This window comes from Sorex fumeus, unplaced genomic scaffold (assembly GCF_029834395.1).
Source record: "Sorex fumeus unplaced genomic scaffold, SorFum_2.1 ptg000055l, whole genome shotgun sequence".
NCBI classification, from domain to species: Eukaryota; Metazoa; Chordata; class Mammalia; order Eulipotyphla; family Soricidae; genus Sorex; species Sorex fumeus.
In genome coordinates, this window is record NW_026606112.1 from 6462290 (window position 1) to 6606468 (window position 144179).

A 144179-nucleotide genomic window follows, 5' to 3' on the forward strand; every position below is an offset into this window, starting at 1 on the left:
TCAGGGTTTAAGTTCAGAAAGACAGAAAATTATCATTGTCTTCTACTGATGGCTATTATAAGAGTTCAGTGAAAGACGCTAAGTAGTATCCACAGAAGTGAGGTTGGATCAGAGCCTGGACTATCATGCTTCAGCTACATGAAATCAAGCTCAAGGCCATGCTGAGTTGGTTCCCACAGAAGCAAATAGGTTGTGCTGTGTATAGGTCACACAGCCAATAATATCATTAGATGCCCACTGCCCCAAAATTCTCCTATTGTAACTATTTATTCAAAGGATTTGACTTTATTAGGAATAAGGTCATTGCAGATGCAGTTAGTTAGAGTGGGATCTTATTGGAGTATAGGAGGGCCCCTAATCCAATAGGATATGTCTCCTTTTAAAATAAGACGAAAACAGGAGAGCAGGGAGAATACCAGTAAACATAAAGTTTCAGACCCAGCTGATGTGTGTTTGAACCAAAATCTCCAAAGATCTAAGTAAAACATACACACACACACACACACACACACACACACTTTGGGAAAGGCATGGTATATACTTTTCGCTTTGCCCTCAGAAGCAGTTATCCTCATTAGTACTTTGGATCTCAAACTTATTGCCTCCAGAACTATGAGAAAAAAAAATTTCTGCTAGTTAAGTCACCCAGTTAGTGGTAGTTTGTTACTGCAACTCTAGCAAAGTAATGAAGCAACATGCTAACTGGAGAATGGAATACGAAAAGGTGTGATTTTTATAGCAGACAATCTGGCAAAAGCTCTCTTGCCCAGGTGGTCAGAGATAAAATCACAATGACAGTATTTCTCCTTGATTTGATGCTATGAAAAGAGCATTTAGCATCCAGTCTTCATCACAAAATCTTCGGTCTAGTCCAAAAAAAAAAAAGTATCAGGAAATTCCTATAAAATACCTCACTAGTATTACCTCCAAATGCTAAGATCACAGAAATCAAGGAAAATCTGAGAAATTATCAAGAGGCACCTAAGGAGACATAATTAAAATGTAAAATTATCATTCTGGATGGGATTCAAGTACCCAAAAAAGTGTAAAGTAATATAAATAAAGTATGGATATAAATGTCAATAGTGACTAATTAATTATACAGTTATAATATGCAGTGTTCTATACAGAAATTCTCTGAGTTATCTTGTCAACTTGTATGCAAATCTAAATCTGTTCAAAAATGAAAAATTTATTTAAAAAAGGGACTGGAGAGATAGTACCATGAGTAAGGAATTTGCCTTGTGCATGGTTCATCCTGATTTTATCCTTGGCACCCCATGTGATCACGTAAGCCTCACCAAGAGTGATTTCTGAGCACAAAGCCAGGAGCAAGCCCTAAGCACTGCCAGGTGAGGCCCAAACCAAAAGGTAAAGGGAAAAAAAATTAGATGAGTTTCACATATAGCAAAAGAATTAAAATGTGTAAGGCAAAGCACTTTGAAATATAACTATCTTATATATGAAATGTAGTTTTTAATGATCCCAACACATTCATAAAAGCTAATGTGCCCATTAAGTTAAAGATAGTATGATCATAAATTATTTATATTAATTATACAGTTCAACAAAGCATGACGGATATTTCGAACATGATCTCTAGTAGTTTTATTTTTGTATCTTTTCAACACTACAACTAGTAAATTGTCTTTCTCTGTTTACTGGGTCTCACAGCATTTGAAATATTGTCTTTTAAATATTATTTTTGGTTATAATTTGTGGCTCATTAAATTTCAGTTGAATAAAATTTTATGTTCTTTAGTAATGAGTTATATGAAAATATAAAAGCAGAGTTAAAGATTTATCGCAATATTTTATCGTTTTCATTTCTTAAAAATAAAAAGTGTGGAAATTTGAGACAGAGTTACTCTGTCTTTTTGCATTATCAAATTTAGTCTAATGTACCTTAACAAAATCCAACAGAAAACAAGGTAAAAATATAATTTCAAGTCACTAAAATACCAACTCATTCAATAGAACAAAACTTTTAGTCTGGCACTTCAGTTATACGCTTTTAGCAATTGTCAATATGTAATGCATATCAAGATCATGAACGATCAGTTTGAGGCTCTTCATGTTCCTAGAGCGAACAGACGCCATTGGGCTACACTAGCACGCGATAGGGACAAATGGAGATGCTACTGACGCCCGCTTGAGCAAATCAACGATTAACGGGAAGTCAAGTGATCAAGTGATCAATGAATATCATTTTAAGCTTTCATTTAATAATTTTCATTTGAGCTTCTTGACCTTATAATTGGAAGTTCCTAACTTTGATCAGCATCTCCTTATGTCTCTATCTCCTAGCATATGGCAACCACTAGTCTGTGCTCTGCTGTAATGATTCAGTTGTTTTACTTATAAATATGTGATAAATAGGATTCTCTTATACATTTTAATTAGTACAATATCCTTTAAATTATTTCATATTATTGCATATTATTGCAATTGCATTTCCTTATTTTCTGGGTGTTCCCCAGAAGTACTTGAGGTCACTCGGGCTACACTGAGTTGTTTGGAGGCTAATATGGTGCCAAGTATTAAGCCTGGGTCTTTGTATATGCTTGGCATGAGCTCTCTGTGTTTGAACTCTCTCCTCTGCCTGGAAGTTTCTTCCTTTATGGATGAACAGCACTGTAGCACTGTAGCATTGTCCTCTCATTGTTCATCGATTTGCTCAAGCGGGCACCAGTAATGTCTCACAACAAATTGTGAGATTTGTTGTTACCGTGTTTGGCATATCGAATACGTCACAGGGAGCTTGCCAGACTCTGCCATGCAGGCAAGATACTCTCGGTCACTTGCTGGGCCCTCTGAAAGGGGCAGAGGAATCGAACCCAGGCCAGTCACATGCAAAGCAAATGCCCTACCTGCTATGCTATCGCTCCAGCCCAGGGATGAATAATATTTTGTTATGTCAGAATATCCATCCCTCCATCTCCCAGCTATACATTTATCACATGTTCTTCATTCATCCATCCACCTTAGGTTGTTTCCAAGTCTTCATTTTTGTGAAAAATGCTTTGATTATCCTTAGAATGCAGATACCTTCTTGAGATAGGTACAAATGTTTTTCTTAGGATAGGTTAGAACTCATTTTCACTAAGAATTATACATAGAAGTAAATAAATACTGACTTGCTTCCAATTTCATGTCTGATCCAATCATTGGAGAAACGTTGGTCTAAATGTTTTAGAATAAGGATATTCTTATAGAAAGTAGTTCTTGATAGGCAGTAGTTCCTACACAATTGTTAGAAAATAGGCCAGTTTCAGAATTAGAGTTGGATCATGCTTTGATTCACCAATCAATCAACCTGAGAAGTCATCAATCACAAGTTAGGAACTCTGGAAAATAAGCTTATATAAAAGCCTAGCCTATAAAATGCAGTTGTCTCTGTGTAGCTCTGAGTCAATGAGTCCTCATTCAAGTGCCAGTGTCTCACTGTAGGTCATTATGGTTAGGAATCTAGAAGTATAACTGGATACAAAAGAAGTGTCTCTATAAATATTTGTCTCTTGTATAGCTAGAAAAATGCCTTCAAAAATGTTGGACTTTGCTTTATTTATGCAATTCAAGCACACACAACTCTTCAACCAACTCTAGTGTGAAAGCATAGAGGAAAACTTAACTTGGAGATGAATGATGATCAGAACAGAAAATGTCACATGAGTCAACTCTCTGTGTAATAATCAAAGTGTTGAAAGGACTGGAGATATAGCACAAGGGTTATAACTCTTGCCTTGCATTCAACTGACCTGGTTAAATCCTCAGCATTACGTATGGTTCCCTGAGCAACACCAGGAGTGACTCTTGAGCACAGAGCCAACAGTAAGTACTGAGCAATATGGAGTATTAGCACAAAACAAAGTCCAACAATAATAATAAATATAATAGTGATGAAATATGTATATGTGTGCAATCATAGTATAATCTGTCACTGCCACAGTCATTCCATTTTTCATCGATTTGCTGGAGCAGGTGCCAGTAAATTCTCCATTTGTCCCTGTCACATGCTAGTGTAGCCCAATGGCGTATTGGGGGCTCTTTCAGGGTCAGGGGAATGAGGACTCTCATTGTTACTGTTTTTGGCATATCAAGAACACCATGCGTAGCTGCCAGGCTCTGCCGTGTGGGTGGGATACTCTTAGTAGCTTGCAGGGCTCTCTGAGAGGGATAGAGGCTTTTGGAGCAGCCTCTAATCACCTTTAAAGATGTTCCCAGTCAGGCATATACGAGGGCAGGATAATTTCGGTAGCCTGCTGGGTTCTCTGAGAGCAAAACTAGACAATAAGAGGTCGCACAGCTGCAAATGAGACTGTGTGCTTCCGGGAGCTTGGTTTTACAGTCTCTGGATCTTGGGTGTTGGTGGGATTACACGGCCGTTGGTATGTGTAACTGTCTAGCTACTGGCAGATGAGGGATCTGGGTGGAGGAGGCCCAGTCCCGATCTGAGCAGGATTGGAGATTTCAACCCTGAGTCCCGCACACCTGGACTCCTCTGCCAGTTCCTTCATGCAGAGGCTCATCTAAGCATGTGGAGGGTGGTCTCAGAATGGCTGTGGCTGGATTCCAGAGGTCTTCAGCCTGTTGGGGCTCTACTTGGGACGGGGAAGGAAACTCAACCCGACCCCCCTCGTAGGGACTCTGGTGAGGACAGCCAGACATGGGGGCAAGGAGACTCCTTTTAAGATATGTAAGACATAGTATAATATATGAAGGAATGTAAGATCATGAACCATTAGCTATTAGACTATCACAATATAACCATTATAAGACAAGTTAATGGTCCTGGACAGTAACATTTTACTGAGGATCTTAAAACTTGAGCTTTCACAGTGATGTTGCTCCACAAATATGAGCAGGAATGAAAGAACAGAAATATAAGTGAGAAAATCAGTGATATTTGTGTTGTTGTTATGAATACATGTATATCATATAAAGTCAGGAAATACATAAAATAGATGCCTTAAATAAATTCACATTCTGGAAGGGAAATAGCTGTGGGTATTTGGAAACTAAGTCAAATTAATAGCTTGAGAATAACGGTAGAAGACCAAGGAATTATCAGAACGCAAACAGACACAATAGGAAATAATAGATGATGCATGTATTGCTTGTTAGCATCTGACTTTCAGATTTGGAGGCAGGCAGACCTGATTCTATGACTACACTCTTACCAGTGAGAACATACAAATGTTCTTAAATTTCCACTTGGGACCATTTTTTACCCTAGGATATATTACCTTGTTGATTTTTTTTTTGGCTGTTACATGGTGATATTTTACCGTTGTCAAATTTTTTGGCAACAAAATGATAACCATCTCCAGTTTCATGACCCCAGAGTGGGGTGATGACCCACATTTTAAGAAGCTTGGATTTAGACCATCTAAGCCTCACCTTTTCAAACTATAATGTCTCATATTTTCAAAAAAACAGAAACTACTTTCAAAGTTCTTCTGAGGGATAACAATAATAAAGATCTCTAAAACTCAGAACAGAGTATCAGGCACACAGTCAATATTTCCAAAACATTTACTCCACGAAGGTAGAAATCTTTATCTGCTTTGTGACTGTGACTTGCTGGATTCTCAACACTTGTAACTAGTTGATAACATTCCATGCAACAAATTTGTTTACTTATTAAAGGCAGTCATTTTTATTATTATTCTTGGATTCAATGTCTATGTTATATCCTTGATTCTGGGGAGATAATACAGGACTAGGGTGCATGTAAGGTTTGGGCCAGGCACTATGCCTTACAGCCTCCTGACTGCCAACTAGTGGCCCTGGTGTTCCCTGGATTGCAGGGCCCACCAGCACTGCCTCCTCAAGTACCTCCTACTGAACTGCTGGCTCAGTTGGCCAGCTACATCTGGAAATGAGCACCTTCCTCAAAAAGAATGTAATCTCCTGGGTTTGTGTTATATATAAAGAGAAGTTATACATTTTCCTTTTTCATTTTGTTTAATTTTTATTTTTCCACTGGCATCATCAGTTTAGAATATTCTTAAATTCTAGGTGTTCATCTTTACATCTATGATGTGTCTCATGTGTCCTCCACCTGCAATACACCTGCAATATTCCAGTTGATGGTGGGATGAACTTGAACTTTGATGGACTCTTCTTTTGAATATGCTATGCACTTAGGCACATAAGGTCTTCAAAACACTTTTGAAAGACAGATTTGCTACTGGGTTCCAAATATAACCAAAGTTTCTACTTTCTGAGTTAAGCCATGAAAATCCCTAACACCCTCATGATTCAGCAACATTTCTAAAATTACAAAACAACAAAAACATTACATGATTGATTTGACCTTTTAAAAACTTAGTGGTGGTAACATTTATTCTTAATTCTGACCCTGAATATTATAGCATTTTTTGTTGAGTCTAAGGAGACTTATAACACTCAAAGAATGTGTCATGTTGTCTCCATTTTTCCCTGTTAGTTTTTCAGTGTAGCAAATGCTACTGTTGTTTCAAATAACCCTTGAAGTTTCTGGCATATAAAGTGTGCCTCTTTAAAGGCTAAAGTCATTTCTAAAGTGTAGGGTGAATGTCAACATGTCCCCTTTGCTCTTGTAGGGAACTCTTTATTCAGTCTTATAGCCTTGCATATATGAAACAGTAGAACCAAGAAAAATTACATCCTTCAGGCTATACTGTGATTTCAAATGCAAAAGAATATTTGTTTGAAATACAATTGGTCTTTTCAAGGATTAGAGTTGTTTAGATACAGAGACTAGGGGCAAGCAATAAAGGTGAATAAATAGCTGGAGAAAAAAACCACAAGATACCTCCTACCCCAAAGAAGAGAATCAAGTCTCATTAATGGAAATAAATGAACATTAAGAATGGAGTGTTTAGCAGGAAAACTCAAATCAAAGAGTCTAACAGATTTGAAAAATAAAGATATTGAATAACCAGAGTTAAACTTTCATTTTTTTGGTAAAATCTCCTTCCAGTTAAGAGAATGGTCTCTATAGTCAGTGTGCCTGGATTAAATCCTAGTTTTATCAGGTATTAGTTATATCATTTGGGGAAATTTTAAAGCTCTCAAAGCTTCTTATCTATAAAATGGGGGTAGTTATAATGCCCATATTATAGCTTTAGCGGAATAGTAAAATGAATATATGTTAACTTCTAGTAAAAACTGAATTAACACTATAATTATTCATAAGAGTGAGTTAAATATGAATGTTTCCATCACGGTGTCCTGATATTTTGTAATAAAGTATGCTCAAAAATAAGAATTCAGTGATTTAAAGGACAGAAAGTAACCTGTGAAATTGCTAAGGAGAAAAAAATGCTAAGTAAAATGCTGTATTTCTGGAATGGTAAAGACTGATTGACAATTAGACCTTTTGCTATTATTTAGGCTAGAGACCCAATAATTGTTGCAAGTAATGAATCATAGAAATGATCCCTGAATGTATAGCTTTGTTGGCTATATATTAAAAGGAATACCACAGAGATATAGAGAAATTTGTGACAATGATATTCTAACAGTTATTTTAAGAAATTAGATTCTGTGTCACAAAGAACTTATTGATTGTCTATGTGAATTGCAGAGATGCGATCAAGGAAGACCTCAAAGGGAGAAGAGCAGAAGTGCTGGTAGATGCGGCAGAAGCTGGGAAAAGTACTCATTACGCCCACCTGTCCTTCGCCAATTACAAGACCAAGATGACTGCCCTCCAACGTCCTGATGGATCCATCACATCCTCCAGAATGGCAATGGAGAAGATTATCCATGACTTCTACTCAAATCTCTTCGATAGCCATGTCCACTTGCCGACATACCAAATTCCACAGGATGGATATGTCGTTCCCAACGTTCTCCCCTCCGAAATCCGACACGCCATTTCGTCGGTAAAGAAACAAACAGCACCCAGCCCAGACAAGGTCAGACCTGAACACCTGAAGAACCTGCCGTCAGTACTCATCAATACACTGGCTCAGCTCTTCACTCGCTACCTGTCTGAATGCAAGGTTCCGTCCCAATGGAAAACCAGCAGGACCGTACTACTGTTCAAGAAGGGAGACATCCATGACATTGGCAACTATCGCCCGATCTGCCTATTGTCTGTCATCTACAAGTTGTTCACTCGAGTCATCCTGAATAGGATTGGCAGAACACTAGATGAAGGACAACCATGCCAGCAAGCCGGGTTCCGCAAAGGATTCGCCACCATCGACCATATCCACACAATAACCAAACTCATTGAGGTTTCTCGGGAGTTCAAGATGCCGCTCTGTTTAACGTTCATTGATTTAAAGAAAGCCTTTGATTCTGTTGAGATGGAAGCGGTCATTGAAGCCCTAGCCAATCAGGGCATTTAAGCCCAATACATCAAGATCCTCCATGAGCTGTATTGCGGATTCACTACCAGGATCTCACCATTCTACAAAGAAGTGATCATTGATGTGAAGAGAGGGGTTCGGCAGGGTGATACCATTTCACCGAAACTCTTCAGTGCCACCCTCGAGAACATCATGCGACGACTGGAATGAGAAGGAATGGGAGTGAAGATAGATGGTCGGCAATTACACCACCTCCGCTTTGCTGATGACATTGTTTTAATAACACCAAACATCAGCCAAGCGGCACAAATGCTGGCTGACTTTGACCGTGAGTGTGGAAAGGTAGGACTACAGCTGAATCTTACGAAGACAATGTTTATGAGAAACAGCCTCGTTCCTGACACCCCATTCACTCTCAACAGAACGACCATCTCCGAATGCAACAGCTATGTGTACCTAGGTTGAGATGTCAACATGACAAATGACCTGGCACCCGAGCTGCGCAGGAGGAAGAGAGCGGCTTGGAATGCCTTCAAGAACGTCAAAGAAATAGCTAAGAAGACGAAGAACTTCCGGCTCCAGGCACATCTCTTTGATTCCACTGTTCTTCCTGCATTAACATATGCCTCAGAGACCTGGACCCTATGCAAACAGGATGAGAACGCTATTCAGGTCTCCCAAAAAAGAATAGAAAGAGCTATGCTTGGAATATCACATTTCACTCAAATGAGAGAAAAAATCCGGAGTTCCGACATCCGTCGACGATCAAGAAACAGGGACGCTGTCTCATATGCCAAGGTGTCAAAAATCAGATGGCCTGGTCACGTAATGAGATTTAAAGATGATCGCTGGACTAGAGCTCTTACTGACTGAATTCCACAGGATGTCAAAAGACCGCGTGGCTGCCCACCTACCAGATGATCAGACTTCTTCATGAATGATCGGTTTGAGGCTCTTCATGTTCCCAGAGCGAACAGATGCCATTGGGCTACACTAGCACGTGACAGGGACAAATGGAGACGTTACTGGCACCCACTCGAGCAAATCGACGACTAACAGGAAGTTAAGTGATTAAGTGATTCAATATCATTAAAATTCTGAAAGATGCTACTTAATAGTGAATAACGATAAAGAAAAATTTTGTATCACATACTTTGTATCAAGGAAGGATTCTCTAGAGGAAAATCACTTAAACTAAATCTTAAAACACATGAAAGAGGAAGCCAATGAATAGCCAATGATTAGTTTACCAAGTAGGATACGAGCTTAAGTTTGAAAGTTCTAAAGCAAAAGAAGAGTTAATGTGCTAAGGTACAATATGAAAAGCTTGGAGGTGAAGGGGCAGAAAGAGATGATAAGAGAGGATGCAGTGAGAAGGGCAGAGTCTGGTCATACTCAGCCTTGGGTCGGATGGTACTTACTTTGTAGGCAACATAAAGATTGTAAATTTTCTTCTAAACATGGAAGATTTAAGAATGAAAATTGTATAACTGAAGCCCAAGCACAAAAATTTGTAAGTCTACAACTGTACTTCATGGTGTTTCACTAATAAAAATTTGAGAAAAAAAATGAAAATGAAAGATTATGTCTACATTTCAAAAATACTGCAGCTGAGTTATCCATGAAGTGTCTGGCATATAAAGTATGCCACTTTAAAGGCTAAAGTCATTTCTAAAGTATAGCGTGAATGTCAACATATGCCCTTTATTATCTATTTCTATTTCTAAATTATCTTTTATAATTATTTGTTTCTAAAATAAATCTTTCTTCCTAAACCCTAGTTCCTACTCCACTCTTTTCCTACTCAAAAAATACAAAACTAGTTACAAGACAGCAGAGGGAGAAGAGAGGGTGGTAAAACCAGACTACAGGTAATATAGGACAGTGGTGGAGGCCTGGTAGATTTAGATTTCCTATGTAAATCTAAAGTATTAAATGTGTTTATTTGTTCTTGCACCACATCTAGTGGTTCTCAGGGCTTGAGCAAAAACTGGTGATGTATTCGATATGCCAAACACAGTAACAATAAAATCTCCAATGGAGATGTTACTGGACCCGCTCGAGCAAATCGATGAACAACGGGAGGGCCTTCTTCTTCTTCTTCTTCTTGCATTCAGGAGTTATAATACCTGACAGTGCTCAGGATACTGTAAATAGTATAGGGATTAAACCTAGTCAGCCACTTGCAAGGCAAGCATCCCACCTACTCTGCTATCTCTTTAGCCCCAGCTTTTAGTTAAAAATAATGAATTCCACTAATAAATTAATTAAAGTGATATTAATCTAGCAATCTCCTTTTCATTTATGGGTCATCAAGTTTTTCACTCCAATGAATTTATTATAGCAATGACAAATGCATTTTTTGTCATTTCTAAAACCTTTCTCATTTTTGTTTCCTATTATTTTATTTATTTTACATTATAAAAGGACAGAAAAATTGTTGTTAAGCACCTTTAGTTTTTCTGACTATAGTATAGCTAAAAGTTTTATTAGGTCTTTTATTAGTTTTATTAGTATTATTAGGTCTTGATTCCACTTTAAATAGGCTTAAGCACCCCCACTCCATATGTTTGTTATCCTGACCTTCTTTGTCTGTTCTTAGGCTTTATCTCAATTGTTCTACCAGTAATATTTGCCCCTGTATATATTGCCATCTCCTGAAATCCCTTTCATTGTTTGGTGTCCAGGATGCCGGAAACTGGCTGATTCTTCTCATATTTCTTTTACTTTTCTAGATTCTTCATACTTTTAATAGTTCATTCTCATCTTCTTATTCTCTAAATGTGGGCACCTCTTCTCTATTATATCAATACTTGCTGAATTATTTTATCTAGTTTCAAAGACTTTAAGTAACAGCTATATTCTGAAATTTCTCTCTCCACATTTAGAGCTCCTACTTGAGTCCATGTTTATAGTTCTCTACTTAGCATCTAAGATTTTTTGTAGATATCTGAAGTTTTAATTATTAGACACATACATACTATTCTTTATCTTCCACACCAGCAAAAGAAGCAACCTCCATTATATTAATAGTATCCTGATTAACCATTTGCACAAGGTAAAATCTTGAAACTTTTCTTGATGCCTCTTTTTCTTCTTTTACCTAATTTTCAACACTGATTTATTCTACCATCAGAATACATTCATAATCTCTCTAGTTATCATTACCTTAACTGTCCTAGAAAAAAATACTATCATATCTTGATTGGTTGCCTGGAATGATCTTCTAACTAGTACATCTGTGATTTTTATTTTGTCCCCCAATTGTATTCTAATCATTGCAGCTACCTTGTTTCTTTTCAAACAAAATACTCACATGTCACTCCTCTCCTTAGCGGTGTGACTTGAGTGACATCAATGATCTAACCCAGTACTCAAAAGGCTATAGGTTTTGTTTCTTTCCTGTCAATTACAGTCATATATCATCTGGCTCCTTTGAAATCTCGAAATACTGTTTTATTGAGTTCCTTCTCATGTACTTAGCTCTAATCACAGAGGGTTCCTTATTCTATCTCTCTCAACATATATCAGACATGTTTCTGTTCCTGTTTTTTGAAGTTAGTCTTCCCACTAGTTGAATATTTCTTCATCTAGAAATTCATATGGAGAGTTCACTCAGTGGCTATAGGTCATTATTATAGGGAAAAATAAATTCCATTAAGTCAGAGAATGATGAACAGAATAAAACAGAGAAAAATTCATATAGAACTGATCAAACCAGTGTTCAAGGACACAGCAGTCAAATGTTTTATTAAGGTTAATGCTGGAGAGCAGAGGCAGAAAGAAACTACTACCTGTAAACAGGAAGAAAGATACAGGAGAGTTTGATACGGCTATACTAAAGCAACTCAGGAAGGACTGCATTTTGAGGTCAGAGCGATAGAACAGTGGATAGCGTGTTAGCCTTGCACAACACTGTTCTGGGTTTGATCACTGACATCCCATAAAGTCCCCCAAACACTGCCAGAAGTGATTTCTGATTGCAGAGCCAGGAGTAACCCCTAAGAATTGCCAAGAAGGAAATTGTAAAGAAGGAAAGGAAGAAGGAAAGAAGGAAGGAAGGAAGGAAGGAAGGAAGGAAGGAAGGAAGGAAGGAAGGGAGAGAGGGAGGGAGGGAGGGAGGTAAAGAGAGAAAGAAAGAGAAAGAAAGAAAGAGAGAGAGAGAAAGAAAGAAAGAAAGAGAGAAAAAGAAAGAAAGAGAGAAAGAAAGAGAGAAAGAAAGAGAAAGAAAGAAAGAAAGAAAGAAAGAAAGAAAGAAAGAAAGAAAGAAAGAAAGAAAGAAAGAGAGAGAGAGAAAGAGAGAAGGGGCAGAAAGATAATACATCAGGGTCTTCCACATTAGCAACCAGTGTTTAATCTCCAGCATCCCATATGGTCCCTTGAGCACCACCAGGAGTAAGTTTTGAATGCAGAGCCAGAATTTATCCCTGAGCATTATTTGGTGTGGCCCTCACAAACAAGCAAACAAACAAAAAAGCAAGCGAGCAAGCAAGCAAAGAAATAATTAAGAAGAGTGAGGAAGGAAGGAAGGAAGGAAGGAAGGAAGGAAGGAAGGAAGGAAGGAAGGGAGGAAGGGAGGAAGGGAGGGAGGGAGGGAGGGAGGGAGGGAGGGAGGGAGGGAGGGAGGAAGGAAGGAAGGAAGGAAGGAAGGAAGGAGAAATGAAGTGTTCCTACTTATTAACTGCAATATCTGTCATCAATAATCATTACCTACTTACATAGATCAATGTTTTCCCATATGCATTTATTGACCTCTGGGATATAAAGAATTTCATATTAGCTTGATTAAAAAGACTAATCATGAATATTATAATTTAGTGGTGTTCAAAACACTATAAGATAACTAATAGGGTTCCACAAAACCCAAAATATGGCCCACTAATGTCTAGCAAATATTTAAGGATCTAGAAGGAAAAAATAAAAATAAATTATTTATAAAAACAATTAGGATAATAAAATGATTTTACAAGATTAGCTGGGCAACAGCTAAGAGGAAACCTTCTAGAAATAGAATTTCCTAGAGATTTACTTATACAGAAAGAATAAAAGATGATTTAATCAATATTGTATGAGATTTCCTTTTTATTTAATCACTGTGAGATAGTTACAAAGCTTTCATGATTGAATTTCAGTCATACAATGATCAAATACCCATCCCTTCACCAGTTTACATTTTCCACCACCAGTGTCCCCAGTATCCCTCCCACCATCCCCACCCAACCCACCCCCTGCCTCTATGGCAGACAATTTCCATCTTACTCTCTCTCTACTTTAAAGCATTATGGTTTGCAATACAGATTCTGAGAGGACATCACGTACTTTCAACACACATCTTCCAGACCCTCCAACCACAATTGACTTGTGATCCCTTCTCTATCTCATCTGCCTTCTCCCCCAGCTCATAAGGCAGGCTTCCAAGCATTTTCCTGATTCTTGTCTCTACTGTCCTGGGAGTTAGTCTCAAATTATGTTATTTTACTTTCCACAAATGAGTGCAGTCATTCTATGTCTGTCCCTCTCTTTCTGACTCATTTCACTTAGTATGATACTCTCCATGTCCATCCACTTATAAACAAATTTCATAACTTCATTTTTTCTAACAGCCGCATAGTATTCGATTGTTTAGATGTACCATAGTTTCTTCAACCAGTTAACTGTTATTGTGCACTCTGGTTCTTTCTATATTCTGGCTATTATGAACAGTGCTGCAATGAACATACAGGTGCAGATGTCATTTCTACTGTGCTTTTTAACACCTCTAGTATATAATCCCAGAAGTGGTATTGCTGGATCATATGGAAGCTCAATTTCTAGTTTTTTGAGAAATACCTATATTGTTTTCCAGAAAGTATGGACCAGTCAGCATTCCCACCAACAATGAGAGTCCCTTTCTCCCCACATCCCTTCCAGTACTGGTTGTTCTTGTTCTTTTCGATATGTGCCAGTCTCTGTGTGTAAGATGATATCTTATATTACAGATTCTCAGACCTGAATCCATAAGGTGCATGGAGGAAAATGTCGGCAGAACCCTCCATGGTATTGAAGCTAAAAGAATCTTTAAGGATGAAACACTACTGACCAAGCAAGTGGAAACAAAAATAAACAAATGGAACTACATTAAACTAAGAAACTTCTGTACCTCAAAAGAAACAGTGACAAAAATACAGAGAGAGCCCTCTGAATGGGAAAATTTATTTAACCAATACCCATCAGATAAAGGGCTAATATCCAAGATATAAAATATATTAGTAGAACTGTACAAGAAAAGCAAACTCCAACCATCAAAAAAATGGGGAGAAATGATGAACAGAAACTTCCTCAAAAAAGAAATACAGATGGTCAAAAGACACAAAAAATTCTTTATATCACTAATGATCAGGGAGATGCAAATCAAAACAAATATAATACTATTTTTTTTTTCAAAATCTTGAGTTGGACTATAAGCTTTTTTACATCAGAATATAACTGCTCTTTGCAGTGTGACTATGAAGTCACTGTCATATGTGTGTGATTTAACTTTTCTTAACCTGCCCAAGCAGAGAGTCTGGCAAACTCCCTGTGGCGTACCCAATATGCCAAATACCAGTAACAATGAAGGGTCTCATTCTCCTAACTCTGAAAGAGCCTTGAATATGGCATTTTTTTAAAAGTCTCAGGGCTAGGACGAAGGAGATGTTACTGGGGCCTGCCCGAGGCAATCGACGAATAACAGGATGGTTGCAATTGTGAACTTTTCTTAAAAATGTCCAGTTTGTTGATCAAACAGCAAAGTAAGTGCCAACGAAAGGTACTCTCTATTTACACTAATCTCCATACATTTTTTGAACAGAACATGAATTAAATTAGTGTACCAATGAAGAATGACTTGAATAATTTTATTTTAATATAAAATAAAAATATCTGAATGTGTGACTATTTCTATTCACAGTATCTCTTCTCTTTACTATATATATAAATAACCACTACATAGGACAGAAAGATGGTATAGGGGGTCAAAAGCTTGTCCCCCCACCCCATGCGGTCAACTCCTGCTCAATTCCCACCACTACATATGGCCCCTTGAGCACCACTAGAGTTTACTCCTGAGAAGTTCAAGGAATATTTCATGTACACCTTCAGGTGTGGAACCCAAACCAGGCAAATAAATATCCACTTATCTTCCATTTAAATATACCACAATATAAACTAATTTTTATAAAGCTTATTATTTCTACAAGAATGATAGTTCTCGTCGCTGAACTGCAGATACTGCTGTTCTAGTGGCAACGAAATCAGGAAAATGCAAGCACAGGGCTCTGTATGACATCTGCTGGTTGAGGATGTACATGCTACAAAAACTCATTTTATTGCTTTCCAAATATATCAGTAATTTCCCCAAGGCTACCGGTGTAAGAACATTGCCCGCAGAACTAGAAGGTTTACTTTCACCTTAACTTGTAAAACTTCATTCTGAAAACCAAAGGATTTTATTTTACAACAGTAAATGCTATTAAACTAGAGGACAGAAGGAAGTCTAGCCTTATCCACTATATCGGGTTTTATTTTTTTGAGGGTTATGGAATTTTCTTTGAAACACCTTCACTTAGTAAAGCTACCAAAGGGAGCTGATTTAAAGTTAGTGAGTGGCTGAAAGTACCAGGGAGTCCTGGTAACAAAGCAAATACGTGTCAGAGTATGTAAGTCAGTGTAACCTTTTAAGACATCAGTGCGGAGGTGAGGACAGTGGGGTAGCCCTCATCAGCCTATATATTTCTTAATACCTTCAATTTCACTATAGGAGGATTTGGTCTTTAGTTTGTCTATCCCTTTAATAGTATGCAAATAACATGCTGATAAACTTTCGGTTTCCCTCCTCCCCAGATGTAGGCTCTGACTCTGCAGCCCAGAGGCTGACCAAAACAAAATGCATCAGGCACACTCATCTGCAGACTGGCTTCTGATGGCCCATGCTGTGTTCAGAATGAGGCAGGAAGAGTGACAGAACTTCTGGGTGTTTCTTTTTCTCCCCTTCTTTTCCTCTAGTGGCTGTATTTCCGGCAGGGTATGCTTACCTAGATACCCAGCCCTTGCCTACAGACTCATCTTTCCAGGTCCAGGAGCTGCCGTTTTGAGGTTTTAGTGAACCACCCCTTGCCTTTCCCATTGCTCTAATCACTCTTCATATGTAGTGGCTTCAATAATTCTTTCTTTGAATCCTATTTTTTAATTTATTTTGAAGCATTTTCAATGCTGCCTTTCTAAACAGACCAGCCTTGTAGAAAAAAAGGAAGAAACAAAGCCAGAGAAGTAGTAGCATGAAGAGAAGGAGGACAATGCAAGGGTAGCAGAGTAGGTAGGTTGTCTTCCAAGATCAGAACCAGGGTGATTCCTGAGCACAGGACCAGAAGTCAGCCCTGAGAACTGACCCACGAAATGAATAGGAGGAGGGTCGATACTTTCCCTTACATTATTTTGCTTTATTATGGATTTTATCAAAATGATGAAATATCTACAAAATATCTGCAAAAGATCCTACCTTCCAAATTAATGTTCTGAGCCCAGGGGTAACTTTTGAACAGAGGACTGTGGAAGTCCGAGGTTGAAAGCTAAAGATGAAGTAGTTTATCAGAGACATTTGGAGATGGAGCATAACAAGTTGATTCTGTACATGTTAATACAGTGACTAATGCCACCGTCCTCATAAACATACATCCTGACTTCTTGCTACCGAGAAAAGTATCTTAACGTGGTATTGGGAGAGATGGATGTGTTTTCAAGCATGTCTTTGCTATTCAATTGTGAGATTAATGAATGAAGTAGGTATTTCTACTTGGAGAAAATATGATAGACTGGGTGTCTTTCTCCAGAGGAAGAGCCACAATCCATCACTATCATGGTTCTGGCAAGAGCCCAGTTCACTCTTGGTCTTACTTACTTGGTTGATCTAGATGCTTCCTTATTCAACATCAGTGCCCTTTATCACCAATGTAAGTTCCTTGACTCTAACTCCAAAATTAAAGGAAAACCCTGCCATAAATGATGTGTCTTACAAAAGCGATGACATTTAGATTTTGTATAGCTTGTCAAAAAAATTTCCTTAAGCCTTGGGGAAACAATAATTGCATTTCTGATTGACTATAGACCAAAGTAAAGGGTACAGTTTTTATGTAATCCTTAGATTTTATATTTAAGTGAATTTTATGAAGATCTTCTATAGAAGTGTGACCTTTAGGAGAAGAAAAGGTTGTATATCCCATCAAGCCTGATAATAGCAGATGCTCAATAATGTTTGGTATGATGGAGGGTAGGGGACAGATAAAAGGAACTGAAAAAGAGAGTTTAGCATTCTGGAAACATCATTTTTTGTTTTGGCTTTTTTGGGTCACACCCGGTGATACTCAGGGGTTACTCCTGACCCATGCACTCAGGAATTACTCCTGGTGGTGCTTGGGGGATCATATGGCATAATGGGAATCGAACCTGGGTCAGCCGCGTGCAAGGCAAATAACCCGCTGTACTTGCTATGCTCCATTTCCTAACCTATCGCTCCAGCTCCTGGAAAGATCATTTCTTATAAAGGAAAATTATTTTTTAAATTGGAGAAGTTTACCTGCTAGGGATCACCACATCGCCTTTCTTGTCAAGGATAAAGTAAGGTGGCAGTGATAGATAGAGGGAACTTTAGGATTTTTCCTTACTTGGTCTCAGTTTGGATGAACCATATGTAAATATTAGCTCAAAGTTTTCCCAGAAATCAGTCCTGGTATTACTGAAAAGATAATGGGGAAACACTTTTTTTTCTGTATTTTTGTTCTCTGAGTCGTATCAGTGCAGCTCAGGAACACTCCCAACTCAATGCTTAGCAAAACATACCGTGTCAGATATCAAATCCAGATCTCCAACATGCAAAGCATGAATTTGAGTTATATCTCTTTTGAGTTAAAAGCCCTTAAGTTAAAGCCCTATGAGCTATCACTCCAACCCATTTTTTAAATTTTTTATATATTTTATTTTCATAAAGTTGTTCACAATAGGTTTGGAATGATAGCACAGCAGTAGGGCATTTGTCTTGTGCACAGCCAACCCCACCGAGCTGAGTTCGATTCCTCCGCCCCTCTCAGAGAGCCCAGCAAGCTACCGAGAGTATCTCACCCGCACAACAAAGCCTGGCAGGCTACCCGCGACGTATTCAATGTGCCAAACACAGTAACAAGAAGTCTCAAAGTGGAGACGTTACTGGGACCGCTCAAGCAAATTGATGAACAACAGAAGAACAGTTCGCAATAGTCATTGCAGATAATATTCAAACACCAATCCCACCACTGAGCACCTTCCCACCGCAATAAGAGGGAAATGTGTGAAGGTTGTTGTATTTCACTCTGGAGCCATTTAAGCCTGAATATAAGAGAATACAAGCAAATATGTTAAACCCTAACAAATGTATGCTACTTTTGGTACATAAGTGGGCTAGAGAATAAGAGGTCAGGGGGCTCCTCCAGGAAATTCTATGTTGCTCTCTTCTGGGAGCTTCAGTTCCAAGTCTCTGGATCTTGGCCATTGATCAGATTATGTGGCACAGAGGGCAGTTTGTGGGTGTGACTGCCAAACTACCGGAAGACTGGGGAGCTGGGGAAAGGAAGCCCAGTCCTTATTCAAGCGAACTTGAAGATCTCAGTCACGGGTTCCTGCAAACCTGTTTTTTCCTTCTGGTTCCCACTTGGGTGAAGCTCACTGGAATTGGTGGAGAATGCATATAATTTCTGGTTCTGGGAAAATAATTAAAATACATGGGTTCTACCCTTGCTTTACCAATAATTGGTATATTTTTTGAAAAAAAAAGAACAACCTTTTAGACACTATAATTCATTCTTTGTGCATTTGTGAATTCGCAGAGGTCACAATCACATTGATCTCCTAGACTTTTTCCATATCTAACTTCTGTAATGGTTAATATATTTGTCACTGTCACTGTCCGCCCATTGTTCTTCAATTTGCTTGAGCGGGCCCAGTAACATCTCCATTGTGAGATTCATAGTTACTGTGTTTGGCATATCAAATACGTCATGGGTAACTTGCCAGGCTTTGCCCTGCGGGTGAGATACTCTGCCGGGCTCTCCAAGAGGGGCAGAGGAATCGAACCTGGTTCGGCCAGGCTGGCCACATGCAAGTCAAATGCCCTACCGCTGTTCTATCACTATAGAACAGCGGTTAATATATTTGGTAGGAATAAATATATACATATATTTTAGTAGGAATAAATATATACATATATTTTGGTAGGAATTAATATATACATATATTTTGGTAGGAATTAATATATACATATTGAATTTAATTTTGCGTATATTTTTCATAAATACAGACTTGAAATTAAAACTCAAAAAAAAAACATTTTTCCCTAGAAGCAAACTCCTTCTTTCTGTAGTCAAGGTAAAATTTGACAATTGTATGGATGGTGCATGTTACTTTAGGAAGTAAGGTACTAGTAGCCCACAGAGAATAATTGTGTTCTGTTGACTGAGTGATGTGTTAATTTAAATAGTTGATTAATTTCTTAGAAAAATAGACTTATGAATCCCAAAAATAACTTTCAATTTGAAAAATTATACAGCATGAGCTTTTCTGAATTAATACACATTAAATTATAACCCAGAATTCCAATGAATATGGGAAGTTTATAATTCACATAAAAGATAATAATTACCTACAATCTAAAGCTTCATAAAATATATTTAGGTGTTGCATGTGCTATTATTTGTTTTTTACTAAAGGCTTTATCTTGATAAATACCATATTTATGTGCGTTAATAAAAAGCTTGTCAATTCTTCCATTCAAATCTGACTTAAGGTATAAATCAAAATATTTGTTGAGTATTTATTATCCTTAAAAACACAAGGTTTAGGGGTTGGAGCGATAGCACAGCAGGTAGGGCGTTTGCCTTGCACGCAGCCAACATGGACAACCCAGGTTCGATTCCCAGTATCCCATATGGTCACCCAAGCACCTCCAGGAGTAATTCCTGAGTGCAATGAGCCAGGAGTAACCCCTGAGCATCGCCGTGTGTGACCCAAAAAGAAAAAAAAAACAAACAGAAGGTTTAATATAATTTAGAAAAGTGGAAAATTGTGCTAACTTATTTTGTCATTGGTTTAAAATCTCTGCCATTTGTTTTCAGAAGCAATATGGAATTTTTGATTTACATTAATTTCTCCCTATTCTCCTGCTTTGATCAATGTTGACACCGAATTTTTACAAATGTCAAATATTGCAAATTAGAATTATTTTCATTTATGTAGGTAAAATAATGCTTTCAAAAAGACCATATGGCTGACCTGTGGCAACTTCTGTCATAATTGTAGAGAATAGTGCTCCTTGTTGATCTACTGGCAGTTTCTACAGGAAATGTAAAAGCACGATCTTCTATTTTCAAAGCAAACTTGGATTTCAGGTGCCCTTTCAGAGGTGCTGGTCTGAAGTTCCCCTACCCGTACCCCATTCTATGGTATGGTTGTCAAACAATAAAATCTATTGAGTACTGCTCTGCACAAAATACTAATATATGCAGAGTAATATACAAGGAAGAGCGATTTTGCTATATAATAAGTTTTATAATCTTAAAGAAAACAGACCAGTAAGTATCCAGCTCACAAGGAGGAAGTTCAAACCAAATGCAAACAAGCTTTCTGGTTTCTAATATTGTACTGTGCATGTTTTCAGTGCTTACATAGCAAGAATTTTGAAATTGGGCTGACTGTTGAACTGACCCTAGAAAACTACACAATCAGAAGCATCAGGTCTGGTTTCAGGAATCTGAGCTTTTTTAGAAGTCTCAGAAGTAATTCGTGGTGAGCTGAGTTTGGTAGGCAAATGTCCTGGAGTTTTACAAAATGAAGAACATTTTATCTAACCTATATATTTTCACTTGTTATGCAATAATCATTACTGTTGGAGGAAAATACCTTGTGCTTAGAGTGTAAAGGGAGAGATGAGTCTCTCAACCAAGGCTGGGAATTGAAGGTATCAAAATTTTAAGTAAATTATTTAATCAAATTTGTTACTATGTTTGTTTTGTGCCACACTAGTGTTGCTCAGGAATGACTCCCATCTCCATGAGGAGCATCAAACCTAGGCCTTCAGCATGCAAAGCATTTGCACTCTGTCCTTTGAACTGTCTTCCTATGTATTGGTTTTTATTGAACGTTGTTTATATATTACATACTATTCTTAGAACTTGAAAAAATAAAAGCACAAAACAGAGACATTCTGCATGCTGGTGAATGGTTGCCCATAGCTAGATTTCTAGTTAAAAATAATCATAAATAGATAGCTAGTTGTTTATTTGAAGATAGGGGCACTATAGTATTTGATCTTGGCCAAAAAAATATAGTAATGTCATTACTGTCAATATCCATTTATGGCATGTCTATAAATTACTCATACTAATTAATATAATAATTTAATATACTTAATATAAATCTTAGGTAACATAATTAGTTTCACAAGTAACTTATTATTGGAATATGGTCCACATGCTTCTGTTTTTTAGAGGAATTTAGAACGAGAAAGGAGAGGTTTGCTATTTTATTTATTTTTAAATTATTTTTTAAACTGACTCACAGTGAGATACACAGTTATAAAATTGTTCATGATTGGGTTTAAGTTATATATTATGATATTCAACACCTGTTCCATCACCAGTGTACATTTACCACCACCAATGTCCCCAGTTTCCCTCCTCACTCTGCAGGCACTTTTCCCTCTATGGCAGGTACTTTTCTTCTTTCTTTGTCTCTCTGTTTCTCTGTCTCTCTGTCTCTCTCTCTCTGTGTGTGTGTCTCTTTTCTCTATCTCTCTCTGTCTTTCCTTTTGAGCATTATGGTTTGCAATACAGATATTGAGAGGTTATCAGGTATATCCCTTTACCTACTTGATCTTGGCCAAAAAATAGACTTCTTGCTGTGTGTGTGAAAGGACATGATTTTTCTCTCATAGCTACAATTTAGACTTACTAATGTCACCCAAAAGCATTATTTTAAAGTAGATAGAAGGGCCTTAGGCAGAAGAGATAGTACCGGGGTTAACATACTTGCCTTGCCTGAGACTAACTCTAGATCCCCAGAATCTTACATGATCCTTCCAAGAACTGTCAGGAGTAACCTCCTGAACTCAAAGTAATCCCAACAAGCGTGGCCCTCAAACCAATAAATAAATGATAAAATTAAGTAGATAAAAGATGTGTTAGACTTCCCATTTCTTGTTTACATTTTCTCCCTGTTTCCTTTTGACTGATATTTCCTGCAATCCTCCATAGTGTCATCTTCTCCTTCTTCATCAAAGTTCTAAAGGAAAAATAATATAATTTTTTTCCTGTGGAAAGACAATAGCCAGGATGTCTTTTGTCCAGTCAGCATTTGGGCAAATTCCAATCTAACTCACAATCACTGGTTGTCCAGCAGTACAGATTGGCACTTGACGCTTCCTCCTGGGTTTTTAGGCTTATGGATATTTCCCCATCTCAAGATCCAGGATCAAATAACAGTTATGTATACGTTAGTGAGAATTTTCGTCAGTATGGTTTTTGGAGATCCCAAATATTTGTCAAGTTTCTTTTTGTCATAAAATGAAAAGCAAGTAAGGAGGCTTACATAATAGGGAAGCACTCTTTACTCATGCTGGACCATGCCGGCACAGGTCACAGGCGTGGCCACTAGTTCAGCCTGTACATCCAGCCCTGTTCCCATTGAGCTCTCCTCTTCTACAGGACAGAACCTTTACAACAAACAGCTCTTTGCATCACTGATGTTCCTGTTTGCTCTCTTCTTTTTGTTAATTAGTTCTATTCGGGTAGGTAGTTTTAGCAAATTCCCACTGCAGAATCCTGGCTTATGTGATTGAGTTAAATTCTGAGAAGAACACACAGTCATTAGTAGATGTTTGAGTATTTTTGTCATTTCATTCCTTGACCTGCAAATTCTCTAGTGAAGCATTTTATGTGAAGACCACTCTCTACTCATGAATGTGAAAGGTCTTCATGTGAAAGACCTCAATTTTTTTTAAATATTTATTATTCATTAAAATATTGATACATTCATTTTGTTTTGGCAAGACTAACATATTTTAAATTATTTTTTAATAAAAATTATGAAAAATTTTGCAAATGTCTTTAATATTTGATTTTAAAAATATAACTAAAGTCATATTGTCTTTATAGTTGATCCTCAAACATCATGTAGCCTCTGGAAAACATTCCAAATTTATAAGAGAGTGAAATAATTAGGTGTTTATACTAAAGTTCTTTTTACTCGTCTCTTATTCTCAGATGCACTAAAGTTTCAGAGAATTTACCAAGACTATCACATTTTGAGAAGCACTGCCTAAAGGGCTTACCAAATCAAAATATGTATCAGTGATGACACTTAAGTGCCATCTATGATAGCAAAAAAGCAAAAGGAAGACTTGGGAAATGTAAATTATAATATATTTTCATTTGGCAATTCATGTGGTTTGATGTGTACCAGCTCAGGTACAAAAATGATCATAGATAAGCCTTTCCCAGCACCGTCAATGCTCAAAAACAACTCTTAGGAGGATATTTGTAACACCAAAGAGGAGCTGGTAGGAGGAATATTACTTGAGATTACAGTCTATATTATACCTCGTAGTGTAAAGGGTAATATAATACCTTTTAGGTAGAGTTATTAGTATTAAGGATATAATGCATTATACTATTTAGGAAGACTGTTCACATACCTGCTGTGAACCTTTCAGGCAGATAGATAAACTACAAATCGTATTCAGAATATTTTACATGCTTAACAATAGATAACAATTTAATTAATTAATACATTTTAATTAAGTTATAATCTTGTCTCTTAAAAACTTAACAAATAAATAACAAATCTTACTGACAGGGAATTTACCATATCTCAGTAGTGATATTCATAAATTGTCTTTCAGGAGTTCTGAAACCGGTTTAAAGCAATATGCAAAGATCCCTGGGTGTTACTGTGACAAAGTCAGGCAATACAAATACTTTTGTGTCTGGCTGACTGTATTCATAGAAGATTATTAAAAGAAATATGAAACTTTAACTCATTTTACTTTGATATACTGAATTCTATTCTAGAGGCTTTGAATCTATGAGTTCTATTTTAAGGAAGGCTCATGGTTCCCACAACATGACCGTTGTGTCGAGAACATTACAATCATGGGGGATTTTTTTAAGTGTCTGAATACGATTTCATTTATTTATTTATTTATAGTTTTGGGGCCACACCTGGCGATGCTCAGAGGTTCCCCCTGGCTCTGCACTCAGGAATCACTCCTGGCCATGCTCAGGGGACCATATAGGATGCTGGGGATTGAACCTCAGTTGGCCACATGCAAGGCAAGTGCCTTACCCACTATACTATCTCTCCAGCCCCATAGAGACATGTAATCAATGTAAGAAGTGAAAATTAAAGACAAGGAAAATGAACTAGAATGAGGGTATGCTATTTTGTTTGTTTGTTTGTTTGTTTTTGATTTGGAGCCATATCTGGCAATTCTCCGAACTTACATTTTGGATCTGAACTTAGGGATAACTCCTGGTGAGTGTTGCAATCAACTGTGGTGCCGTGATCAAACCCAGTTATGCTGTGTGGTAGCAAGTATACCCTATCTTCTGTACTATTGCTATTGCTTCTAGAGTAAGGGGATCCTGACAGTAAATCCTATTGAATAATGGACAGCAATTCAATAGCATTGCTGGGAACTAAGTAATTACTCTGGGGCTTAGAAAGCTTTGTCATGAAAAGATTTCATTTCTATTAAACTGTAGATTGGATCATTGCTTTTCTGCCTTATTTGTGTTTTTGTCAACTTACTAAATTTAAAATTAAATAGTTTAAAGACTTTTGCAGCATGGGATCTAAACCCTTATGTTAATAGCAAGTAACATTTTACATTGATTTAAAATAGGGAAGGAATTCTCTTAAAACAAAGACTATGCTTGTATTGTAGAAATTCACAGGCATGCCTCATTGAATAACATTTTGTTTCACTCTCCCGAGCAGATATGATGCTTTAAATAAGACCCTTGATCTGTATAGTCTGAATAAAGACTATGATTTTTTCATGAGTTATACAATGTTCAAAAATTATTAGTAATAAAGTGCTTTAAAATCAAGGTATCAAAGTCTAGAGTGATAGTACAAGGGTAATGCACTTGCCTTGCTTGTGGCGAACCTCAGCTTGATCCACAGCACCAAATATGGACCCTAAGCACCATCAGAAATAATTCTGGAACGCAGAACTAAGAGTAAATCTGAAATACTACTGGGTGTGGGATGTGTTCCTCAAACCAATAGAAATAAGTAGTACAATTAATATGTGTGCTTTATCTTTTAGATCAAGTGCATTACACATTCAATAGAAAGCAGTAAAGCATATGCATATATTTCAATACACTAGGTAAGAAAATTTCATGTGAATTTGCTATATTGGAATGTTTGCCATGTTACAGTAGTTCAGAACCTAATTTGCAATCCCTTTGAGACTAGTCTGTATTATGAAGAGAAAGAACTTAAACTATTCATGAGCCTTTTGTTATGGAAGGATACAAAGGTTAGATTTCTTTTAGTTGCACTGAAATTATAAAGACTTGTCAAAAATACTAGTTGCTGAAAGATATTTAACCTGTACTGCATAAATAACAACAGAGGAAATATATATGCGAAGGAGGTCAAAATTATTATAGAAAATACAGGCAATACATGGAAGACTATAATAACAAAAGTTCCCTTGTTTATGCATGCTATTTTCTAATAGGAAAAAAACCCTTTTGAATAGACTTCTGAATCTCACAGAAAAGGGAAAAATTAAGATGTTTCATTGATGCAGATGCTTTTATAGCATAACAAAGTCTGAATGACTCATAGCCCTGAAAAACATCTCATGTTCAAAGTCATATATTATGGGTGAATTATAATAGTCACAAGCCTTCGCCTTGAGTCAACACATTTCTCAATTAGCAAATGCAGCAAAAGTAATGAAACTCATCAAACAACTTTTAAAGGAAAGGCCACAGGAAAAAAAAAGCACAAACTCTGGATATAAGAAAAAAGGTTAAGTATTCTTATAGTCATTTTTCTGTTTTGCCTTTTCATTAGCTAAGCACATTTCTGAATTCTACCATTGTGCTTTCCTACCCTTTCAAGCAAATACAAATAACAAGACATACTTTATTATCAAGTTTTCCATATAAATGAGAATGCGCTAGTTTTCTGTTGCTATATAACAATGTATTATGTACTGAGTGATTTCTATAACCCCTTTTTATGTTCTCATAATTTGCTTGGGTCTGCAGTCTGGCACATTTTAGCTAGCTTTTTTCTCAGTTTGGTTTGAAAAGACTGAATTCAAGATTTTGACCGACTGTGTCTTCATGTTATGGTAAGACTAGAGAACTATATCCTCCAGACTCTTCAAAAGTTGTTGACCGACTTATTTTCTGTGATTATAGAACTCATAACTCCCGGCAACCCATTTTGTTAGCAGTCATTGGCACTGTTTTTCTTCTCTTAGAGGCCACACTTTGATTCTTGCCATGGATCTCAGCAATAAAGAATCTCCCTCATATGGACTATCTTTCACACTTTACATCTCTGAGTTCTCCTTTTGACACTAGTCAAAGAAAAAAGTGAACCTGAACGTTGACTATGCCAACACCTAATCTTGGGATATATATCCATTATTTTGTATTCCATGACATAGGAGTCTTGTTGATCATCCTAGAATTCTGCCTATCACAAAGTTTTATGAAATAGAAGAAAACATTTGAATGAGTTAGTGGTAGGTTTGAAACCTTACTTCACCATGTGGTATATAGCAAATGCTTAGTAAGTACTATTTGCTTTAAGAATGAATATATAAGTGAGCAGATAAATAAGATAATATGTAAGGGAAAAAACTGAATTCAAAGTCTATTTCATCATGTAAGTAAGAAAAATTATAGCATGTAAGTGAAGGATACTTATGAGAATGAAATAATATTACACATAAAAAAGTAATCTTAGTACACAGATGACTACATCTTTATCTATTACTTATAGATACTGAATGGATATGTGTACTGTATATTTTTGGACTACCAGAAGAACACCACGGTGTGTAGAGCTTACTTCTGATCCCTTGGGGATCACTCTTGGTAGGTCTCAGGAAAATATATGTGGTGCCTGGCATAGAAGCTAGGATGGCTGCATGCAAGGCAAGTACCTTACCTGCTGTACTATCTATCCAGCCCTTTGTACATGTATTTATACATAGATATGTAGAGGTAATACATATCACAATATCTTTCTACAGTGTCATAATAACTGAATTTACCATCCATATAACAGGCCTGATTTTTTTTTCTTTTTGTAGCACTCTGCAAATCAGTTTAAACTCTTAATTTGTATTTCCAGATGATTTCAAAGAACTTGTACATATGAATTTAAATTAGAAATAAATTGAACTATTATTTTATAGCTTTAATTGGAGAAACAGAGGCTACACTTTTATCAATAAAGATATTAATAAAAAGATCTTTCTATAGGCTCCTCATATCCAATATGAATTGAATACTTCAGAATACTGGAGAAATCAGTCAAAAAAATATGATGAACTCTTGTATACTCTATTTATTGTAGGTCATATTAAGCAGTGGAATCTAAATATTGCTTCACTGAGGTGTGGTGGGGGGAGGGAGAGGAAGAAAGAGATCATGCTATACAGTTCTTTAACACAAAGATATGTGTAGTATTAAAGGTTCCCAGTATTTTGCTTTAGACACAGAGGCCCTCTTGTGGCTGCATGGAGGTACTTGTAGTGACGATGTCCGAAGAATTTCAATTTTAGCACCAACCATTTTGCATAGGCACCCAGCCTATGCAATAATATTCTTGTTTTAAAATAATATAATTAATTAGTAAAATTAAAATGTTATCAGACAAACATTAACGTAATGTGATTATTTTCTGTAAACTACGAGGAAAGATCAATAATAATAATTTTAGAGTTGAGTACGCAATCTATTAATAGTACCAGAGTCAAAGCTCTACAGTATTCAGCCTCCAGGGAAGTCAGAGCATCTTTGTGATGGTGGCCCAGCTACTCTCATTAAGAGATATTATTAACTTCTATATTTGAGTTTCTGTGTTGCTCCGAGGTCTGGGTCAAACGTTCCTCTGTCCCAACTCTCTCAACTTCCTGCCTCTGCTCTTCACCCCACCCTGCTTCTCAGGAATAGAGAAGTTGTCTCAAAATGGCTATAAAGTAAGAGAAAAGCCTTTTGTATTCGGTGAAGCACAGAGCCTTCTCTGTTTTCTTCTCTTCCCTTCTATGTTACTCTTGGTTCTGTGCTAACCACAAAAAAAATTTTTTTAAATGAGTGCTTTGGGCAGGAAGTAAACACAGTGCAAGGTCTTCAGCATCCATGTACACAAACATCACTTGAGGAATTCACTAAAACTGCAGCTTCTTTCACGCTCCAGCCAGAGAAACAACTCTAGAGGACTGCATTCTAGTCCAGTGAATGGAGTTTTAAAAGCCGTTTCAAGTTTTTCCTGCTCAGTTTGACTAGAAGACGGACTCTGACCCCTGGTTTCAGAACCAACAGGGAATTCTAACATTCTGATTACCAGGCTCTGTCCCCAGAATTTTTTACAGTGGTTCTAGGTACATTCTGAGAACACCTGGGCTAGAACACAGAAGTCTGGGGACCAGATACCGAATTGCTGCCCTCCTCCCTACACACACACACACACACACACACACACACACACATACACACACACACACACACTCACACACAGCCTAAGATCATCTGAGATACCCATGAAGTTCAACAAAGATGAACTCCTTGACTCATGCAAGGAGGGAGTTGAATGCTAGTGGAAGAATGAATATTTAAGCAAAGGCGATCACAATTACTTTGAGATAGAGTAGCATAGAGTGTTTCGATGAGCTGAAAGTAAAGCAGTTTGTGAAAAAGAATAATCACCATGGTTGCTTTGCAAAGTGAACACAGAATTTTGTGCCTAAGGTAAAATCAATGTGAAGCTAGATTTGCAATAGATTTGCAATCCAGGGAACTTTTGTTGAAGCTCTGCACCCTAGTTGTCAATAAAAACTACTTTTCTATGTCAAAGTAAATTATACCTGCCAGGCAATTTATTTATTTTATTTATTTTACCCAGGTTATTTATTCCTAACTTATTTTATTTCAAGTGGTAAAATTTCCTTTAAAATATTTATTTAAAGAACCATGATTTATAGTTATTAATATTTGAGTTTTAGGCATATAATATTTTAATACCAATCCCACCACCATTGTCAACTTCCCTCCACCTGTGTTTCATATTCCATCCCTATCCCCCCACCCCTGTACCATAACCCACTGTAAACTTAACATTGACAAGGTTTCAGTGGTTATAGCTTAGATATCATGTTTTATGTGTTGTTAAGTGTGTCTTTTGGATACATGGCTATAACAAGTGTAACATTTTTAATAGAGCCTATGATTTTAAAGAACAAAGTTGCTCAGTTTATAAAAAAGTAGTAAAGAAGAGGGTCACTTGGAGCTATAATAGAAAACCCTCCCATCCATCTTCAACCCCCCAAGGAAACTGAGTTTTGCGGACTAAGTCTCCAATTCTATTGCTCTTGGTCATCTCTTTCCCTTTACCATAAGTAAATATGCTACACACATGAGAGAGATCATTTTGTGTGTCCTTCTCCTTCTGACTTACTTAACTCAGCATGATACCCTCTAGTTACATTGCCTCAGTGGAAAAGTTCATAGTGATATCTTTTTTACAGCTGCATAGTATTCCATTGTGTATAGGTACCACAACTTCTTCATCCATATGGCTGTAGTTGGTCATTTGGGTTTATTCCATGTCCTGGTTATTGTCCTAAGAACTGCAATGAGTGTGTTTATATATCATTTCAAATTAATGGTTTTGTTTTTTGGAGGCTGAAGATGCCATCTTTATTTTAGAAATTCATAAAATGCCAGTAACACATACATTAAAAATATTGGGTTAGGTAATAGAATTTATTTCATAAAAATTTATCCACTCTGAGAACTAGATTATGATACCTTCAAATCCTGCCTAATGTTCATGTTAATGTATTCATAATTTACTCTCAAACTTAGCTTTGTAAACTATAGGTCATGACACCATATGTTCTGACAAGTAAATATAAGGCTGGAAAAATATTTGGCAACAGAAAAGGGTTTGGAAACACTCAGTAACTAAAGATTAATTCAAAATCCAATGCATATTGCATCCAAGGTGTTTCTGGCACTACTTATCCAGGTTGTATTTCTCGCCAAAATGGATCATGAGTGGGAAATTTTTAAGATGTTCCGCTCTAAAACACTCCAGAGTATACAATATGATATAGTACATTATTTAAGTTACATTTTAGGATAATTCATTACGTAGAGTATGAATTGGCATTGAAGATATAACTTTTTATCATGGTCATGACTCCTACATATGTTTTATAAATTAGTATAATACATGTTAGAACTTCTTTGGTAAATGTTGCCCTTACTTATTAGCAAAATGATAGTTATAATGAGCTATACTGCATTAATAAAATTGATATTACTCAAAATAGGTAGATCATCTTTAAAAGGTAGAAGCATATTAACCCTTAAAAGATTTAAAACAAGCCAACTCAGTAACAATGCCCAAGCTTTAAATGCCAAATGGACGGACTTTGCAGTAAGTATTTTCAAGACTTCTTGGTGTGTTTGAGAAGCCAAATATTGTGGCAAAATAACTTGAACTATTAGTGATTACTACTTCCACTTACTGGTAATATCTGCTGCTATATACTCTACTACTATGCATCATCAACTTGTCATCTCGCATAGTCCTCACAGTTTTCAGTGAGCATTACCTAGACACAGATGCCCTTTTCCATATCAAACCCCTTACCTGACCTCACTCCCATACCCTGTGCCTCCACATCTCCATATAGGCATGCTGTTTTGCAAAATGAGATGTAGGAGTAGAGAATGTTTAGGTTGATGGCATGAATATGTTCATGCTCTTTCTTTTTTTCTCCTTAGCATGGTGGCAGCGAGATACGATAGAAGCCAATCCACAGCTTACATTTGCATACAGACCGTCACTCACTTGTGATTTTATACCAGGAACTTTGCCTTTTGATGCCCCAGTTTCCTTTCCTTTCCTGGAAAATTGTGTGTTACGTCCATAGAACAGGATGGTTAGGTGACTAAACATATAACTACTCATGAGAGGTCAGGCTCAAAGATCCAGTTTATTGTATTTGTTCACTATCTTTTTAATAGAAGACATAACCCTAGAAAACTGCATTTTACTCACTCTTGCTCTCCAAATATTTAACATATTGCATGATCCCGACTTTATGTATGTAATATTCACTCATGTTGATGAATCCACTTGGCAGGTCCTCATGTTTTGCACATGTTCTACCACTTGAGTTATCTCCCTGGCTCCAATGAATTTTGACATGCATTTTTTAATTTTATTTTATTTTTATAAAGTAGTTCGCTGGAGCGATAGCACAGTGGTAGGGCGTTTGCCTTACAAGCGGCCAACATGGCCAACCCGAGTTCGATTCCTCCGCCCCTCTCAGAGAGCCCGGCAAGCTACCGTGAGTATTCAATATGCCAAACACAGTAACAACAAAGTCTCCAATGGAGACGTTACTGGGCCTGCTCGAGCTCGAGCAAAGTAGTTCACAAAATTTGATTACATTTAATATTCAAACACCAAAATCCCACCACCATAACACCTTCCCACTGCCATATTTTTTCTTTTATTTTATTTTATTGAATCTCTGCTGAGATAGTTACAAGCTTTCATGTTTGAGTTACTATCACACAATGATCAAACACCCATCCCTCCACCAGTGCACATTCCCCGCCACCAATATTCCCAGTATATCCCCACTTTCCCACCCCCCACCCTGCCTGCATGGCAGATAATATTCCCCATTCTTTCTCTCTGCTTTTGGGCATTATGGTTTGTATTGCAGATACTGAGAGGTTATCATGCTTGCTCCTTTATCTACTTTCAACACACATCTCCCATTCCAATCAATTCCTCCAACCACTGACATGTATTTTTAAGATACCATTTCACTATGAATGTTCATAAAGCAATGCTTTTGAATAAAATGACAACCACAATGTATGGAAAGAGCCTTAAAAATAACTTAAGGGGTCAGAGCAATAGCACAGGGCTTAAGATGCTTTGCCTCACATGCAGACTACCGCATGTGGAACGGCATAAGGTCCCTGAGCACCAGCAGAAGTCATCTGGATCACACAACCAGGAATAGTCCCTAAGCATGGTTGAATGTGAGGACCAGTAACCTCCCTCTAATTTTCATAATAAGTAATCCCTAGCTTAATAAAATAAAAATTCCCATACATAGGGTTATGGTTAAGGTTATGGTATACAAATATGGTCATGACAGTACTAAATTTATGGGAAGAAGAAAGTCTCCTAATATACAATAGGGAAAAGGTTAAATTATGATCAACAAAAATACTACTTTCAGTTGTATATTTTGCATAATAAATATGTATGCTCATTAAAAGGTATATACAGGATGCTTATCGAACTGTTCATGAGAGCTCTAAGCTGTTATCTATTGAAGTATCCATGTATAGCAAAATAGATATAACATTTTTATAATATATAAATATATTAGAATATTGTTATTAATGAGGATTTTAAAGTTTTACTGAACACACAACACAGAATATCAGTGTCATGTTGTTCGGTTTGGTTCAGTCCTCCCGTTGTTCATCGATTTGCTCGAGCGGACCCAGTAACGTCTCCATCATGAGACTTGTTGTTACTGTGTTTGGCATATCAAATATGTCACGGGTAGCTTGCCAGGCTCTGTCGTGCGGACGAGATACTCTCAGTAGCTTGCCGGGCTCTTCGAGAGGGGCGGAGGAATCGAACTCGGTGTCATGTAATTGTATAAAAAGTCAGACATAAAAAGTTAGACTCTATTATTTCATTTTTAAATTTTTCAAAATTATGTATATTATAATATAGTAGTCATCTTAGTGAAAATTAATATTGATTTTTTGCCACCCTAAATCATTTCACAGTATTGGAACAATTTCAAAAGTTTAAAAGAACAGTAATAATTGGGGCCTGAGCGATAGTACAGTGGGTAGGGCATTTGCCTTGCACACAGCCGACCCTGGTTTGCTCCCTGGCATTCCATATGGTCCCCCAAGGACTGCCAGGAGTAATTCCTGAGCGCAAAACCAGGAGGAACCCCTGAGCATTGCTGGGTGTGACCCAAAAAGAAAAAAAAAAGAACAGTAACAATTATAACTGTATGTTTACTATATGATTCTCCTTCTGAAAAAAGTATATGCACAAGTTACTGTAGTTGCAAGAAAAGTGTAGAGAGACAGGTCAGGGGCAAATAAGGAATATCTTTAACACTCAAGGAATAATTCAAAGGAAGAATGTTGGAGCTTGATCTTTGTTGGTTTGGTTTGGTTTGGTTTGGTTTGTGGAGATACACTTGGTGGTGCGCAAGGCTTACTCCTCACTCTGTGCTCAGTGATACTCAGTCTCACTTCTGGTGGGACTCACAGCACCATATGTGGTTCTGGGGATTAAATTCAGATCAGTTGCATGCAAGGCAAGAGCCTTACCCTATGTATGATCTCTCCAGTCCCATGATCTTAAATGAAGATGATTAAGGATGATCTTAAATAGGAGGGCAGGTGGTCAGAGAACAACCAGGAAAGAAGAGCAGTACAGCTGTAACTCCCTCGAGACCTGAACTGACAGGATGATGGCAGTTTCCAGAACCAGGAGACCAGTGTTGACTGGAGGACACCTCTTGGAGAGGAGCAGTGGCCTGACCATGGTGAACTCCCAGGACCATGGTCTTACTCCCTCTGCTCCCTCTTCCTTGTCTCCTGCTAGGGCTCCCCATCATCCACACCTAGAGAGAAGTCAGAAACCTGGCTGAGGTGACTTTGTGAGTGCACCGGCCAGAGCTGAGTGCCCATGGTGGGGTGTGGATGCATCTACATTCCCCTCCCACTGATTATGCTCCTGGAATTGATTAAGTTTCCAGAGTCTCCAAACTGGTACACCAGACAGGAACAGTTATTGATGATGGTTATCGGAGGAAGGGAGATGGCGATTATTACTTTTTTAGTTTGGAGGGACTTATATATTGTCCAACTGTAAACATATAGGGCCTGTGTACTACACCAATGAAGTAAAACTGATGTGAAAGCAGGTTGTTCTCCTATGTAGGTAGAAAGACCTTCAATTTTTTTTCACTAATGACTGCATTGTCTTCCTCTTGCCCATTTTATTGATTGTAAAATATGGGACTTTCCTCTTTTACGAGCTAGAGTTTTAAATATTTGTGGCAGTAAATAGTATGCTTTATTCTCATTTTCACGTTTCAAACTTGTCTGTTTCCTTGCTATGTGTGTGTGGGGGGGGGAGGCTGAGGGTTGCCCAGGGGTCGCAGCAGAGATTCTCAGCCAACTAGGACAGAAGTTTAATACAGGAGTCAAGGATATGGTGCTGTTAGGGACTGTGGTAAGGGGATTATCTAGATAACTCCAGAAGTGCTCAGGAGTCATGCGCAGGGCACCATGCCATGTAGGGTGATGGAACAAATTAGTCTACTTAGCATGCTCCCTATCTGCTGTCTTCTCTCCAGGCCCATGTTGCTAGCATCAATACCAAGTCTCTGCAGCCCAGTTTATTTTGTCTTGGACTCCACAGTGTGTATCTAATGTGTATTAGTTGCCTGGGGCCTGCATAACTCACTGCATTTTATGTAGATAAGAATTTTTCACAAGTGATACTATCATCCCTTTCCCTGACATTGAGAGAGCAATCTCAGACATTCCAAAGGAGACAGAGGAAATTCTGTCAGAAGTGCTTGTTAGTCCAAGGTAAAGCATGCACCCAGAACAAGCACCAGCAATCTACAGAGAAGGGTTTGCACGTGGAGAGCTTGATTTATAGTCTCCTGGCAGGAGAGAATTGCTCGGATTAGCATCTCTCCTTGTCTCAAAGGCAACTAGATTCACTTCCACCTATGCTATTTGAAAACTGCCAGCAAAATGTGGAGCAAGACCTCCCAAAGCCCCTCTCTTGCATGTCTTCTGGGGTATAAGGAAGTGTGCCCAGTCTCTACTCGGCCAAGTCGAACCACTGCTGGGGTTCACTGAACACTTTGTTCTCCCACTTGAACTTGAGCTCTGCCGCCAGGTCGCTCCTGCCGATCTTCCGCAGGTGTCGGGCCAGCAGGCGGGGCTTGTCGGTGGAGTTGGGGAGCGACCTTTTCCAGAAGGAAAGCAACGCGTGGATTTGCTCAGTGAGGTCGTCGGGGTTCTTGAGTTTGATGAGCTGGATGGAGCTGCGTCGGAGCGGGAGGGATGACGACAAGCTCGCGGCGTTCTCCTCGGAGAGCTCCTCGGCCAGCCAGTAGAGCAGGTTGTCCCAGAGCGCGTCTGCAGAGACATGGGCAAGCCCGGGGTTAGGATGTTTCCTTGCGGGAGGGCGAGGGTGTCGGAGGGATGCTTCCAAGCAGAGCTCAGGAGGCCTTGAGAACCGTCCCCAGCAATACGCAACCTGATTTACAGCGTTCAGTGCTGTGGCCAGCAGGATGGGGGCTACTGGGGCTATTTAAGTGCTTCTCAGGGTCACCAAGCCCACACAACTAAAATTTCTCTGGGGGCTCTGGGGCTTCACCCTGCAGTGTTCAGAGGGATGTCGTCCAAGTGTTACAACTAGGGCTTTGTGCGTGCCAGTCATGGGCCTAAGCTGCTGCCTTGGGATTGTGCTACCTCCCTATGCCTCTACGTCTATTAAGAAGCAATCCGCAGGCGCTATGCTGTGGGCTCTGGGAGGTAGGTTTGGACCTTCTGCATTGCAACTAGCTGCTGGAGGCACTGGAATCTCTGACATTTGTCTCATCATATTTTGGGGGCACTACTCACTGCAATGGGTTAGAAATGCTTCTCAAAGTATAACTTCCCTGAGACCTAAGCAGGCTCATGTTCAATTTTTTTGATACTGCAATGGTCCTGGATGATGTAGGTACTAAGTCATAATAACCCGGGTTGATCAAAGACCGGAGGCCTCTGCGGAAGAAGAGCAACTCACAAAAGGGTATTACTAGAGTGTGAAAAACTCTCAAGAAAGTACCCATGTGAAAGGCCCAGACAGATTAAAACATGTATCTGTCAGAGGCTCTACTTAAATTATAATTAGCAGATGACCCTGATGAGACATCTGTGAAATCTAGTATAAATGTGTAAATTGAATTAGTCCAGATTTGAAGTGCCTTCCACACTTTATAACCATGGTCTGCAGCGAGGTCTGAAAAGACCCTCTAAGAACTCTCATTCAGGAAAATAGAGTCCTCCCTCTCTGCCCTCAAATGGCTGCAAAATAATTCTCTAGACAACATTTTTATTACAATGAAGAGGTGATGGTAGTTATATCAAAGGAAGTAGACCAGTAGTTTTCAACATTTCTATGTACGCCAATACTGGTCCAAGGTCCAGTGATTGAAGACCAGTATTCTAGATGTCCACTGTTGTTTGCTAACTAGTCTGTTTCAGAACCTCCACCATACACTTAGGAAATATATACCTCCCTCCATTTTATATTGCTAATTTAATTATGAGCTTATATAATTACATTGTGTGCTTCCACCAATAAAATCATATAGCAATTATGTGCAATTCGCTTGAACCATTAAGTGAAATCTGTTCACTTAATGGTGGATGTTAGCACTCTTGAGAGTTGAACCTTTTATCACATCTTGTTAAAAATGTTTTTTAGACCCTTCTCCAGATAATATAATTAAGTGAAACTAATGTGATAACCAAACCTGGTGTTTTTAAAAAGCTCCCAAATGATTTATACTCTGGAGTCCCTAAGCATCCTTTGAAAAGAATTGGGTTTGAGGATATTTTTCTGGAAAAATATTTAATTAGTTCAGTACCAATACACAAATTATATCTGAAATAAAGCAATTCCTGAACCTATTCAGAGTCCAAATATATCCATTAGTTCACCACAATCCACTGTAAAAAGAGAATTTCTGTGGAAAGTCCTTTATACCAACATTTCCCCTGACATTAAGACTGTTTAGAACCACAAATATTTCCTCTGAATAGATTCTAGATGTTCAACATATTTCCTCCATTCTCTTGCCCATGACTCCCGTCTATAAATCTAACTCTTCATTCCATCTTTCTGTGGTTCTTTAGCTGTCATTTTGTTGTTGTTGTTGCTGTTGTTTCATCTCTCTCAGTAAAACCCTGATTCCCTGTTCTCTCTGTCCATGCCCCAGTGCTAGTCTGTACCACAGTCACATTCTTACTCTCTTCTCTACTAATTTCCCTGGTCTGATGTGGGGAAGAATTCTACATTCTCCACCTTTACTCACCTAGTATTTCTATACTCTATCTAGCCATATTGGCTGAAGCGATTGCATGGCAGGTAGGGCATTTGCCTTGCATGCAGCCAACCCAGGTTCAATTCTTCCGCCCCTCTCAGAGAGCCCTGCAAGCTACCAAGAGTATCTCGCCCACACGGCAAAGCCTGGCAAGCTTCTTAATCTAATCTCCACAGGTTTCTCCATGCTTCATATACAAACTCTCAAGCCTCTCCTTTCCTTGTTTTGCTATTCTTTTAAGTTTCTGGCCTATTTCTCTCTTTACATTTACTATAATTTATTTTAATTCTTTATTCTTCAAGTTATTCACTATCAACCCACTTCTAAACCTTTGCATAAAGAATTCTATGTCCTCTTTTAAACTCCTATTACCAACCTTCCTAGAACCTTCCTAATTGCCACCTACATGAGCAGATTCTTAGTTTAAATCTTCTCTGAGTTCCACAAAGCATTTCGCTCCTACCCTTGATGTCCTGGTTATTCTCACTCCTCTCTTAATACAGCTCTCTTTCCCCTTTGCTGGCTCCCTTCTTCCTGATATTGCTAAATTATACCTTCCTTTCTCAGGAGTTCCCAATGTCTGTTCTTTCCCCTCATAAATTCATCAGCTTTTATTGTCTTAACCATCTAATCTGTGTGAAATGGCCTAAATCTTTTATACTTTGACTTTTTATCTAAATCCTGATATATCATGTGCAATATTAATTTCCTAATTTTTATTAATAATATATCACAATATACTTATACCACAATATGCTACACACATATACCACATATATGGGCCTGTATATATTTATGTCATAATCAATTCAAAGTTCATATTTCTAAATCAACTTCATTGATTTATTGATTTTGAGACTTTGCCACTCCCCGTGGGCTCATTTTTGTTCTATTTATGTTCTTAGTGACTCAATCTACTCAGCTGAGTAAGGAAATATATGTAATAGTATTAAAATTTCTCAGACAACTTCTTATCCAATAAAGCCAAACGCTTTAGGCCCTAAATTTAAACTATCTCAAATACTTCCCTTTTTGTCTAGCTTTACTAACTCAATCTTAATCATGTCTTGTGTTCTTTTTGGAATATTGAAAAAATGAGACTTTGACTCCTATTCTTCCTATAGGTTTTGGTTCACAATAATTTTCTACACAAGTAAGAGACATTTTCAAAGGCTGATTTGGTCATACACCTAGCTTATTAGTAAATCTTTCTGTGGCTCCCCCTATTGTTTAAATACCTTAACTAAATTTTTAAAACTTCTCATAATTTAATTTTGCTTTTTCCTCATCTACCATCATCCTACCTGCATCAGCTTGATTGACATGTGTTGTGTAAGACCCCATAGAAAAATAACTAAGAACAGGCTTCTTAGTACATGCAGGAAGATCTTAACACCTTTCTGATCTCTGGTAGTTGGTTATTGACAGCTGTAAAGAGCATGCTATTATTTGAACAACAGAGTCTAAAAATAAACTTTCTTCAATGTGGAGAGATTTCATCTGCTGCTTTTGATTTAGAGATCATTTTCTCTTTTGGTTTTTTATTGTTCTTTAGCTTGGATATGTTTTGATTTCCTGAATCACCTACTCTCTCTCTGGAAACCATTTTATTGCCTCTGTTAGCATATATAACACTGTTTAGTCTCATCCTCCACCTTCTTAAGTAATCCTGAAAAGTCTGTATATTTTCTGTACAAATCTGTAAAAGTAACCCTTGATTATAATTCTAAATCATCAGAGATGAGCCCGACACCATATAAAAAATACTCACTGATTCACTAATGTCTTTTGAAGACCAACATATTTTCACTTTAGTAACTGTTAACATTACAAAATGAACTGTAAGCAAGAATAAAATGTAATGTGTCATATTCAACCTGAAATTTTTGCCATAAGTATCATTGCTATATAATTGAATTATGTACAATGGCAATCTAATATGAATTTTTTTCTGGTTCACATCAATATACCTCTAGAGAAAACTTACTGCCCTCAATTGTAAGTGAATGGTCCACACTTTAAGGCTTACAGTTTAATAGTGAACATTTCAGAACAAAGTATAGTTCTCTGTTTAAAAAAATAAGCAACTTATTATCTGAGTAAAATCACATTTAATGAAGTTCATATTTTGTGTAGAATTTACCACATTTCAATTATATCCATACCTAAAAATGTGTTTGTTTATACAAAGGAAAATCCATTTTAAAATTTTTTCAGTGACATTAACTTACAAGGCTGTAAACTATTGTGTAATGTTACCCCACAAAAACCATCATCAAAGTGTCCTCATCTATCTATCACAATTCATTGCATTCTACCACCCTTTCAGCCCTACTTGGTTACCTACCTCAGTTCTGTAAGATTCTAAGGTTTGATTTCATTGGACATGGTCTGTTCCCTTACTTTTTTTCTTAATATACTTTTATGAGTGAGATCAGCTGGTATTGTCTCCCTCCTACTGACTTATTTCTCTTAGCATAATTCCCCATTATTCATGTATATTCATCATACATGTTGTGGAAAAAGTTAAGATATCATTTTGACTATTTTTTTCTTGTTGAGTCATACCCAGTGATGATCAGGGGTTACTCCTGACTCTGCACTCAGGAATCACACCTGGTGGTACTCAGGAGACCCTATGGGATGCCGGGTAGAACCCAGATTGGCCGCATGCAAGGCAAAAATTCTACCTGCTGTACTACCATTCCAGCCCTATTTTTATATTTTATAACAGCTGAGTAGTATACTATTGTGTATATATGTATTTTCATTTATATTGATATGTTTATAAATATATAGTTGTATAGATATGTTTTTATAGATATATACACAAACAAATACAGCATCACAAAATATTTTTATCCAACAGTGAAGAATTAGTTTGCTCCGCTATAAAACATTTTTTAATACTTGGATTAAATCCAGTGTTTGATGCATGTAAAAAACATGCTCTACCACTGAGATATGCCCCCAGTCTCCAAAATTAATTTATTAAGTTGTGCAATCTAATGGTTGTTCAATTTCAAAGTTATGTTGCCTATTCATTTTTAATGTAAGATTAGTAAGTATAAAATAAGAAAGACAAAATTGCCACAATAATGAGAAAAAAGCAAATATTCATTACCTAAAGGATCTGTAGAAATTCTCTTGGTACTCCGTGGACGATTGATTAATTTTTTATGCTATTAGGGAAAAGGACACAGAGTGAGTAGAAAAAATCATTAATTTGTAAATAAATTGCAAACAAAAATTCTTCTGAGCCTTACCCCTATCTGAAAGAAGTACTAGATCGAACATCTTGCAAAATTAGATTATCTATTTGTGTATGCATACTCAGCAATTTCTTTCTTAAGATAAAGCAGGATACATTAACCCAGGTCTTTCAGCAAATTTAAATTTATGAATGCATATTTGAACATTGTTGTAGCAATCAGATTAACTCTAAATAAACATTTTCCAACTGAACTTAGAAACCAAGGAGCACATAATCCCTATGCCTCAAATAACAGTTTAGATAGGTGTTTGTGTGGCAGACATCTAACAAACACACTCAGCTCAGAGCCTGGCATCAGTCGATACCTAAAAAATAACTGTCAATAAATAAGTCAGTGCGCATACAGTATTCTATAAACAATAAAATTGCTATAAGCAATAAAATATCTGAGGTGTGATTCTTAGACCAGCGTTTTATCAAAAAGCAGTAAAAATGCCAGCGAGATAGTATAGATGGTAAGGTGCTAGTGTTACATGTCACTGATCAAGGTACAATCCTTAGCACCCTAGATGGTCTCCCAAGCACTCCCAAAAGTGATCCCTAATTGCAGAACTAGGAGCAAATCCTGAGTACTACTGGCTATAGGCCATAAAACAAAACAATACAAAAGAAGAAGCAAAAATGTTATTGTTACATTTCTATACTATCTGCAGAACACTTTACACTTAATTTATGTGGCATTGTGGAAATACCACAAGAGATAAAGTGAAAATATCTGGCATTAGATACCTATTCATAGCTATGGACAATTTCTTTTGTTTTCTAGTCTAAGCTCTAATATGTAGCTCTTTATAATATATATTTAGATATAATGGTAATGATAAAATAATGACACCAATTTAGCAGATTTACTTATTATTGTTGGGGGAACATACTTGGCAGTGCTCAAGGCTTACTGCTATCTCTGTGCTCAATGATCACTCTTGGTGATACTCACAGAATAGAACGCAGTTCCAGAAATTGAACCAAAGTCAGCATAGAATAAGGCAAGTACCTTAATCATTCTACTATCTCTCCAGTCCCTGTCACTGTCACTGTCCTCCTGTTGTTCATCGATTTGCTAGAGCGGGCCCAGTAACATTGTGAGACTTATTACTGTATTTGGCATATCAAATACTTCATGGGTAGCTTGCCAGGCTTTGCCGTGCGGGTGAGATACTCTCGGTAGCTTGCCGGGCTCTCTGAGAGGGGCGGAAGAAACGAACTCAGGTCGGCCATGTTGGCCACTTGCAAGGCAAACGTCCTACCCACTGTGCTATCACTCCAACCCATATCTCCAATCCCTAGAATCTTTATTTGTTATAGCCTAAAACCAAGAATGACTAAAACATTTGCAACAGACAAATAATTAAACAAATTCTGGTCTATCCACACTATAGAATAGTGTTCAATAATGCAAAAGACAAATGAATGATACCCTTAACAGCTTGTTTGGACTTGGGATACGTCACTGAATAAAAAAAGCACTGCCTCATAATGTGGTGTATGTTATGTTTCATTTATATCACATTCTGAAAATTACAAAACTGTAATAATTATGAATAAGTGTGTGCTTGCCAGGCACTAGAAATGGAAGGGATGACCATAAAAAGTAGGACAAGAGAAATCCCATAATGATAGAGTAGTTTCATAGTTGGAATGCAGTGTACTAAACCTACACATGTACAGAGTGATATCAAAGTATAAAATTAGATTGTATCAATATCAACTTCCCATTTTTAATATTGTATTATAATTATGTATGATATAAGCACTAGTGAAAGCTGGATCTTGACTACAGGTGACTTCTCTGTAATTTTTTTGCAGTTTCTTATGATTCTGTAATTATTTTAAAATAAGTTATAAGTATACTTCCTAGCAATGAGCCGGAGCTATCGCACATTGGGTAGGGCGTTTGCCTTGCACATGACCAACCCGGGTTCGATACCTCCATCCCTCTCAGAGAGCCCATCAAACTACCAAGAGTATTCCACCATCACAGCAAAGCCTAGCAAGCTGTGCTTGACATATTTGATATGCCAAAAATAGTAACAAGTCTCACAGTGGAGATGTTACTGGTGCCTGCTCGAGCAAATCGAAGATCAATGGGAGGACAGTGCTACAGTGCTATTTCCTAGCAATGATGTAAGGATTAGTAAGTGTTCTAGGTTTATGCAAACACAGTGGTTCATAAAGTGTAGTTATAAGATTATTAAATAACACAACTTATTTGTAGTTAATATTGTCATAGATATTATATATAAACATTTATATAAAATTCCATAAGACTAGTTAATGGATAGCAGAAGCAAACATAGGAACAGCATTAATATTAATTATGCTAATACCAAGTCTATTAATGTTAGTAATATTAATATATCAATTATATTTATACCTTTCTACATGAAAGATAAATAACTATTTGAACTATAGACTAGGTACTTAAACCTACCCAAAATTGAAAAGAAAATGTTCATCCTAATAGCGCAACACAATACCATTCCAAAGTGCATATGGCCCATATTCATTTGAGGCACAAGATGTTCCCCGTGTTTGTTCACTTCCCTTCTTTTCCCATTCATTCTTTCTGCACCGATGTCTCATAGCACCTAGGTTCATTGGGAACAATTTTTATTTGTTTACATCGATGTATATTTTTGCACATGTGGACGTTTGTGAAAGTCTGCGGAGCACACAGTCACAGAAGCTGTGGATTGTGGTAAAACAGGAGATTCCCCGGCACCCTGAGACTTCCTGGCACTGCACAGCTGCCCCACAAGATCTCATCAAAGGCTTGCAGAACCTACTTCCCTTCCTCTTGCTTGTTTTTAACTTGGGCCTATTTTTCTTGCACACAACTTCTTCCATCTCACTGGTGCTCACATACAGCTCTGAGCCAAACCTTCTGCTGTCCTGTTTATGTTCCCTCCCAAAGACTGACATGTAGACATGTAGACGTGCGACTCCTTGACTCCATCAGTGATGAGACTGACTCTGATGGGACTGACTCTGATTTCACACTGCTTTCCTCTCTTGACTTGTTTCAGTCAGAGGGTCACATTCTGCTTCATCTTCTCTGATTTGCTACAGAAAAGTTTGTTATTTCTTTATAACAATTTATCTTTATGTACTTTGCTGAAAATGGTCTACTCAATGCTACTTTCAGCTTATCACTGCTTATGAAATGAAGGAAAAATTTAAATCTGACTCTCAAGGTCTCTGTAAATAAAATCTCTCCCTAGTTCACCTTGAGGGGCTTTTGAAACCATTTTGTATTCACTATAAGTCTTTCAAGGGCACCAATCTAAAAGCTTTGAAAAAATAGATATGTATTGGTATGTCTTCTTTTTCCTACAAAACACAATGTTTCATAAACTTGGAAATGATCCAAAAACTACAGCCCCTGACAACCACTAATATCAGAAAGGGTCATTGTGTTCTTAGCATTATAGACTACTGTTGCTTATGATTCCTAAAATTGCTATTATTTTTGTTTTTACATTTTTTTAAATTTTTGGACCACTTCCAGAAATGCTCAAGACTTACTCCTGATTCTCCACTCATGAATCACTCCTGTTAGGGCTTGGGGAGCCATTCGGGGTGCCAGGGATCAAACCCAGGTTGGCCATGTAGAAGACAAACACCCTACCTGCTGCAGTATCACTCCAGCTCCTGACTGTTCTTTTGCTGCCACCTAAATGCAACACTGTTAATAAGTTTAAAGGTCAAGACATAATATTTTAATTGAAGGCAACTGCTGGACTGGAGTCGTTACTGACTGGATTCCACAAGACGTCAAAAGAACATGTGGCCGCCCACCTATGAGATGGTCAGACTTCTTTGTCAAGACCCTGAATGAATGGTTCGAGGCTCTTCATGTTCCTGGAGTGAGCAGACACCACTGGGCTACACTAGCGAGAGGGACAAATGGTCACGTTACTGGCACCCACTCCAGCAAATCGATGTCAAGTGATCAAGTGATCAAGTGAATTTAAAATGTGTCCATTATATTTTTGTAATTCAAACAACTGAATGTGGGCTGTGCCACAATATTACCCAACATTACTTCACAGTGCCCCTCCAAAAGGTGTCCATCACTGGTTGGTTTAACTATTCTAAGAACCACCCTTTATCAGTGTGTTTTCTACATTCCATACAGTGATCCTTTTCACAGCCAACAAAGTATCTTGTTCTTATGTGATCTTAAAATTAATGCTTACAGGCCTGTTTTTCTTCCCAATTAAGCTTTCAGAACTTTGTTGTATCTTTGCATATTTGTACTTAAAAAATGTTTTGTTTGAGGGGCTGCAGTGATTGCACAACAAGTCAGACATTTGCCTTGTGTGCAGCCAACCCGGCCATGCCGGGTTCAATTCCACTGCCACTGTTGGAGAGCCCGGCAAGCTACCGAGAGTATCTCGCCCACACGGCAAAGCCTGGCAAGCTACCCGTGACATATTCAATATGCCAAACACAGTACCAACAAGTCTCAAAATGAAGATGTTACTGGGCCTACTTGAGCAAATTGATGAACAACAGGAGGCTGGTGGACAGTGGATTTGAGACACCAAGATTTGCAATGCTGGTAATGGTAAGGTTTCATGCATGAAGCAAGCATTCCAAGTCTGATCCCCTCCACTGTTATCTCAGTGACCTTCCCAACTCCTTTATTAATATAATCATTTATCCTTCTTTGTAAGATTCTTATATTAAATACTTGTTAATTCTACTAGCAAAAAAAAATGAGTATAAAACCCGACCCCTTGTGAACCCTAAACTCTCAGTAAATTATTGATGGCTGGAGGGTCCTTGCTTGACAACCAAGGGATTATTATCACTACATAATTCACATTTGCTGTTTTTGTTGAACTACTTAGAATATTTTTATGTATCTTTCTTTCACCATACTCTACATAAAATATTTTAAGTCTTAAAAGCTTTTCCCAAGATTTCCATCTCATCGCTGTGCTCAACTCTTTCAGAAAAAAAATAAGAAATTAAGCAATGATTCTCAGACCTCAATGTTCTTGAAAATGAAACCTTAGGAAAAGACAAAAATAAGTTCACACTTTGATTCAGTAGTCTCAGGTGGAATCACATTTAGAAAAAGCAAATGATTTTCAGCTTTGCTAAGTGAGAACATCACAGCTCCAGATAGGTTTAATGTCATGGCTGAAACTTCAGGGCAAGTGAGGGAGCAGGATCTTATACATCACAGTATTAACCAAAGATGCTTTCCCTAAAACCAGGCTGCTCTGGCATGTGGACTCTCAGGTAAAGGGAATTTAAAATTTAAACCTCACTGTCCTTTGTATGTTTGTTTTTGGACCACAACCAGCAATGCTCAGGGCTTATTCCTTGCTCTGCATTCAGGGATCTCTACTAGCAGGGTCTGGGTAACCATATGTGATTCCAGGGATTGAACCAGGGTCAGCTACAATCCCTCTAACCACTGTCATATCACTCCAGCCCCTAAATCTGTCTTAATTTTTACTTCCAAAGTTTTCTTATTTTAGTTTCCTGAACTTTAAAATAGCTACCATCATTATTATTCTGAGATTTTGTTAGCTTAGTTACCACTTCCTGGTACTGGGTATGTACCAAATAGAAGTTACATTGTTGTTTTTACCAAACAAATCCTGATTTTGTTTTGTTTTATATTTTTTTTTAGTTTGGAGTTATACTCAGCAGTGTTCAGGGCATGGTTTTGCTCATGGGACCATGTGGTGTTGGGAATGACACCCTCTTCCTTAGGCCCATATCACACAAATCTTGATAGAATTATTCTCATTTGCATGCAGAGAGGCTTTTTACATATCTCAAATTCCAATACAAAGATGATAGTTTGAAGACTCATTTGTAAGCAAAGCTACTCTTCGGGTTTATAGCAGCTGCTGCTGACTTTCTAGCCAGATAGAAACTTAGAGCTTTAATCTTAGGTGGCTCACCTTCATTAAGAGGTGCTTTCTGATACTGAGGATGGAGTTGAACTTAAATACATAAACTTCTATAAGCAGAGACAGGAAAACAAGAAAGGCACTAGGGCAACCCCTGCCATTCTGATTTAGTTGGTTGTGAACATCAAGCTGCAAAGGGTTGATTGGTTTGGGAACATCACACCCCATTCTCTCCTGCACCCCCCGACTAACAGGACGGATGACCATAGCAAGGAGCTCAGAAGGATTCAGCACAATAAGCTAGAAGACCTCATATACCTGGGGAGGGGGGGGGAGTTATTGAAGGAGAATTCTGAAAGAAAAATCATTCCCACTATTTTACACAGACTCAGTGGAAATAATGACATAAAATAATCAAGTCAACCCACAATAATAACTGTTACTCTTTGGGACATAGAGAAATAAAAAGCTGAAGTGTTTTCAATTTAGCTGTGCTTCCAAGTTCTTGGGGTTTCCACTGTGGACCCAGTGTTGGAGTAAAGAGCAGGAACGGCTCTGGTGCTGGATGAATTCGGAGCTCAAGGTCAAGGGCATAGCAGCAGGCATCGGTATATTCAATTCACTGAAGTCTTATGAAACCAATTTCTCAAATGAAAACTATGTTCAATTTATTCCCCAAAATTTTCTGGAGCAATTGAGAATGGAGATTTTCTTCCTTTATAACATTACTATTTTTCTAAACCTGGTTTCTAGGTCAAATCTCAGCCACCGTTATTAACATTTTTTTTTTACTTTTTTCTTGTAAAAAATCTGCTTAGGAAAGATCAGCTTGCTGCCTTAATAACGGAACAAAAGCCCAGCCCAAAGTGTGAGCATCTGTGTCCTTGCCTAAATCTGGATGGAGCTTAGTCAGGGCTTGTGTATCCCATTCCTGGTCCCTGCTGTGGAATTCCAGTGCATGCCAAGAAAAGCACGGTTAGATGCTTGAAAGTAGAGAGGTTTTAAAGAATGCCTAATCTGATATAGTTATGAGTGAAAGGAAAATAGGAACACCCTTGCTTACTATTTTTAGTAGAAGGCAGAGGTGGCAGTAGAACTGTGCAGGACCACAGCTTCCTTCTGTGTGTCTGTCCCAGATATTCTGCCGCTTCATTCTCTTGCTTGGTCCCTCTTTAAGAAAATACCTTAAGGGGACTGGAATGATAGCACAGCGGGTAGGGCGTTTGCCTTGCATGTGGCTGACCCAGGTTCGATTCCCAGCATCCCATATGGTTCCCTGAGCACCATCAGGAGTAGTTCTTGAGTGTAGAGCCAGGAGAAACCCCTGTGCATTGCCAGGTGTGACCCAAAAAGCAAAAAAGAAAGAAAGAAAGAAAGAAAGAAAGAAAGAAAGAAAGAAAGAAAGAAAGAAAGAAAGACCTAAAAATAATTAAAAAACACACCTTAAATATTTTCCCTCTTTTTCCCTCTTTCTTAAGTAATAATTGCCATCATTTGGGGAAGGAGAAGTGATGAGAACCAAAGAGTCTTCTTGAAGTTCAAAGAATTTTTAGTAAGTAGATTAAACATGATGAGGCAATTGAGATATTTTTAATGCTGACATGCTAGAGAACTCTGCCAGAATAATAATTACTTCATATACTTCATATATTTTAGAATGTAGGTAACTCAAGGAGTAACTTTAGACTCTCCAAAGTTCTTGGAAGAAGGATGATCAAGTCTGCTTTTAGTGTCAAAATTGGCGTGGTTGCACTGTGGAATCACCTTGGACTCAGTCACCCTGCATGCCCGAGGCCGGCACACAGCATAGCAGAAGGTCAAGGGAGAGGAAGTCATTACCCAAATGGTTAGGTAAAAGCAGACAGGATGTCTGAACTGACATCTGGGGGCATAGTGATAGTACAGGGGTTAAGGCATGCAGCTGACCATGGTGAGACCCCCAGCACCACATATAGCCCCCCAAGTAACTCCAGGACTGATCCCTGAACACAGAAGCAGGAATAAATCTTAAGAACTGCTGGGTAGGGCTCCAAACCAAACAAACAAATCAAATAATACAAATCAAGAATTCACCTTTGCTCACTGATAATTCTTGTCTCCTATTAGTCACCTTTTGTTTAACCCGTATTTCAAAGCTTCGCACTGGAGCTGAGGAGTACAGAGAGACGGTAGGGTTTATACCTCCAGTGCCTCAGCTCAAGTTAATTCCCTGCCACCACCATGGCCTCCCAGGTATCGTCCACGTAGCCCTGGATTCCTCTGAGCCCTACCAGGCTGGGCAGCACAGCAGAGCACAAGCAGTATCTTCAGTACTGAAACCCGGACTGCCCCAGACTCCTGATCACTGCTTGGATGGCAAATGCAACTCTCAAAAAAAAAAAAAAACCCAACTCTTTATATACTGACTTTTTTTCTTGATTCTGATGAATGGTTCTATAAGTATTTTTTGTTGTTGTTTGTTTTGTTTTGGCTTCTGTAAGTCTTAATGACTTGCACAGTCTTGTCTGTGTACAAGAAACCTGTCCTGTCGCTAACATGATTACTGATGTAGATGATAATATCCATTCTATAATACTGATTAAAGAGGTGAAGTTAATCCAAAAATAAAAATAAAATAAATAGATGCCAGTGTAATAAATTACCACCAAAAAATCATGGTGGGCTTATTATTTTTTATCATTTGCCCTAAGGGATTTATGCATGGTGTTATTTTCACAGGTAATTATTTTAATTTCTTGTGGCAACAACTCCTCCAGATCTCACCCCCACACGCCTCCCACAAACTTATTCATATGAAAGCATATATATGTGATATATATAAATAAAATATATAAATATATATAACTGAGCTGAGCCACTATATATATATATATATATATTCGTGCTAGAGGTACATATATATGTATCTTTCACACAAATTTCACCAGAAGAAGACCTTACAATACCACAGCTGAGACCTGTTTTCACTGCTTCCTTGGAAATTATTTTGAATAAAGCTCTCTTCAACAAAGTAACAGTTACTACCATTTGCTTAGAGAGTTCATTCATTGCAGCATAACAGTAAGTTGCGTATTCTCATTCTTTAAAATGTATGACTCATGGAATTGTTAATGTTTTTATTGTCACTAAATTACAGAGAATATGATTGAAGAAATAGTGTGGCACAAGATGAAAATTAGCACAAACACTGTACACTGCAGTTTCAGGTTCAGTACAGCATAACCATGAACAAAAGTCATACTCCCATCAGTGCTGAGTATGGGCATGGGAAGAGCAGAGCTAGACTTCCGGTTTTTAGCCAAGTGCTTAAAAAGCTAAACATTGTCAGTCTGTGCTATCAACAAATGCAATAGCAAACACACTGAAAAAAATCAACAACTCCTTTGAGATCCTTCAGAAAAATAAAGTATGAGGGTTAACCTCTGTCCTCAGTTGAAAGGACTGAATATATTAAAGAGTCACAACTCACGAGGGCAAAAACCCACAAATGCACACACCAAAGATTCTTTGACCAGGTTGAGAAGACTGTCAGTGATTCTTGCTGGATGCTTGGTCTAAGAGTTAAAAATCCCATCACAACGCAGTCATCTAGGTGTGTCCTCTCTGTTGTGATTTTTGCATGCAGTATCCCCACCAGATTCTTCCAGTGAGAGTTAAAAAAAAAAATCCTCTTCTTCTGCCCATGAGGATTGGTGGTGGGAAGTAGAGGGAGGAAAAAAACATTAAAATGTGCTAGCTGCATTTTTCTTTTTCTCTGTAAAGTGGTTTGGAACACACCAGGAAATGCTCAGGAATCATTCTTAGTAATGATCAGGAGACCATGTGTAGGGCCAGGAATTGAGCCTGTACTATTTCTGTGGTCCAGCATTTTGTCCTTAACAAGGTCTTCACTCTCAGAAGAAACTAACGGAATCCCAATCTGCTAGATTTTTAGCCATGCCTAACGATCTTGTGGAAAGAGGGTTGGGAAATATTTAACTGCTGCCCTGCTTTCGCCATTTTGTCCCATAGACTGAAGGAACTGGGCGTCTTAGAAGTGAAGGCTCACGAGAGATCAATCATACAGCTAGAAAATATCTCCCCACCTCTCACAGCTCACATCATCACTAAAGGTCTAAATTCGATGGACCATTCTATCCAGACATGCTTTTCAGCTATCAAGAAAAATATTACAAGGCATACTAAAATGCAAACAACATGAGTTGAAGAGAGAGAGTAAGCATCAGTAACAGACTTAGATATGGCAGGAATGCTGAATTTATCAGCCCAAGAATTTCTAAATACGTGACTAATACATGAGGGCTCTAAGGAAAAAAGTAGACAGGATACAGGGACACAACAGGGCAATGTCTCTGGAAAATTCTAAGAACCCCTCAAAAATGCTGGAGATAAAAAATATAAAAGGACAAAGAATGCTCTCAGTGGGTTTATAAGTAAAAGGGCACAATCTAGGTAAAAATTCTTTGCTTTAGATATTGTTTGTTTGTTTGTTTGTTTGTTTGTTTTGGGACACACACAGTAGGTTAGGGTTTACTTCTACATTTAGGGATCATTTTTGGACAAGCTCTGGGAACTTTATGTAGTGTTGGATATCCAACTGGAGCCAGTTTTTTTATGTTAGGCAAGTGTTCTACCGACTGAACTATTCCTGTAGCTGTAGAATATCTTAAATAGACATCCCCAAACTTAAAAACAGAAAAAACATACAGAAGCAAAAAAAAAAAAAAAAACCCTGGAATATCGAAGAACTGTAAGGCAACTACTGAGGTAGAACATGGGAGATCAAACTAAACATCAGATGTAAAAAGAAGAGAACAGAAGCTTTTGAAATAATAATGACTGAGAATTTCTCCAAACCAATATCAGACACTAAACCACAGATCCAGGAAGCTAAAATGATACAAAACAGGATAAATAATAATAATTGAGTTAAATATGATCATATTTATATATTATAGGATTATATATCAAATAGTATATTATTTTACCCAAATCCATTATATTAAAATATTAATACCCTTTATTATATCCCTATATTATTGTATTACAGCGGGTAGGGCATTCGCCTTACAAGCGGCCAACATGGCCGACCCGAGTTCGATTCCTCCGCCCCTCTCGGAGAGCCCGGCAAGCTACCGAGAGTATTCGATATGCCAGACACAGTAACAACAAAGTCTCCAATGGAGACGTTACTGGGCCCGCTCGAGCAAATCGACGATCAACGGGAGGGCCTTTACCTTTACCTTTACCTATTATTGTATTAATATCCCTATATTATAGCGAGTTGAGTTTCTCTTCCCATCCCAAGCAGAGTCCCGGCAGCCGAAGACCTCTGGAACCCAGCCACAGCCATGTTTAAGACCACTCTCCACATGCTTGGACGAGCCTCACGCATGAAGGAACTGGCAGAGGAACCCAAGTGTGCGGGACCCGGGGCTGAGATCTCCAAGCCTGCTCGGATCAGGACTGGGCCTCCTCCACCCAAATCTCCCATTTTCCAGTAGCTTGGCAGTCATACCCACAAACTACCCCCAGCGCCATGAAATCTCATCAACGCCCAAGATCCAGAGACTATAAAACAAAGCTCCTGGAAACACACTGCCGCATTTGAGGCTGTGTGACTGCTTCTTGTCTAGTTCTCCCTCTTGGAGAACCCAGCAAGCTACCGAGAGTATACTGCCCACACTGCAGAAACTGGCAAGCTCTCTGTGGCATATTTTATATGCCAAAACCAGTAATAATTATGGGTCTCATTCCCTGACCCTGAAAGAGCCTCCAATGCAGCACATTGGGAAGGACAAGTAAGAAGAGGCTGTTAAAATCTTAGTGCTAGGACAAATGGAGACATTACTGGTGCCCGCTTGAGCAAATCAATGAGCAATGAGATGACACTGATACAGTGATACAGCAGTGATATTATAGGCATAAAATCTCTAAGTAAACATGAAGCTAATCATAAAATCCAGGTCTGTCTAAAGTGCTGCTTTAATAGTCTCATCTCCATTCAATGATATTTTCTGCAGGTTTTTTTTTTATTAGTGAAACCCATGAGGTACAGTTGTAGACTTACAAACTTTTGTGCTTGGGGTTCAGTCATCACTCCACCACTGCCCATTCTCCACAACCAATGATCCCAGTAGCCCTCCCACCCCAGACCCCATCCCCCCACCCCACCCCGCCTCTGTGGCAGGACATTCCCTTTTGCTCACTCTTTCCTTTAGGGTGTTTTAGTTTTCAATAGAGGTTTTGAGTGGCCATTGTGTTTGGTCTATAGTTTACTTTCAACATGCATCTCACATCCTGTAGCTGCAGTTTTTTAATTAACAGGTGCCAGTAAGTACTCTAGCATATAATACAGAGCATATTATAATACATAACATATTACATAACCTTCGAATACTCACACCCTTAACCTTATGTGAAACTTGTTGCCATACATAGTAAACAGGTGAGAAAACTGAGCTTTAGAGAGGTAAATTGATTTCAGTAAAAGCATTTACACTATGTACTGTGCTGTATCATAGCACACATAGGCCCAGAGATAATTCATTTATAACCTATAAGTTAAAATTTTTAGGTAAGGGGAAGATTGTAATGCAATACTTTTATTCAACCCATCAGTAATACTTCTTGTGCCATGCTGACCATTCACAGATGTCAACTTTACTTTTTGGAGTCAAGTATGATGGATGGGAAAACTTCAATATTAAGCATTACCTCTTATCAACATTCTGATTTTAAAATGTTTTCTTTATTTCTCTCTGTCATTTCTAGTACAGTTAGAGTACCTTTGTTGTAATGATATTTGAAGAAGCATTAAGTAACGTAAGTTATAACATACCATATTTATAAGTGCTTAGTGTCATAGGCTTATTAATATATCTTTTTTATTTCGGTTCATTCTGGAAGAGCTTAGGCATACTCTTGACTCTTCACTTAGGGACCACTGCTGGTAGGCTTGAGGGATCAGAACTGGTGCAGGTATCAAACCTGGGTTAAACATGTGCAAGGTAGGCACCCAACCTGATATACTTTCATTCTTCCCCCTTTATTAGTATTTTTAAATTACTTTTTTACTTATATAATCATATTTCAAACATTTAAATCACTAGTAGAAAATCACTGTATCACATATCCTGTTGTTCATCGATTTCCTCGAGTAGGCACCAGTAATGTCTCCTTCATCCTAGCCCTGAGATTTTAGAAAGTGCCACATTCAAGGCTCTTTCAGAGTCAGGAGAATGAGACCCATCCATTGTTACTGGTTTTTGGCATATTGAACATGCCACGGGGAGCTTGCCAGACTCTGCTGTGCAGGCAGGACACCTTTGGCAGCCTGCCAGGTTCTACAGAGTAAGAACTAGATAATAAGATGTCACGCAGTCACTAATGCTCTGGGAGCAGGGTTTTATAGTCTCTGGGTCTTGACCATTGATGGGATTATATGGTGCTGGGGGCAGTTGGTGTGTGTAATGTCTACATACTGGAAGATGGGGGATCTGGGTGGAGGAGGTCCAGTCCCAATCCGAGCAGGAAAATAGGTTTGCATATATAAATACTGGCAAACTTAAAAATAAAATTCAAACAATTAAAAGTTAATACAATTAAACATTTTAATTGTTATTAGTTTCTACCACAAACCAAGGTTACCTAAGCATGAGAATAATTTTTGTTTGTTAACAAGAAAGATTGCAAGTGTTAGATGTGACTATGTCTAAACATAACTAAGATTTACTTGGAGAAAGAAGGAAAGAACTAAAACAAAAATAACAGTCTCACCAGGTGAGTACATTTAATTTTAAACCGGTATATTATTGTCCTAAAATTGTTTTTGAAACATAAAATATCAAAATCTGGATAGCTGAGTATTTCCTCCTATTTGCTTGGTACCATGTCTTCTACTGTATGCATACGTGGAAACTATTTTTATTATATAAATACTGTAGGCCATTAGGGTGTCAATGATGTGGCATACCTTTCATGTGTGAGGCCTTAGGTTTGATTCCTAATGGTACTAAAAACATAGAAAATCTAGCCCATCTGGGTGGTAAACCACCAATAAAAAGCAAAGAACGTGGGCTTATAGCCTAAACCTGGGAAAGCTACAGTATTCAAGACGTAAAAAAAGCTTGAGCTGTTATCACCACATGCTTTTAACAGAGGACCTTACTGCGCTGTTTGGAAGTGGTTATGCACAAAGTTTGCTTCAGCCTCAGGAGCTGGGGAAAAAAGACAACAAAAGAAAACACCGGGCTGGAGGGATAACACAGCAGGTATGGTGTTTGCCTTGCACACTGCCAACGGGGATTGATTCCCAGCAACACTCCCAGGAGTAATTCCTGAGTGTAGAGCCTCTGTGCATTGCTGGGTGTGACCCAAAAAGAAAAAAAAAGAAAAGAAGAAGAAAACATCATCTAAGACTGATTTTGTTCCAAAGTTCACCTTCCACAAAATACATAATAACTCTGGATCTTTGAAAGATCAAGGTGGTCAGATATCCTAAGTGGGCAAAAAAATTGTGAAGCAATATGAGAGAGTAGTTGGTAAAAAGTGGGCAGACATCAAGGAACCAGGAGTCTGGTTTGTTCGTGGAACAGGAGCAGGGGGTTGAACATGAAAGGAATGACTTTGAAGTCTGGTCCTCTATTGCTTCTGCCTCTGGGAAGCCTTACAAGCCCAGACAGGCATTTACCTGTCTTTGCTCAGCCCTCTCACTCATGAAACAGAACATGTTTTCTGCCTCTGATGTCAGTTGTAAAAGTAGATCGCAGTGTCTGTAAAGGTGGTGGCCTGCACTGAGAATTCATTAAGTGGTGGCCTGGGCATACAAACAAAATGCAATGTATGGACATGTTTTGGAACCTGCTTGTGAACAAATTAACCATTAAAAATTAAGTCAGCAAGTGTATATAAAACATGAGGTAGGTAGTAGATGGTTATTAAGCAATAAATATTCATTTTATTGGGTATAGCTCTGGTGTTTTGGGCTTGGTTTTGTGTTTTGTTTTGTGTTTCTCCTTAAGTTCTTTTCTTAGGGGAAAAACACAGAATTATTTATTTAATTATTTGTGTTTTGTTTGGGGGCCCAAATAATCAGTGCTCAAGGCTTATTCCTGATACTATGCTCAGGGATGACTCCTGGCATCCTTGGGGTCCATATGAGGTGCTGGAGATTGGACCTGGCTCACCACATGAAAACCAGACTTCTTATACTATCTATCTGATTCCAGAATTGTATATTTATGAAACTAAGTGATGTAATAACTTTAACACACTTTTGAATACTCAAGCAAACAAACCAGAAATCCCAGGGGGACTAGCTGAACCAGGAGTCCTAGAAAATGATAGATGGTGGGTCCATCTAAGTTCATTGTATATGTTCTTTATTTTTGTGCCTTTGAAATTTTCTATTTATGCACACAAAGAAAGCCCTTTTAAAATAAGTTAACTGAAAGACAACAGCTTCAGTCAAAATATCCTGTTGTTATTTTTATCTTGGATAGTCTTATAATTACACTGTCAATATATCACTTCCTGAAGGACTGGACAGAAATGCTTGGCCCACACAATGAAAGGAAGTGTTTGCATACAGAGAGAGATCTGAGGACTGTCCTAAGTACATGGAGAAGATTACTGGGGCAAAGAAATAAGAACTGAATTTAGAGCAAGAAGAGCTAATCAAGAATAGAGATAAATCTAGAAATTTAGCCTTTTTAGAAAATTGTTGCTGTTTTCAAAAATGGAATCAGGCAGCTGCCAATCCCAGAGGCAATGCAAATACATGCCTTTGTTTAGCTCAGATCGTAAAGTATTTTAAACCCATGCAGATTTTACATCAGCCTAATTTTCTGTTGCTCTCTTCGTTCTTTTTCCAACTGCTTCATAGAAGACAAGTCTTAGTAAGGATTCCATTTGGTAATTTCTTTGCTGAGGAGGAAGGGATAACCTATCTCTCAGTCTTTGAAGAAGTCAACATGAACTCAATGAGCAGAAATATCCTGTAGTCCCTGATATCCAGACAGACAAATTGAAGAAATACCAAATAATCTCAAGAACTGGGAAAGATAAACAGAAAGGGCAGCCACAATGGCTATAGTTATACTCTGAGCAAGGATCTGGACAATTGGGGAAATAAGTAGAGTCTGTCGAGATAAGTTTTCAAAAGCAATCTGGAATAGATAATTTAGATTTCTAAATTATTTCTAAATGTCTAAAGTGTCTTCTTCTGTTTTTCAAATCTATGAACAGGTAAAAGCATTGCAGAGAATATTAAATGACATAACATATAGAAAACACTTTGAACATACTTGCAACTTGGCAGACACTTCACACATGTGAACTATCATGATTATTCTAAAAATTCTTGCTCGTTAATTCCAAACAATTCTGGCAAAAGCAAATGCCTTTGATCCATAAATGCAGCCATGTGGTAGAAGCTACTTATTTTTTTTAAAAAAAAAAAAAACAGCTCAACAAATTAAAAATGCAAAGCACAGTCCCATAAACTTTCTCCTTCTCTCTTTATTGGTTCACTTTAAAATTACAATCTCAAAAAGGTTTTGTCAATCCTAAAAATCTGTCAAGATTCTTATTCTCTAAACAGTTCTTTTTAGAAAAATGTTCTAAATGATATTTTCAATGTCCTGAACTTTTATTTGTTTTCTTTTCTCTGTTATGGCCTATGGATAAGAATGGCCTGTCTGATAGAAATGGTGATATGAATGTTATCTGGAAAGAACTTGATAGCCACAAACATCTTCCTACCAGCTCTTACCACAAGTCTGTGAAATCCCCTCATTAGTCATTCCTTTGAAAGCATAAAAAAGACTTCTGCTAAATGTAACTGTTCGTTGAGAAATATAAAGCTTTTGTCAGCTCTTAAGACTCCAGATGATCTTGCTCAAATGTAGTAAAGACAAAAACAGATAAACAGGAGGATAGCCACTTTCTAGTGATAACAAACTTGAACATTGACTAAGTTAACAAGAATAGAGAGAGGGAGATTGAGGACAGGGAATGAAAATGTGAACAAAAGTGACACAGAGGGAGTAATGGAAGAAGAAAGTCTTTAGTGTTTTGGTGGTGGTGGAGGTAAAGAAACCCTCTATACCACATGCATGAATATTAATACTATTTTAGTCATGTTAAGTCAGATACAATTTTTTGAAAAAAGACTATGTTTTCAGTTCTGTTACCAATTTCCCTAGCACATATTTTTTTTCTTATTAAATAGTTCAACCAAACATCATTAAATGTATATTAAGAAATGGGACTACAAAATTGAGTGAATTCTATTCCCAATCCTGAAGCATAAGTATAATGATTAGAAGTACTGCTATTGTAATGAAATAATATCAAACTTTACCTTTACCAGTCTCTAACTATGACTCTTAAACAAACAATTTTATGAGTCAGTTTCTTCAACCATCTACCTATTTGGTTGAATTTAATGTGTACAAACAACCTAGCAAATAAGTAAGTTTGTAAATCATATTAAGTTGTTCATTTTTTTAGTAAATTTTCAACTGCTAATAATCAGTTTATTAAAAAATAATGGTGGAAAAAAATAAGTTTATAAATATTATTGTTATAATATTATTATAATATTATCCCCATTATTTCTATATAAATAAATTATGTAACAGACCACACAGTGTATGTCAAAAATACTTTGGTGGTAGAAGCTGTGTAGTTACCAATTATACCTAGGCAACCTCAAGGTTTCTTCACAGAGGTAAATGTATAGCTTCACTAGACTTTTATTGCAGCTGATCTCATCTCTTTCTAATTTATCCTTGTGTTTTCCAAAGGGGGGGAGTGGGGCTAGAGTGATTTAAGGGGGAAGTGGCAGTCTCAAGTTCACTGAAGCACTTTCTGTTTGTTTGCTTAGAGAATGGTTTTCTGAGAGACACCACATGACTATTTTTCTGAAAAGGCAGCAATAAGCCAGAACAGTTTGTAAATCTGTGCCGATTATCATGATACCGCAAACAAAATTTAATCAGGACACCCTTGGTTAACAGTTTTCAATAGCTTGTCATTACTTTCAGTATAGAAAATAAAACCATTAAAAATAAATTATTTATGGTTATCCTTGGGTATGCCCATACTCATTACAAATCTGATTATGTAATCAAACATTTTTATTATTTATTCACATGCTACAGATCTCTGTACCTTGTATATCATCTCTATATTACTTAACCAATTTTTGACAATATGTGATGAATGGTTTCATTTCTAATAATTCCAAAGACATTATTGACCCATAAGACATTCAAAGCCCTCTATAGCTTCTTATCCTCTTATTGCTAATATAATTTTTCTAACTCTTTATTCATTGTCCTTTCTTGAAATTCATTTTGTAATTTTCTATTTGGAGATTTCAGTCAGTGAGGCAAATAGCTCAAAGGTTGAAGTGACTTCCTGATATATGCAAGACACTGAGTTTGATGCCCATACAACAGATACCCATGGCCAGCCTTGAATGTATAACCCTGATGGTCCCAGAACACTGCCTCAGTGGACTGGGTGCCCCCAGTAACCCTAGGCATAAGCACCTAACAGTCAGACGTGCATCCAAAGATCAGCTGCAATGGCTCCCTAGTCCTAAGCACTGTTGGTGAATCCTCTCCAAAGTTTTAGTTCATGCCTTTCTATTGGTGTAGATCCAATCTCTCTCTGTTGTGCCCAGAATCTGAACAGTAATTATACTCTACTTGATCTGCAAAGCTCCTAGGAAAGCCCTAGAATTTAACTTCTTGGTCATTCTCTTAACATTAATTCCTGTCTTTTTGATATTATTTGATATTTTTATAATTGATGCATTCAAATATAATTTATCTCTTATATTGTTTTAGAACTTTTCGAGTATTTACACTTTTTCTTTCCTGATCTACACTATGACATTTTCAAAAGCTAGGACTTTTATTTTATTATTAATTTTTGTCTGATAAATAATATATCCTATAGAGTAGACATTTAGTTAGCATTTTTTCATTGACACATGGATAAATCTATGGAGAAAAATGAAGTTAATGGGCTGAAGATATGTTTGAATATTGAACTTTTTTTTAGTTACCAAGTGTTTTAAGAGAATAGGTGCACATTTATCAGTCACTATAAATTTTGTTCAGGAAGATAAGAATATATGTGCTTGCTTGGTAAAAGAATTCTTGAAAGTTCTATAACAATCAAACGCACAATTACTAGTCTCCGGCATATGTTGCTATCTCAGCAAGGAAACATTCCCTTTTATGGACAAAGGGTGAAGGAGGAAGATGGAACAGAAAGAGGGATGAGTATAGGGAAAAGTGAAAGAAATGAGGGGAGAAAAGTACAGGGAGAGGAAAACAAGAAAAGGGGAAGGTAAGGAACTTGCTGGAGGTGTCAATGGGAAACAAGGTGATACGTAGGGAAAAAGCATTATTAGGTTGAACATTAGTGAACATTGGATCCATGTCTTCATAGTAATCATCTTGTCCACATTTTTTCTATTAAAAGAAACAGTTTTGATAGAAAAAAAAAGCAGAAACACGCATTTTCAGAAAGAGCAGTTTGCAGGGCCTGAATAAATTTCTAGGCTGGTGCTAGCCATTGCATTTGTAAACTAAACTCTGCCTCCTGTTAAGGGTCCCATAAGTCCATTATCTTCAAAACCTGATAAAGGCATTCTTTGTCCAGAAGTTTACTGATTTTGCAAGTTAATTTAGGGTTTAATTTCATAAGGGACAAGAGACAGCAAATCTAACTTCCAGACTAAACTGATAGAAAAACACTTTCCTAAAGTGAATTACTGGAACCTGACTAAATTTTACATGTTTTCTGCCTTTCACATTTTTGCTACATACACTGTCTTTGAAGGTAAATGAGAGGAAAGATGGCAGGTGTGGAAGGCATTTGCCTAAACTGGAATTCTCCAAAGAGTGAGAAAGCTTTAACTTCCTTACTATTTTAGGGTGGTGGTCACACTTGCAGTGCTCAAGGCTTACCTACACCAGACTCTGTCCTTTGGGATCACTCCTGAAAGGTCTCATCAATATACAGGGCTGGGATCAAACTAGAGTTACCCCCATGTGAGGCAAGTGCCTTGCTTCAGTACGCTGCTCTTTTCATAACTTTTATAGGGTCTCTAAAGAGGTTTCTAAACCTTTATAAGGTTTCTAAGGGTTAAAAAATTCTTATACACTTCTAGAGTCGATGGGACTGGGCAGGAAAGGGGCTGACAAAACTAAACTTGTTACTGAAATTGTTACTGAAATACCTGTGTAGAAAGACTCTTACTGAATTCCAGGTAATTTTCCAGTTGCTAATAAATTTATTTTTCCATTGTATAAATTCATGCATAGATATCCTGATTTCTCTTGTGGAATTTTTAAAGGAGAAGTTATTTTTAATCTGTTTTCTTAAGCTACTAACTACTAGGGTCATAATTTTTCTTTAATTCTTGAGATTTAATACATTTTTGTACATTAGCACAAGTAGGAAAGCTAAGTAGAACAAAAATCCTTATGCATTTCAACATTTTTTAATAGAATAGAGGAGAAATAGTGTAGTGAATAAGATACTTGCTTTGTAAGACAGTGACCCAAATTTGATCCCTGGAACCCCATGTGGTCCCCTGAAGCCCACCAGGTGAGACTTTTGAGAAGAGCTAGGAGTAAACCCTGAGCACTGTCAGGTGTGGCACAAAGGACAAAATTAAAAACCCCAAAATCAAAATAAAAAAATACAAAAACAAAAATTCTACGTAGATTGGAATCTGTATCAAAAATTCTTAGTAGGAAAGCGGTAATAATCAAAACAGCATGGTACTGGAACAAAGGCAGAACTGCAGACCAATGGAACAGAGTTGAATACACTGACATCTCCCCTCAATCATATGATCATCTAATCTTTGATAAAGGTGCAAGAAAGGAGAAGTGGAGTAAGGAAAGCCTCTTTAACAAATTGTGCTGGCATCACTGGACGACTACATGCAAAAAAAATGGGCTCAGAACTCTGCCTAACACCATGTACAAAGGTAAGATCAAAATGGATTAAAGACCTCAACATCAGACCAGAAACCATAAGGTACACTGAAGACAAAAGTTGGCAAAACCCTCCATGACATTGAGGCTAATGGTATTTTCAAAGATGCCACGCCACTGGCCGAGCAAGTGAAAACAGAAATAGATAAATGGGACTATCTTAAACTAAGAAGCTTCTGCACCTCCAAAGAAACAGTGACCAAAATACAAAGACAGTCTACAGAATGGGAAAGGATATTCGCCAAATACACATCTGACAAGGGGTTGATATCAAGGATATACAAAATACTGGTTAAACTCCACAAGAAGAAAACATCCAACCCCATCCAAAAATGGGGCAATGAAATGAACAGAAACTTTCTCAAAGAAGAAATTCGAATGGCAAAAAAGCACATGAGAAAATGCTCTACATCATTAATCATCAGGGAGATGCAGATCAAAACCGCAATGAGATACCATCTCACACCTCAGAGACTGGCCCACATTCAAAAGAACAAAAGCAACCGATGCTGGCGCGGACGTGGCGAGAAAGGTACACTCCTTCACTGTTGGTGGGAATGCCGACTGGTTCAGCCCTTTTGGAAAACAGTATGGACGTTCCTCAAAAAATTAGAAATTGAGCTCCCATTTGACCCAGTGATACCACTCCTGGGAATATATCCCAGAGAGGCAAAAATGTGTAGCCGAAGTGACATCTGCACTTGTTTGTTCATTGCAGCACTTTTTACAGTAGCCAGAAACTGGAAGAAACCTGAGTGCCCAAACTTTGGTACATCTACACAATGGAGTACTATGTAGCTCTTAGAAAAGATGAAGTCATGAAATTTACATACAAGTGGTACAATACGGAAAGTATCATGCTAAGCAAAATGAGTCAGAGAGAGAGGGATAGACATAGAAAGACTGCATTCATCTGGGGGATATAAAATAACAAAATATGAGATTAATACCCAAGAATAGCTGAGATCAACACCAGGAGGATTACTCCATAGCTTAGAGGCCAGCCGGGTATTCTAGGGGAAAGGACAGTTCAGATAGAGAAGGGAGCACCAAATGGAGGGTGTTTGGAGGATCCTCCCAGGAGGGGAGATGCAGGTTGAAAGTAGACTGGACTGAACATGTTTGCCACTCAATGCCTCTTTTGCTGATCACAACACCCAAAAGGAGAAAGACAACAAAAGGGAATGCCCTGCTACAGTGGCAGGGAGGGATGGGGGGGATGGGGGGATGGGGGGGAGGGATATTATCCTGGTGGTGGAAAATGGGCACTGGTGGAGGGATGGGTATTTGATCATGGTATGACCGAAATCCAAGCACAAAAATTTGTAAATCTACAACTGTACCTCATGGTGTTTCACTAATAAAAAATAAATTAAAAAATTCTTAGTAGGTTGCAATCTTACTGATATCAACTTAGCATTGCACTGTAGTACTGTCCTCCCGCTGTTCATCTATTTGCTCTAGTGGGCACCAGGAATGTCTCCATTGTGAGATTTGTTGTTACTGTTTTTTGGCATATCGAATATACCACGGAGAGCTTGCCAGGCTCTGCCATGTGTGTGGGATACTCTGGGTAGCTTGCTGGGCTCTCTGAGAGGGATGAAGGAATGAAACCCAAACCCGGGTCAGCCACATGCAAGGCAAACGCCCTACCTACTCCAGCCCACTAGTAAGCTTAAGATTGTTTATTAAAGGTTGTTGTTCAAGATTTTTCTTTAGGTTTCTGTTTCATAGTGGGAGTGAGAAAAAAATGAAAAATAAAAACCGACCCCCAAAACTAAAAGTCATCCTTAGCTGTACAGGGAAATGGTAGTGAAAGTCAAGCAGTGAGAAAAAATAGTGATAGTGATGAAGAGGTTCTGTTTTTAGGTTTCTGTTTCATAGTGGGAGTGAGAAAAAAATGAAAAATAAAAACCGACCCCCAAAACTAAAAGTCATCCTTAGCTGTACAGGGAAATGGTAGTGAAAGTCAAGCAGTGAGAAAAAATAGTGATAGTGATGAAGAGGAGGTCCCACCAGCCTCTGCACGTTTCCTCCCTTTGATAACAGCACCTCATTTAATGTGGTGTGGCACTATATATTCACTAGAAATCACATGCTATGAAGTCAGTTCTTTTTTGTTTTAAAAGGAAGTTCAGACTAAGCAATACTTGGGTCAAAGGCTGCCTTACGTTCGGGAAAGCCAGAATTAACCCACACCACCTGCAGCAACAGCCCTCTAACTAAACTTTTTCCTTCCATGACCAGCACAGCCACAAAGCAGACAGGAAGAATTAAGACAGTCAAAACTCAAGCTGGTGTATATCACCAAATGCACAAACAGTCCCCTTTGTGACGTGATTTCAAAAGGAAACACACTGGAGCGTGTGCCCCTGCACGCACACACTCACCCCACTTCCTTCCACCTAAAAAAAAACCTGTGAGCAGTTTTTAAAACTCACTTTGCTGCTGCTGAAGCAGAAATATACAGAGCTGGATCTGAAATGGCTTCATTATTTTAAGTCCAAATTCTAAAAGGCTGAGCCAAATGATTCTTTTGAGCTGGACATTTTCAAATGTGTTGATTATGTGACCATTTTCAGACCATCACTGAAATATGAATTATCATTGAGTTCAACACACATCAACCTTTGACTCCCTCTCTGTGTGCAGCTCACCATGATGGGCTGTCTCTGAGATCCTCATTTAAAGGTTCATCCCATCAAAGTCTTGGGGCTTGCTATTTGCCTTATTGATCACACAGGCTAATGCAATTTTTCATTTCATAATGCAATTTTATCATTATTCCACAAACCTGAAAGCTCTTCCAATGAACCCCACACTTCCCATTCCTTCTATTAGTGAACTCTCACTCTTTCAGAGCTTTGAAGCTCATTTTTACTTCTTGATACTTTGCATCTCCTCTTCACACTTTGGGTGTTTAAATTCCAATAAATTCACTCAACAAACATTTACTAATCGCCTAACATCTGCCAAGCATTCCTCTATAACCTTGTGGCTGAGCAGCAAACAAAACAGATAAAGGTACCTATCCACAAGAAACTATTGTCCTAGTTATGGATAGGAGGATATTGTTTCAATTATTAACATAATAAATGAGAACATGCAAATAATAAAGTTACCTTACTTCAGAGGAAAGCAAACAAATAAGTGACTTAAAGAAGAGCATTGAGCACATAGGATATTCCAATAAGGGAAAAAAGCAGGATCAGGGGCTGGAGTACAGCAGGTAGGGCATTTGCCTTGCACGTGGCCGACCCGGGTTCAATTCCCAGCATCCCATATGTTTCCCCCAAACACCGCCAGGAGTAATTCCTGAGTGCAGAGCCAGGAGTAACCCTTGAGCATCACTGGGTGTGACCCAAAAAGTCAAGAAAAAAAAAGGCAGAGTCAGATCTGAGCAAAGACTTTAAATTCTGTTAGCCATGAAGATATTTGACTAAGTAAAAATGTTCCAGAGGAAGTCCTCCATGATGACCTAAAGCAAAAGTATGTGTCCAAGAACATCAAGAAGGTCATTGTTGCTTAAACTGCGTAGATGAAAAATATAAATGAAGAATTTTCTAGAGTCAATGGAGCCAATTTAAGTAATCTTTACATTGAGCTAAACTGAGAGCTATTGCAAAATTTGAAATTGGTGCAGGAGATATACTGAGGGATGGTCTAATGGTTTTTTCTGCCTTCTGTATTGAGGCCAGTTTATAGGGAAGCGAAATAGAACCAGGCTCCAAGGTCCATCCCACAGCTGAATTCCTGAACCAGAGATGCAAGGAGCATTTGTTGCCTAAATTTGTATGTAATTGAATGGAACATAAAATCTGAATAATACAACTCACAGATATCTTCATAAGTGTGAACATAAAAATATTTTCACATCTTTGGGAGTCATATATTGTACATTAATATAACATTATTTACTGCTTATCTTTTGCATTGAACGAAGCTCAATCTTTATGTCTCCTACTTTACTACATAATATAATATGCATCAATTCCAAGCTCCATATAATGAGGTTAATTTCGATTTCCTTAAACAAAAAGCACATTCTACTATCACCACATAAGGTTGATTTTTTGAAATTCTGAATATTATGGAAGAAGTATGCTCTCACAACTTGAAGACTCATGGTTTCAATTCCTATTTGTGTATTTTCATTTTTAGAAGGAAGAAGTTTCTATGGCCACAGATTCTTTCTTCACTCCTACAAACTTACTTGTAGAGCCTTCATTTAGGAAAAAGAAAGGACTCTAAGAGGGGTTCTGGAAGTCCCTGAGCAAACCCATCTGGCAGGAAAAGGAAAGGCAGATGGCATGTCGGCAGTAGATTCACATAGGAAAGGCAACAGATGTTGGATTGAGGTCTTTCTCAAGATGCCAATATAGTCTCACAGCATCAGTTCCAAGACTGCAAGGTTTTAAGGTTTGAAGAAATCATCTTATTCATTTGGTCATTCACAAAACGTTATGGTGGGTGTCCCAGAGCATAGCCCTGGCAATGCAGACCCAACTAAGGAACAGGCATGCCCATGGGACATCAAGCACAGCCCTGACTCAGGTCACATTACCCACTGGAAGAGAAAGTTTACCTTAGGGTAGTAGAAAAAAGAGTTCATATGTCATATGAACTGTAGTACAACTTATATAGTATAAATTGTATATTTATAATATTATCTATAATTAAATGATATGATACCATACTATAGAATATATAATAAAAATAGCTTGTAAAGTATTCAGTATAAGCAGCCATATCATGTATCTGAGTTTTAACAGTTAGCTATGTGACTCTCTAAAGAAGGAGCCTTGCCTTCACCCCTCCCCCTCCGCCCCCATCTCAGGATACGAGAGTATAAAAACACCAGAATGAAAATAAAATCGAAGGACAATCTGAGAGTGGGTATACACCCATATGAATATCACAGTCGCATTGTATTTTCAGTAGCACTGTAGCACTGTCCTCCCGTTGTTCATTGATTTGCTCAAGTGGGAACCAGTAACGTCTCCATTGTGACACTTGTTGTTACTGTTTTTGGCCTATCGAATATGCCATGGGGAGCTTGCCTGGCTCTGCCTATTGGGTGGGATACTCTTGGTAGCTTCCCAGGCTCTCCGAGAGGGACAGAGGAATCAAACCTGGGTCAGCCACGTGCAAGGCCAGTATTTTAGTGACAGTGATTTAATAGAGTTCACTCATAAGTCTCTCAGGAACCCCTGCTGTTCCCCAAACCAGGGAGTAAAGATCACATGTTTCTATCTCCCTGTACCATTTAACTGCCTCGTTGAGCTTGAATGATCAAAGCCGTGTCTTATCACTAATTAAATAAATGTGCTATCACTTCTGTACTATGGCCTGATATCTGAGATTGTCACACAACTTCAAGGGTGTAATGGAATATCCTCAAATACATTCTGAATCCTTGACTAAGAATCTCTGTTTCATCTGAGATGAAACAAAGCCCAGGGCCTGAGTTTGCCCTGTGGGAAGCAGATTTTTCTCACTTGGAATCCCAGGTCTGCCATTTACTGATCTATAGGCTCTTGTGCAAGTTGACTAAAATGACTGTCTCTGTTTCCTTAAAAAAAAAAAAAAAGGAAAGTCTGAATGCCCCATAGGATTTTTGTAAGGATTTAATTATAGGATGTGTATAATACTTGAAAGACTTCAGGCAATTAGAAAGAGTTATAATGTCTATAGAACTTATTAATTCCTGCCAAGTTATACCTGCTAGACCCATTAAAACTGGTTCTGTTTCCTCATTCTAACATAGTTTTTCTTCATTTCCAGTGACCAAATTTCTTAGATAAAGTGCCAGAACCATAAAACTACTATTTACCGCAGCTTACAAATCAGATTCCAGCTCTAAAGAACTGTTAGTACACTGTTTATATGGTGAGTTTAATCAGTAACTATTATCTTATAAATAAACATGATCTTTGAGTTCCTCAGATATAGTATAGAAAATGAATGAAATTATTTCCATAATTATTAATTATTAATATGCTCTTGAAGAGCCTGGCAAGCTACCGAGAGTATCTCCCCATACAGCGAAGCCTGGCAAGCTACCCGTGATGTATTTGATATGCCAAACACAGTAACAACAAGTCTTACAATGGAGACGTTACTGGGCCCGCTTGAGCAAATCAATGAACAACGGCAGAACAGTGCTACAGTGCTACAATGCTATCATCAATACCAAATCAGCTTCAAATGTCTGTTTGAAAAATTGGTATGAAACAAAGTGATATCTTGATATTTATTCTACCACTCTAAAATTGAACATAACCCTACCTTCCTTATCAAATTTATTTCTGCCTTTTACTTTAATCTTAACATTTTTTAAGAGAGCCAGAGATGTGATTTAAATGAGAGATCAAAAGCTTGCAAGATCCTGTGTTTGATCTTCTACTCTGTACACCCCTATCCAGAAGTACCAAGTAGATCCCCATTGGACCCCAAATACCACTTGTAATGCCACTCCCCCCCAATCAACAATGACAAAAGCAAAAGGGATTCATAATAGCAATATTGATTGTGACCATTATAAAAATTAACAGAATATGATAATTACGGTAAATAAATGAACTTACCTTTGGCAGTCTTAAAGATAATTTGCAAACTGGCAAGTCATAAAGGTTTTCATTAAATACAAGAGACTGATCCATGTTGAGAGCTAGCTTTTCTTTAGGTACTTTATAAACTACAACAGTGCCCTTATAATGAGGACAGCTATAGTTTCCAAATTCATCCACCTCTTTGATTTGGAGTTCCAGCCTGTTTTTTCTTTGTAAATGAAAAATAAGCTTGTAGTCTTTTCCATAATCCTTCCCATTGCCTAAATAGAAGTAAAATGAATTTGTTATTATTGATGGATCATTTTATCTAAAGTTTTTTAAAATCCAAATTACAATTTCATCTCTTTAATATAATTAAATCTTTGTGACATGTGTCATTACTTCTTGTCAAAACATAGCCAAACATAGCACCAGTAGCGTGAAATAATTTAAATTACTAAAAAGATTTCTTATTTGTAACTGAATTAGGACCTCATTGGTTGCTTCTAACTATAATCATCTTTTATTTTATTATTACTTAATTTGACTATAACAAGGAACTATTGGAAACACTCATTCCTGTATGTATTTAGAAAATTATTTTCATTCTCAATAAGTATTTTCCCCTTATCCTAATTGCACACTATCATGACCTCATAATTGATATTTCATTACCACAGAAATGTGTGATTTTTTAATGTTAAAGTTACAGAAAATTCAAAGTTAGTAATATTCAAAATGTTTTAAATAAAGCATTTTTGTCATTGTATTTATCATTCAGAAATTCAGTAGCCACATGTCTAATGCAAAAAATAAAATTTCTGACCATTCAGATAAAATATATTTCCACCTAAACTGGAGAGATAACTCTAAGATCTGGACAGCATGTTGGCAAGGTATGATTGAAGTTCCAAGCTCAACGCATGAACCCAAGGCACTACATGATCTGTTGAGCCCCACCAGGTGCGGTACTTGGAGACTGTCAGCTCAACAAAGTCTGAGCAGCATCATATCACATAGTCAAGCACCAAACCTATTAGACAAGTGCAGCTTGTCCTCGTGCTCCAGGAATGATGCCAGAAACTAGAAACTGCTAAGGTAGTACTTTGAAACAAGCAACATTCCCACCATCATAGAAATTAATGGTACTTCTCTACAACTTGGCCAATGGAGGAGCTGCTATATTGATACTATGGAGATTTTATTAAAGTCTAATAAATAATCAGCAAGCATTGATATCCCCTTTTGACTTCTCACTGAAAATACTAGGACTGAGAAAACATAACATTTCATTCAAATAGATTTTACCATGGCAATAGGGATATTTCACCTTTACATTCTAACAGGGAAATACTACCCTGTTTTCTAAAGGGTGCATTAATTACTCTAAGATAAATTTAAAAGTAAACTCTCATTTAGCAATCAAAATTATACATTTCATACAAGAAGTTCTAGAGTTAAGCCTAACATAAAAATGTCTATATTCAAATATTTACCCAGATTTCCTATTTTTGACTCTTACTCCATTATTTTTCCAAAATTTTATTAATGCCATGATTAATAATATTAATAATAGAGTTTCTTGAGCACAGTATTCTAACATCACACCCAGTATTGTTGTGTCAGCTACAGGAGGAGTAAACATTTTTCTAGGCTTGTTCTGGGAATGAAATTAGATCACTTGATCACTTGATTCCCCCGTTATTCATCGATTTACTTGAGCGAGTGCCAGTAACATCTCCATTCATCCCTGTTGCGTGCTAGCATAGCCCAATGGCATCTGTTTGTTCTAGGAACATGCAGAGCCTCAAACCAATTATTCAGGGTCTTGATTAAGAAGTCTGACCATCTTGTAGGTGGGCGTCCATGTGATCTTTTGACGTCCCGTGGAATCCAGTCAGTAATGGCTCTAGTCCAGCGGTTGTCTATAAACCTCATTACATGTCCAGCCCATCTGATTTTTGATGTCTTGGCAAATGAGACAGCATCCCTGATCCTTGAGCGTTGATGGAGATCAGAACTCCGGATTCTCTCTCTCATTTGAGTGAAGCGTGATATTCCAAGCATAGCTCTTTTGATTCCTCTTTGAGAGACCCCAATAGCGTTCTCATCCTGTTTTCATAGGGCCCAGGTCTCTGAGGCGTATGTCAATGCAGGAAGAACAGTGAAATCGAAGAGATGTGCTTGTAGCTGGAGGTTCTTTGTCCTCTTAGTTATTTCTTCAACGCCCTTGAAGGCATTCCAAGCCACTCTCTTCCTCCTGCATAACTCAGGTGCCAGGTCATTCATCGTGTTGATTTCTCAACCTAGGTAGATATAACTGTTGCATTCGGAGATGGTGGTTCCGTTGAGAGTGAATGGAGCGTCAGGAATGAGGCTGTTTCTCATAAACATTGTCTTCGTAAGATTCAGCTGTAGTCTGACCTTTCCACACTCATGGTCGAAGTCGGTCAGCATTTGTGCCACTTGGCTGATGTTTGTTGTTATTAGTACGATGTCATCAGCAAAGCGGAAGTGGTGTAGTTGCTGACCATCTATCTTCACTCCCATTTCTTCCCATTCCAGTCGTCGCATGATGTTCTCGAGGGTGGCACTGAAGAGTTTCGGTGAAATGGTATCACCCTGCCGAACCCCTCTCTTGACATGGATGATTACTTCTTTGTAGAATGGTGAGATCCTGGTAGTGAATCTGTAATAGAGCTAACGGAGGATCCTGATGTATTGAGTTTGTACGCCCTGATTGACTAGGGCTTCTATGACCGCTTCTGTCTCAACAGAATCAAAGGCTTTCTTTAAATCAATGAACATTAGGCAGAGCGGCATCTTGAACTCCTGAGAAACCTCAATGAACTTAGTAATCGTGTGGATATGGATGATGGTACTGAATCCTTTTCAGAAACCGGTTTGTTGGCATGGTTGTCCTTCATCTAGTGTTCTGCTAACCCTATTCAGGATGACTCTAGTGAGCAGTTTGTAGATGACAGACAATAGGCAGATCAGGCGATAGTTGCCAATGTCATGGATGTCTCCCTTCTTTTTTAGTAGTACAGTCTTGCTGCTTGCTGGTTTTCATTGAGATGGAACCTTGCATTCAGACAGGTAGTGTGTGAAGAGCCGAGCCAGTGTATTGATGAGTACTAATGGTAAGTTCTTCAGGTGTTCAGGTCTGATCTTGTATGGGCCAGGTGCTCTTTGTTTCTTTACTGATGAGATGGCGTGTTGAATTTCAGAAGGGAGAACATTGGGAACGATATATCCATTGTGCGGAATGTGGTATGTGGGCAAGTGGACGTGGCTATTAAAGAGATCTGAGTAGAAGTCATGAATAATCTTCTCCATTGCCCTTCTGGAAGATGTGATAGATCCATCGGATGTCGGAGGGCAGTCATCTTGGTCTTGTAGTTGATGAAGGACAGGCGGGCATTACAAATGCTTTTTCTGGCTTCTGCCACATCTACCAGCACCGCTCTTCTCCTGTCTTTGAGGTCATCCTTGATGCCTTCTCTGCATTGTTTTGCCAGCTTAGACATTCACTTGCAGTTGCCTGAGGCATGTGCCAAGCCACGTTGGTGAATAAGATCAAGAGTGTTCAAAGAAAGGCGGTTTTTTGTGGTTATCTCTCTCTCTTGGCATTCCTCGCACAATCATGGAGGTACTGAATCATTCGATCGTATTCCTCATCAAAGTTGTCAATGATGGCATCTTCCCAGGTTGCTGCAACAGAGACAAAAAGAGCTCCCAGTTGGTGGTCGTTCTGGGAGTTCTCTTCTTAAACTTTGCATTCTTTTCTCCCCGTTCCGTGAGGTAGAATTTTGCATGAAGGAGACGGTGGTCCAATCCCGTTTGGAATTTTGGGACAACAGCAACATCGGTTAGGCAAAACCACTGATTGAATATGATGTGGTCTATTTCACTGTGGAACCGTCCACCGGGAGACTCCCATGTCCAACGTTTAGATTCAGCCTTTTGGAACAGTGAGTTATCATGGAAGGTCTTGTTTGACATGATGAACTCAGACAGTCTGTCACCCTGTTTGTTCCATTCTAGGCCATGGGTGCCGATGTGGAGTTCATTGGCTGATCTTCTTGGTCCTATCTTGGCATTAAAATCACCAACAATGTTCTTGTAGAAGGTGTGATCTTCTTTATAGAACTTCTCCTCTCCAGCTCCATGTAGAACTTCTCAATTTCTCTTTCACCATAATTGGATGTTGGTACATAGACAACAAAGATAGACTCGCCAGCAGTGAGCCACATCTATTCAAGTGTAATCATCCTATTCGGGTTGTTAGGCATTCAAATGAATCAATGCTCATGGCTAAGTTCTTGTTGACAAGGATACCCACACCACCGACGCCTCTTTTGTCACATATTCCGAGGAACAGTTCCTCTCCAGTGTCGAAAACGGCGTGATGTGATTGATGTCTTCTCGTTTTGGTCAGACCAATGATGTCATACCTGATCTTTAGATAATATACATAAAATGATTGGTATGGGGCCTGGCACCTATCAAGTGATCAATAAATAATAAACAATAGGAAAGAATGAGCATCTTTCTATTGTTTTGAATTTGTATAATAAAAACAGTTCTTTTGACTTTTTTTAGTCCTTTTAATTTTAAAGATATAATAATTTGAGATTTAGTATCTAAATTGCAATTTCTTTCACTCCTAGAATCCAAAAAGTTAATTGCTTTCAGTACCCTCTCATGGGAAACCTTCAAATTCTGTCCAATAAGATAGTTAACTGAGGGATGTGATGTTATCAATATTCTTTTCTTTGTTGGTGAATTTCCAAAGCAAATAATATCTGATTCTAAACTAGAATTATCAAGGTCACAGTTCTCCCCTTGTTCATCAATTTGCTTGATCGGGTCCAGTAATGTCTCCATTGTGAGACTTGTTACTGTGTTTGGCATATCGAATATGTCACGGGTCACTTGCCAGGCTTTGCAGTGCAGGCGAGATACTCTCGGTAGCTTGCTGGGCTCTCCGAGAGAGGCACGGAGGAATCGAACTCGGGTCGGCCATGTAGGCCGCATGCAAGGCTAACGCCCTACCTGCTGTGCTATCACTCCAGTCCATGCTATCTATAAATAGCAAAATGCAAAGGAGTATGTTCCAGTGCACAAGTCTATATTTGAGAGGTAACCTGCTATTTCAACAGACGACATACCTATAACAGCCTACAATGGAAATGGCAAACAAATAATAATATAATAATAAAGTAAAGAGGCTTGCTTTAATTTACTAAAACAATAAAATAGCTTTTAGATCACTAGAATAATACCTAGAGCACTTCTACTTCTAATACTTTAGAAGCTTGTCTTCCATGATGCTGACGTCAGTTCAATCCCAAAGGGCCTCAAGTCGAGAGGTAGGGGTTGTCCCCAGAGCATCACCATGTGTCCTTCAAAATTTGCTTATAAATGGATAGACATGGAGAGTATCATGCGAAGTGAAATGAGTCCAAAAAAGAGGAACAGATATAGAAGGACTGCACTCATTAGTGGAGTATAAAATGACATAATATGAGGCTGACACCTAAGGACAGTAAGACTGACATGGGCCAGGAAGACTGCTCTATAGCTGGAAGCCTGTGTCATGAGTAGAGGGGAGAAGGCAGCTGGAAGAGAGAAATTATCACTAAGAAAATGATGGCTGAAGGAATCGGTCAGGATGGGAGATGTGTGTTGAAAGTAGATAAACGACCAAACATAATAAACTCTCAGTATCTGTATTGCAAACCGTAATGCCCCAAAGTAGAGACAGTATGGGGAATATTGTCTGCCATGGAGGCAGGGGGAGGGTGGGAAATTGGAGGCATACCGGAGATATTGTTGGTGGGAAATGTGCACTGGTGGAGGGATGGGTGTTTGATCATTGTGTGATAGTAACCCAAACATGAAAGCTTGTAACTATCTTACAGTGATTCAATAAAATTAAAAAAAAAAACTCCACAAATTTTTTTAAATTTTAGATTTTAAAAAAATTCTATTTAAATTTCCATAGACTATAACTTCTCCTTCAGTCCATAGAAAGACCTTGAATAACCTGCCAGGTATACAGATCATACAGATGATTCCAGGGGACAAATTGGGGCAGAATATTAGAATTATGGTTGAGAAATAGGTATATTGGATCTTTTTAGATCTAAAATACAGCTTCCTCTTTTGACAATTATTTTTAAATAAAGATCTATAATCAAATCACAAAATATTATAAATACATATTATTGAAATTAAATCATTGAAAATTTACTAATACTAAGTAGCATTCTCTTAATGAAAAAACATATCTAGGGCTGGACCTATAGTGCAGTGGGTATATCAACCAGGAATAGATCTTACAGTGCCTCATTTGGTTCCCCTGAATCCCACCGGGAGTGACCCCTGAGCACAGAGTCAGGAGTAATCTCTAAGGACTAGTAGGTGTGAAAAGGTGTGAAAGCAACCAATAGAAACCAAACAAAATGAAAACCATACGTAAATGTTTTAAAGTTGAATTGCGTTGTTGTCAAGACATTTCATTCTCTTCTAGTCTGTAGCACTGTCCTCCCGTTGTTCATCGATTTGCTCGAGCAGGCCTAGTAATGTCTCCATTGCGAGACTTGTTGTTACTGGGTTTGGCATATCAAATGTGTCACGGGTAACTTGCCAGGCTTTGCTGTGTGGGCAAGATACTCTCAGTAGCTTGCCGGGCTCTCCCAGAAGGGTGGAGGAATTGAAACTGGGTCTGCTACGTGCAAGGCAAGTGCCCTACCCATTGGGCTATCGCTTCTCTTCTAGTCTATATAAATGAATTTCTATATTTTGACCTTCCTTAAACATTGTTTTATAGACTCTTAGTCATATAATACCATCCTATTCAGTTATCTCCCAAACTTTTGTTTTAATTCTTCCCATAAGTACTGTTTGAGCTCTTTCTAACAGTCCTAGGTGTTGGGGAGTGAGCAGGACCTGCCACAGGACAGTCCTTTCCCTGATAAAGGAGAATCCAGAAAAACTGGCATTGATCAAAGAATTAAATGAATAAGTGAACAATTGCATCTACTACAAGCTGTATGGCATAGAGGATTCAAAAGAGCAGTACTTCTAGCTCTGACAATGGAAATAAAAACTGGCTTCCTCAGAAAAAAGAAGAGACTTTTGTGAACCTATCGTCAAAGTGTGAGCTGGAGATAGCAGGGGATTCTGAGAGGGAGTGTAGGTGGAGGTGTGGAGAATACGCCCAGATAAGCTGTGTGGCTCGACATTCACAGAGACTAAGCCTGCTCCTGATGAAAGAATAAAATCCTGTGAGGCTCCCAGCAAACAAAAAAGGATCTCTAAGCAAAACAGAAAGGATTCTGGCAGCCTGCTTGCCTCCATTCCCTTGAGTTGACAAGAGGTTTCCTTTATATCTTGTTGCTCACACATGCAGGCATTGATTTTAGCATAAACTCCTCACTCACCTTGATAGGAAATGGTGCACTAGTACCCTGACTGCCTTGAAGACCATCACTCCTGTTTAAAGCAGTAGACAAACACAGCTGCTCTCCTGAGTACTACAGGAAGATGGTTTGCATCATTGGTTAGGGTGGGACACTTCCAGTTTCTGGTGATCTCTCCTTAGAGGGGCACCATGGTTGTTGCTCTGGAAGCCAAATAGGAAGAGCGCTCTCCCACCCTTCCTTCCTCTCTCTACTCTCCCTTTCCCCTCTTTCCAACAGTCTACTAACCTCCCTAGATCCTGTAAACTGACTCTGGTGCCTGAGACTTGCTTCTGAGATAGAAAGAGGCACTACAATACAAGACACTTTGAGTCTTACTAACTTCTGAACAGCCAAAGGGCATTCTGTGTTTCTTGTAAGAAACAAGTATGTATACTTGCCTCTTAAATTCTATTCCATATCAAGTGAAAGAATTTCAAAGTCATGCTATATTTTTTCCTGAAGGTATGATAGCAATTCCCTAGAGTATTTCATCTCTTCTCTCATATAGATCATTTCTCTACATATTCTCCCTTTCTCCTCCATAACTTTTTAACTTTATCTAACACTATGGTTTACAAAGTTGTTCAAAATATAATTATTACAGGCATTCAATGTCCCAACACCAATCCCACCATCTATGTGACCTTCCCTCCACCATTGTCCCCAATTTCCCACCTATCCCCAAAGCCTTTTCCCTTACCAGGCACAAAATAATTTATTTTATATTGCATTTCAATGGTTGACAGAATTATCAAAAATACTCCAGTAAAAGAAAATTTGTAAAAATTATTACATCTCCCCAAGGGGTCATTAATTAGGTCATTGCCTGATGGTTTTTACTAAGTTATTTGTTTCTAGTTGAGCCTTCTGATATTTTTGTTATTGAGCTTAGTTGGCTTCTATGTAACCTTCTCATATGATTTGGTATGCTTCTACTAGGCTATCGGTATTAAAGAATTTGAAGGTATCCCTCCAGGAACTTCAGGATCCATAGAACTGGGGCAAAGAATAGACATGACAGCAGCTTGAGATGTGGGTGTGGCTGCCAGGGCTTCCAGAGATATAGGGATGGGGGGTTGGGGTGGCGGAGTTGCCCATCCCCAGCCAAGAACATCCCAGAGTTTTCAGCCTACAAAGTGGTGTGCCTGAAATTTTTGTTGGTTTGGCATCCCTGCAGAGATTAGTTATGAAGTAGTGAAATTGGTCATTGGCATGGAAGCGGCTATGGGAGGTGGGTGCAGGTGATGGGGCTTCAGCAAGATGGCAACTAAGCCTGTCCCTATTTCAAGGATACCTCCAGTCTCCCTTTACCTTTCTATTCAACTTATTTTTTCCTCTCCAACCTCTTTCTCTCATTTCTACCACCTTTCATATATACTCACCATGATTATTTTTCCCAGCATTGTCAAATAGTTATTCATTTTACATTGCTTAAAATACTGAAAATTGTAGACAAAATATTGTATGCGACCGTATAGGAAGAAAGCAGTGCTAGTGATCAAACCAGGGCAAAGTGCTTGTGAGACAAGTACCTAAACCTCCTTTCTAGCCCAGATCAGAGGTTCTTCATGTTTGTTTGTTTGTTTGTTTGTTTTTTGTGCAATGAACCTTTTTGGAGCCTGGTAAAAACTCCTGGTTCCTTCTCCGGTTGGTATTTTTCAATAGATAGAATAAAATACATGGAATTACAATAAAGTAGTTATAGTAAATCTTACTATTGTCTATTATCTTGTGGGATCTACAATCTAAGGTTAGATTGTGAATAGGATATGAAAAAGACTTAAGATAGTAAGTTCAGTAAGAACTAAGTATAAGGTTTACATTAGAAGAATTATAAACTTTGATGTATATTTCCCTGTTTTTCCATTAAAGACTGTCATATGGAAGCTCAATTTATAGTTTTTTGAGGAATATCCATATAATTTTCCAGAAACAGGCTGGACCAGTTGGAATTTTCAACAACAATGAATGAGAGTCCCTTTAACCCACATCCATGCCAGCACTGATCTTTCTTTTTTTTTTTCAATATGTGTGTTGTTTTGATTTGCATGTCCCTGATGGTTAGCTATGTTGAGCAGGTTTTTTTTTTTTTGCTTTTTGGGTCACACCTGGCAATACACAAGGGTTACTCCTGGCTCATGCACTCAGGAATTACTTCTGGCAGTGCTCAGGGAACCATATGGTCCATATGGGTGCTGGGAATCAAACCTGGGTCAGCTGCATGCAAGGCAAACGCCCTACCTGCTGTGCTATTGCTCCAGCCCCTTTGAGCAGTTTTTTTTATGTGTCTTTTAGCCATTTGTATTCTTCTTTGAGGAAGTTTCTGTTTATTACTTCTCCCCATCTCTTGATGGGGTTGGATGATATTTTTCTTGTAAATTTCTACCAGTGCCTTATATATCTTGGATATTAACCCCCTATCTGATGGGTATTGAGTAAATATAATTTTTCCCATTCCATTGGCTATCTCTGTTTCTTGTTAACTAATCTTTTGAGGTGCGGAAACTTCATAGTATATACCCTGGGATGCAAAACACACTGCAGAAATGCTATCTGTAATTCTATGTTTATTGCAGCACTATTTACAATACACAAAATCTGGAAAAAATCTGGGTGCCTAAGAACAGATGACTGAATAAACCATAGTATATCTTTACAATGGAATATTATGCAGCTGTTAGGAAAAATGGAAGTCATGGAATTTGATTATAAATGGATGTACATGGAAAATGTCATGCTGAGTAAAACAAGTCAGAAAGAGAGGGACAGACATAAGAGTATTGCACTCATTTGTGGAACATAAAAAAAATCATCTTATGAGGCTAATACCCAAGGACAGCAGAAACAAGGGTCAGGAGGATTGGTCCACAGTTGGAAGCCTGCCTCAGGTGCTAGAGGAAAAGAGAATTGGGACAGAGATGAAACCACTATTACAATGATAGTTGGAAATGATCACCCTGGATAAGAACTGTGTACTGAAAGGAGGTAAGGGAACAAATATGACAACCTCTCACTATCTGAATTGAGAACCATAATGCCTGAAAGGAGAGAGAGAGAGAGAAGAGAGAGAGAGTGAAGAAAAGTGCCAGCCAGAGAAACAGACTGGAGGTGGGGTTGGCATGAGGGAAACTGGGGACATTGATGGTGGGAAATGCACACTGGTGGAGGAATGGGTGTTGGAACATTATATAACCAAAATAACTTTGTAACTGTGTGTCCCAAGCTATCTTAATTAAAAAAATAAAAACCTGCCTGCCCAGTACCCCTCAGTTACCATTTCCCTCAAGTAGTCATATTTATCAAAGGACAGTTTGTTCTAAGGATGCATGTGACAATCAGAGGACTACTTCAGCCCAATTTCTGTTTGTTGATTTTTAATTAATTGATTTTTACTGGGCCCGCTCGAGCAAATCGACGATCAACGGGAGGGCCTTACCTTACCTTACCTTATTGTGAGATATACAGTTACAAAGTTATTCCTAGTCAGCCCAAATTTTGTATTAGTCTCCCAAATTATTTATATTTTCAGTATTGTTGTTATTAGATGAAAATTTGTTTAACGTGGCAATTAGAAGAAACAAATGAGTACTTAGAGGCAATGGCATGGATGGGGAAGAATGTTGATCCTAGCTTGTGTTAGGATGTAAAGATGGAGACTATTTCTATTTTTGCCTCACTCATATTTGCCTCACTTATTTGAGGCAAATATGTTTCCAGTAATCTCAAAATAACATTGCGCTGCTAATTAAATCAAATTATACCATATAAAGTTCACTACTGAAGTGAACTGCCATCCTTAATCACACGTATGCCATTTAGATTCCACCCATAAAGAACGTGCACCCTCAAAGAAATTGGAGAGAAACAAATAATATTTCTCTTCTTATTTTTTTCTAATAGATTCTCTCTAGAATTTACATAGTAAGATCAATTTAGTGAACTCCTTTGGAATTTTTTGGCTTATAGGTCATAGAACATGCAAAAATATTTCTTTACACTTACTTGAGGCAAATATGTTTCCAGTAAATCTCAAAAGAAGCTGTTCTCCTTCTTTTATTTGGAAATGACGGGGCGGTTCTGGAGAAGCACTGAACCCTTCTAGACGCAAGCTCTTAAGTACCTGGGTCAACTCTTTAGAAGGCACCACTAAAACAACCACCCTCCGTGGGTTGTCTTTCTGGTGATACAGCACAATACAGGCAGTGGTGCTGAGCAGAGCATCTTCTAAAGATTTCACAAAGGAAACCAAGTGGCTATTATCCACAACAGAAGAGAGCTGAAGCACAATAAACCTGAATAGAAGGAAAAGGCATGACCTGAGAGGCATTCACTTAACCACCACTGCTCAGCAGGCAGTCAGTAGACCCAACTTTCCTTTTAAACCAAGCACGCTGGAGACCAACTGATTTAATTTATGAATGACTCAGTTCATGAATTGAGTCTGAGTTTGGAAATCAGCAACTAAGCTTTAATAAAGCGAATTCTCACATAGGTGGTCTCAAACTAAGAACTATTCCAAATTGAGCTCACTTTTAAATACTCTAGTATGAATATATTTTAAAGTATATTTTAACTAGTATCATCAAAATGTGCTATTTAAAAGTGTAGACCAAAAATGATCAACATTAATCCATTTTTTTAAATCAAGGAGGCACAGAATCACAGTTTCTTGGGATTTGAAATATTCTCCTTGACCACTTGGAGTAAAGATGGTCAGTCTCTTATGGTATGGTATGCATTGAGTCCCTTCTTTGCATATTCATGTGTTGAAGTGCTAACCACCAGTGTCTTAGAATGTGGCCTTATTTGAAGTAGAGTCTTTACAAAGGCAATCAAGTTAATGTGCAGTCATTAGTCTCAACATTAATCCAACATGTCTGGTGCCATAAAAAGAAAAAAAGTGGACACACTAATGATACAATTTCATCTGACCATAAAGATAACCATCTACAAGTTGAGGAGAAAGTCCTGGGAAAAATCCTTCCTCTCACAGGCTTCAGAAGAACTAAACCGTTTAATACCTTAACTTTGGTTTTCTAAACTCTGGAAGTGGGAGAAAAATCCCAGAGAGATAATACAGTGGATAGGGTGCTTGCCTTGTGTGCTGATAACCTGGGTTCTATCCCTGGGACTGCATATAGAACATTGGAGAACAGTCAGGAGTGATCCCTGAATAGGAATAAACCCCGAGAATGATCAGATACATTCCCCCACCCTCACCCCCAATAAAGAACTATGAGAAAACACAATTTGTTATTTAAGTGACTTTGCTGACCTACTTTATTATGGCAGCCTCATGAACTGACTTCTTGCCCTCGACTGGATGACCCATCGTCCGTCACCCAACTCTTCTGAGAATTGTCTAATATGCCTTAACTTGGCATCCCAGAAACCAGAAATAAGGACTAAGAGAACAGGGGTGGAAAACCAGTTTCCTCGATCCTCGCATTCCAGAATTCCTCTAACGCATCAGTCTAAAATAACACAAGAGCAGAAATCCTATTTGTATTTTTCTTATTTTTCCCCACCTGCTACACACACACACACACACACACACACACACACACACACACACACGTGTGTGTGTATGCATATGTTTATATAATTGAATCATCATAAGATACAGTTTCAAAATTTTAAAATGTCTCCTCACCTATACCTTTACCAGTGTACTTTTCTCACCACCAATGTCCCCAGTTTCCTTTCTGCCCCTCTCCTCCTAGCCTACCTCTATGGTTGGCATTGTTTCTCTTTCTTTCTCTCTCTCTCTCTGCTCTCTCTTTTCTTTTGTCACTCATTTTTGTCCCTTTACCTACTTTCAGCATTCAGTTCTTGTCCATAGTGATTATTTCCAACTATCTTTGGCATAGTGGTCCCTTCTGTAACTTAGCTGCCCTCTCCCACTACCACCACTTGTGGCAAACTTCGAACTTTAGACCATTCCTATACAGCCACCAGGAAAAATGAAGTCATGAAATTCACATATAAATGAATGGTCATGGAAAGTATCATGCTGAGTGAAATGAGTCAGAAGGAGAGGGACAAACATAGAATGATTGAACTCATCTGTGGGGTGCATAAAAATAATAACATATTATGAGACTAATACACAAAGAAAAGTGGAAACAAGCTCTCCACCTGCTTGTATTCTTTCATTCCCTTGTAGGATTCACTGGTTAGCCCTAATTGAATAAGTCCTTTGCATAGTTGTGTTAAACTCTGCTCCTAGGTAATCTGACCAAAGACCATTATAGATATGCAATCCATTGTGAAATAAAATCCATCTTTATATATATGACTAAATGTATATGTTATTAATTCTAAATGTTTATTCCTCTTAAACCTTAAAACTATCTTAAAGTCTTCTGTAATCAGCTGTCTAGAAAACATGGAAATGTGAAAGCAAATTGAGGACACTGAAATAATAAATTCAGTTTGTTTTATGTCTACATAGTTATGAGATGAGCATAATATGGAGAGTTAATCCTATTTCTGTGAACTTCAAAAAAGAAGGTACTATTTTAAAAGTATGTTAGAATTAGAAGAAACTTGCAAAAATAAGCCTCTTATGAGTCATTTATCAAAGCACTTATTAAATTATCATGAATTAAAAGTATATATAGCATATTTTTGTCAACTCTGCTTTGCATCTTGAGCATATTTTACTAGACTATTCATGTCCCTATGAGGAAAAAAATCTAATCCTGTGATTTCATTTCTGTAACAATCCATAATGAACAATGAGGATAGAATTCCATTGCTTATTATTGTATTACCTCTCTAAGTTTTCACCCAAGTCAAAGGATACCAAGCCACTCTGCATTGTTCTCACCACAACATCATCAAGTCCAAACCAACCACTGTCTCTACTCCTGAATCCTAATAATTTCAAAGAATCACAGGCATTGTTCCCAGGTTTTCTGATGGAAGCACTTTTTGTCCTATATCAGGGTAACAGAAAGAAATTTGTAAAATTAAAAGAAAATTCTATAGTTTTAATCATAAATAATAAACCAATTTTCTAATTTTTCCATTATATGTCAATAACAATTCATTAAGTAGATACTATGTACCAGTAAGTATCTATGCAGCAAGATTACACAAATATGAACAAGTTATAATCGTAGCTTTTGAGAAATTCACAAAATTATCTAATTAAAGGACATGGTGATGTGTATGGTAATGAAGAGAATGTACTGCGTGGTTTAGGAACAGAAGAAAGATCTACAGGGAATCTTGAAATAGTAAATTGCTGACATTGAAGATTAACTTTGGAGACTGAAAAGCATCTGACTATAGGCAAATGAATCTCATTTGGGGAATTTTATAGGGCACCCAAAAACATAAATATTTCCCTTAATGTAAACCCAGATGTTTGAAGATATTCAAGAACAGTCATGTAGAAGAATAGCTAAGACTAGACTCTGGAACAAAGCTGTCTCCTTCCCAATTCTGAATGGGTCTACCTCGAATTAGCTGTATAACCACATTTAAAATCTCTCTGCATCTCAGTGTTCTTATCTATAATAATAGCAACGAAAACAACAACAATAATAATATGTGCATTATAAGAACAAATCACAGCGGTAGGGCGTTTGCCTTGCACGCAGTCAACATGGCCGACCCGAGTTCAATTCCTCCGCCCCTCTCGGAGAGCCCAGCAAGCTACCGAGAGTATCTCGCCCACATGGCAGAGCCTGGCAAGCTCCCCGTGACATATTCGATATGCCAAACACAGTAACAACAAAGTCTCCAATGGAGACGTTACTGGGCCCGCTCGAGCAAATCTATGAACAACGGGAGGACCTTTACCTTTTACCTTTACCTTGTAAAGCACAAACCTGTAGTCACCACAATTAGTGTTAACATTCTTCTATTTCTTTCAACACATAATCAATTAGTATCTTGTAATTTTTTTTTAATTTTAACACATGTCTGGAAGAGGAGTGCTGTATGAATCACTTATGTTTTCCCTAACCAGAGCTGATTTGTCAAACAATACATGCATTTCTTTACACCTAGATAGTTGAATTATTTTCCTTAGAAACTTGAGTTAATAAGAGGTCTAGAGATTGTAATTGGTTATTGTCTTTTGACTGTAGTGTCAAGCTATGAAAATAAATAATAGAGAAAGGAAAGGCAAATTATTCAAGGGGATGCTTTACAAGTCAGAGCCCCAGGTTTGAGGCCCACTATCACATGGTTTACCAAGCACCACCTAAAGCAAACTCCAAACACCAGGCACAAGTAGCCCTCAGTATAGCCAGCTATGGTCCAACCATACTTACTCCCCACCATACACACACACAAAATGAACAACAAACAATTTACTAATGAATAGTTAGAGAGACTAAAAATAAAATGGTAGAACAAATGATAAGAAAAATTAGGAGAAAAATAAAATGAAAAAAATTTGCACGGCCCTAGAGGTGGAAAGATTATTTATTGTAAGCTTAAAAAATTCTTGATTTCACTTAAATAAATATATGTTCCTCATAACTAAATTAACAAGAATTTTTGATACTGAAGATCTTGGGGGGAAATAAAAAGAAAAAAGATTGTCTAATTATGTCCCCCAGAGGACAAAACTTTTTTTGTTGGAAACTAATAATAAACCTCAAATGTAAAAATTGTGTCTTTGAGAACAGAATTAGTTTGTGATTCAAAATCATCTTGGTTTTATAGGTTAGGCTGTCCTATAATCTACATGTTGAAAACTGAGTTGAATTAAAATGTCTACTCTGAAAAGCTCAGATAATAATGTTTCCTCTGTCAAAAGACAACCAGGACAATATTAGGAAAAAACAAATAAATAGCATTCAGTTTAAAACTTTGGGTTTATAATCATTAGTATGGTGAACTTTGTAACTCTTAGAAGTTCATAATTCATTAATATAGGAAGACATATTGTATTGAACCCAAAAACTCTCATTTACAGGAAATTGATTCAACTCAAAGTAGTATTGATTTTTTTCTTCTGATGACTACACTTACCTATTTTTGCCAATAGACCAAATTTTATATGATGTCTTACTGGTTTTCGAGTACAATGGGGTCACCCTACATCAGGTTAGCCCATAAGCAATGGGCTGAGACGAATACTTTATAATTCAGAGCCCGAATAGTTCATTTGACGTCAATTATAGCTACTTGCTGGAGCGATAGCACAGCGGGAAGGGCTCGTAGGGTGTTTGCCTTGCACGCGGCTGATCAGGCCAAGCCAAGTTCTATTCCTCTGACCCTCTCAGAGAGCCTGGCAAGCTACCAAGAGTATCTTACCTGCATGGCTAAGCCGGGCAAGCTACCCATGACATATTTGATATGCCAAACACAGTAACAAGTCTCACAATGTTACTGGGCCCGCTCAAGCAAATCAATGAACAACGGGAGGACAGTGACAGTCCTATAACCACTTGCCAAAAAATACAGCATCTCCATCTCTGTTTATGATAGAATGATACTTTCTTGAGCCATATGAACAGGCCACATGACTTGATAATGAACAAGGGATATACTTTTCCCTTAAAGGCCAAGCTCTTAATTGCAACATGGTCTATCTACTGCTTTCTCTGGTATCATAGAACTACCCAGAAAGGTACCTACTAGCATAAGTTCAGGAGTGAGGATGATTAAGAGGTAGCCTATCTGTCATGGCCACATGGTGCTATGAAATGTAAAGATTATTGCTATACATATTTGGGACTTTAGATTTTTGTCATCACACTGTGATCTAGATTAATTCACTCAATAAAATACTTATATTTCTTGTTATTGTTTTATAATATACATACATATTATATATAACATATGGTTATTATCCCTATTACCCAAATGGCCCCCAAATAGCTGCCAGGAGTGATCCTTGAGCAGAGTCAAGAGTAACTGAGCACAGCCAACTGTCGCTCCCTCACCTCTAGTACAAGAAATATAATAACTAAAAATAATAATAACTATGGATTAATAGTATACATTTTCAAATATGTAGTATTTGGGACTTGGGGCTGAAACGATAGCAAAGTGGTAGGGCATTCGCCTTGTGCGCAGCCAGTCCAGCCGGAGCTGGATTCGATTCCTCTGCCCCTCTCGGAGAACCCAGCAAGCTACCGAGAGTATCTCGCCGACACAGCAGAGCCTGGCAAGCTCCCCGTGATGTATTCAATATGCCAGACACAGTAACAACAATGGAGTAATGTCTCACAATAGAGACATTACTGGGACTGCTCGAGCAAATCGATGAACAACAGGAGGACAGTGACAGTATTTGGGGCATTTTAACTGGAACATCAAGAAACTATATTCAATATTGTATAGAAAGGAAAAATATAAAAGTAATGAGTTTATTAGACTATCTCTGAAAACCTCCCATTTCTTTTCTTTTATATTGGAAATGCAGAAGAAGGAAATAGATAAAATGGTATTGAGACAAATGTATGATTAGAAAATGCACAATATTTTTTTCTAAGAATGTGAAAAGTAAGGTAAAGGTAAAGGTAAAGGCCCTCCCGTTGATCGTCGATTTGCTCGAGCGGGCCCAGTAACGTCTCCATTGGAGACTTTGTTGTTACTGTGTTTGGCATATCGAATACTCTCGGTAGCTTGCCGGGCTCTCTGAGAGGGGTGGAGGAATCAAACTCAGAATGTGAAAAGTAAATTTTTCTTATTAAAAAAATAAAATGTTCACCCACAAACATATTTAAACTTCACATTTTGGGTCTTGAGAGATAAATAAATAGACTGTAGCATACAGTGTGCCATGGCAGAGTACCAGGTTTTATCCTAGCACTGAATGATGCCCAGAGCACCTCCGTAAAAATCCCGCTCACCTCCACTGAGCTGGGAGTAGTCTCTGCCAACCACTAGATCTGACCCAAAGAACAATAAAAACAAAATCACATCTAGATACAATAAACAAGAATGTAGAACATCAAATAAAGGAAAAGTTTCCAAGACAACCAGCAGAATTAAACAAGTCACCCATATGGTTATGGAAATCAAAATTTCTACAGTCTTCATAGAAACAGTCATGAGATCCTTAAAACATGACATAAGATCCCAAAAGAAAAGAGGGGGGGAATGTTTGTGAACCTAGACTATTATGCCAGAGGTGGGTGGTATCCAGCCTTCAAAGGTGCACTTTAAACCTGTCAACACTCTTGCCTTGGCATGACACCTTCCCACAGTGCGCTGAAGGCAGTCCTTTGACTCAGGTTGCACATAGGATGTTGCAGAAATGTTCACCTGATTGCTCCAAGGTAAGAATGGAAATTGTGGCAGCATTTCTGATTTTGCATTTTGTAAACCCTGATTGCCCATGTCAGCTGTCTAGCTACTCTTTCACAAATATCACATAGGGGGAAAAAAAACAAGCAGTTAATTGGAGAGAGAGAGGCCTATGGTTTAATGGAGAGACCTTCAGGCTCAGACATATTAACTGAGCCCAATCTTTCATTCAACTAATGTCTCAAACAACCTCCAATTCAATTATGAATGACCAATAGGATTTATGGAGGCAAACTAAGAATAATCATCATCATTAAATTTAGTTTATCCAGTACTTGAAGAGTGATTTTGCATTAGGAAAGCTATAGTTACAATCCCTTACATCAACAAATTAAAAGAGAATCAAAGAACATCTAAGTAGATGCTAAAAACAGATTTTAAAATCAAACTGATATTACATTAAAAACATTATTATTTAACTCATAATGAAAGAAATCTTGCTTAACCTGATGAATATATATTTAAAATCCTAAAAAAAAATCCTTACTTTTTTTAATCAAAACTTTTTTGTGAAGTATCAGGCTTTAGCACAGCGGGTAGGGCGTTTGCCTTGCACGTGGCCAACATGGCCGACCCGAGTTCGATTCCTCCGCCCCTCTCGGAGAGCCCAGCAAGCTACCGAGAGTATTCGATATGCCAGACACAGTAACAACAAAGTCTCCAATGGAGACGTTACTGGGCCCGCTCGAGCAAATCGATGATCAACGGGAGGGCCTTTTATCAGGCTTTAAAATATGATTTTTAGGTTTACAATGCTACTGCATCACAGCCACACCAGAGTATAAAATCCACCTTAAAAGAAAACATTCAAACCATTTTTTCTTGCCTTCAGGCCAAGACGCTATTTTATATATTTTATTTTTTAAGCACAAACCCCACAGAATACCCATTATGTTATTTTTCTATTAACTGCACAAGAGACCCCTTCTAGACATCATGCTCTCAATCTATTCTTCTTATATTTTATTATAATTGAAAAAACTAGACCATTAAATTGTGCACAGGAAAATGCCACTTTTAAAAACCTCAAACACAGACAAAATAAAACAAGATGTTATAAAAGGAAGAATTAAAATGTATGCTAAAACTAAAGAAAAAATAAAATTAAAGAATGATTCAAAAAATTTAATTGTTATTGACCTGGATGGGCATGAGAATAAATTATTTTAGAGATCAGAAGATGGAATATGAGAAGGACAAATACAAAGGAATGGTATTGATTAAATGCAATTTTAAAGATGTGCGGTTGTTTTACCAGTTATCCACATACTTGACAAATATTCTTTTGTATGTATAATTTATCACACTCAAACAAAAGAAACTGAGTATCCTATAGAAATACTTTCATAGACAAAAACATTTTCCCATTTATGTCTCTAAAATATTTCTCATGTATTATTAAATGAGTCTCCAATAAATTAATTCTCTTTTCATTATCCTCAAGAAATTTTTTCCAACTCACAATTAATTAACTCGCACTAATCTTTTCCTTAGGATTTCTTTTATTTATTTTTGCCTTGCCAGAGAATAATCCCAGGGTTTCACGCATGCAAGGCATGTGTTCTACTGCTGAGATACATCCTGACTCATCTGACTTTTTTATAAAATAAGTTAAAATCATACATCACACCAGGAGCCCTGGCATGAGACTGAGGATGCGCAGTAAGACAGGTGGAGTGAGGGTGTAGATGGGAAGAAAACCAAGTCAGAAGCTTGCCAGGTTCAGAAAATAGTTGAGAAACACTGTTTTAAATCATTGATGAGGATGTTCAGATGATAAATCTAAGAAATCTACCCCAACGACAGAATACAAGGTACATAATTTAAAAAGTTAAGACAGGCAGCATAATAAATTATGTTTAACTTATTTATGGATGGGGCAGAGTGATAGCATAACGGGTAGGGCGTTTGCCTTGCACACAGCTGACCTGTGTTCGATTCCTCCGCTCTCTCGGAAAGCCAGCAAGCTACCTAGAGTAAAAGCCTGCCAAGCTACCTGTGATGTACTCCATATGCTAAAAACAGTAACAACAAGTTTCACAATGGAGACGGTACTGGTGCCCGCTCGTGAAAATCAATGAACAACAGGAGGACAGTGACAGTATTTGGGACAGTGCTACATTTATGGATATTGTTCTGCTTATTATTTATGTCATTTGTTTTCTCTTTAATTTCACCACATTTTTATGTTCTCTTTTTTCCTATATATCTTTATTTCTTATCTTTTATGTCAGCATCAAACTATATGAAAATAGTATTTCCTGTGCATACTTGCACTATTAAAACGGGGCCGAAGTGATAGAACAGTTGGTAGAATATTTGCCTTGCAGAGTCAACCTGGGTTAGATTCCCAGCACCACACATGTTACCCAGAGTCCCACCAGAAATGATTTCTGAACACAGAGCCAGGAGTAATCTCTGAGCACTGCAGGTCTGTTCCCCAAGCAGAAACAAAACAACAACAACAAAAAAAAAAACCTCACCATCAACATCCTTCAAAAGTTTGAAAGTTTTAGTCCATTTTCCCCTTTTTGATAGTTGGTGCTGCAAAGAATAAAGTGAGACTAGACATTTCTTTTCACTTAATTTGCTTGCATCAAATGGATTGTTATAGAAGTATTCTATTTAAAATTACTATGTTACATCTAATTACTGGATTTTTCCCCCATAAATTTTGTTTAGTAATCAGTGCTTCCCACCTCAAGGTTTTAATCAACATCAGAAAATTAAGTTTATTTTATGATTGTGTTGGTTTCTCCTTCAGCGCTACCTATAATTATAAAGTTACATCATTTGAAATGATTCCATATTATACCTTGGTTCCATTTGTCTCAGCTTGCTATCTTTGTATCTTATGCTATTGCCTTTTCATCTTTTTCCTGTCTAACCTGGTGTCCTTCTGCCTTTTTGGAATCATGTTTACTTGATATTATTAAACTTACCAAATATTTCTATAATATTTTCCAGGTTACTATAATTCTCATTTGAATTACTGTGAAATGTGAAAATGTGCTATTTTTCTCATTTCTGAAGCTGTTTGTTATTTGGAAATTTTGGTGTTGACTTGTAATTAATGTTGTTTTACTTAAGACACTGCAGTATTTTGTTATTTGCTAATCCTTTAATGAATGTTCACTTACCCACTTTTATGTTGGTGATTGTTAGAATCTCTTGCTCAGATCTAGAGGAAAGCTCCATGTATGTAATTTCTAAACCAATTTTCAATGCCTACTAAGTTGTACTGAGTATAAATCTTCTGTACAACAATGTAACATACTCCTACCTATGCTACTTGGATTTCCAATTCTTTGCATCTGTTAAGTAGTAGAAATTTTTCACCCTCAGTATACATTTATATTGAGTCTCCTGTGGTTTTACCTTTCATATTGTACTTATAACAAATTCATGTTTGATAGTGAAATCTGCAGCTTCCAGTTTCTCTCTACATTCTGACCTATTACTTAAGAGGCAAGTTTATGAGGCATGTTGCTTATGACCAAAGAAGAACAAATGAATATTAATCGAATTATTTCCATATTGGTATGTGTACAAACTGGAAATAATTTTATACTCATTGTCATGATTGTGGGTAAAATAGTAGGGAACAGGAAAATGTTTTATTCACTTGGTTGAGGGGAGAGACTGTTATCAGATCTTAGTCCTATTTGTCCTTAGGAATCACTACTGGCTGTCCCAGGAGACCAGATGGTGCAGGGAATCGACCCCCTATCAGTTCTATGTAAGCAACTGTTCTAACCACAATACTATCTCTATGATCCCCAACTTATTTTTTAGTCGTAACTCAGGCAAATGGAGCTAAATTTATGATGCAAATTAGATGGTGGTTGCAAATTCATATTAATATTTTCATCCATAAAACCATAGAATATAGACATAAACTAATAAGAATTTACCCGTCAGAATCAGTTTTTAAGGTTATTTGTGTTATTTACATTTTCATCTTTAAATATATCTATAATAACTATGGAAGATATTTAAGGCAAATAAGTCTTAATCTTATTAGACTAATAAATTTCAAGCAGGAAGCTTCAGGATGTGTTGATTTTGATTTTTTTTGCCACGATATACAAGAAATGGATTAACTATATTGTCAACTGGGAAGTAGATAAATATATGATAGATAGGTAGACAGATATCTCAAATAGAAAACATATAATTATATAATTTATACGTTCTCCCTTTCTTATCTATCACTCACTAATTTTTTATTTTTTCCAATAACATTATTCAATTTTCTACAATTATTAGCAGAGTAGGAAAGAATAATCCTTTTTTCAACTCTAATTTGACAATCTGAAAGTAAACAGGCAACAGCTTCAGAGTCATGTTTATAAACACATTAATATGAATCTAGAATATAGTTAATCTATGATTTCTAGGAATAAGTGCAAATTTTTAGCCCATTGAGTTTTAGACACGTCACTGACACAATCAATGAAAGGTGAATTTCTTGAGATAGTATAGATAAGGAATCTGGTACATACTGCATTCTTATTAGCAGTTACTGTTTCCTCCTTCTAGTTTCAAAGAAAAAAAGCCCTTGAGAACCAACGAATAGAAAGGTTATTGTCTACCTTTCTTACTAGGAAAATAAAATAAATGAAAAAACATAAAATAATGTCATGAATTAATATTTACTGTGCTTCTAATATTTACTATTTTCTGTATACGTGAAAAACACTAAAGCAAATGTAAGCATTGATTTCACATTTCATCTCTGAGAGGACACGAAACATAGATATTTGTCTTATTGGTGGGAATTTTCATTATGTAAGTTGAAAACAAAAGAATCAATCTCCACTGTAGCACTGTCCTTCCTTCTATTGTTCATCGATTTGCTCAAGCGGACACCAGTGACGTCTCCATTGTGAAACTTGTTGTTATTTTTTTGGCATATCGAATACACCACGGGGAACTTGCCAGGCTCTGCCATGTGGGCGGTATACTCTCTCGGTAGCTTGCCGGGCTCTCTGAGAGGGACGGAGGAATCAAACCCGGGTCAGCCGCGTGCAAGGCAAACACCCTACCCATTGTGCTATCGCTCTATATAAAGCATACACTCTAATTTGTTTTGGAAAATTTAAGATCAATTTTTCCCCACATAAACAAAGTTTACTTAAATACAAAAATAAAAACTACCATACCATCTAATTATAACTAACTGTAAGTTTCTTTAAGACAATGATCAATTTTACCTCTTTTATATCAATCTTACCACATAGAAAACTTTGGGTCTTTACAGCGAAATTATACCTTTTGTGGATCCACATTTTATTTCTACATTTAAGATATTTCATAAAATTTTAGTACAGTGACTTAAAGTCAACACATTTGATTATATCTTGTACTCATTTCCACTTATTTATCCTCAGCAATATTAGGATCAACTCACCGGTTGAAGTTCAAAGGTACGATTCTGTTGGTTGTGGCACTGGCCATTCTTTTGTGATCTATCTCAGATTCAAGATTCTTTTTATCAGTATGTGGAGAACAAGGTAGGAGAAGAGTGACTGGTTTCTGGAAAGCATGTGTTGATGGATGCTGAATATGAACCAGAGGGCTTGTGGCTAATATGGAGCAAAAAGTGCCTTGCTGTGTTCTTAAATGTGCTACCAGAGTAGGATCTACTGGTTGGACCTAAGGAAACAAGTTATACATACATACATATATGTATATCATATGTGTGTATATATATGCAGAGTTTTATGTTCTTATGTTTTCATAAAAAATATGCTAGTCATAAGCAGATTTTAAGGCAATTTTCAAATACAAACACACACACAGAGACTGCAATCAACACTGCATTAATTTATAAAGGAACTGAGTACTCAGATCTTTTATTTCAAAGACTTTCTGAAATCTAGTTTCTCTGTCCTAAGTTATAAATAACTCAGAAACACTTTTAATTGCAGGCAATAAAATGACCTAGAAAACAAAATAGACATTTTACATAATTTCTAATTATAACTATTGTAAGACTGAGTGCTCTTTAGAAACTAGAAAAGGAAGACTATATTTACTTAAATGTTTCCTTTCACAAGAATGACTAACAATAAAAATAACTAAATAATTCCCAGATTTCAAAGTTTATGGAAAATGTTCATGAAAAAATTATTTGCAATGTATTCTTGTCTAACTTGTCTTTTTTGCTTATTACTGGTGGTTCCAACTGGCAGAAAAAGGGAACTTGGTTAAAAGCTGAGCCTAGATAAAATAAACTATTTGAGAAGATAAATTTTTAACTGTTGATCCACTTATATGCAAATTTCATGACTTCATCTTTTCTAACAGCTGCATAATATTCCATAGTGTAGAAGCACATAAGTGGATAAACATGGAGAGTATCATGTTAAGTGAAATGAGTCAGAAAGAGAGGAACAGGCAGAGAAAGATTGCTCTCATCTGTGGAATATAAAGTAACAGAATGGGAGACTAACACCCAAGAGTTGGAGAGATAAGGACCAGGAGGTCTGCTCCACGGCGTGGAAACCGGCCTCACATGCTGGGGGGAAAAGGCAGCTCAAATAGAGAAGGGAACACTAAGTAAAGGATGTTGGGAGAGCCCATTCAGGTTGAAAGATGCTTGCCAAAAGTAGACTATAGACCGAACATGAAGCCGCTCAATACCTCTATTGCAAACCACAACACCCAAAAAGGAGAGAGAAACCCAAATAGAATGCCCTGCCACAGAGTCAGGGAGGGATGGAGGGGATGGGGAGGGGGTGGTGTGAGGGATGGGATGGTGGTAGAATATGGGCACTGATGGAGGGATGGGTACTTGATCATTGTATGACTGAAATGCAAGCATGAAAGTTTGTAAGCCTGTATCTGTACCGCACGGTGATGCTCTAATAAAAAAGAAAATAACTGTACCAATTTGATCATTTTTATACCCCTGGTGAATATTGTTTGTTTATACTGAATCTTTATTCCAAATAAATGCTTCTTTGTAACTAAATGTAACAATATTAATAGTCATCTTATTCATTAGGTTTCTTTTTGTTACCCTCTCAGTTACAAATCTTGAATCGTGAGAATATTCTAGTTCTCGGTATCAATCCTATCAATCCTATCATATTAATCCAATCAATACTATAACAGGGCTGCAATATATTATATAATATATACTATATATGCTATGTAGTATATATAATTATATATAATATAATCTTGGCCGTTGATGGGAATACAAGGCATGGGGTGTGTAACTGTCTAGTTACTAGAAGATGAGGTATCTGTGTAGAGGAAGCCCAGCCTCATTCCAAGCAGTCTTGGAGATCTCAGCCCCGGGTCCCACACACCTAGGTTCCTCCACTGGTTCCTTCATGTGTGAAGCTCATCAGAGCATGTGGAGAGTGGTCTGTGGAGCATGGCTGTGGCTGAGTCCCAGAGGTCTTCAGCTGCCAGGGCTCTGCTCGGGGCAGGGAGGGAAACTCAATCTGCCACCCTACAAGAGGCCCTAGTGAGGACAGCCAGGTGCAGGGGCAGGAAGCTCTATATTGTTCTCTTCTGGGAGCTTGGTTTTATAGTCTCTGGATTTTGGCTATTTATGGCATTACACAGCCCCAAGGGCAATTGGTGGGTGATAAATGTCTAGCTACTGGAAGATGGGGGATCTGGGTGGAGGAGGCCTACTCCCGATCCAAGTCAAGATCCAGAGACCTAGAACCTAGATTCCAGACCTCTTATTGTCTAATTCTTGCTCTCAGAGAACCTGGCAGGCTACCGAAAGTATCCTGCCCACATGGAAGAGTCTGGCAAGCGCCCCATGGTGTATTCGGTATGACAAAACCCAGTAATAATGATGGCTCTCATTCCCCTGACCCTGAAAGAGCCTCCAATGTGGCACTTGCTAAAATCTCAGGGCTAGGATGAACGGAGATGTTACTGGTACCTGCTTGAGGAAATTGATGAACAACGGGATAACAGTGATACAGTGATAGTATTATATTATATATACTATTATATTATATATACTAAATAATGTAATATATTACCTAGTAGACTAGGTAAGCATTCACTTCAGTAGACTGTATAAGAGAAGAATTCACTCATTATTATATTATATACACATATCTATTCAATGTTTAAGACCAGATTTGAGTATCATCACTCTTAAACTCACTAGTTTTTAATATTTACCTTTAATTGCACAAGCACTGGTGATTTGAAAACTCCCGGAGGGTAATTTAAGGATATTCGAGAATCCATGCTTGGCTTGAGAGTGAGACCTTTCTTTGTAACTGTGAAGGATTCTTTCTTTAAACAAGACATAACAGAGAAGATGCCCAACTTGTAAACTTGAACCTCTGCACAGGTGCCCTGTATGGACCAAATACATTAAAGAATGAAATTTAATAACACTAATATAGCCCTGTTCTGGGAGTAAATGCTGTACATTCTCTATGGTTATAGTAAAATCGACAGGTTATCCCTATAGTCTTCAACAACTTGAAATGTTATCATTGACTTCAAATGCATGATCCTCTGTGAGATAAAATAGAGATAATTAGGGGTTTCTCAAATTTAGACAACATGATTAAAACAAATATGCTTCATTTTAAATTTTTAATAATTAGGGAAGGGATCTGGGTCACACCTGGAAGTGCTCAAGGCTTATAGTATCAGACCTAATAGGTCTGGACCATAGGTGGTGCCAGGATCAAACTCATGTTGACTGCATGCAAGGCAAGAAACTTACCCACTGTACTATCTCTCTGTTAATGCCTCTCCATTTGAATTTTTAAGCTAAATTTTTAAATGCATGTATACAATACAACTACATTTTATGTTTTTACAAATATCAGTGGTTTCTGGAATCACATCTTCTGCCTTTTATCCAAGAGACTCAATACCGTTTTTTTTTTAGATGTACCAAATTTTCTTTGTTTTTTAAAAAATTTTTATTAGTGAAACACCATGAGTTACAGTTGTAGACTTACAAATTTTCGTGCTTGGGTTTTAATTATACAATGATCAAATACACATCCCTCTACCAGTGCCCATTTTCCACCACACGGGTCCCAGTATCTCTCCCACCCCCCATCCCCCACCCTACTCTGCCTCCGTGGCAGGGTATTTCCTTCTGTTCTCTCTCTCCTTTGGGGTGTTGTGGTTTGCAAAAGAGGCAGTGAGTGGCAATCATGTTTGGTCTATAGTCTACTTTCAGCATGCTTCTCCTATCCTGGGAGGATCCTCCCAACACCCTTTACTTGGTTCTCCCTTGTCTATCTGAGCTCCCTTTTCCCCTAGCATGTGTGGCTGGCCTCCAAGCCATGGAGTAAAACTCCTGGTAATAATCTCGACCACTCTTGGGTGTTAGTCTCCTATTTTGTTACTTTATGTTCCCTAGAGGAATGCAATCTTTCTATGTCTATCACTCTCTTTCTGACTCAGAAAGGGACCCTCCTTTACTGCTGGTGGGAATGCTGACTGGTTCAGCCCTTTTGGAAAACAGTATGGACAATTCTCAAAAAATTAGAAATTGAGCTCCTATTTGACCCAGCAATACCACTCCTGGGAATATATCCCAGAGAGGCAAAAAAAAGTATTGTTGAAGTGACATCTGCGCTTGTTTGTTCAATGCAGCACTCTTTACAATAGCCAGAAGGAAAAAACCTGAGTGCCCGAGAACAGATGACTGGTTAAAGAAACTTTGGTACATTTACACAATGGAGTACTATGTAGCTGTTAGAAAAGATAAAGTCATGAAATTTACATACAAGTGGTACTACATGGAAAGTATCATGTTAAGCGAAATGAGTCAGAAAGAGAGGGATAGACATAGAAAGATTGCATTCCTCTGGGGAACATAAAGTAACAAAATAGGAGACTAACACCCAAGAATGGCCGAGATTAGTACCAGGAATTTTACTCCATGGCTTGGAGGCCAGCCACACATGCTAGGGGAAAAGGGAGCTCAGATAGAGAAGGGAGCACCAAATAAAGGGTGGTGGGAGGATCCTCCAAGAATGGGAGAAGCATGCTGAAAGTAGACTATAGACCAAACATGATTGCCACTCAATGCCTCTTTTGCAAACCACAACACCCAAGAGGAGAGAGAGAACAGAGGGGAATGCCCTGCCACAGAGGCAGGGTGGGATGGGCGGGGATGGGGGGTGGGAGGGATACTGGGATCCGTGGTGGTGGGAAATGGGCACTGATGGAGGGATGGGTTTTTGATCATTGTATAATTGAAACCCAAGCACAAAAATTTGTAAGTCTACAACTGTATCTCATGGTGTCTCACTAATAAAAATTAAAACATTAAAAAAATTAGAAATTGAGCTCTCATTTGACCCAGAAATACCACTCCTGGGAATATATACCAGAGAGGCAAAAAAAAGTATAGTTGAAGTGACATCTGCACTTGTTTGTTCGTTGCAGGACTCAATACCGTTTTAGGGAATTTTTGGTTGTGGAATTTTGATCATTTTTTTATACTCTTGGTTTGGGGTCACTTCCAATGGTACTCAAGGCTTACCCCGGGTTCTCCACTCAGGATCACTCCTAGAAGGCTCAGAAGAGCATATGCTATTTATAGAAAATCAGACCTGGGTCTGCCACGGGCAAGGCAAGCACCCTATCTACAATACTGTCTCTCCAACCCTGAAATATTTATCATTAGGGGAGTTGATATGAACAGTATTAATACATTTACTGTAAGCAAATTCTTCTAACAATTTTCAATTCTCTTCTCTGCAGTAGGAGAAATGATTACAAAGATAAGTGTGTGTGATTCTCAGATGGACATATAAATGTGTAATATATTTTACATGCTTATAGTTAAAGCTTTTCATAACACAAAAGGGAACTGAGTACATAAATGAAAACAAAATTATCTACTCACAGAAACACCAAAAATTAAAATAAGATGTAAGACTTAGAAATAATTTGTTCTATATATTCTACCCCAAACCAACCAGATATATCAACTGGGTTCCACCCTGGTCTAAGTGGATAATGACACAGACATACACGCAAATACTTCAGTGACAATTGCAATGGAAATGAATCTATCATTTGAAAACTGACTAAGGGAAAAATTTCACAATACCACAGCATGAATGTTGCTGGGAAAATGCAGTGCAAGATGAATGTTCCTAATTGGCTGGAGGGAAAATGGTGAGAGGTAAGAAAGGAAGGTTCTGTGGGAACCAATGGCAGTTGCTATGCGTTTAAAGCACATTTGGCAGCTGCAGGAGAACCAGAACCGGTTATTAAGTAGGGGAGTGCCATGAATAGAACTCTGACCAGAGCTCATCTGACTCTAGAATTAGAATTCTTCAAAATCATATGAACCATAAAATGTCAAATAAAGATTTGAAAGAATCCAGAGTTTGAATTTTTCTGACTTAAAAATAAAAATAACTACCATTAGCATCTAATGGGGCGGGGTGAAGTATATACTTCTCTGTTTTCTCCAGTGGCTTTGGTTTACGTATTTTTTGCTTTGTTCTGTTTTGTTTATCCATTTACTAATATTCTATGTCCCTATTTTGTGATAATGCTTTGCCCTTATTAGTAAAGTCACACAGACTGGCCTAGATTAAAATGCTGGAGCGATAGCACAGCGGGTAGGGCGTTTGCCTTACAAGCAGCCAACATGGCCGACCCGAGTTCGATTCCTCCGCCCCTCTCGGAGAGCCCGGCAAGCTACCGAGAGTATTCGATATGCCAGACACAGTAACAACAAAGTCTCCAATGGAGACGTTACTGGGCCCGCTCGAGCAAAATGTCACAAATTAACGATAATGCTGACCAGATCACTAGAGGTACATATTTTTTATATTCAATTAAAAGTGTATGATTGTATGAATTGAAGAAAATAATTAGAACGATCATAGATTTCATTATCAACTAATAACTATATTTATAATGAGGAAAAGATAGAAATCAGACAGAGATGGCTTTTAAGAATTTTGTGGGTTTCTTTTATAATTTACTCTCCTCCTTTCCAATTATGATGCATAGTTTATATGTCAGGTCAGGTCACAGGTCACAGTCCTCCTGTTCAACGATTTGCTCAAGCGGGCCCAGTAACGTCTCCATCATGAGACTTGTTGTTACTGTTTTTGGCATATCGAATACGTCATGGGTAGCTTGCCAGGCTTTGCCGTTTGGGCGAGATACTCTCAGTAGCTTGCCGGGCTCTCCGAGAGGGGCGGAGGAATCGAACTCGGGTCAGCCTTGTTGGCTGCTTGTAAGGCAAACGCCCTACCACTGTGCTATCGCTCCAGCCCAGTTTATATGTCAATTATGAAAATTTAAAAACATGAGTAGAAAATTATCTTAATTATTAAAAAATCAGTTCAGTTGCCCATCAAAGAAACTTACTTAAAATTTAGTTCCCATTTTGTTTTTATAATAAATTTAATGAGTTGTCTATCTCTTCAAAGCATTTGAACTTGATCATAGAGACCCTCAGAGTTATTACAATATATTCAATAACAAAAATGATATTTATAGACTTCCTTTTATTTTTCTAAGTATATTTGATCATTAAATCCTTATGATCTTCTGATTTATGATCTTCTGAAGTTATGATTACTTGTGCTCCTTAATACTATTATGTCAATTTCCCTCATTCTTTGTAAGTAGTTTTGCTTTCAGTTGTTTCAATTGTTTGTGTTCGAAAAGGGTTAAAAATTATCCCATCTAAAGGAGAGAGAGCATATTCATGTAATATTTATAACTGTATGTCATTAAATTGTAATTTATTGTTGTTAGTATCTTACTGTGTCTAGTAATAAAAACATTATTATAGAATATTTAATATCTTACGGAAGAAAATGTTATATGTAAAGTTTGTTTCTATTTTCAATTTCAGGCCTCCACTGGAGGTCTCAGAACACCTCTAAAGAGATGGGAGAGCAGTATATTATTTATGTTTCTTTTCAGATAAATTAATTTATGACAAAGGTGCATCATTTAGCTTTACTAGAAAGGAAGCATTGCCATCACATTACAAACCCATTCAGACTACCACATGTACTATCTTTGAAGTACAGACTAAACAAATATTAGTCTTAATTGTTGTCTCATCATAAATGCACATACACACATGCATGCGTACACACACATTTTTTTCAATTTTTTATAAATTTCCTCAATCAAAATGATAAAAACAAAACTTCTCTAAAAAGATTTTTAACATTTTTATATTTATATAGAAGAACATTATGTTACAAGTGTTTATCTAAAGCTAGTCTCAGTTATGACACTAAACCAGCCAGGCTGGGTCATTGACCAACAGTTTGTTCTAACTTTGATCAATAATTTCTTCCTTTTGATAATTATGATAATTTTTAATGTGGTACAATAAATATAATCATTTTCAATTTGGTAAGAGTGAAGCGATTTTATTTGCATTATACTGTGATAATCTGAGTGGTATTTAAATGAGCAAAACTGAAAATGTAGATGTAGTCAGTCATTTACCAACCTTATAACTTCCTCTTATTCCTTCTAGTGAATTTGGGGTTAGGTAGCTTGATTGAAGGTTTATTATATCAGATACTTTCACCATAATGTCTCTATAATTTCCCCTATGACGTGCAGTAAATGGAATTGCAATGCAGATTGGAAATGGAATACTCTTTTCCCGAGGTGAGCACTCAACCGTGATGACATTGCTGACCAATTCTTCATTGTCACTAACTATTGAAGAACTCATGCTATTAATTATACGGCATTCTAGATGCTGTAGAACATAGGGGTGTGCTGTTACATAACAAGACACTTGAGGGTCCTTATCATCACCCGGCATATCAAGATATCTGCAAGGAAAAAGGGAACATTATTTTCCCTTTTTACTTGATATATGAACTACATAGTTAACTGCAAAGGAGTTTAAACTATAAAGCCAGAAGCCATTAGCTTGATATGAAACCCAGTTCGATGGCTTATTGTATCCATGACCTTATCTCAGATATTCAGCATCTTTGTGCTTTCAGTTACCTCAACAGTAAAATGAGGAGGGAGAATAATATACAAGTTATTATGATTGTCCAATCATAGTTATCTAAACACAATGGGAGCGAATGGTAGTGTTTATTGCATGGAGGGGTTGAAGAGAGGGCACACTGTGCTATGCTCAGGGCTTACTCCTTGTTCTATGCTCAGAGATCATTTGTGTCAACGCTAGGGAGACCATATGCAACTCAGGGGATTGAACCAGAGTCAGCAGCATGTAAGGCAAATGACTTATCCTCTTTACTACTTGTCCAGACTCTGTTTATTACATTTTAGGGAGATTTAAGCTATATAGTTCTGAATTTAAGGTTAAGGTGAATTGCAAACAATATTTACTATCCCCAAAGTATTAGTCCAAAAGTTTGTTTTGACTATTTTATTCCATATTTTTAATTATTTGAGACATTTGTATTACCTTTGCCAAATATTTTAGTATATGGTATAGATGTTAACTCAATTTTATAAGGGTATTTTAGGCTATATATTTTACTTAATCTTCACCACTGTGGTATTAGGTAGATAATACATCTCTATCCATTAAGAAAACAGACTTAGAAATTTAATTTGCTAAAAATCACTTAAGTAGTAAATTTCATTTTGCTTTTGTTTTGGAGCCACACCCACCAGTGCTCAGGGCTTACTCCTGGCTCTGCACTCAGGGATAATTCCTGTTGGGGCTGGGAATCAAAAACAAATTGTCTGTGTTCAGGGAAATGCCCTTCCCTCTAAATCATCGCTGCAGTCTTGAGGTGGCAAACTTAAAAGTCAGTAATTGACTCTGTCTTTAACACAAAATCCCCAAACTTTCTATTATAATATCATATTTCTTCAAATTATTCCACAACACTAGTTCCCTTACCCATTGAAAACTGAAATTAACAACAATCTTCAATATTGTATAGATAAAATGGGACACTTTATTTAAACTTCTTAAAGCAGAAAATGACTGATCAATAAGTGTTAGTTCTCTACATTAAAACTCTAAGTTTGCGTTTCTCACTTCCCTGCCACTTCTTGTTTTATATTAGTCAAATGATTGAAATACAGTATGCAAATGAAATAAGATAATCTATATAATATATAGTATTATTACTTAGTCATGGAATAATAAGGTTTTAGCTATTAATAATTATTAGTGATTCTATAATTTCCTTTAACACAGAAATGTTAAAAACATGTTGTAATTGTAGAATATTATCTCATTATATTCTGAACCCACTGATTTTTATTCATTTATTTACTTATTTATTTGGATTTTGAGCAACACCAAGGGGTGTTCTGGGATTACTCCTGACTCTTAAGCTCAAAAATTACTTCTGCTGGTTCTCAGAGAACCATATGGGATGCTGGGGATCAAACCCAGGTCAGCCGCATGTAAGGCAAATGCCCTATTTACTCTACTATCACTCCAGCCCCTGAACCCATGACTTTAAAAAAATATAGCAAATTACCAAGCATGTTGCTTTAGTGATAGTGATATTACTTCACAAATAGGAAATCATATAGAATAATATATGATTACTTCACAAATACGAAATCATATAGAATAATATATGTTCAGTAGCTCAGCTTTGTGGTGACTCTCCTCTGCACCCTGGAAACTACCTCAATATAATCTTCAAATAGACTCACAGGTGAAAGTAAAGAGACCTGTAAATACTTATATTTCCTCTAATCCTAGTGAATAGATCTACTCTAACCATCAAAATAATCACATTGGTTTATTCAACTTTTGTTTTTCCTTTGAATTTATACAATCTGGGCCAATCTCAGAACAAATATAAGCTTTTTTTCTGATAAAGATATTTAGACAAGAATCACAATGGATTTTAAGCTTGACTTTGTAAAGGACACATGTTTTTATATGACAGGATGGTTCCCTAGTCTGAGGGATTTCAGTGAGTAGTCATCGTCTTAAATATGCAAGCCAGGCACAAATGGTTTAGAGACTGCACTGAGGAAATCACTAACTGGGGAACACCTAAAGGAGGGAGTGGACCAGCAGTGACTCATGAGTCTCCGTTTGAGTCATTCCTGAAGGTGAAAATGTGAAACGTTAACATTGTTCTCACATGAAATGGATAAAAATACACAAACTACTTTTTTTAGCGCCCACATGTGGTGGTAAGGAAATGCAATGCCAAAAGATCAAACAGCCCATCACAGCCCATTAGTCATGTACTTGGCCACTAGTGTTATCTCCCAAACTTTCACACAAACTAGATTAGTAGGTTTTAAATTTTTTTTAACAAAAGGTAAAAATTATTAACAACCAGGGGGTTGTTTGGTTTTTTTGAAGAATTTCCAAAGTCATATTAAAGTTTATTAGATTCCCAGACTCATACAACTGTTCATTTTCGAACCAGCTCAACCTCATAATTTCAGAGATTGAACAACAAAGATTGAGCTGAGCGAGCACATGATTTTCTTGAGATGATAGACTCAGTGACAGTGTTGAATGCTAATGTCAGTTTGAAATAGCACCAGTGTATCATGGCAGAGTTGTGGGTGGAGTCTATCATATGTGGAAACAGTGAGGTTTAGGAGTGAAATAAACTAAGTAGCATTTATCCAAGTGTGATCACCTGTAGAGTAAAATGTTTCTATGCGCTTTATGGAACTTTCTCATTTACCTTTGCCCAATAATTACAGAAGTGTAATAACTTTACATATAAGAAAATGGCATATATCAGGATAAAAGAAAGGCATATGTTGATTTTCAATGGCACTGGAATTCTATATTTTAATGTCATAATGCAATAATATTTCAAAAATAAGATGGGAGCAAAAAAATGAAAACACCCAAATTCACAAATTGCTAATAATAGTAGAAGATTAAATTTAAATTTGCTTATGTGAAACCATTGATTTGTTTTTCCCTCCTTATTCTTATTGCCTTCTTAGAGTGTTGTGTTTGCCTGGGAAAATATGACTCATGAATATTTTATTTTACGTGGAAAAATAAGGATTGTTATCCATCTCGTATATGGTATGGTTATTCACAAAATGGATCTTTCATTCTCACTTTTTTGAAGTCCTGTACTCTTTCAAAGCATGATGGATCCTCTAGGTCATCTTCAAAGAGATAACACAAGTATGACAATACATCTTCAGTCTCAAGAACCTTCCAAAACTTTACCAAGATTTATCCACCAAAGTCCTACAGAGACTGGCTAAGAATTCATGATGATTTATAAATAAAATAAACCTAATAATGTATATAATGTTATCAATAAAATGAATCTGAGGCAGAATGTTCTTTCCTAACTTTCTATCAATTTGAAGTTTCTGAGTTTTTTTCTAGTAACAAAAAGCTTCTTTAGATTAAACAAGAAAGTAGTGAATTAGGAAAATTTTCATGATCTGGAAAATTGATTATTTTAACAACTTATGTGATCAGTTTCTTCACTCTTTAAGGAAAGATTTAATGTCTTTTTCTCCTAAGCTATAAGAACCAAACAGTATTAGAAATACCAGTTATATATACCATATATATCATATATATACAATATATGTGTTATATATATAGCTGGTATATATATTTATGGGAGTAAATTAAGCAATTTTATTTATTATTTATCTTACAAATTTGATTTTAATAGTGTATAAATATTCTGTATAAATACTGTATATACTAGTTACAGAACACATATAAGTAAGAACATTTAAGTTCTCTTAAACTTTATTTACTTACTCCTTTTCCATTATGTTATTCTCTTGCTTTAGACTCTCTGAGTCATTGGGAAGACTATTCAGAAACTTATTGGCGATACCATTTGTTATCAAGGATGTGATCTTCTCTTCTCTTTGGCTTTCTTGAATTTCTCTTTCTGCTGTCTGTGTTAGGTCCCATACCTTTTCCTTGATGCCACTGGTGTTCTGAATAGTCATGGGTTCCATTTGTTTATCTTCTTTATTTTCTACATCAGGAGATGCTCTGTTTTGTGATTTGCCTCGCCCTGTTCCATCTCCATTCAAAGACGCATTACTTTCTTTTTCTGTTAATTCTAAACTCATATGTGTTTTATATTTTTTAAACTGGATCTGGTTTGTGTCATGGCTTTTCTCTCCATTTGTGGGTGAAACAGTAGCTGTTTCTATGACATTTTGTTCCCCTCGTACAGCAATGTCTTGAATAGTGGACATTGTCTGCGGTGGTGCACATTCATCATGCATGCTGCATAAATTAGACATCTCATTTTCTTCTTTTCTCAGAAGTGTAGCAGTGCTCCCCAAATATTCATTTATTTTCATGAGGCAGTCTATGAAGCTAGTAATTTCTGCATACACATATACACAGAGAAACACATGAAACAAATACAAAGCTAAACCAAACTATATTTCTCAACTCACATGTAATGACATAAGTAAGATAATCTTCAATACTTGCAAAGAACGTTACCAGGCATTTAGACCAAACTTCTTTCTGGAAGAGAAGTTATTTGTTTGACTGTCACCCTTGAAACAAGTCAAGGAATTTGGAACAAACTCTCGATTTGTTAACAATGTACCAAAGGTAGATGTACTCCCTTTTGTTTTTGGAAATGTTTTGGATATTTAAAGGTAGAAACCAAGAAAACCCATAAGACTGTGTCCCATTGACATAAACACCTTTAATAATTCCTCATTTTTAAATAATTTTAGAATGTTACTTAATTTTTGAATGTGCTATATAATTTATCAATGATCCCCTTAAAATCATTTGCCTAAAATTTAGCAAGACACATCAGATGAGACTTAGATAGTGGGCATACAATAGCTTCTTCATTTCTTTTGATTTAAATGCTATATTTACTGTATTCTTTGTATGAGAAATGGGCAATGTCACATGTTTCTTCTCCTGAAATTGGATAGCTGACAATTTTCAAATTAATCTTTCAAATAATACCTCTAACTTAGATAGAACTGAACCTACAGTGAACACCAAGGACAACTAAACCAGTTGAAATCTTCTCACTCTGGTATAAGCACAGTAATCTGGCCTAAAATCTCTCACGTCACCCCCTTTTCTAACTGTTCTCTTGTTTGTATAAACATCTTCTCCTCAGAGATAGGACACTTGGTGGCTTGCTGCCAGCTTAGCAACTGTCTGGTTATTAAAATTCAATAAGATCTAAGAACTGTGATTTGTAAGACCCTTATGGATTAGTGATTATAGAGTTATCACTAAATCATCTTTACACTAGTCTGCACTCTTCTTTGGATTCCATTTCTGAGAACATGTTCTTTAGTCTGATGCCTGAGGCACTATCTTTTTCATAAACTCTTAATCCTTAGCTGGGTCCTTATAGCTGCCCATGAATACATACTTGGCTTGATATGTTGCCTAAAGCATATTTAGTTATCTACAGATATTCAAGTTCTGGCTGTAGTTCAGTTGATGGCCACTAGCTGATGAGCCCTAGTTATGATTCCTTTCATCATATTTTTGACACTGACTATTTGCCCTCAAAACTAAATTTCTTAATACTAGCTGCCCTAGATTCCTGATAGATGAGACTCAACCACATATCCCCAATGTTTCTGCAATTAGTGAAGTCAATGTCAAACAAGTCTAAAAACAGAATTTATATTCAATGTGTAAGAAGAATTTGCTCTACCTCACACAAGGTTTCTATATCCTTATCTTTAAGTCTTAGATTCAGCCAATACTTCTGCCTGAGATGTTCTATTTTCACTCCCAATTTGCAGCTGCATAAATCCCAATCCATTTCTTAAGCTTCAGTTTCAATGCTGTATTTGTTCTAACAAAAGTTCTAATTCCTCAGTCTGAGAATCGGAGCATGCCTACATCTAAGTCCCTACAGAATTCCATCTCTGTATTTCTAAAGGAGCTGACCTCCGTGTCCCTTGTAGCATTATGTAATATTATTTTTCTTTTAAATCATTAGATCCTTGCATACAGAGACTCTATCCTAGCATTTTTTTGGTTTGCTACTTAACATCTTTCAAAGCAGATACCTAATTAGTGTTTCTTTAAAAGAAAAATAAAAGTAAAGAAAAACTTGCCTTGTGTCCAGATACATTGATTCTCCTTGTCAAGTATTCCATGCAAGTGCTGGCAGATAGAATATAGGTTTCCTGCAGTGAAGTCCAAAAGTTGATGGAGGGCCCCACTGAGCCCTTGACCTAGAGAGACCACAGCAGCTATCCAAGTGGCTTTGTTGATGCCTTCAAAATGCTCATTCCCCTGGAGTGTCTGTTTTAGCATTAGGTTTTGTGTCCAAATCTGCTTCAAGATTTGACCTAGTTTACCTGAGCCCATGTCTTCTGTATCCATTTTTTGTTCAAGTGGAATGCTTATTTCCTGCCAACCAAGTCTAAAGGTTTAGCAAATTCAAGCTTAGCTATGGTTATTTCTTCTAAAAGCTAGGAGATGATCCAAATTGGCTAGCCCAGCACTTTTCCTCAATATAATAGTTTATTCAGCTTCTTGTTGACCAGTGAAAAGTTACTAGGTGACCGAAGGAGAGGCGTTCCTGAACCATGGGTTCCATTGTGTACAGAATAGATTAAAGGCAGGAATAGAGCTAGTCCATACAATACAACTCTCCACGTAAATCGTGCACATTCACTAGCCGATGAACATCTTATATACTTTTCAAGCTTTGAGAAAGTAGAGTTTGGATTCTGAAGTAGAATGAGAATTTTATTAATCAGCATAAATTATTTTAACAAATATTGCTATCAAGATACCTACGCAGGACTTAGAAAGTGTATCTGAGTGAAATAATATGAGACCTGACACGCTTCACACAATCTTAGATGGTGAAAGTCGGGAATAGATAAATTAAGATTGGCAATAAATGAATAATTCTTGTAACACAATATAGTTAAATGTGAGGACTTTACATCGAAGAACTCTGAAATTAGGATATACAAATATTTTTGTACTAAAAAGCAGAATTTATTCTTACTGGTGAGGTGAATTTAAAGAGCACCCTCTGCTCTGGAGTCCGAAGTAAAATTGACAAGACTGAGTACATGGCCTCTCCAATAATTTTTCTCTAATTAAATAAAATGCCTGCCACTAAAAGAAAGCAAGCCTGAACTAACAAGAAGTCGCCACCATGCATAATTAAACCTCAGATAAATTAAGTTGTCCACAGTGCAAGTCCCTCTGTTGACACACTGCAATGCTGCACTTGGTCTCAAGGAGATAGGCCCCATAGAGAGGACCCAATACATCCTGTTTCCTCCACTCCAAGACACCTCCTTTAATAAGGGATAAGCGCATGCATGTGAAGAAAGAGGTGGTACATTCTAGGAAGGTTTGCATTCTTTCAGAGGTGCTGGAATGGGATAAAAGCTTTCCAAAGAGGAGCCAGGATACTTTTTTTCTTTGAGAATAAGAGTGGCCCTCGCAACTCCTGGGTGACAAAATGCAAAAACTCAAAGGCATTTTTAAAATAAAAAGAGTAAATTTTAAAATAAAGATAAAGAGTAAATACCACAGGTTTGAATACTGTCCAAGTGTTCCTGTTCAGAAGAGTCTGAAGGAGAAGGAAAAAATAAAGTATGGGAGGAGATCAAAGAAAGGGGTGAGAGTGAGGACTCATTCTCTACTAGGAGACATTTTTTCAAGAAACTTTAAAAGGCAACCCTTTTGAAATATGAATCCATAGTTTACCATGGATCACATTATTTCAATACTTTCATAATACAAAAGACTTTCTGAGTCAATTTTACCTTTTCTATATCTTGAAATATACATATAGTTCTCAGTAACAATAAGCATAGGACTTTAATTCAATGGCAATTCTTAACACTTTTCTAGCATTTACTATCAGGCAATATCTAAATGCTAGGGAGTGAGCTTTCTGGAACGCAGAAAGCAGTGGATACATGAACAGACTTTCAAAACGCAGCTTTGACTAAATTGAGAGCCAGAGCAGAATTCTGAGCAAAAAAGTATTATGAAAGCTTGGGGGAGTGAAAACTTGACTCTAATTAGAGGCCTGGGAAATGTTGAGGTGAAAGGCAGTCAGGATTTGAGCAGGCTAGAAAATAGAAAACGGGAATGTCTCACCATTGGAACTACTGTGATCAAAGGCATGGAGCATGAAATGACATCACTGATTAAAAATGGAAAAATATGATTTTAGACAAGGGTCTTTTCAGTGAGTCTGAGCAAATGCCATGAAAAGTCTTGAAACTATGAAGAGTGGGGAAATTGTGATTTTGTTTTACAGATAAAAGGGATAAAATTGCATTTGAATTAGGTGAAAATATAGCCAAATGCATGCCTTAGGAGTGCATATAGGTGGTAAAGAAATTAGTTAAGATGCTTGGAGATCAACATAAGGGCAACCGCAGTGCCAGCAGTTGAAAGGGATGCCTTGACAGAGGATTTGTAATAGAGAACATGGAATGTCCTGAATTATTCAGTTAGAGGGAGAAACATATGAAACAGCAAATGTGTAATCCTTCATTTACTTGCAAAATATTTATTCCACTTGTATAAGAGCTGTGGGCTGGAGCGATAGCACAGTGAGCGGCCAACCAGGGTTCAATTACTCTGTCCCTTTCAGAAAGCCCGACAAGCTACTGAGAGTATTTCACCAGCAGAGCAGAACCTGGCAAGCTCCCTGTGGTGTGTTTAATATGCCAAAAACAGTAACAAGTCTCACAGTGGAGACGTTATTGGTGCCTGCTCGAGCAAATCGATGAACAACAGGAGGACAGTGCAATAGTGCTATAGTATCAGAGCTGTGCTATATAGTAGAATATGATTATGATTATTTTTTAGAAAACTGAATAAATGGTAAAACAGTTTATGAAATTTAGGGAAAATAGTCGATTTATGAACAGATAACTTGATTAATTTGCAGTTTGTTGAACATGACATCACTTGAGGTGGGATTCCTTGAAATGTGTTAGAAATTTGGGGGAAAGTCAGAATATTAGTATATTAAAATATCATGGGTAAATAGGCATTGTCTGAATTCATGGAAGTAGAAGAGAAAAATGGAAACTTCGTATGATGCACATTTTAAGTAGTACATAAAACTTAGGATGAGAAAATGCCAAAATACTGGCCTAGTGGACACTGATTTCCTTCTGGAAAATTTCTTTCTCAGTTCAGGGAAAACATCAGAAGCTTTTCTCCTGAGCCTCCTTGACATTTACTATTCTCAAGTCCAAACTAACTTCTCTGTCTAACTTCCCAAGAACATGTAACATTTGCAAAGTAAAATCTACCACAGACCACATTGCATTTATTTCTTAGAACAAGCATCTGCATGTTCCTGCATCTTGTTTTCTTTTAATTGATGCCACTAGCCATGGAAAGAACTGACATTTGTAGTCAAGATTTGTGACACCCACAGAAGTTAACTGCAGAAATTCATCTTGATGGATTAATTTGCTCAATATCTTCCTTGCTGCTCTTTCTTACTGGGATTGCTAACACTTCTTTTGACTTCAGTGCGTAATGTGCCTCCAGTGATACTAAAGACATTAAAAGTAAAAGTAAAGGCCCTCCCGTTGATCGTCGATTTGCTCGAGCGGGCCCAGTAACATCTCCATTGGAGACTTTGTTGTTACTGTGTCTGGCATATCCAAATACTCTCGGTAGCTTGCCGGGCTCTCCGAGAGGGGCGGAGGAATCGAACTCCGGTCGGCCATGTTGGCTGCGTGCAAGGCAGACGCCCTACCCGCTGTGCTATACATGGGCAAAACTTTATGAAGCTGAAAAGACAACTGTTCGATTGATAGTAAAAGTACGGTAGTAAATGAGGATAGAGATAAAAATCAAGTCATTTGTTTACTATCTAAAGAAATAAAACTTTGAAAAGTCTGGGAAATCTATGGATTATGTGCGGGAAGACAGGACAAATAAATTTACAAAGTGTAACAAAGTGAGATGCTTTTCCTTGGTACTTATGGCGATTAGAGGAAGAATAATAGATGTAAGCAAATGAATTTTTTTATTAAAAAATTTTTTTAATAGTGAGACATCATGAGGTACAGTTGCAGACTTACACATTTTTGTGCTTGGGTTTCAACCATATAATGATCAAATCCATCCCTCCACCAGTGCCCACTTCCCACCACCACGCATCCCAGTATCCCTCCCACCCCCCATCCCCGCCATCCCACCCTGCCTCTGTGGCAGGGCATTCCCCTCTGTTCTCTCTCTCCCTTTGGGTGTTGTGGTTTGCAAAAGAAACATTGGGTGGCAATCATGTTTGGTCTATAGTCTACTTTCAGCAAAGCAAATGAATTTTTGAATGTTTGATTCTGCATATGTTGTGGCTGCATTGAATCAATGTTGTTAGTTTAATATCTATAACCTTTTTGTTGTCATTGTTTTCTTGAATTCTTGTCATTGCCTACTCCAGGGATTTGGGTACAGTCGGCCTAAGTTAATTTTGCCCATTTGAAAACTCTTATTAAATGTCTAATTATTTCTTACCTTTTCAGAATGCATACAACTAATTAATGAGAGGAATTACAAGAGAGAATAGTTACTTTTATTCTGATATTTCCCCAATCACTTATTGTACTGGAAATATACTGGTTGGATATCAGAATTTTCAATAGACTTATTAAGTTAAAAAAACACTGTCTGAAAATTAAATGCATCTACAGACTGGTTGACTTAAATATATATACACAAATACCATATACTACTACATGGAACATAGTTTATTTATAATGTAGGCTGTCAGGTTGGGGGGTGGGCTTTATCAGTAAGTTTGACAAGCCAGAAAAAAACAATAAATGTTTGGGAAAACAAGATACAATCTGAAAAGGAGTCATTATGCAGCACAATCAATATGGATGACTGGAGAAAAATTCACAGGCAGAGAGACAAAGGTCTGGTAATACTCAGAGAACAGATAATGACCAGAGTTCAAAGTCCATTTCCATGAGAATACCCTATCAAAGACTCTTATCTGTACAGATTCCAAGTTGATAGAGTTTGGAGAAAACACCTACATGATCAAATTTTCATTTTTAGAATTATTCCTAAACAATCCCCTCAGAACCTCACCTCAATATCAGCTTGCCCAAAACATTTGATGGCAGGAACCAGGTCCTGGATATGAGAGATCAAGTAGGTCCCCAGTGCACTCTGATAGCTGCATTAGAAGTGCTGCAAGGCACTCTTTACAATAGCCAGAAACTGGAAGAAACCTGAATGTCCAAGAACAGATGACTGGTTAAAGAAACTTTGGTACATCTACACAATGGAGTACTATGTAGCTCTTAGAAAAGATGAAGTCATGAAATTTACATACAAGTGGTACAATATGGAAAGTATCATGCTAAGCGAAATGAGTCAGAAAGAGAGGGATAGACATAGAAAGATTGCATTCATCTGGGGGATATAAAGTAACAAAGTATGAGATTAATACCCAAGAATAGCTAAGATCAGCACCAGGATGATTACTCCATAACTTAGAGGCCAGCCGGGTATCCTAGAGGAAAGGGCGGTTCAGATAGAGAAGGCAGCACCAAATAAAGGATGTTTGGAGGATCCTCCCAGGAGGGGAGATGCATGTCGAAAGTAGACTATGGACTGAACATGTTTGCCACTCAATGCCTCTTTTGCAGACCACAACACCCAAACGGAGAGAGAGAACACAGGGGATTGCCCTGCCACAGAGGCAGGGGGGGATGGGGGGATGGGGATGGGAGGGATATTATCCATGGTGGTGAAAAACGGGCACTGGTGGAGGGATGGGTATCTGATCATTGTATAATTGAAACCCAAAAAATTGTAAATCTACAACTGTAAAAAAATAAAAAAAATAAATAAATAAATAAATTTTTTTAAAAAAAGAAGTGCTGCAAGGATGTAGGGCCCACACTTTGTTGTATCTGAGGTAAACTACCAGTTCTGACCTCCTCTTGCACACTTGATACCCACAACATAACACAATTGGGGCGAAGGAACTATTGTAGCTGACACTCTTTTTCTATGGCCCCATTACGTTTTTCCTAAACACCCCACTGACATTTTACTTCAGATTAGAATGATGGTGAATCTGGAGAAAAGCTGGAATGGAGGGTTCTAGTCATCTGCTTCCCCCATCAGCATTCAGTAGCATCCAGAATATATACCTCTGTAACAGACAGGTTGATTTGACTACAAACATAGTACCTAAAGCTAACACATTAATTGTGGGTTATTTTGGTTTTGGGTTTGGGCGTCACACCTGATGGCTGTCCTAGCTTACTCCTGACTCTGTGCTCAGGGATCACTCATGGTGATGCTAGGGTATTGAACCTTGGTTGGCTGTATGCACAAGTGTCCTAACCACTTTACCATCTCTCTGACATCCAAGGTATCACATTAAGGTGATAAAATTATTATTGCTATGAGCATAAGGTAACAATCTAGTTTGTTTAAAGTGAAATGTTTGCTTATGTTTAGGGACTATTATCTTTTTTGACCAATGTAATTTACATGTGAGAACTACCAGAACTAGATCATAGAAGTTAATCATAAGGAGTGTCTCTTGAGACTAGAGAGATGATACAGGAGATAGAGTGTTTACCTTGTATATAGCCCACGACAGTTCGGCAATCATATGGTGCCCAGAGCACTGCTAGGAAGGATTCCTAAACACAAAGCCAGGAAGAGATCTGAGCACCAAAAGATGTAACCTCCTCCCCACCACCCAGAAAACACACTGAAATGTATTTTTCTTTTCTTGTTTGTATACTGGGCTGGAGCGATAGCACAGCGGGTAGGGCGTTTGCCTTGCATGCAGCCAATATGGCCGACCCGAGTTTGGTTCCTGCACCCCTCTCGGAGAGCCCCGCAAGCTACCGAGAGTATCTCGCCAGCACGGCAAAGCCTGGCAAGCTACCCGTGACGTATTCAATATGCCAAACACAGTAACAAGTGTCACAATGGAGACTTTACTGGGCCCGCTTGAGCAAATCGATGAACAACGGGAGGACCCTGACCATGACCATTTGTATACTGGTGGATTTAGTTTCTTCAAAAGGCAACAGCAGCATTTGGAAGAGTCAGGTGGACTGGAATGATGATGGGCAAAATTGTAGAATGCTTCCCAGTAGATACCTTTTTTATAGTATTAACCTATGGCTGTATAATGAACCCTGCACATTATTTCCTCTATACCCAAAATGTTGCTAATTTTATCTTACATAGTAGCACTGTAGCACTGTCATTCTTCTGTTCATCAAATTGCTCTAGCAGGCACCAGTAATGTCTCCATTGTGTGCCTTGTTACTGTTTTTGGCATAACGAATACTTCATGGGTAGGTTGCCAAGCTTTGCTGTACAGGCGAGATACTTTTGGTAGCTTGCCAGGCTCTCTGAGAGGGGAGGAGGATCGAACCCGGGTCTGCCGCGTGCAAGGTAAACGCCCTACCTGCTAAGAATAGGAGCTAAGGCTACTGATTAAAGCATATGAATATATATATATATATATTTCTTATCTCTGCTTCTTCCTGAAATGTCATTAAAAAGGATGCAGTATTTCAACCCATCAACCATATAGGACAAAGAGAATGGGTCATAAGATGACCAATAAAAAGTTATCAGCAAACTGTAAAAGATGAAATGTAAAAGATGAAATGCTAATGACCAAGTTATAAATGCTGTATGCCAACAAGGAATACATATGTGGTAGAAGATGGGCTATTTTTTTCTTATAAAATCACAAAAGCTCCAGGATTTACAATTACGTACTACTTCTGAAAGTGAGGTTTAAGTTGGGCTGTGACCAAGATTTTATTGAAACTGTTTCGAGAACAGTTGATTCTAGGTCTCTCTTCTCTGGCTAAGTCAAGCAGCTGTCTCTCTGTCTCCCACCCATCTGAAGCTAGGAAAGCCTTCTCTGACAAAAGGTAAGAATCAGAGGCTATGCTGGAGAGGTAGTGTGAGGGTTAAGGCACTTAACCCTCGCACTACATGCAGCTGACCTTGGTTTGGTCCCTGGAAACATATGTGGACCTCTGCCAGGACAAAGAGAATGAGTGATAAGTAATCCCTGAGCAAGTCTGAGTGTAGCCAGTATGACTCCAAACCAAACAAAAAAGAATCCAAGACTAAACAAAGAAACCGAGGGAGGTGCCATGCTAACAGTAAGTGTTGGATGACATTGGTTTGTCCTTTCCACCTTGATGCAGGGAGCTTAGGTTTATTGAGTTACTCCCATCACAGTGCTCCCATTCCTCTGTGTTTACTTGCAGCCTCTTTCTTTGTGCTCTGTTAATGTGTAAATATTGCTTTTCTCTTCTCCTTAAGTCCTTTCCATAGTTAATTCAGAGCAGTGTTCTTTTTGTATGGACACAAGAAGACAGTTAATGCTATGCTTTTGTAACTTGGGAGTTAATTGACTCTGAATGATATTCACTCCTACTCATCTGTTCTCTCAATTTAAGCCTCAGTTATCCTTACTTCCTTGCACCCCCAAAGTGGGGTCCTGATGAGAAACTGGATGGACCCAGGGCAAGCAGTGAGCTATCCTGGCATCGAAATTGGCCTGACCAAATAGCCATACTACTGAACTATAAATTAAGAGCATGATCATGATCCAAAAAGTAATAACTGGAGTAGCACCCTGCTAGGGTTAGGAAAGATTAATCTTACCTAAGCACTGTAATCTGAGTCTGTGGCGACATGTCCCCAGGAGAAACACCCCACAAGTTCAATGTATCTCTTACTGTGTCCATACAAAATAACTAATAGTAAGAAGTAGAGTTAAGATGGTAATAAGATGTTAATTAAGTTATTGAACTAAGGAGAGGAGAAACACCCCTAGGTGGTATTTCCCTCCCTTGATCCTGATCTGAATCAAGGGCTTTTCATATGTTGATTTTGCTACTGGATGGGTGTGGTGGATACCCTCAATGCTGGGGAGTTGTGCAGAGACGAGAGAGACGAGGATAGCAAGATGGTGCGCAGAGAGACTAGCAAGGGAGACAGAGAGAGAAAAATGTAGTGGGGAGAATAAAGGTACAGAGAGAGAGAGAGAGAGAGAGAGAGAGAGAGCGCAGACTGCTAGATGGAGCATGGAGAGAGGTGCAGGAGAGACAGGAGGAGACAGGAATGAGGGGCAGCGTGAGACTAGAATGAGGGGCTCAGTGAGACTGGAATAGGCACGTGGAGAGAACGAATAAATGGCCATTGATCACCAACCAGCCAGGTGACCTCGTTTTCTCCTTCTTCCACCCATGGCATTAGCTGTCCTAGGTGGGAAAGTGGCCTGAGACTACCAAACACAAGCAGCAAGAGAGAGATTTGGGGGCTTTCACTAGCTGCCTGGAGATTACACAAGTAAGTGTTAAATAAAATTCAATAATTTTAAGCAGGGAGATCCCACTCTTTTCTTCTCTTCAGTTCTAAGAAGATTCTCAGATCAGCAAGCATAACCTCTAATCAGAAGCTTAGAGATTTCAACTCTGGAGGAACTATACACTCCAAGAGAAGAGCCTATTGACTGTAAAATTCTTAATGTCCCTCCCTTCTTCCGGGCCCTAGAAAACTCGCTTTACCCTTATCGATCACCAGCAATCAAATGTCTGGTCATAAACACTATGTATACAAAGACTAAAGTAAAAAAGTGAATGGGAATAAAGAACTTGGGAAAAAAGACAACTCTGAGAGAAAATTAAATATCAAATAAATCTATAGTTAGTATTTCTAGAGTCTAAAATAAAGTACCACAAAGCAAAGAAAATTCTATATTTAAAAAGAAATGAAAAAGAAAAAGAACCTTTAAAAATTTAAATATGTTAATTTAAGAAAATTAACATATGTATAGAAATAAACAATTAAAGGAATCTTTTCCAAGTTCAAATAAAAAGACAAAGAAACAATTGGGAAAATAAATAGTCTTGGAAATTAAAGGGTCAATCTAGGTGGCCCAACAATAAGAATTCTAATCAGAAGATCTGAAGGGAAATTATTATATAAATAATATAACAACTTTTCTAAAATTAGAAGGAAATGATAGTCCAGATCAAAAGTGCCAAGAAAATATGCAAAAATATCTTATCTTGGCATATCAAATACACCACAGATAGCTTGCCAGGCTCTACCATGCAGGCGGGATATTATTGGTAGCTTGCCAGGTTCTCTAAGAGGGATAGAGGCTTTTAGGGCCTCCTCTAATCACCCTTGCAGGTGTTCCCATGGTTCAAACCATATTTGAACCCTATCAAATATGGTGCAATAATCTTCGCAGATGGGTATTAAGTGTCTTATGATGTGTTGTGCTGCCACGAAGCAGCCACGTGGTCCGGAAAGTGTCCTGGAGCATGGCGGCGGCTAGGTAGTGGAGGAGGTGGAGGTAGTGGGGATCCGAACACCTGAAGAACCTGTCCTCAGTACTAATCAATGTACTGGCTCGGCTCTTCACACGCTACCTGTCTGAATGCAAAGTTCCGTCGCAATGGAAAACCAGCAGGACTGTACTACTGTATAAGAAGGGAGACATCCACGACATTGGAAACTACCGCCCCATCTGCCTATTGTTGTTGTCTACAAACTATTCACTCGAGTCATCCTGAAGAGGATTGGCAGAACACTAGATGAAGGACAACCATGCGAGCAAGCTGGGTTCTGCAAAGGATTCAGCATGATCAATTATATCCACACGATAACCAAGCTCATTTATGATTCTCGGGAGTTCAAGATGCCACTCTGTCTAATGTTCATTGATTTAAAGAAAGCCTTTGATTCTGTTGAGATGGAAGCGGTCATCGAAGCCCTAGCCAAACAGGGTGTCCAAATTCAGTACATCAGTTTCCTCCATGAGCTGTAGTATGTATTCACTACCAGCACCTCACCATTCTATGAGGAAGTGTTCATCCATGTTAAAAGAGGGGTTTGGCAGGGTGATACCATTTCACTGAAACTCTTCAGTGTCACCCTCAAGAATGTCATGAGATGACTGGAATGGGAAGGAATGGGAGTGAAGATAGACAGTCAGCAACTATACCATCTCCGGTTTGCTGATGACATCGTTCTTATAACACCAAATATTAGCTAAGCAGCACAAATGTTGGCCAACTTCGGACGTGAGTGTGGAAGATTGGACTACAGCTGAACCTCACAAAGACAATGTTTATGAGAAACGGTTTCATTTCTGACATTCCATTCACTCTCAGTAGAATGAACATATCCGAATGCAACAGTTATGCGTAACTAGGTCGAGAAATCAACATGACGAATGATCTGGCACCTGAGTTGCGCAGAAGGAAGAAAATAGTTTGGAACGCCTTCAGGAGCATCAAAGAAATAACTAAGAGGACGATGAAGCTCTGGCTCTGGGCACATCTTTTCGATTCCACTGTTCTTCCTGCATTAACATATGCCTCAGAGACCTGGGCCCTATGAAAACAGGATGAGAATGCTATTCAGGTCTCCCAAAGAGAAATCGAAAGAGCTATGCTTGGACTATCACTCTTCACTCAAGTGAGAGAAAGAATCCGGAGTTCCTACCTCTGTCAACAATCAAGAATCAGGGATGCTGCAAAAGGAGAGATAGAACAAAAGGAAGTGCCCTGACACAGAGGCAGGGTGGGATGGGGAATGTGGGGGGTGAGAAGGATACTGGGATTGGTGGGGGTGGAGAATGGGCACTGACGGTGGGATGGGTACTCAATCATTGTATAACTGAAACCCAAGCACAACAACTTGTAAGTCTACAACTATACCACATGGTGTTTCACTAAAAAACAAAATAATAATAATAATAATAAAATAGAATCATGGATGCTGTCTCATTTGCCAAGGTGTCGAAAGTCAGATAGGCTGGACATGTAATAAGATTTGAAGATGACCGCTAGACTGGAGCCATTACTGACTGGATTCCACAGAACATGAAAAGATCGTGTGGCCGCCCATTTATGAGATGGTTAGACTTCATCGTCAAGACCCTGAATGATCGGTTTGAAGCTCTTCATGTTCCTAGAATGAGCAGACGCCACTGGGCTACAATAAAATGCGACAGGGACAAATGGAGACATTACTGGCTCCCGCTGGAACAAATCGATAAGTAACGGGGTGTTGAGTGATCAAGTGATCTTAAAATTTAAAGGGCCTACTCCAGGTGGGACTCGAACCCACAGTCCCTGGCTTAGGAGGCCAGGTCTCAGAATGGAGACATTACTGGCCCCGCTCGAGCAAATCAGTGAACAATGGGAGGACAGTGTTACAGTGCTATAGGAAACTAATGTTTAGAATTTGATGCCAGAAGAATGATTCCTTTGGAAAAGATGTGGGGGGAAAAAAGAAAAGTAACTCTGGACCTAGGATCTAGTACAGCATTACTAGTCAGGTCTTAGTGATATTGCAGGCTAGCCTCTTACTCATAGCTAGGCCTTGGCTTTTACTGTTTTACTTTAAAAATTCCGCAGATGCTAATATCACACTATTAATTCTACAGACTATTAATATCATTCTGTGACTGTGATGGTCAAGGTAAAATGAAGACCCTCTGAAATCATATCTAAATGCAGATAAGATATGGCCATTGACCAAGCCACAAAATATCAATGTTCTCCCTCCTCCAGTGAATGAGTGGGAGTTGCTTTACTAACTGTAAATATTGGTATCTCTCTAGCATTTCTTCCATATAGATAAGATTTATTCATACCCAGTCACAAATGTGTCCCCTCTGAAAAAATAACCAATCCAAATCAGAAACTCAAGTCCTATAATTCCTTTGAACATATTCCATATACTGCAGAATACCCAGAGTTACAATTTCTCTCTTGCTGATTGTTAATATGATTAATAATGCCTACCTATTCAATTACACGTGTGTTCTAGTGACCTCTGAATATAAGGTAGTGACAGATCCTTGGGTTCTTGAGTTTGGAAGAAAGCTAGAAAAAAGTGTCTATTGTTTCTCTTAGAAATTGTAACATCAGATTCCTTTAAAAATGATATAAATGAGGTCAGAAAGAGGGTACAGTGGGTAGATCATTTGCCTTGCATGCAGCTCACATGGGTTTGATTCCCAGGTTCTGATATGGTCCCTTGAACCTGGCCTGGAATGATCCCTGAGTGCAGAGCCATGTGGCTTTTAGTCATATCTCTAAAAGCCAGAGGCTGTGGTCCAAAGACAATCAAAAGATCCTTTGACAAAGGTACTAAAAAAGTATATTCATATCGAGAAGTTAATTTCAGAGTAGTTAACACATATTCTACTGGTTTCATAAAGAATAATTTATCGTTTGAAATTGCTTGGAATACAATGGCCACAGTCCAAACATAAGCTTAAATTAAAAGCAGTCAAATGCATTGAACATTATTCTCAAACAGAGGTGATACAGTTACTACCTGGCAATGATCCAATATCAAATACTTCACTTGGATCCCAGAGGTTTAGATATGCCTAAATGTTAACAGATATTTGATGATTAATACAATGATAAAATAAAAAAACAACTCATGCACTCCTATTTTATTTATTTTTATTATCATTTTTATTAAAGAATTATGTTTCCAAAAGTTACTGATGAGTTTTAGGCATGTATTATTTCAATACTAATCCCAGCAGAGTTTCGGCTTCCCTCCACCAGTGAGCCCATATTCCATTCAATACCAATCCCTGCCCCATCTGGACCTGGCACTTTGGCAAGCTCATTACAGAGTTTCGGTGGCTGCAGCTTAGACCTCATGTTTTCAGTTTTGTTAAGTCTGTCAGACACTCTTAAAATACTATACTATTATGGTAGCACGGTAGCATGGTCTTCCCATTGTTCATCGATTTGCTCAAGCGGGCCCAGTAACGTTCATCGTGTGACTTGTTACTGTGTTTGGCATATTGAATACATCACGAGTACCTTCCCAGGCTTTGCTGTGCAGGCAAAATACTCTTGGTAGCTTGCCAGGCTCTCCAAGAGGGCCGGAAGAATCAAACCCGGATAAAAAAAATAAATTAAAAAATTCCTTAATATCAAAAACCGTAATCAAATTCCTAATTTACAGCTATCTTATAAAAAAAATCACAACTTTTAAAAAACACGTGAAAAACAATTGGACTCTAGATAACATCTACCAAGGCAACTAACTTCCTATTAATGACATTAATATAAATTAAATAACTAAAAATTGTATTAGAAACATCTATTTTATTATAACTGCAATAAAAAATGGTGATGGAGAGGCTGGAGAGATAGTACTGCCGGTAGGGGGTTTGCCTTGCATGAAGCCAACTTGGGTTCAATCCCCGCCATCCCATATGCTTCCCCAAACTGGTCAGGAGTGATTCCTGAGCACAGAGCCAGGAGTCACCCCTATACATCATGACTCATGACCCCAAAACAAAAAATTGGGGTGATGGCGGGACTTCTTTCTACTTTGGGGAAGCCTGTGCTCTGTCTTGAACATGTATTTCACATTCTTGCCCTCACAATCTCTCTAAATTTCTTTCAATGAATAAACTATTTTGCTTCACTAAAAACAAAATGATGATAGAGGACCAGCAAACTTGGCTCAGTGGTAAAGGACTTACCTTGTAGTTCTGGGGCTTTGGGTTTTATTCTTGGCACATTCTCAGAATGTACTTTCTGTAGCCCCAGTGATCATCTCAATGGCCCTGGTGCCTGTGAGCACAGCTAGCCTGGAGCAGCACCGAATTGCTGGGCTTAAACACTGAAATGTCAGGCTCATACTGTGGCTGTGTATCACCAGCAGTGGCCTCTATTCTCTCCACATCTTCCCAGTGGTGAAAAAGCAATTTAATGATATGCTTAAAAGGCTTTTTAATTTTTTTGTCATTTTTGGTATCAAAGGAAACTGGAGCTGATTCAGACTAAGTCATTCAGATTGATCAACTAGGAATTCATTTGAACTAAGGCACCAGGTTAGAAAAACTATGGCAGATAATATTAACAGAGGAGTTGGTTGCTTCCCTTTGCTTATCTTTTCATGCACTTACAGTAATCACTAATTTTTAAAATATTTTGTAATGCCTGAGAATTTAGCTTTGAAAGTTGTTGTTGGCAAATTCTGCAGTCACTCTGTATAGAAAGTATTTCACTCAGGGTGTCAGGACCGATAATAAAAGGAAAAGAATAATTAAGGATATAATTTGCTTAGCAAAAAACAAACAAACAAAAACTTCCTGGAACATAGTAGCTATTTGGATGACCACCTTACAACTCTTCTCTATTGAGTCATTGTTGAGTGTGTCTTGTTATGACTCTTTAGACAGTCACGGACATGAGATGTGAAACCAATGAGGTCATTTTCACGTAAAAAAAAAACTAGACAGTTTTCATCTCTGCCAAAATTTTTTAGGTAATTTCAAATGAGAATGTGTCATATTCATTACTACACTGTGAAGTTTCAATAAGTAAAATATGCTTCTATTCCTTTCTTATGACTTGACTTCTTGCAAGGTGTTATTCAAAATTTGAGGTATACATATTTCTCAAAATTCAGATCCACTAACGGGATATGACTATGCTATTTTAGATAAAATTTCCACAAAATACTCATTTTACTTATGCAGTGTGACATTTCTTATTTCTAGATAGACCACACAAGAACTTGTCTCTTTAAAAGTCAAATTGCTTTAGGAAATCTTATTGCTCAGACAGAAAAGTTTAATTAGGAAGATAAAAATACAGATAATACAAAAGGCGAGCATATTCCTTTCATGTTCAGTATTCTGATTTGTGTCTCTAGCACTGCATGATGAACAATTCTGGAAATACCTTTGGAGACCACCAGCACCAATGGGCCCAAACATCATTGCACTACTGAACTCTTAACATTGAACTCCTGGCAGAGTTGGCATGCATTGCTGGGCGTGGCCCCCAGTAGTTGTTAGGGAGGGATATAGATAGGCAGGCAGACAGAGAGACAGACAGATAGAAACTTTCAGAATGAACTATACTTTCAACATCTTGGAAACCTTTTCTTGAAGTGTGGGAAGAGGGAAGAGGTTAAGGGATGCCCTATTCACTTCTTTTCAGAAATAAATGAACATTTCCAATTATATTTGTATGGACTTAAAATTTCTCAGGACTCCTCATTGTCCTTCATTACAAAGATAATGATATATACAATTAACTCCTTCTAAAAATTCATTCAGAGGAATAAGTTCTTGGAACCACAATTTTCTTCTTATATCTTTGTTAATGTAATACATTTAATCTTGAGCTATCATCCAGCTATCTTAAGTTTTTTTGTTAGGCCATATGCTTTGTATGTGTAAGATTGGGGTTTAAACCCCAGCACCAAAAAAATATAATTAAATTCTTTACATTCACTACAGACCCTGATCATATCCAATGTCAGAAAAGGTATCAGTATCTGGTTTTGATTTCCTTCCTTGCACTTTTCTCAATAATCATCACCAAGTCACAGACATTTTAGGATCCCAGTGAGGGTCAGTAGGTTGGAGAAATAGCCATATATGCCCAAGAAAAACATTTTCATTAGGAAATCATTACTGGCATCTCCTCCAGGCTCTGATTCCCACCCACTCCTCCCTTTCATCACATCTTCCATGTTGTTGTTGTTTTTTTGATGTGCTCCCTTGAATCATCTGCCAACACTCACTGGGATAAACCCATTCGCACCAGAGTCTTGGCAGGTTCATGGATTTCCTCATTATCATTACTTGAATTCTTAAAGAATGAAGTGGTAAATCTTTAATGGTAAATCAAAGCTCCTATGGGCTGCCTCTCCAGAGACCTCCTAGTCTATGTGTTTGTTCTGCACAGTGAAGGGATATCACTGAGAACATTTAATTCCTTATTATTTTGCGCACAGTCAAGAAGCCATGGTTCTATTTACTGGCTCATTTCTGAGTTATGAAATAGCTTTCCAATTTAAAGGGCTACTTCAATTTTAAATTCGCCTTATTTTACACCATCAGAATACTTAGAACAAGAATGAATTCATCTCTAAGCTCCCTGAAAACTCGGTTTTTTATTGGTACAAACCAAGATTGTGTTACCTTTTAGTTTATTGTTGTTGTTGTTGTTGTTGAGTCATACTTTGTGGTGTTTAGAGAATATACCTGGATCTCTGCTCAGGAGCACTCCTGGAGGGCCTCAAAGGACCATCTGAGGTGCCAGGGATTTGTGCAAGGCTAATGCCTTATGCACTGTACTATCTCTCCAGCCTGGCTTGTTTCACCTTTTAAAGATGTGTTACAGTTATTGGTAGACCCAGATAAGAGTTTCAGTGTAATCCCAGGTTCCCTTATGGAATTAAATCTGCCGTGGGTTATTTAGGTCACACACTGCATCAATGCCCTCTCTGAGTCATTTCTCTGTAAATAGTGAGTGTGCTTCAGATTTCTCTATAATATATATTTATTTTTGGAGCTCATTAAACAGGTTAAGTATTTTAAATAGGTCTAGTCAGCAGATAAAAGTGAAAAAAGAAGTTAGAAATATTCTCTGTGGTATTATCTAATCCATGATAAGGGTTGTTTTTAATTCTTGGCTGCTTCTTCCAAAGAAACTAAAGAGACTTTGAAAATAAGATCTTAAAATCACTCCATTTCTCTGTGTGGATATCACTTAAGAATATTGATTCTTTTTTAAAACAAAAGTTCTGATAGGAATTTGGTGAGCAATATTGTACAGGCAGTGGTAGAAGTAAAACAATAGTTTAAATAGTATAATTCAAATTTCTTCTCTAACATCTTCTTCTCTCCTTTTAGATTCCCTTCTATTGCTAATATATGGTTGTTATTTCTCCTTAAACTTAAATGAGTTTATATTTTTTAAGTCTACGGCCACAATTGGGAAAAAACTAGAATTTTAGGGTTTGTGATTTAATAGCATTGCAGTTAAATCGCATTTCAAAAGAGGCCAGTGAAATTGGTTGCTTAGACAGGGCAATATGATAAGTCATTTCCTTGCTTTGCGACGAGGCATCCTGGTATTTTTAAAGAGTTAATCCCTCATTGCCTCACTTATGTCCTAAGAGGGACTGATGGTACCAACAGGCAGTTTCCAGATTATTTTCAATACTTGAGAAATTCTCTTAGTTCGGTTGTACAAGAAAAATAATGTATTCCCATGGAAAGAACTGACTCTTCTTGGCTCTTCTAAAAACCACAATTTGATTCATTGAATCTTAAAAAATTAATGATAGCATAGTAAATGAAGCAATTATAAAGAGTGAATAATTAGTGGTCTGATATTTCCTTTAGACATTACTTTGTGGAATAAATGAAAAGATTTTTGATATAAATTTTTCACAAATTCAAAATTTTCTTATCAAGAAATTCTAGTTAAAAATACCAGACTCCTGCATATTTTATTGTACTTAACTTGCTCTCATTTTACGACAGGCTCTAAACTTAATGCCTGATAAACAATCTCTACATTCTTAAGGATCCACTGAGTGGAGCACTTCAAGTATAGATAACAGGGGACATTCTGGGTACTTAAAAATAAAGTATCTTCAATATGCATTCTGAGGCAAAGTGCAGATCTGTGTGAGAGTACATGTTGTTTGGAGTATTTTTTACGGGAACTAATATTTTTATCTTTATCCAAGGGAAGAAATAACTGTTTGCATGACCTTGAAGTCTAATATTTTGAGACATTAATCCAGCAGCTGTGGCAGTGCCCTTTTCTATGATTCCAAATAAACAAAGGGAAAGAACATAATCAAGCAAGTGAATCCTTGGGAACGTTTTCACATAGAGCTGTGTAGCTCTCTAGATACAGACTTGGTTTTCATACAAGCTTAACTGTTTTGCGTGATGATTTTGCACTCCTCCATATGATTTAGCTAGATTTGCATCATTATGGCAATCCATTTGGGCCCACTTTAATGAGCATCACCTGAGAGCACATGCTCAACACTGAATTGCAAGACAAGATCATCGATGCTAATATACTTGCTTGAGAGAAGTCTGGTGGTTTTTATCTGATCTTTGCTAGATAAAATTCAGTACAACTAGCCCAAACATATTATAGAGCAAGAGTTCTTAGACTTTTTCCATCTGTGGCCTCTTTTAACCCAAGAAATACAACACAGGAGAGAGGTGCCTGAAATACTTTAAGTTCTTTACACGTAGTTGAAATGTAAAAAATTCTGACCGCTACTCTGTATAAATTGTCGACAAGAGTTCATTTTTCAACGTTTTCTCTCAAATGACTTTGTGGGAAACAGTTGATTTTTAATTAAGTTTTCAGTTGATTTTTAATTAAGTTTTGGATCAAAAACCTTTCTCAGTTGCCAAAATTTTCATTACACCCCCACCCCCACCCCAAGTTATTTACGGAGTCACAGTTTAAAGCTGAGTGATAAAGTGTGGGAGTCCTTGAATAAGGTAGTCAATAAATAGTGTGGGTTTACTGGGTGTCTTAATCTTGTAGGAGGTTTAAAAGAAACAGTCCTTGTCACTCAACATCTTAAAACATATCCAGAGGTTAGTAAACACTGTATTTTTCAAAAAAAATTATTATTGAATCACCATAAGATACATTTACAAGCTTTCGTGTTTGAGTTTCAATCATACAATGATAAAACATCCATCCCTCCACCAGAGCACATTCTCCACCACCAATGTCCCCAGTATACCTCCCCTTTCCAACCCTCCCCCTGCCTCCATGGCAGATAATTTCCCCTATACTCTCTCTCTCATTTTGGGCATTATGGTCTGCAATACAGATATTGAGAGGTTATCACGTTTGGTCCTTTATCTACTTTCAGGACACATCTCCCATCCCGAACAATTTCTCCAACCATCATTGACTTAGTGATCCCTTCTTTATTCCAGCTGCCTTCTCCCCCAGCTCATGAGACAAGTTTCCAACTATGGGTCAATATTCCTGGCCCTTGTGTCTACTTTCATTTGGTGTTCACCGTATATTATGTTATGTTATATTCCACAAATGAGTGCAGACCTTCTATGTCTGTCCCTCTCTTTCTGACTCATTTCACAGAGCATAAACACTGTATTTGATAAGAATGAAAGGAAACAAAAAATTTCGATCAGGGGAGCAAACTAGCCACTTTGTTAAACGTGGTTTATACAAACAGATACTCAGGTTAGACAAAGAAAGCAAAGGGGCAATCAGCAAATAGTGGATGCAAGAGCAAGTAGAGCAATGAATAGTACAGGTAACTGGACATCCTCAGGTGCAACTTCAAACTTGTTGCAAGGACCCCAACATACAGAAAAAAACAGGGAGCACAGAGGAACCAACAGGTGATGATCATGTGAAACAACCCCCAAGGACACAGACCTTTCATTTATCACTTAGTTACATCAAACGCATCTTGTTTCCATGGAGACCAAGAGCTTGTTGCAATCAACATCCTGAATTTAAGAGAAAAAAATCTTTCAAGATTATTTAGCTACTTAATGATAATATTCTTTTGCTCGATTCATAGGTTTCTCTTTACAAAAATTAGGCCCTGTGATTTATAAAGCTGCTGTTGACAAGAGTTTTGGATATTTAATATTCCAATTACAAATCCACCACCAGTATCATTCTGCCTAGTAATCACCCAACGTTCCTTATTTAGCCCCACACCACCTCCTTAGCAACTGTAGTTTTTAAACTTTTCTTACTATAGTTTGGGTGACAAATCTATGATAATATTGACTCATGGTTTTTGTGAGGTATATAGTCTCACCTGCATATTACTATTACTGAAATTCCCAAGAATTTTGACCAATATCCTTATGTGTCACCAATCTCCCTCCATTCCATCTCCTGTCCTGGCTCTCCTTCTCTGAGCTGATGAATAATTGAATTGGTTGACCTAAAGAAAACTTTGTGAAGGTAAGTGTGAATTAAATTGTAAGTTTTTTCTTCTTCTGAAATGTAATGTATGTGAAAGGCACTGAAAGAGTTAATTCTTCTCTTACCCTTTTCTCCATAGGCATCATGGAATTTCCACCACTACTCTATGTTAACTGTCAACATGAGTTAATTTTTCAACATGTTGTCTCAAATGAGTTTCTGGGATACAAAAATGATAAACAGTGCCAGAGAGATAGTACAAGGTGGGTAAGGTATTTGCCTTGGATGCAGTCAACTCCGATTGGATGCCCAGTACCATTTATGGTCCCTTGAGCATCACCAGGAGGAAACCCTGAGTGCAGAGCTATGAGTAAGCCCTGAACACAGCTTATTGTGCCCTTCACTCAAAATGATAAACAGTGGAGGTATACAACAATTTGGCAATTGCATGTAATTCCTTTCAGCTGAATCTTGAGATTCAAAGCTTTTTAATCTCTCCAAAGTAGTCAGGAAATTACTGTTTTCATTCTGTGATTGATTGTACTGGGACATAAAATATAGTTTCCCTTGAGGTTTTGAAAGATACATGCTTTGGATAACCTCAATTCCAAGATAAAATATAACTCATAACACTTTATAAACTGATATTCAAGGGATTTGAGTTCATTTATTTTCAATATTTTTTAAAATGTCAACCACCTCAAGCAACTGTATACACCAGAAATATAGTATCTGGCATCTAAATATGTGTATATATTTATACACAATCTAAAATGTGTAACAGCCATTGTGGAGAAATAACATCTATCCATTTTCCGAGTATTTTTACTTTAGTAGTTTTTATTTTAACTCCTGAATGAAGCAAGGTAACTTGCCAACATGTCCACCATTTAACAAATGCTTATTGAGCAACTACTTTGTGTCATATTTGTTCTAATACATTGAAAACATGCGTTCTATGGCTCATGTAATTGATATTAAAGAAGGTAAGTTGTCCTTTCAAAGAAGTTCAACCAAGTAGCATTAGCTAGTTAACTATTTAAGAACAGCTAAGACAAACAATGTTTAGAGCTATGTAGCCTGTCTTGGCTGTGTATTCTTGTAAGGAGTTTATCTTAGTGCTGTAGGTAAACGAACAATTCTCAACTTGTTGCAGCATGCAAAGATTATCTGATATTTCACAATAAAGTTATACCAAATTCTTTCAGATGATTATTTTGTTTGTCTTGACTGCTAGAATAAAGTAATTATTAACAGTTGTGTCTGAAACAAAACAAATCATTCCATTTCCAAATAGTTGCTAAGATTATCTTCTATTGTTGTCAAGCTCTTACCAGCAAAACTGGGTTTACTGCTCATGCTACAGAAAGCCAGTCACTGACAAGGAGGAGTTTTTCACTGAGGAAAGTTTATTTCAAAATGTGCCTAGCAAGATGGCAGTGTGTGGAACAGAGAATTATCTCCCAGAACATTCCCAGGGTGCAAGGGATTTGGAAGAGATGGGGAGGATGGTGAAAAAAGGAGGGTTGAGGACTGTAGGGGTTCGTGTACTCCTAATAATTACATAGATGAGTTTGATATTGATTGTGAAGAAATCATTCATTATTCCTGGTGTGAGTTAATTTGTATTCTGGGGGAAAAAGGGCAACAGAAAAAAAGAAAGAGGAGAGAAAGAGAAGGTGAGAAAAAAGACAGAGGGAGGGAGGGAGGATATATACCACACCCCAGCTGCTGTTAAAATACAATGTCCTTGTTTCAAGGAATTTATGCTTTAAAAAAAAAAAACAAGGATGGTTGCTTCAGGAGAAAAATTTGCTCTAAGTTCAGGCCAGGGACAACTAAATGGCACTGGAATAAATAAATGAATAAATAAATAAATAAATACACCAGGACAAGCCTTAAGGGCTGTTTTTCAAGATTCCCTGAATCTGTTTGACATGATACATTCTCTACCCTTGCGTCTTAAACTGGTTATAGTTTTGCAGACTGTTATAATGACTAAGAAGTCATAGATATTTTTAGTATCCTTTCCCCCCTGTAATGAATTAGCTCTTTTAGCTAGTTAAGGATTCATCTTCATGCTCTCAGATCCCTGAATAGAATTTTGAGTTCTTGGAACTTCAAAAGGCTTATTATAGGATGTAATATTCAAATCTAATTGGAAAGAAATGCTTCACTCCAGTCCATTTCCTGGGTGTGTCTGAAAATAGATGCGAGTTTGGAAATACCACCAATTCCACCTTGCCCACACCACCTCTTTTTACATCCATGCGATAATTCAGTATTCACACCTTTGAAATTACATAAACTTAAGTATATAAGGAATCAGTTTTTAATTCTAATTTTAAAAATAGATTTATCATTGGTTTACAGTATTATCTCATTTCAGGGGGTTGGCTTCAAGCTGCCATAGAGGTGTAACTGTTATTCCCACAAACAAAATTCAGTGGCATTCAACTGCTAAAAGTACCCTCTGTTCAATTCTTCCACATTGCCTCTCCTTTTCATCATAGTTTTCACTGAGTTTAAGTAGGTTGTCTTGTTATTGCTGTTTTTCAGCTTGTTTCCTTTAGTTATTCCACAGATCAAACACCTCATTGGTAATCACCTCATTTCCGTTCTTATTTCATTTAGCACAATAACTTCAGGGATCCTCGGTTTTGTCCCCCCAAACAGTTTCATTTTTCTTAATTACAGAGTAGTGTTCCATTGCATGTATGTTCCTCAGCTTCCTTATCTGGTCATCTTTTGAATGGCATTCAGACTGCTCCTGTGTTTTGGCTATTGTAACTAATGTGGCTGTGAGCATTGGGGTGCAAATACTCTTTCAAAGAAGTGATTTAGTATCCTTCAGATGACTGTGAGGAGATGTATTGCTAAATCGTATTGAATTTCCATTTCAATTTTTTTATTTGGAGGCTCTCAAGAGGTACTCATGGGACCTAGTGGCTACTTCCAATGACTCTCAGACAATTCAGTGCTGGATAGTTTAGTTCTCAACTCAAGTACAAAAAGCTACACACATCCAGCAGTGCTAAGAACTATCAGAGCCTGGCAGTGACTGGAGACAAGCAGGTTTAGGGGAATGTGGTACCAGGGTCAGCTCAGTGTCCAGCACATCCAAGGCACATACTTCTAACCCCTGTACCATCTCTGGCCCTACATTTATATTTTTAAAAGAAATCTCTGTACTGGGGCCACAACAATAGGACAGTGGGTAAGGCACTTCCCTTATACACAGCCTACCTGGGTTTGATTCCCGGCACTCCATGTGTTCCTCCGAGCCTGCAGGAGTGATTCCTAAACACAGAGCCAGGAGTAGGCCCTGAGCATAGTTGGGTGTGCACTGCCCTCAATTAAAAAAAATCTCCAAAAATTTCCAAAAAGTCTGCACCAATTTGATTATTTCAGGACACTTGTAATTTTATACAAATTCTAAAATTTCAACAATGTCAACAAATTCTAAAATTTCTTTTTGAATTTTTTTAAATTACTTCTCGTAGTATTCAGTCTTTTTAAGTTTTTCTTTGAAGACTTGTTTTCTTTGAGGTATTCCATCTTATTTTGGCGGTGGTTTCTGGTATAAGTTCTCCTCTTAACCATCAAGCAACTTCTTATATTTTCCTATAAGGGACACTGTGACTTCAGTGTTTCAAGTCTTTGTCTCTCTATTTGTGATGGGGAGGGGAAAGAAACTTGAATACTTTTACCAGGAGATGGAAGGGGCCAGCCTAGAGGGAGGGCTTCGTTTTTCCCTTCCCTTGAGGCCACTCCCTATTCCTCTTTTTGTCAAATATCTGCCTTGCAGTTTCTTTCCCTCTTATGTCTGTGTTCATGCTGTTGCCTAATGATGAGAAGAGGAAATCAGAACTGCTAGCCTAACACACTAGGACTCAGGTGGGCTTTTTCTTTTTTTGCCCCAGAGCTCAACATTTCAGTCTTTCACTTCTGTCTGAAAGGCAGTCTTACATTTGTGGTCCTGGCCCTTCTCCTGATCAGGTGCCTCAATAATGGCAGGCTTAAGGCTAACCAGGCTTAAGGTTGTCTTCACTGACAGACCCAACCCCTCTCATTCTGTCCCTTGCCAAGTTCATATATCTTCATACATAAGGATGCATATGCTGGGAGAGCTAGACTTTAAGTGGTTGAGGGTTTATAGTGAACTCTAGCTGTTTTCTGTTTGTAAAATATCAGGGACCTTAATTTTCCAGTGCCTATTACACCATTTCACCTGAAGCTCTAACTCTGACCTTCTATTTTTAATGAAGAAATTAAGGGGATGGCTAGCTGAAGTAAATGAAATAAATGATGTTTTGTTTGAGATATATAAAGTGCTATGTAGTTCCTTGCTCTATTTTTAGCACTGAGTCAGGTGAAAAGGGAAGGCTCATTCTTTTAAATTAAAAAATATATATATAAGATATAGACTTGAATTGTAACATTCACTTGAATCGTAACTGTTACATTATCAACATTTTCCTTTAATATTACTTCTTTCTAAAACTCAGCTAGTAAGTTGTCATCATGGATTAGGTGAAGTAATAAAGATAGAAATAGAGATAAATGTGGTTATAGATACAGTTATAAAACACATGTATGAATATTTAAGTTAAACATATTATCGTATTTAGGGGCTGAAGCGATAGCACAGGGGGTAGGGCGTTTCTCTTGCATGTGGCTGACCAGGGTTCGATTCACAGCATCCCAGGAGAAATTCCTGAGTGCATGAGATAGGAGTAACCCCTGTTCAATGCCGGGTGTGGCCCAAAAAACATATATATATATATATGTATGTATGTATTACCATATTTAATTATTTTAAAATGTTATTGTTAAAAACTGAAAACATTGTACACCAGCTGGTTGCCTTGCATGTGGCCAACCCACATTCAATCCCCAGTACCATATATGATGCCTGGAGTCCTGCTATAAGTCATCCCTGAGCACAGATCCAGGAGTTACTACTGAGCACTGCCAGATGTGACCTAAAAACAAAAAACAAATAAAAATACTATTGTGTGATTATTCCTCTACTCTTCAAAACTTCCAAATATTTGGTGGCTACGAAGATAATTCAAAGGACTGGAGCACCTGAACATTACCAGGCATGACCCACCAAAACACAAACAAAAGATTTCCTTGTAGTTGTTATTTTATGTTGAAATCAATTAGTACATTTTAGTACATTTGTATATTAAGTTGTATTTCTCAAAAATAATTTTCTATATGGCATTATAGCTTTATATGTACATATATGTATATGTGTAGTAGCACTACACTGTCCTCTTGTTGTTCATTGATTTTTCTCGAGTGGGCCCAGTAACGTCTCCATTGTGAGACTTGTTACTGTGTTTAGCATATCAAATACGTCACAGGTGCTTGCCAGACTTTGCTGTACCGGCGAGATCACGGGTGCTTGCCAGACTTTGCTGTACCGGCGAGATCACGGGTGCTTGCCAGACTTTGCTGTACCAGCGAGATATTCTCAGTAGCTTGCCAGGCTCTCCTAGAGGGGCGGAGAAATCGAACCTGGTTCGCCCGGCTGGCCGTGCACAAGGTAAACGCCCTACCACTGTGCTATTGCTCCAGCCCTGTATATGTGTACAAACTCAAATATATATATAATTACTAGTATTCTCAGCAACAATAGGGGTAAAAGCCACTGAAGAAGCAAACATTAGCTTAACCTTCTTAAATAAATTAAGCAGAGGCCCTCAGAGTCATGTGGTTCCAACAACATGGTGAGTCAAAATCCAAGTAAACCAAAATCTAAGCCTTGAAAGTCTTCAAGGTTATAAAATCAAAACACTAAGGACATTGAGAATCAGGAACAGTTAACTAGGCTTTTAATTTTCATCCAAAAATAATGATTTTCTTTCTTTGCTTTCATATTTTCATATCAGGTAAAACTGATATGTTTTACCTGACGACTTGTTGGCAAAGTGTTCCCAACTACCTAGTATTGCCTGATTTAAATTGATTATTGTTTGAATAAACTCTTAAAGCATTTTATGTGCCACTTCTTATCTATTAAAACTCTTTAAAATTTTATCAGAGTATTATATCAAGTAGACTTTGGACTAGAATAGCTGGCAGTCTATCAATATTGCATTGTAAAGAGTATGGGCATGTGGAAAACTGATACTCATTTCAGGGTATTCTTACAGTGGTAGCTTCACTTCCCTTCAGGGTCTAAAGGATGAAGACAAAAATTGAGGGGAGACTTGGAATGCAAATAACCTTCCATGATCCTCATGATTTAATCTCAGTATAACAGGATTCCTCCTCCCCTCCCCCCACTTCTAACAGAAAGAGTTCCAATCACATTGTGCCTTCTGTGCAGAAGGGCTAGGTATTTTAATGCTTAAATTGTACCTATTAAAAACTTTAAATATCTCTTTGTAAATAAAGAAGTATAAATAAATATTCAGATAGCTTCTGTTGGGGGATGCAATCAAATTTTGATAGTGATTTTATTCCTAATCATCCATCTCTCTTCCCTCTCTTAAATTTTGCTGCTAGATTTTATTTCATTTGGGTATTGACATTTTTATTTTTCACAGACATTAGTCTATGCTCTTCAAGAAGAAAACATCAGTAACATATTAAATATGATAGAAACTTGCCTATGGGGGAAAATATATTTAACTATGAAGGAAAAAGCGAGAAATAGGAAAATCTTAGTCTGATGTTGGGTAAAGGAGTGTGAGAAAAGGAAGAAAGGAATAACAGACTAAATCTATTTGGGCCTTACATAAAGAACTTTAGCATGATTCTTATGAAAGTAAAATTAAGGTTTTATGAAGGTAAAATTCTGTAGAGAAATTGCAGGTATCAAAAGTAGACCTGAGTATTTCTATAAGGTTTAATTACTGCTACACCCAGTCATTGACTGGGGAATCAATGAGGAAGTTTGTCCTGGAGAGCAGTAAACCTACTGCAATTGATGTGATAGGTTCCAGAGCTTAGGTGTGGTCATTAATTAGTTATTCCCAACAGTTAGAGATTCAAGAAACAGATTTTCATGGTCACCACAATAATATAGCTTTAATTAACTTTGAGTTGAGTTAATGACCTTATTTTCCATTTTTGTTCAACTAATTAATTCACAGTAAAAAAAATTGTGTTTGGGTGTTGATCACAGAAGAAACATTCCTATAATCTACATAAGTGATATCATTCCATCATCATAAACACCCTGTTATTATTCCTGTTTTATAGATTTCTTGTAAGTCTCATGCCCAGACAGGCTATGATGAATTATTAAATTATCTTGGTTAAACTAGGAAATATTTTCCTCAGAATTCCCAATTTATTTAGTCCCCTAGCTATAGAAAGTTAGTAAGAAGAATAAATTGTAATAGGTTGGAAAATTGGAAGTGATCCTGCAAGTGTCTTGAACTCAGATAAGTGAATGAACAGATGACGCTATAAACAGTGTATTTTATTTCTCCTCTGCTGTAGGTCTATTGATCAACAGCAACCTCCTGTATAATCTCAGGCTCTTAGACACTTGGGGCACTCTCAAATGAATGGGTGCACAAAATTGAACAATTCTCCATAAAGCTCTCTATGGGATAATTTTTATGGCTCAGCTTAGTAACTGGATATATTTGGTTTACAAGATTGCTTGCTAACTTGTGATCTTCTAGACTATCCCTTCTAGACCTTTAGTTCCTCGGTGCCACCCACAATTGTAAAGTCTAATTCTTGTAATAAATCCTTTCCTCCAGAATACCTAGCAACTTTATTCCCAGACTGAGGTCTGGATAATAATGCAATAAAAGTCTGTTGAATGAATGGGCAATTTAAGTCTAACCTAAAAACAGCTTCCACATTTAGGCTTCAGAGTCCAATTCCCTGTGTAAAGGTTAAATTAAGCACAATCCACTTGTGCTTGTAAATATCAAATAAAGACAGAAAATTTATTTGTGTCTGAATAAAAATATTTTGGCACTGCACTGTAGCACTGTCCTCCTGTTGTTCATCAATTTGCTCGAGAGGGTAGCAATAACATCTCCATTGTGAGACTTGTTGTTACTGTTTTTGGCATATCGAGTACACCACGGGGAGCTTGCCAGGCTCTGTTGTGCAGGCAGGATACTCTCAGTATTTTTATTGAAAGAAATTTAAAGAGATAGAGAGATGTGAGGGGGGTCAAGAGACAGAGTGTGATAGTGGAAGAGAGAGACACATATTCAAGAGAGAATACAGGATTATCCTTTATTTCATCAGGAGCTATACAAATGAATATATTTCACTTGTTGTTCTCCGTATGAAAATTTATCCTATTATTTCCCAATATAATATGTGACGTTAAAATTTTGTACCCTCCAAAATCATGGACATCTTGCAAATGTAGTTTGTACATGTGTAAATATTTATAAATCTATAGAAATTCCAATCTGGAATTGTGTCCTTTCTTAGAAAGTAGAAGAAAATATTTCAGTCAAAAACTTTCAGGACAGGAGTTATTATTAGTTAAATTAGTACTAAATCATTTCTAATGTGTCCAAAGTTGCCTGTAAATGGTGTCTTCAAATACTGGATAAGTTATTTACTATTGTCATGCAAATATATAAATTAAATATAGAAAAACCAGAACAAACCCTTGGATAATGAATGTAGAATTGAAGTTATCAGAGAGGATAAGAGGTGCAAAGGATGCAGGAATCTAATTGAAGGTGGTTGAGGGCTATTGGTACTTTGGTGGTAAGTGTGCTGTGGTAACATGTACTTAAAGAAATCTGAACCCATCCTTATAAAACATATGTATGTTATGTTTTATAACATCGCTTGTATCACTTGTATCACTTGTCATCTGTTGATCGTCTATTTGCTCAAGTGGGCTCCAGTAACGTCTCCATTCATCCCTATTGCATGCTAGTGTAGCCCAATTGCTTCTGCTCACTCCAGGAACACGAAGAGCCTCAAAACGTTTATTCAGGGTTTTGACGAAGAAGTATGACCATCTCCTAGGTGGGCAGTCATGTGTTCTTTTGACATCCCATGGAATCCAGTCGGTAATGGCTCTAGTCCAGCAGTCATCTCCAAATGGCATTACATGTCCAGCCCATCTGATTTTCGACGCGTTGGTAAACGAGTCAGCGTCCCTGATTCTCAATCATTGATGAAGGTTAGAACTCCAGATTCTTTCTCTCACTTGAGAAAGCATGATACTCCAAGCATAGCTCTTTCTATTCCTCTTTGGAATACACAAATAGCATTCTTGTCCTGTTTTCATAGCGCCCAGGTCTCTGAGGCGTATGTTAGCGCAGGAAGAATGGTAGAGTTGAAAAGATGTGCCAGAGTTGGAGGTTCTTCATCCTCTTAAGAACTTTTTCAACATTCTTGAAGGCGCTCCATGCCACTCTCTTCCTTCTATGCAGTTCTGGTGCCAAGTCGTTCCTCCAAGTCGTTCATCGTTGCTTCCATTTCTTTCCATTCTAGTAGCCGCATGTTAACCAGGGTGGCACTGAAGAGATTCTGTGAAATGGTATCGCCCTGCCAACCCCCTCTCTAGACATTGATGATCACTTCCTTGTAGAATGGTGAGATCCTGGTGGTGAATCCGTAATACAGCTCACAGAGGATCCTGATGTATTGAGTTTGAATGCCCTGTTTGAGTAGGGCTTCGATGACAACTTCAGTCTCAATAGAATCAAAGTCTTTCTTTAAATCGATGGATGTCAGACAGAGCAGCATCTTGAACTCCTGAAAAACCTCAATGAGCTTAGTCACCGTGTTGATATGGTCCATCGTGCTGAATCCTTTTCAGAACCTGGCTTGCTCGCATCGTTGTCCTTTGTCTAGTGTTCTGCCTATTCTATTCAGGATGACTCGAGCGAACAGCTTGTAGACGACAGACAATAGGTACATTGAGTGATAGTTGATGATGTCGTGGATGTCTCCCTTCTTGTACAACACAATGGTCCTGATGGTTTTCCATTGGGACGGAACCTTGCATTCAGACAGGTAGCATGTGAAGAGCCAAGCCAGATGAGTACTGATGGCAGGTTCTTTAGGTGTTCGGGTCTAACCTTGTTTGGGTCGGGTGCTGTTTGCTTCTTTACCGACAAAATGCCATGTTGGATTTGGGAAGGGAGAACATTGGGAATGGCATATCCATTCTGTGGAATTTGGTATGTTGGCAGGTGGACATGGCTATCGAAGAGATTTGAGTAGAAGTCATGGATAATCTTCTACATTGCCCTTCTGGAAGATGTGATAGATCCATCAGGACGTTGGAGGGCTGTCATCTTGGTCTTGTAGTTGGTGAAGGACAAGCGGGCACTGTGAATACTTTTCCTAGCTTCTGCTGCGTCGTCGTATTTTATAACATACCATAACATAACTCACTGTTACTTCAATAAAGGTGATTTACTTTTAAAACATATAAGTGGGAAATTATCTTGTATTGCCTTGGAAGAGAGTGTATGGGTTAGTGAAATGCAAGTTTCAATCCCCAGTTTTCATGGGCCTCCAGAGACCCACCAAGATATGTGTTACCCTAGTAGTCCTCAGCACTACAGGGCCAGAGAAGCATACTTAGGCCATAGCACTGAACTGCCAGCCCAGTGGCCAAGAAGTGCCAGGAGCCTGCTTGGGGAGTGTTCTCTCCCACTTAAAAACAAAAATGTCTTTCAAAAACTATGACCTGATCATAATATGTTAAACTTTTCATCAGAGTAATTTGATAAAACAGTTAACTTTTCCATTGTAAATTTTGAATAATAGAGAATCAAAATGAGGATAAATGTCACTAATGTCACTATTTCTGCTGTCCCACCAGCCACGGAGAAAATATATTTTCAGGGCATCCTAATAGCCACAAAAGCTATTTTTTAAGTGCTCTATTTCTTTATTGTATCTCAGAGCCAAATTTATCTTTTGGCATTGTCCACCCTCCATCATCTCATTCTCATTAAATTTCACATTTTTCTAAACCAGTACACTCACAAAAATATGTATCATGTTGACAAATAGCCAAGGCTGTTAGCTTGTCCTAGAACCTTAATGTTCTGCAGGTCCTTGGAAAACACCCCTCATTGTAACAGTACCACTGAAAGTGTCACTGTGTGCAGCTTATTATTTTTTCAATGTAATAAATATTTAGACCCCGTGATTTACAGAGTTATTCTTAGTTGAGTTTCATGTGTACAGTTTTACAGCACCAATCCCACCACCAGTGTCCTCGTCCCTCCACCAGTGTCCCCAAGGTTCCCTCCCAGCTCAACTTGCCTCTTTCATAGATAACACTTTTTTTTTTTGCTTTTTGGGTCATACCCAGTGATGCACAGGGGTTACTCCTGGTTCATGCACTCAGGAATTACTCCTGGCCATGCTACGGGGACCATATGGGATGCTGGGTATCGAACCCAGGTTGGGCTGCGTGCAAGGCAAATGTCCTACCTGCTGTGCTATCACTCCAGCCCCTAGATTACACTTTTGAGTTTGGTTTTTGTAGTCTGCATCTCATGTTTCCAGTATTCTGACTCAGTAGTTTACATATATATATATATATATATATATATATATATATATATATATACATTTCCAAACCTCTACACCAATAATGTGCTCAGGTTCCCTTATCCTTATCCCTGTAACTACTCCCCCATTTCCCTTTTTTCTTTCCCCATCCTTCTTATTTCTATATTCTATGATCAAGTGTGGGCTAGAGTGATAGCACAGCTGTAGGGCGTTTGCCTTGCAAGCAGCCAACATGGCCGACCCGAGTTCGATTCCTCTGCCCCTTTCGGAGAGCCCCGCAAGCTACAGAGAGTGTCTAGCTCGCAAGTCAAAGCCTGGCAAACCACCCATGACGTATTTGATGTGCCAAACAAAGTAACAATTGTCACAATGGAGACATTACTGGGCCCAGTCGAACACCATCTATGAACAACGGGAGGACAGTGACAGTGATGGTCAAGTGTACTCTGGATACTTTATCACAGGCACTCTCTCCTCCTGACTTTTTTTTATATACCACAGTTAAATGAGATCATCTGGTATTTGTCCTCTCATTTCATTTCACATGATATCCTCTAGTACTATGCATGCTGCAGTGAATTGCATGATTTCATCATTCCTTACACCTGCATAGTATTTCATTGTGTATATACATCACACCTTCTTTACTTACTCTGTGTTGGGCACCTAGATCAATTGCTCATCCTAACTATTGTGGTAAGTACTGTAACAAATCTTGATGTGCAGGGGAAGAACATGTTTCCAGACCTGGTTCCCAGGCTGTATTTTGAGTAGGCTGTGACCATGCCGGGCCTTTACATGCAATGAGAAGATGAAAATGAATAGAGAACTAAATCCAAGCTATAATTTTATACTAGAGGTGTTTGGGATCTTTAGGGGTTTGATAATATTCGTTTGCTTGTTTTGACCAGAAATATGCCGTAGGGACTGAACTCTTATTTTTCTCAGTCTGTGGTAATGGTAAAACTGTTTTGTTCAAGTGTTCCTTAGCTTTTCAATTTCACATTTCAATTCTCTATGGGCAATCTGAAGTTAGGGTTTACTCTAGGCCTTCTGTATGATGTGACTATTTCTGCTATAATCTATTAGGTTATGTCATTTTGGGTCATTAAAAAGGGTCTAGGAATGGTGAAATGACCGTCCAGGTATTTCTTGCTTCTTTTCTCAGCTCTGGTAAAATCAACTCCATCCCAAGTGACTGTCTATTCCCTGCTCCTTAAATTCCCTTGCATTTATTTCTCAGTGCTATCAGCACCAATACAGAGGCATGTGTGCTCTGAACCTCAGAAACGTGGGTCCCTTGTTTTAAGCTGTGCCTCAATGACTTCACTGTTGCCTTCATCATATCCCAGCTCCCCACAGCCCTCTGGTAACTAGTTACTTGCTTTTGTTAGTTCTGGCTTACCTTGTTATTCCCTTTTTTGTTCTTGGGGGCCTATTTCCCTGAGTCCCCTGGCTTATGTAAATCTTTGTTGGGATATTCTAAGAGAATTCAGTTTTTCTGACTGGAATATCTCCTGTCTGACATATTCACTATTGGTTTGTAGTGGTATGTAGCAAATAAAGATTTATTAAACCTTAGTCTTAGATTGTCTGTTCCATGTATCTTGAATGTCCTCAAAAACATCCTATAAGCTATTGGAGTCCTCTTCTTACTTATTCCTATGACATCTACAGTCAAGACCTTGAAAGCTATAAAACTTAGAAACTTAGAAACGATCACGATCACGATCACGACCATCCTGTTATTCGTCGATTGCCTCGAGCAGGCCCCAGTAACATCTCCTTCATCCTGGCCCTGAGATTTTTAAAAAAGTGCCATATTCAAGGCTCTTTCAGAGGAGAATGAGACCCATAATTGTTATTGGTATTTGACACATTGGGTATGCCATGGGGAGTTTGCCAGACTCTGCCATGTGGGCAGGTTACATTTGGTAGCCTGCCAGTTTGTCCAAAGTAGGAATGAGATAATAAGATGTCATAAGAAGATGTTGCACGGCCACGAATGCGGCCGCACAGTTCTGGGAGCTGGGTTTTATAGTCTCTGAGTCTTGGCCGCTGATGGGATTACACGCGCCAGGGGGCCAGTTTGTGGGTGTCACCCCTGCCTACTGGAATTTGGAGGACCTGGGTGGAGGATGCTCAGCCCCGATACGAGCAGGCTTGGAGATCTCAGCCCCGGGACCTGCATGCCTTTGTTCCTCTGCTGGTACCTTCATGCATGTGGAGAGTGGTCTCAGCATGGTGTGGCTGGTTCTGGAGGTCTTCAGCTGCCAGAGCCCTGGTTGGGGCAGGTAGGGAAACTTAGAAACAAAGGACATGTATGAGAGGTAAGTTCGTCCCTGAAGCTCCAAATATGCAAATGCTACTCATTCTACTACTTAAACTATTATGTTCACTTCTTGATGATACAAAGTGATCCATCTTAATAGGATGTTTATTTCCTAAGGCTGCATTCTGTGGCCCACTTAACATATGACATTTGTATTGGACTTTCATACATGTAAGGAACAGATTTTGTTTTTACAATCTATTTTCTTGCACATCCTGCACTATCGCCAAAGTCTGAGTCATGAGATTTCATTGACTGGGGATCTGTACCCTGTAAGTTGAAGAGCATGGTGACCTATGATCCCACAGAAAGGAAGATGTCCCACCTCCAAGTCTGCCCTATTTCTGTCAGATTATCATGTTTATTGTTTGATTTTCATTTCTTCTGAAGATTTCGTATGAACCCAGAAGTCTTCTGCTTCAAAAATATTTTTATATAGCTAACAGAAAACGTCCAAATGTGCCCAGACTTAATGCAGATCCAGACCAGCCTCTTCAGACTGATATATTTCCCACGGTTAATGTGGAAAAATGTTTACAAGGACTACTCTATTGTGTTTACAGATGTATGCTTGTATATGCACTTGTGCATGTGTGTGCATATATATACATGAACATCTGTATACATGCATGTGTACATATGTATTATATATGATATATATTTTATATGCATATACATACATATATCCTCGTGGTACATTTGGTGGTCCTCAAAAGCCTTTAGATGTCTGAAGCTGGAGGTATTTGGGCAACCCTGTAGTGCCAGTCATCAAGCTTGGATTAGGAGCAAACCAGTCAAGTGCCCTAACTGTTAAACACAACCCAGTCATATCTATAAGATTTTAAAGATTGTTTCATTTAAATAATGCCAACCGAAAATGTCTTTGTAGCTTTGCAATAGTGTTATTTGAACATTAACTACAGGATATGTGGGACTCCCTAATTATACTGAAATCGCTTTTAAGAAATTACTATCGACCAGACTAAAGATTCTGCATGAAATGTTGGATTCTTGATCAAAAAACTCTAGGAAATGCTCAACTAAAGAAAATTAAATAGTTCTCATTTTTTGTACTCCCGTGAAGAGTTTAATATGATTATATTATAAATATTTCTATAAACATTTTACTTGAAGTGTTTTCCACACTATTTGATCAAGTACTCTGTTTTCAAAAAGCATTTTATATACTTAATATGAGACCCTAATTTGTAGATGATAAATTTTTTTATATAATAATATTTGAGTATTTACTCCACTTTTAATTTTCCCTACATCATGTTCAGTAACTATGCTCCATTTAGTGACCAACATTAAAAGTCCATGAAACAAAGAAGAAATGTATTTTTTTTGGTATTTTTCCAGTCTTGCATTTTTTTATACAGAATTATATATATTTATTAGTGAAACACCATGAGGTACAGTTGTAGATTTACAATTTTTTGTGCTTGGGTTTCAATTATACAATGATCAAATACCCATTCCTCCACCAGTGTCCATTTTCCACCACCATGGATAATATCCCCCCCACCCCCACCCCCCCATCACCCCCTGCCTCTGTGGCAGGGCAATCCCCTGTGTTCTCTCTCTCCTTTGGGGTGTTGTGGTCTGCAAAAGAGGCTTTGAGTGGCAAACATGTTCAGTCCATAGTCTACTTTCGACATGCATCTCCCCTCCTGGGAGGATCCTCCAAACACCCTTTATTTGGTGCTCCCTTCTCTATCTGAGCTGCCCTTTTCTCTAGAATGCCCGGCTGGCCACTAAGCTATGGAGTAATCCTCCTGGTGCTGATCTCAGCTATTCTTGGGTATTAATCTCATATTTTGTTACTTTATATCCCTCAGATGAATGCAATCTTTCTATGTCTATCCCTCACTTTCTGCTCATTTCGCTTAGCATGATACTTTCCATGTTGTACCATTTGTATGTAAATTTCATGACTTCATCTTTTCTAACAACTACATAGTACTCCATTGTGTAGATGTACCAAAGTTTCTTTAACCAGTCATCTGTTCTTGGGCATTCAGGTTTCTTCCAGTTTCTAGCTATTGTAAAGAGTGCTGCAATGAACAAACAAGTGAAGATGTGACTTCGACTATACATTTTTGCCTCTCTGGGATATATTCCCAGGAGTGATATTGCTGGGTCAAATGGGAGCTCAATTTCTAATTTTTTGAGAATCGTCCATACTGTTTTCCAGAAGGGCTGAACCAGTCAACATTCCCACAAACAGTGAAGGAGTGTCCCTTTCTCGCCACATCCGCACCAGCATCGGTTGCTTTTATTCTTTTGAATGTGGGCCAGTCTCTGAGGTGTGAGATGGTATCTCATTGTGGTTTTGATCTGCATCTCCCTGATGATTAATGATGTAGAGCATTTTCTCATGTGCTTTTTTGCCATTCGGATTTCTTCT

The 144179-nt window shown here is 37.9% G+C and overlaps 1 protein-coding gene and 1 non-coding gene across 2 annotated transcripts; both read right to left on the reverse strand.

The window, feature by feature from the left end:
• Nucleotides 1-35513: 35513 nt before the first annotated feature.
• Nucleotides 35514-107548, reverse strand: DTHD1 (death domain containing 1). The gene is made up of 10 exons (XM_056125571.1): nucleotides 107278-107548; nucleotides 104963-105548; nucleotides 100739-101072; nucleotides 95437-95616; nucleotides 92687-92931; nucleotides 82770-82934; nucleotides 79996-80285; nucleotides 68558-68802; nucleotides 40916-40973; nucleotides 35514-35833 (listed from the first exon to the last, which is right to left on the reverse strand). The coding sequence occupies exons 1-10, from the start codon at nucleotides 107546-107548 to the stop codon at nucleotides 35514-35516; spliced, it is 2694 nt and encodes an 897-aa protein (XP_055981546.1).
• LOC130034054 (small Cajal body-specific RNA 8) lies at nucleotides 79240-79369 on the reverse strand. The gene has a single exon (XR_008794051.1). It is a non-coding gene; the product is annotated as a small Cajal body-specific RNA 8 (non-coding RNA).
• Nucleotides 107549-144179: the final 36631 nt, after the last annotated feature.

What these genes read in the sequence shown, in the direction of transcription:
- DTHD1 (XM_056125571.1), bottom strand. Translation starts at nt 107,548, where the DNA reads ATGGATACAGAAGACATGGGCTCAGGTAAACTAGGTCAAATCTTGAAG. An exon ending in GAATAAGAGGAAGTTATAAG is followed by an intron (nt 95,617 to 100,738) that starts GTTGGTAAATGA and finishes TGGTCCATACAG; the next exon opens with GGCACCTGTGCAGAGGTTCA. An exon ending in GTACCTTTGAACTTCAACCG is followed by an intron (nt 82,935 to 92,686) that starts GTGAGTTGATCC and finishes ACCCTGATATAG; the next exon opens with GACAAAAAGTGCTTCCATCA.